This window comes from Bufo bufo, chromosome 4 (assembly GCF_905171765.1).
Source record: "Bufo bufo chromosome 4, aBufBuf1.1, whole genome shotgun sequence".
In the NCBI taxonomy this organism is placed as follows: Eukaryota; Metazoa; Chordata; class Amphibia; order Anura; family Bufonidae; genus Bufo; species Bufo bufo.
The window spans coordinates 382,410,830-382,555,008 of record NC_053392.1 but is presented as its reverse complement, the minus strand read 5'-3'; the positions used below and the strand labels follow the sequence as shown (position 1 = coordinate 382,555,008).

Sequence of the window (144,179 nt, the reverse complement as noted above, 5' to 3'; positions counted from 1 at the left end):
CTTTTGAGGCGCAAAGTGCCTTACTCTACCTCTTTATACCTCTGCTTACATATGAAGGCCTACCATGATTTTTCTGTGCAAATTCAGCAGAGAAGATCACAGCATGTTGCATCTCCTTTCAGATTAAGGAGCTATTCTTCTCTCCACTCTAGCTTTTAGGGGAGAATACGTCCCTCGCAGTATAGCATATGGTGGAGCAGAGAGTCCTATATGCCCAATGTAGGGAGCTTTATACAAAGGGTTTGAAAGCCTTGTGCTAAAAAAGATGAATTGCTAGTAGAGGAAGGTTAACTATACATACTCTGTAAAAGCTTGGTAACTGTCCCAGAGCTGACGGATATGAAAACCGTCCAGGTCAGGAAGTTCCCTTATTGCGACACAATGTCTTGCACTTCCTACACCCAGGAGGAAACGCAGCTGTATTCCATGCTTGTTGGAGAAGTTTGCAGCTGCTGTATTCTACCTTGTGTGTGTGTGTGTGTATATATAGTCTTAGGGCTCAAGCATTGCGGATCTGCAAAACACGGATACCAGCTGTGTGCATAATGCGGACAATAATAGGGCGTGTTCTATATTTTCCCATTAAAGTGAATGGGTCTGCAACTGACCCACAAAAAATGCGGGCCAAAAATACGTTCATGAGCCCATAAAAGTAAAAAAAAAAAAAAAAAATCCCTTTACATATTTCATGTTTTGTTTCATTTTTTTTGTGTGAAAAGAAGCTAAGTCTGTGTCATGGTATCCACGGTATGTGCAAAATATAACGCAAACAGTTTACACCCAAAACTTGCAAATTAGGGGACACTTCATATTTGCGCCATGATTTGTGGCTTTTCTCGCACCTTTTTAAAAATGGGGAGAAAAAGTGGGCAGGACTTGGGTAGAAGGGGCATGACCTCATGCCGCCCGAAGGCTTTACTATCTTTTATGCCAGAAACTGGGGTAAATGATGGTTCATAGTCAATTAAATGAAGTGGCTCACTGTTGTTAGCGGGTGGTACGGTGCTACAAGCTAAAAAATGAGGACACCCCGCCTCAATGTAATAGATATGGCAAAATAGTAATGGAAGCGAGCACTCACTCTGTAGCAATTACTCAGATTTAATATATTCCTTCATTAAAAATAATAATACATATTCAATATAAAATACAATTGATAAAAATACAATAGCACATAAAGCTAAATGGTCGACCATATATATGACACGGTTAGGATTGTCGCAAATAGCATTCAATGTAAACAATGGAAGAAATAGTAGCTCAGCATAAATAGTTCTCCAATGGTATCCTAAAATAAAAGGTGAAAAAAACTTAGTGATGATAAAAAAATTTTGGTGATAGAAAAAATTCTTCCTGATATCAGGATAGTGCACATACAATAATGTCCATAAGGTGTGAAGAAAGGTAAATCTAAAGGCGTGTGTCCCTAGAAGGAGTAATTAAAGGAAAGAAAGGGACACCTGTTGACCACTGAGGAAGGGATGTGGAATCATCCCGAAACGCGTCTGGTATATCGGACACTCTGCTGAAACCTCCGCTGAAAGAATCTGCATGGCCATGCTATAAAGAGAAATTATTAGGGATCGACCGATATTGATTTTTTAGGGCCGATACCGATAATTTGTGAACTTTCAGGCCGATAGCCGATAATTTATACCGATATTCTGGGAATTTTCATTTTTGAAAAAAAAAAAAATTCCTACACAAATCTGCTGAAAATTAATATGTTTATTGTTAATGTGTATTTTTTTTTTTTACTAACTTTTAGCCCCCTTAGGGACTAGAACCCTTGTCCTATTCCCCCTGATAGAGCTCTATCAGGGTGAATAGGATCTCACACTGTCCCTGCTGCTCTGTGCATAGTGCACACAGCAGCAAGGAGCTGAACATGGCAGCCAGGGCTTCAATAGCGTCCTGGCTGCCATGGTAACCGATCGGAGCCCCAGGCTTACACTGCTGGGGCTCCGATCGGAGGAGCAGGGGAGAGGGGACCCTGTGGCCACTGCCACCAATGAGTAATACTGGGGGGGGTGGGGGGGTGGGGGGGGGGGCGCACTGCGCCACCAATGTTTTTACTATTGGCCGGGATTGGGGTGGGGGGCGCACTGCGCCACTAATGATTAATACTGGGGGGCTTGGGGGGGGGCGCACTGCGCCACCAATGAAGATAAGCCTTTCATTCATTCATATACAGGAGGCGGGAGCTGGCTGCAGAATCACATAGCCGGCTCTCGACCTCTATGAGCGGTAGCTGCGATCCGCGGCACCTGAGGAGTTAACTACCGCGGATCGCAGCTATCGCTCATAGAGGTCGGGAGCCGGCTATGTGATTCTGCAGCCAGCTCCCGCCTCCTGTATATGAATGAATGAATGAAAGGCTTATCTTCATTGGTGGCGCAGCGGCCACAGCCCCTCCCCTCCTCTTGTCTTCTCTTCTGTCATTGGCAGCAGCAGCACAGGGGGAGGAGACACTGCTTCCTTCTCCCCTGTGCTGCGGAGGGAACACAGAACGCGCTGAGAGCAGCGCGTTCTGTGTTCCCAATACGTTATCGGTATATCGGCAAAATAGATGCCGATAACGTTCAAAATCCTCAATATCGGCCGATAATATCGGCCAAACCGATAATCGGTCTATCCCTAGTCGTAACCATGTACTTGTATTGACTTTCTGTACAAAGTAAATGCTATTTGCTGAAGTGACACAACCACTTTACCTTTTAACTGTGAAAAGATCTGTGGCCGATTCAGAGCTCAGACAGATTTGTGCAGATAAAGATATAATGAGGAAGGCTTCTGCCAGACAAATTCATCTGAATAAGGCTACATGCACACGACCGTGCCGTTTTTTGCGGTCCGCAAACCGCGGATCCGCAAAAAATGAAAGCTGTCCGTGTGCCTTCCGCAATTTTCGGAACGAACTGGCGGCCATTGATATAACTGCCTATTCTTGTCCGTTTTGCAGACAAGAATAGGACATATATTTTTTTTTTGCGGAACGGAGCAACGGATGCGGACAGCACACGGAGTGCTGTCCGCATCTTTTGCGGCCCCATTGAAGTGAATGGGTCCGCATCTGAGCCGCCAAAACGGCGGCTCGAATACGGACCCAAACAACGGCCGTGTGCATGAGGCCTTAGGCCTCATGCACACTACCATGCCGTTTTTTACGGTCCGCCTGTGTGCCTTCCGCAATTTGCAGAACGGAACGGGCGGCACATTGTAGAAATGCCTATTCTTGTCCGCAAAACAGATAAGAATAGGACATGCTATGTTTTTTTTTGCTGGGCAACAGATTTTTTTTATTTTTTATTAATTTCTTTTGCAAATCCATTGTAACAATGCCTAAAACAGAGAAAAAAACGAAACGGACACGGAAACAAAATACGTTCGTGTGCATAAGGCCTAAGGCTACATGCACATGAGTGTATTTTGTGTCCGTGCCGTTTTTCTTGCGGATAGGATGCAGACCCATTCATTTCAATGGGTCCGCAAAAAATGCAGACAACACACCACGTGCTGTCCGCATCAGTATGTCCGTTCCGTAGCCCCGCAAAAAAAATAAAACATGTCCTATTCTTGTCTGTTTTAGGCATTGTTACAGTGGATCCGTAAAAAAAAAACGGATGGCATACGGATGTCATCCGTTTTTGTGTGGATCCGCAATTTGCGGACCGCAAAACACATAAGTTCGTGTGCATGTAGCCTAAGAGAGCTGCCGCTAAAATGCCATTACAAAGCAGCAAACTGGTATTTTGAAGCTGCTGGTGCCTCTTGAGGCCCGCGAACCTCAAGATGTAGGATCCTCCAGAGGTTTGCAGTTCATAAACCTACTATTCAGCCACCCCCAACCAATGCTCACAAGCAGAAATGGTTGCAGTGGGCCCTCCATGAAGAATAATTATCAAAGTCTTTTTTTTACTGATGAGTGCCGTGCAACCCTGGATGGTCCAGATGGATGGAGTAGTGGATGGCCACCATGTCCTAACAAGGCTGCGACGTCAGCAAGGAGGTGGCATGTTTTTGGTCAGAATCATGGGGAGAGAGCTGCTAGACCTTTGCGTCACAATCTTCGCCAGAAATACACCTAATATAGGTGTAATTCTGTTTAATAAATGACCCCCTATAGAGTTTCTGACTGACCACTTTCTTTCATGGTACAAAAAGAAGAACCGTGCCTTCTGTAGCAAATTCATCTTCATCTATAGCAAGGCACCATCTCATGCTGCAAAGGCCTCATGCACATGACTGTTGTTCTGGTCCGCATCCGAGCCGCGTTTTTTGCGGCTCGGGTGCGGACCCATTCACTTCAATGAGGCCGCAAAAGATGCGGACAGCCCTCCGTTTTGTGGCCCCGCAAAAAAAAATATGACCTGTCCTATTCTTGTCCGTTTTGCGGACAAGAATAGGCATTTCTACAATGGGCCGCCCGTTCCGTTTCGCCCGTTCAACTGCGGATGGCTTCCGTGTTTTGCGGACTGCAAAAAATGGAACGGTCGTGTGCATGAGGTCAAAGAATACCTCTGAGTCATTGGCTGATATGTGCATAAGAGGGGAACTCATGGTGTGGCCACCATCCTCCCCTGACCTCAACCCTATTGAGAACCTTTGGAGTATCCTCAAGCAAAAGATCTATGAGGGTGGGAGGCAGTTTTTTTTTTTGTCAAGGAGAAAAGTCCTCGATTTTTACTAAAAACTGCACCAACAGTTGCAGCTTCCTGTGATGTTTCCTGTTATTGATGCGCTAAAAAAAAAATGTGTAGAGGAGACCTGAGCAGAGGTTCCCACAGACCGACAGCCGCCGTAGACACGTCTTTATTCAGTTTATTTTTGCCGTTCATTTCTAGCTTTTGTGAAACCACAATGGCTTCACTCCAAAACCCACAACAATGACTATTACCACCTATTGTTTCACTTTCCTCTATTTCACACTTCTTCAGTAACTCTGCACTGTGATGACCACAGTTAACACCTTGCTAGGAAGAGGCGTTATGGTTAGTGTGACAAAGTTCTGAGATTGTGCTTAAAGCGTAGTGGTTTACCTCAGAGCCATGGCGGCATACTAATCATGGCGCATCTTGAGGTCAATGGTAATGCAGCTTGTGATGCCTACTGAGCGCTCACTGACTTTGTATGCCACTTGTAAATGTGCTAAGTAGAGAAAACCTGTATGATCCTCATATACCCCTGGTAGCAAGATAACCTCACATGTGCTGATTTAAAGTACAGAGTACATCCAGCCAATATTCCCTGGGGCATCAGCGCTGGCGGACCGGTCACATCCTTAGTACTCCAGCAGGCTGCATGCCTTTGCAGCCACATCTTCCATGACTCTGGTTTTCTTTTTCTTGTAGCCTCTCCCATTTATCCACTATCAATGCCATTCCTTCCAGCGCCCGAAAGCCGTGGCTCTCGGACTTGCTTAGCCACGCCTAGTGGCAGGGAGATGGGAATTTTAATACAATAGTGTAAAAGAAAATAATTTTAAAAAAAACTCCAAATAAAGAAAAAAAAAACTAGTTAGGTGGGCGGTACCACTTCAGCCATTGACACTGAGTGCTCGGTACCACCCACCTGACGCTCGATGGCAGGAATTTCCTGATGCGTGTTGAGTAGTGTGTACTATTTTAGGGAATACAGTGCCCTCTACCCTGTTATTATATACAATTACATTGCATAGCAGTACACCAGTATTTGCTCTGTTAGATCCTTAATGCATCTTGTGTGACGTGGGAAGAGGTACGTGACCGCTGTGTTACACGTATGTTAGACTGAAAGCTGGCAATATTCATTGTGCTGCTTGTGACATTATGTATATCACAAAATCATTTTTTTGATCCGTCAGCAAAATTCATAAGTAATCGAGTGTCTGGCCTTCGAATTTGGAACTGGTTTGGCTGTGCAACATGGTCGTCTTCTTTTTAATAGATGTCTGATAGGTTGTTGATGTCTATTATGTACTTATACTTGTTAACATGAAACTAATTCTTTCTTTTTTTCTTTTTCTTTTTCCAGTTCAAATTCCTTTTAACTTGATGAAGAAATCATATAACTTTAATAGTACGTTATACTGGGAATACAACGTCTCTTCAGTCACCCCTTATTTTCAAGTAGAGTACAGGTATTACAAGTAAGGGATGTTTTAAAAGATGATTGTTGTTGTTTTTGTTATTATTATTATTATTATTATTATTATTATTATTATTATACATAAGAGTGAGAGGATTTGCCCAGATTTGGCTTCTTTTGGGCAAAGCATCTTGTGATGATGGACTGATCACACACAGGGCAGATGTAATATACGATAGTGCGAAGTCCTTCATAGTACGAGATGAATGCTCTCCTCCCTGACGGATGGATAACAAGATGAAAAGGTGACTCCTGTCTATTAACTCAACCTTTTCTAGAAGTCTGGGTTTCTATGTTAAGGTTTTTGAAGCCACAGCCAGGAACAGGTCATAAATAGTGTTGAGCGAACTTCTGTTTTAAGTTCTGCGTCTAAAGTTCGGCTTCCGGTTAGCGAAGAATCCCGATATGGATTCCGAATTCCGTTGGGGTCCGTGGTAGCGGAATCAATAATAGACGATTATTGATTCCGCTACCACGGACCACAACGGAATTCGGAATCCATATCGGGATTCTTCGCTAACCGGAAGCCGAACTTTAGACGCAGAACTTAAAACAGAAGTTCGCTCAACACTAGTCATAAACAAGAGACATTTTACTAAAGACTTGGGTTTCATACTCAGGTCTTAGTTAAAAGTTAGTTGGACCAAGATGCGGCTTAATGTATTCTAGCTGCACTTTGTGGGAGAACAAGGTGAGTATCATCATACAAATTAGCAATCTAGAGTCAGGGGAAGCAATATGATTCATGTAGGGCTAGGGGAGGTGACATATTCCCTTTATTATATATTATTTCTGTATAAAAGCTCTAGAATAGAAGTCTATTCACCTTTTACATTTGGTGGTTGTGCCACAAAAGCTATCCATGAGCTAACAATCACCCAGTGTATGGCAATAAAGTGTTAAATATACCATGCAGTAGTTAGAATTTTTTTTTTATAGCCGACAATATATGCCAGCTTTTACTGTGGCATACATCTGAGATATACAGTGGCGGAAATAATTATTTGACCCCTCACTGATTTTGTAAGTTTGTCCAATGACAAAGAAATGAAAAGTCTCAGAACAGTATCATTTCAATGGTAGGTTTATTGTAACAGTGGCAGATAGCACATCAAAAGGAAAATCGAAAAAATAACTTTAAATAAAAGATAGCAACTGATTTGCATTTCATTGAGTGAAATAAGTATTTGAACCCTCTAACAAAAAAAGACTTAATACTTGGTGGAAAAACCCTTGTTTGCAAGCACAGAGGTCAAACGTTTCTTGTAATTGATGACCAAGTTTGCGCACATTTTAGGAGGAATGTTGGTCCACTCCTCTTTGCAGATCATCTCTAAATCCCTAAGGTTTCGAGGCTGTCTCTGTGCAACTCTGAGCTTGAGCTCCCTCCATAGGTTTTCGATTGGATTAAGGTCCGGAGACTGACTAGGCCACTCCATGACCTTAATGTGCTTCTTCTTGAGCCACTCCTTTGTTGCCTTTGCTGTATGTTTTGGGTCATTGTCGTGCTGGAACACCCATCCACGACCCATTTTCAGTTTCCTGGCAGAGGGAAGGAGGTTGTCGCTCAGGATTTCACGATACATGGCTCCGTCCATTTTCCCGTTTATGCGAATAAGTTGTCCTGTGCCCTTAGCAGAAAAACACCCCCAAAGCAAAATGTTTCCACCCCCATGCTTGACGGTGGGGACGGTGTTTTGGGGGTCATAGGCAGCATTTTTCTTCCTCCAAACACAGCGAGTTGAGTTAATGCCAAAGAGCTCTATTTTGGTCTCATCAGACCACAGCACCTTCTCCCAGTCACTCTCTGAATCATTCAGGTGTTCATTGGCAAACTTCAGACGGGCCTGCACATGTGCCTTCCTGAGCAGGGGGACCTTGCGAGCCCTGCAGGATTTTAATCCATTGCGGTGTAATGTGTTTCCAATGGTTTTCTTGGTGACTGTGGTCCCTGCTAATTTGAGGTCATTAACTAACTCCTCCCGTGTAGTTCTAGGATGCTTTTTCACCTTTCTCAGAACCATTGACACCCCACGAGGTGAGATCTTGCGTGGAGCCCCAGAGCGAGGTCGATTGATGGTCATTTTGTGCTCCTTCCATTTTCGAACAATCGCACCAACAGTTGTCACCTTCTCTCCCAGCTTCTTGCTAATGGTTTTGTAGCCCATTCCAGCCTTGTGCAGGTCTACAATTTTGTCTCTGACATCCTTGGACAGCTCTTTGGTCTTTCCCATGTTGGAGAGTTTGGAGTCTGCTTGATTGATTCTGTGGACAGGTGTCTTTTATACAGGTGACTAGTTAAGACAGGTGTCCTTAATGAGGGTGACTAATTGAGTAGAAGTGTCTAACCACTCTGTGGGAGCCAGAACTCTTAATGGTTGGTAGGGGTTCAAATACTTATTTCACTCAATGAAATGCAAATCAGTTGCTATCTTTTATTTAAAGTTATTTTTTCGATTTTCCTTTTGATGTGCTATCTGCCACTGTTAAATAAACCTACCATTGAAATGATACTGTTCTGAGACTTTTCATTTCTTTGTCATTGGACAAACTTACAAAATCAGTGAGGGGTCAAATAATTATTTCCGCCACTGTACGTCTGGTTGACATCTACCTCCAATGTAAAAAAAAAAATAATGAAACAGAACTTAAAGGGTTGTGCAAAGTAACGTGCGACACAAGAAGAACCCATACATGAATACTCATACATACTGTGTCCATTTATCTTGCAGTCCATCTGTGTATCTCCCGTTTGAGCCTGCAACTCACTCCTTATCTTCCCTCACGTGCTGAAAAGAACCTCAATGACTAGACTACGCATGATCTGTAGCGTAAACTTCTGTGAGGTAGCCCCCTTTTTTTTTTTTTCTGTCCTCAGTGGAAAGCTGGTCCTGTTTATAGAATTAGTAACCTGGCCTGGTATGCCCTACTCCACCCTACAGTGGAGCTTTCCCTCCCTCACTGAAACTGGCGCTTCCCCTTACTTGCAGTTTCATGCAATTGCCATTTCAATAAACCTTTAGACTAGGTCTTAGTGTCCATTCACACGTCCGCAATTCTGTTCCGCATTTTGCGGAAACTGAATTGCGGACCCATTAATTTTTATGGGGCCGCACGATGTGCTGCCCAGATCCGGAAATGCGGACCCGCACCTCCGGGTCCGGATTTCTGTTGCCGAAAAAATTGCGGACAAGATTAGGCATATTCTATTTAGTGTCAGCAAAATGCGGAATGCACATTGCCGGTGTCTGTATTTTAACACACAGATGTCTAAATGGACCCTTAGGCCGACTTCCCATGAACATATGATCCACATGTGCAGGCCAATGTTCCCAGCGTGGAATCACTCCTGTGAACCAGAGCGCACAACATTATAGTACACTATCGTGCCGTGTTCTCCAGTTCACAGGAGTGAGGCTGTGTCAGGAACATTGGCCGGCACACAGGCCAGATCTCATGGGCGGCATGCACTTGTGTAAAGCCAGCATTAGAGCTAGTTTAGAAGTTTCTTGAAATGAGGATTGCCTGGAACAGCAAGTAAGGGGAAGGGCTGTTTCCACCAAGGGGGGGATGGGGGAGCGGCATGCCATGAACGCACTGAACATGGATACGAGTGCACTGAAGAACTGTTGCCCAATGTGATCAAACACAAGTGCGCTGCATAAGGCTTCACTCACACGTCCGTGGAACACGGTCCATGAGATACCGGACTGGCATCCTGCTTAGTGCAGGAGCGCACGGCGTCATTGGTTGCTATGACTCCGTGCGCTTTGTGCCATCACCGCAGTACAGCACTAAGCAGGATGCCAGTCCGGTATCTGACGGACATGTGAATGAAGCCTAATGCCTCATTCACACAGTCAGTGTTTGGTCAGTGATTTCCATCAGTGATTGTGAGCCAAAATCAGAGGCGGCCTCTAGAATATTGGTACATAAATATGAGTACTCGTCCATGTGAGCGCTGCTGTTTGTTCAGAATTAGCTTGTCACTGACTGCCACTAACTGCGTATGCTCAACCTAACAAATGCAGAGAACTATAGGTCCCAGCCATGGTAATCGTGGAGTAAATGGAATGGCTAGCAGAGGAATAAAGTTACTTTTATTACTATAGAACACAAAATCTGATAATTGCATTACATTTGTTCTTTTTTTGTTGATGTAAAAGTCTATTACATAAGTTCAACTTGTAGTAACAGGACAACCCCTTTAACACTAATAATAAAATTATATTCAATGGTTAACATGTATGCGTTGGATACTTTGATGGCTTGTCTATTCACATATCTCCTCCTTGCAAACAGGCTTGGAGGATGTATGATTACATCTTCCCTTTATGTAGAAGTTCCCATCACTCTCACAGATTGAGATTATAAAGTTTTAAAGCAGAATTAAACTTTACCTTGCTTATACCATAACGTTTGTTAGCAGAACGTCATCTCTATGGTAGAAGCACAGAGAAGCCTCCGCACCCCTCCACAGTGCTCATCTCAGACAGCGATAAAATATCCACTCCCTATTTTACAGGGTGGAACTATATAGGGATCACAGTAGACCTGGCAGGATCTATCAAAAGTCTCAAATATGGATAGCTTCAAGCTATATGGCTATTGCTTCCTATTTCAGTACCAATCAAATCTACAGATGTTTCAAGCAATTTTAAAATAACTTACAGTGCCTTGAAAAATTATTGATACCCCTTGAACTTTTCCAAAAAAATTTCACGTTGCACCCTCAAACTTAGATGTAATTTATTGCGATTTTTTTTTTTTTTTTTTTTTTTTTTTTTTGTGATAGACCAACACAAAGTAGCAAGTATGTGTGAAATGAAAAGAAAATGATACATGATTTTAAAAAATTTTTATAAATAAAAATCTGAAAAGTGTGGCGTACATTGGTATTCAGCTGCCTGTACTCTGATACCCCAAAAAAACTCCAGTGTAACCAATTGCCTTCAGAAGTAACCTAATAAGTAAATAGAGGCCATCGGTGTGTAATTTATTCTCAGTATAACTATAGCTGTTCTGTGAAGGCCTGGGAGATTTGTAAGTAAACATTAGTGATTAAACAGCATCATGAAAACCAAGGAACACACCAGACAGGTCAGGGATAAAGTTGTGGAGAAGTGTAAATCTATCCCAAGCTCTGAACATCTCACCAAGCACTGTTCAATCCATCAGCCGAAAATAGGGGGAGTATGGCACAACTCCAGGCAAGGAGAGCACTAATTAAAGAAGCAGCCAAGAGGCCCATGGTCACTGTGGAGGAGTTGCAGAGAATCTGTCCACAGGACAACTATAAGTCATGTACTCCACAAATCTGGCCTTTAGGCCTCATGCACACGACCATTGTTTTATTCCGTGTCCGTTGTTCCGTTTTTTTGTGATTTTCTGCGGACCGATTAACTTTCAATGGGTCCGTTGAAAACTCGGCTAATGCACCGTTTGTCGTCCGTGATCAGTGGTTCCAGTCCGTCAAAAAATATAACCTGTCCTATATTTTTTTTCACGGAAAACGGCTTGCGGACCCATTCAAGTCAATGGGACCGTGAAAAAACGCGGAGGCACACAAGATTGTCATCCGGTCCGTTTTTTTCCTATCATTTGCATGGCAAACTTGACTTAGACTTTTTTTTTTACTTTCCTTGATGTCTGGTGGTCCTCCAAAAATCAAGGAAGACACACGGAAACAAAAAAGAATCACTGAACAACGGAACCCCATTTTTCGGAACGGAACACAACGGTCACAACAACGGCCTTATGGATTAGTGGCAAGAAAAAAGCCATTTTTGAAAACCAGCCATAAGAAGTCCCATTTGCAGTTTTACACAAGCCATGTAGAGGACACAGAAAACATGTGAAAAAAGGTGCTCTAGTCAGATGAGACCAAAATTGAACTTTTTGGCCTAAATGCAAGGTACTACTTGGAAAATAATAGTGTACATCAGGGACAGGGAAGCTGGTCAGAGTTGATGGAAAGATGGAGTGAGATAAATACAAGGCAATCCTGGAGGAAAACCTATTAGAGGCTGCAAAAAGACTTCAGACTACGGCGAAGGTTCGTCTTCCAACAAGACAACGACCCTAAACATACAGCCAGAGCTACAATGGAATGGTTTAGATCAAAGCATATTAATGTATTAGAATGGCCCAGTCCAAGTTCTGACCTAATTCCCATTGAGAATCTGTGTCAAGACTTGGAAATTGCTGTTCACGGACAGTTCACTGACTGAGCTTGAGCTATTTTGCAAAGAAGAATGGCCAAAAATCGCAGCCTGTAGATGTGCAAAGCTGGCAGAGACATACCCCAAAAGACTTGCAGGTGTAATTGCAGCAAAAGGGGTCCTAAAAAGTATTGACTCAGGGGGGCTGAATACAAATGCATACCACACTTTCCAGATTTTCATTTATTAAAATTTTGAAAACCATGTATCTTTTTTTTCACTTCGCACATACTTGCCACTTTTTGTTGGTATATCACATAAAATCCCAATAAAGTACATTTACCGTATTTTTTGTTTTATAAGATGTACTTTTTTCTTCAAAAGTGGGGGAAAAATGTCAATGCGAATCTGCAAAAAAAAAAGTGACATTCTGAAATTTCACCTCCATTTTCCTTAAATTTTTATGGAACACCTAAAAGGTTAACTAAGTTAAACTCAACTTTCAGCTCAACTACAACCCTTATTTTTGAATAATTTGGGGGGTGTAGTTTTTAAAACGGGGTTGTTTATGGGTGGTTTCTATTATGTAAGCGCCTCAAAGTGACTTACAAAATGATGCCAACATAAAGTAGACATATGGTGAATGTTGAGTAATACCTATTTTATGAGGTGTCACTATCCATCTTAAAAGTAGAAAAATTCAAATTTCAAAAATTGCTAATTTGTCAAAATTTTCAGTAACTTTTAGATTTTTATTAGGAATAAAGGTAAAATATATTGACTCCAATTTACCACTGTCAAGAAGAACAATGTGTCACGAGAAAACCATCTCAGAATCGCTTAAGTAAAAGCATTCCAAAATTATTACCACATAAAGTGACATACACTCACCTAAAGAATTATTAGGGACACCATACTAATATGGTGTTGGACCCCCTTTTGCCTTCAGAACTGCCTAAATTCTAAGTAGCATTGATTCAACAAGGTGCTGATAGCATTCTTTAGAAATGTTGGCCCATATTGATTAGGATAGCATCTTGCAGTTGATGGAGATTTGAGGGATGCACATCCAGGGCACGAAGCTCCCGTTCCACCACATCCCAAAGATGCTCTATTGGGTTGAGATCTGGTGACTGTGGGGGCCATTTTAGTACAGTGAACTCATTGTCATGTTCAAGAAACCAATTTGAAATGATTCGAGCTTTGTGACATGGTGCATTATCCTGCTGGAAGTAGCCATCAGAGGATGGATACATGTTCTCATTCTGTTTACGCCAAATTCGGACTCTACCATTTGAATGTCTCAGCAGAAATCGAGACTCATCAGACCAGGCAACATTTTTCCAGTCTTCAACAGTCCAATTTTGGTGAGCTCGTGCAAATTGTAGCCTCTTTGTCCTATTTGTAGTGGAGATGAGTGGTACCCAGTGGGTTCTTCTGCTGTTGTAGCCCATCCGCCTCAAGGTTGTGCGTGTTGTGGCTTCACAAATGCTTTGCAGCATACCTCGATTGTAACGAGTGGTTATTTCAGTCAACGTTGCTTTTCTATCAGCTTGAATCAGTTGGCCCATTCTCCTCTGACCTCTAGCATCCACAAGGCATTTTTGCCCACAGGACTGCCGCATACTGGATGTTTTTCCCTTTTCACACCATTCTTTGTGAACCCTAGAAATGGTTGTGCGTGAAAATCCCAGTAACTGAGCAGATTGTAAAATACTCAGACCGGCCCGTCTGGCACCAACAATCATGCCACGCTCAAAATTGCTTAAATCACCTTTCTTTCCCATTCTGACATTCAGTTTGGAGTTCAGGAGATTGTCTTGACCAGGAGCACACCCCTAAATGCATTGAAGCAACTGCCATGTGATTGGTTGACTAGATAATTGCATTAATGAGAAATAGAACAGGTGTTCCTAATAATTCTTTAGGTGAGTGTATGTCAGATTTACAAAAATCCGCCTGGGCCTTAAGGTTAAAAGTATAACCGCTATTTGCTTTATATTTCAGAAACAAGAAGTGGACGGTTGTTGAGACTTGTGTGAACATTTCACGTCATTACTGTGATCTTTCCGAAAAGATTACTGATCCTTATATCCATTATGGTGTTCGAGTAAACGCTTTTGTAGGGTCTGAAGTGAGTGGATATGCAAAAGCTGAATTCTACTTGATAAATGATGGTACGTCATGTTTGTGATATGGTGAACTGGTTTATAAGGTTGGGGTAATCTGCTTTTGGACACACTAAAGCAAGCTATGTACCTGCTATATCAAATAAAATACTGTATAAGCAGCAGCCCCAGTTGAACACATGATACTAACTCTCCAGCAATTCTAGCTTAATATCATCCATATATTTCTAATCCTTCTGTTATGGGCAGACGTGGCCCAAAAAAGCATACTTCCATCCAGTTCAGCCAATTATCCTACAAAGTTGATGGAGAGGAAGACAAAATCTTGAGATAGAAGCCAATTTTCCTCATCTTTGGGGGAGGGGGGAGGTGTCAAGGCCTCAGGTAATTGAGGCATCTTGACATGGTATTATTGTGTAAAGGTATTACAACCACTGCAGATTTTGTGGCAGAATCTTCTGCAACTGATAATAAAAAATCTGCAGTCTGTGAAGGCTCTTGCCAAATTTTTTTTCTCCCAAGATGACTGAAATTGGCTTCTATCTCAAGATTATGTTTTCGATCAGCTCTGCAGGATAATTGGCTGAACTGAATGGATGAATTATTTAGCTTTTTTTTTTTTATAGTTTTTTTTTTTTTTTTTTTTGCTTAAAGTTATTATCTTAATGATCACTGTTAAATCTGTTAATGATTTAACAGTGATCATTTTTCTAAATATATTTAATTAACAAATTCCCACCCCTTAGAAGAAAATAAACCTATACTTACCTGACTGTTGTCTTCCGTCTCCCCTGGTTACGGCCACCGCTCTTCTCAGGAATCGCGGTGGCCGCGTGTGCGCAGACGACTTCTTATCGTCTGCCGGCCGGCCGCGCGCTGTACTGAACGCGCACGCCGAGACCGCGCATGCGCTATGGTGATTTCTTCCTGGCCAGTATAATATACTTGCCGGGAAGAAGTCACCAGGGCGCATGCGCGGTCTCGGCGTGCGCGTTCAGTACAGCGCGCGGCCCGGCCGGGAGAAGACATCAATCAAGATGGAGCCCGCCACCTGCTGAGTGCCGAAACGAGGAAGTGGACAGCGCGCCGGGAGCAGGTAAGTATTAAACGGCGTCATGAGAATACCCCTTTAAGAGAAAAACATGTACTTGCTGCCCCACTCAAATGACTAGAACTGATTTTCAAAATCTGCAGCATGTGCACCTTTACTTTGCTCCCGAATTTTGTGACTTTTTGTCAGATGATATCTCTTCTTAAAGGGGTTTTCCGAGATTCTTACACTGATGACCAGTCCTTTGGATAGTAGAAAATAGAAAGGTTCACAGCAGCATGTCCGGTGTGACTATTTATTGGGAACCAAGAGTGCACACACAAAGATACGACGTTTCGGCTACGCAGTAGCCTTTATCAAATACTTGATAAAGGCTACTGCGTAGCCGAAACTTCGTATCTTTTTGTGTGTGCACTCTTGGTTCCCAATAAATAGTCACACCGGACATGCTGCTGTGAACCTTTCTATTTTCTACTATTGCTTGTGGGACTGCTGGGGACCGGTGGTCCTATCGCGGCTGGTGCATTCCGGATTGGTCAGGAGGTCCATTTGTGCTGCTCTGCAACTGTCTTCTATCGCAGTCCTCTGGATAGGTCATTAATATCTGATCGTTGGGGATCGGACCCCCGGAACCCCCACCTGCCAACTGTTTGATAAGGAAGCAGCGCTTCTGTGGGGCCTTCTCTCTGCTTTTCCTAGGCGGAGTGACGATATGGCGTAGGAGCAGCTCAACCCCATTCTAATGAATGGGGCTGAGCGCAATACCAAGCACAGCCGCTATTCGATGTACAGCGCTGTGTTTGGTAAGCTGTCCAAAGGCTGCCGCACTTACAGGATAGCCGCTGCCTTCTCAAAACAGCTGATTAGTGGGGGTCCCGGGTGTCAGACCCCCACCGGTCAGATACTGATAACCTATCCTCTGCATAGGTCATCAGTTAAAAAAAAATCCTGGAAACTAAGATATATATATATTTTTTTAACCCATTTCTTGTTAAAGGGGTTTTACCATAACATGCAATGGCGGCATATCACCACAAAATGCCCCCATTTTCTGATAGGTGCGGGTCCCACCTCTGGGACCCGCACCTACAACAAGAACAAAGTGGGGAAATGGTTGGAAGGCACACTGCGCATGCGCAGCTGCCCTCCATTCATTTCAATGGGGCCGTTGAAAATAGCCGAGCGCTGGCTCGGCTATTTACGTCTGCCCCATAGAAATGAATGGGAGCAGGGGGCGTGCGTGCGCGGTACGCTCCCATTCGCTTGTATGGGAGCAGTGCTTGGTGGTGGACGGACTCCGGGAAACCCGGGGTCCTCCAGCCACAGCTCTCCCCACTCTGTTCTCCTTATAGGTGCGGGTCCCAGAGGTGGGACAAGCACCTATCAGACAATAGGGGCATATCCTAGCGATATGACCCCATTGTATGTGATGGGAATACCCCTTTAATCCGAAAACTTCTAAGTTTGCAAAAAATGTTATTAGAGAAGATAGCAAGGCTAGACACACATTTGCTAGTGATTATATGAGGATTTGAGAAAACAGCGGAAATATGAAATTCCTAAGCACTAATATCCTTTTATCCCATAGATTTTCAGTTTTCTTCACTTTTTCATATTTTTATTGTGCAGTATTTATTAGAAAGTAATAGGGTTTTTTTTTGTTTGTTTGTTTATTTAGGTATTATTGGACCTCCTACAATAAATGCATCTGAAGATGGAAAGTACATTTACATTGATGTTGACTACCCAAATGCACCACATGTTGATAAAGAAAAAAGGAATGTAGCAGACTATTTGGATGACCTTACATATGAGCTCCATTCCGGAAATGAAATAGAGGTATTTTTATTTTTTTAAATCCAGTTTGTTAAATAACATCATTTTACTAGAACTTACTTAATTGTGGATTTTAATGTGTATTTAATGCAAGTTCTTAAAGTTTAAGCACATTCCTCTACTCCTTTGTTAAAGGGAATCTGTTTCCAGTTTTATACTGCTAGGTTCTTACATCTCCAACACGTGCCAATCCCCAGTACCAATATTCATGAGCTCTTGGAAAGATAGATAAAATTAAGTTAAAGAAAGATAAGTAACGTGTCTAGCAACACACACTAAATTAATCGCACCATGTGTGCCTCTGTGTCTAAATTAATAAATCTCTCCATTGTCTCCAACAAGTGTTTATTCTAACATTTTCATTTTTAGAAATTGTATGTGATTATACTCATTGAAATATTGCCGTTTACACGCTTGCTGCTAGGAGGCCACAGTAGGATGGTACTTCCCGTTTTCTGGTGCTCATTTCTCAGCTTTGCAGTCATCAAGGTGTGAGGGAATTAATGACAGCTCTTTTGTACAGAAAGAAAGCCTGCATAAGGCAGGATAGTAATACTATACACAATCTTTATACAGCTCTCACTCTTTTGTACCTGGCGCAGGGAGACAGTCTTTTTCTGGAAACTATATAGCTGCTTGCATACTTTACAATATTAGCTGTTATTTAAAGGCTATGTGCACATTTGGTGGCATTTTTTTAAATTTATTATTGCATTGTACTCGTTTTGAGCGATAAATCATTTTTCAATTAGTCTTTATTAAAAATGATGAGCCATTTTCCCTGCACAGCTTTGAGTTTATCTACTAGCAGGATTAGTATTTTCTCTGCTCCATCATTTCCTTATATCTGACCTTATGAGCACTCATTAAAGTTCAATTCTTAGGCTACTTTCACACTAGCGTTCGGAGCGGATCCGTCTGATGTTTCATCAGACGGATCCGCTCCGATAATGCAGACGTTTGCATCCGTTCAGAACGGATCCGTCTGCATTATTACTAAGTCAGAAAGTAGCCTGAGCGGATCCGTTCAGACTTTACATTGAAAGTCAATGGGGAACGGATCCGCTTGAAGATTGAGCCATATGGTGTCATCTTCAAGCGGATCCGTCCCCATTGACTTCCATTATAAGTCTGGACGGATCCGCTCGCCTCCGCACGGCCAGGCGGACACCCGAACGCTGCAAGCAGCGTTCAGGTGTCCGCTCGCGGAGCGGAGGCTGAGCGCTGGCATGCGGATGCATTCTCAGTGGATCCGCCTCCACTGAGAATGCATTAGGGCCAGACGGATGCGTTCGGGACCGCTCGTGAGCCCCTTCAAACGGAGCTCACGAGCGGACGCCCGAACGCTCGTGTGAAAGTAGCCTTATCTTACTATAACTTGCATAAGATTGTGGCTTAAATAAGTGTTTATGACCTCTTAGTAGTTTAGAGATAAGGTTTATTAGATAACCAGCACAAAGTAAAAGTGCCATTCACACATCTAGTAAAGCAGTTAACCCTTTGTGACAGAATGGCGTAATATTTTTAATAAAGACCAATTGAAAAAAAGATTTTTAAGTAAAATGCAATCATAAAAAAAATATCCACAAAGGTGTACATAACTTTTGAGCATGCATTGGCCTAGCTATCCTTCTCGACTTCCCCATATGCATGAACACCTGGCTGATTGCTTTTTTCACTTGGCTGAGGTGCATATGTTGTTGCCGGACAACAATTTTTCTTCTGTGGTAACAAAGAACTGAGATTTTGGGACATTTGAGAATCCAACATCCTAATCTCCACTTAGAGAGAAACTGGTGACCACAATCCATTAAATGGTCAACTGATCTTGTCAGATTTCTTAGGCCTTGGCAATATGTACCTGTTTATATGCATGTAAGCTTTTTTATAAACTTTTTTCTTTTTTTTCTTGGCGTTTACTGAGTGGGTTAAATTTGATGATTTTATACTTTGCATTGTTACCAATGTGGTAATACCAATTATGTGTTTTTGTTTTTTGACATGGCATATATTTTTTAGTTCCACTAGGGGACTCCACCATGCTGTCTTCAGTTTACTCACATAATATACTGCATTACTTCTGTATTGCAATATAATATGCCTGTTAGCGTTTTTTAGGGTCAGATTTTTGCATAATGTTGAGACCTCTTGGTGGTGGTTATTATTATTATTATTATTATGTATATTTATTAATCCTGTATTTCCAACAGGACACACAAGTGTTGTTAAGCTTCATTTTTCAGGTATCTGTGTGACTTTGACAAAGGCCTAATTGTGATGCTTAGACGATGGGTCAAAGCATCAAAGTGGCATGTCTTATGGGATGTTCCCAGTATGAACTTGTTAGTACCTACCAAAAGTACTCCAAAGAAGGATAACCAGTGAATATGTAGCCGGGTCATGGGTTCCTAAAGGTAACCCTAAAGTTGAGTGAAAGCAGACAATTTCGACCAAAATCATTTATTGGTTGAAATTTAACAATGAACAATTGTTTTAGGCGTCCAATGACAGACCATTATTGTTAGGAAAGAAGTTTGCACTGTTTAATATTATATCCAATAGTCGAACAAAAGCTTTCATTCAAAAAAATATATTAAAAAATCAAAGGATGTTTTTTGCAGGACACGTTGTACTTTCTAATGGCACCATTTACGGTTGCATACAATGGAGTAGGAACCGGGAAAAAATTCCAAATGGGGTGGAATTTATAAAAAATAAAAAAAACAACACAGAATTCCGACAGTTTTAGCGGTTTTGTCAGCATGTCCTTTGCGGTAAAACTGACCTGTTACTTTCAATCTCCAGGTCCGTATGATTACAATGAAACCACATACAGTTAGGCCTCTGTCACACGAGCGTGTCCGTATAAGGTCCGGATGCGTTGCGGCAAACCCGCGCGAGTAGGTACCCAATTGCAGTCAGTTTTGACTGCGATTGCGCTCCGTTGTTCAGTTTTTATTGCGCGGATGCAATGTGTTTTGCACGTGCGTGATAAAAAACTGAATGTGGTACCCAGACCTGAACCCGGACTTCTTCACAGAAGTTCGGGTTTGGGTTAGATGCTGTGTAGAATGTATTATTTCCCCTTATAACATGGTTATAAGGGAAAATAATAGCATTCTGAATACAGACTGCATAGTACAATAGGGCTGGAGGGGTTAAAAAAATAAATAAATTTAACTCTCCTTAATCCACTTGTTCGCGCAGCCGCATCTCTTCTGTCTTCTTCTTTGAGGAATAGGACCATCACATCACTGCGCTCATCACATGGTCCATCACATGATCTTTTACCATGGTGATGGATCATGTGACGGACCATGTGATGAGCGTAGTGACGTCATCAAAGGTCCTTTTCCTCAAAGAAGAAGACAGAAGAGATGAGTTAAATTATTTTTATTTATTTTTTAACCCCTCCAGCCCTATTGTACTATGCAGTCTGTATTTAGAATGCTATTATTTTCCCTTATAACCATGTTATAAGGGAAAATAATAATGATCGAGTCTCCATCCCGATCGTCTCCTAGCAACCGTGCGTGAAAATCGCACCACATCCGCACTTGCTTGCGGATGTTTGCGATTTTCACACAGCCCCATTCACTTCTATGGGGCCTGCGTTGCGTGAAAAACGCACAAAATAGAGCTTGCTGCGATTTTCACACAACGCACAAGTGATGCGTGAAAATCACCGCTCATGTGCACAGACCCATAGAAATGAATGGGTCCGGATTCAGTGCGGGTGCAATGCGTTCACTTAACGCATTGCACTCGCGCGGAAAACTCGCCCGTGTGAAAGGGGCCTTAGGGTTGTCATGATACCAAAATGTTGATATTGCGATACTTGATACGATGCGAGAATAAAATAAAACACAAAAAGCCTGATGATTATTTAAACGTAAAACGTTTATTGAATTAAACAGAAAAACCTGCACCAGATCTCAGATTGTCAGAGATTTATATTGATTTTTACATGAAACAATTCTAATGTGGAGCCTTCACCTCATCTGCCTCACTCTAAGGCCTCATGCACACGACCGTTGTGTGCATCCGTGGCCGTTGTGCCGTTTTCCGTTTTTTTTCGCGGACCCATTGACTTTCAATGGGTCCGTGGAAAAATCGGAAAATGCACCGTTTTGAAGCCGAGACCGTGATCCGTGTATCCTGTCCGTCAAAAAAATAGGACCTGTCCTATTTTTTTGACGGATAACGGTTCACGGACCCATTCAAATCAATGGGTCCGTGAAAGAACACGGATGCCCACAAGATTGGCATCCGTGTCCGTGATCCGTGGCCGTAGGTTACTTTAATACAGACGGATCCGAAGATCCGTCTGCATAAAAGCTTTTTCAGAGCTGAGTTTTCACTTCGTGAAAACTCAGATCCGACAGTATATTCTAACACAGAGGCGTTCCCATGGTGATGGGGACGCTTCAGGTTAGAATATACTAAAAGAACTGTGTACATGACTGCCCCCTGCCCAGGGGGCAGTCATGTACACAGTTCTTTTAGTATATTCTAACCTGAAGCGTCCCCATCACCATGGGAACGCCTCTGTGTTAGAATATACTGTCGGATTTGAGTTTCACGATGTAACTCAAATCTGACGGTATATTCTAACATAGAGGCGTTCCCATGGGGATGGGGACGCTTCAAGTTAAAATATACCATCGGATTGGAGAAAACTCCGATCCTATGGTATATTAACTCCTGACTTTACATTGAAAGTCAATGGGGGACGGATCCGTTTGAAATTGCACCATATTGTGTCAACGTCAAACGGATCCGTCCCCATTGACTTGCATTGTAATTCAGGACGGATCCGTTTGGCTCCGCACGGCCAGGCGGACACCAAAACGACTTTTTTTTTCATGTCCGTGGATCCTCCAAAAATCAAGGAGGACCCACGGACGAAAAAACGGTCACGGAAAAACGGAACCCGTTTTTGCGGACTGCAAAAAAATACGGTCGTGTGCATGAGGCCTAAGTGTTGTGGTACTAAACTGGTGTACGCACGGTGACACATGATAGGGTTAATGTGAGACACTGGTCCAACCGTTCCTAGTGATGATAAAACCCTCATGTGCCTCATAATAACCTTACCAAGTAGCCATCTCCTTGCATGAGGTACATGAACAGTCACTTGCTATTAATGTTATTGGCACACAGTCTTATGAATTTTGACTTCCATCATTCCATGTGCCTCACATTAAGAGTCCATTCACATGTCCGCATTATGGGTCTGCATCCGTTCTGCAGTTTTGCGGAGCGGGTGCTGACCCATTCATTTTCAATGAGGCCACAAAAGATGCGGGGACAGCACACTGTGTGCTGTCTGCATCCGCAAAAAAATAGAACATGTCCTATTCTTGTCCGCAGCAACGACAAGAAAAGGCATTTCTATTACAGTGCGGGCCACGAAATGCGGAACGCACATGGCCGGTGCCCGTGTTTTGCGGATCTGCAATTTGCGGACCGCAAAACACTTGCTGACATGTGAATGGACCCTAATAATACGTGGCATGTATTCTTCAAGTCGCATTAACCCCACGTTGCCAATTTTTTGAGAAGGTACTTTGGGAGTCCTTTACTAATATTAATGTAAGGCACGTGGGGTCCACTCCAAAAGCATGTGCCCAGTGTGACATTAAAAATAAGTAACCCCCTTCATGTTTAAAACATGGCAATGGCAAGATTGGGATTAATAAGTCACATTAACCCCAATCTTGCTGGCTGCCTGGTACATATGTTTTTGCCTGCCTTTATTTTCAGGCAAACTAATCACTCTTGTAATGGGGCGGATACCTGCGCTGCTGCTGAGTGCGCACTGTCGGGCTGGGGCCCGGGCTGATGAGACTGAGGAGGACAGGATAGTCAGGAGGAGGGAAGGCTGCTGCTGTTCGCCACGTTCACTCACTCAGGCGGCGCAACAGAGGGGACCATCCCCAGTCCCTCCTCCTCCTTTTAATTATCTGAAAATTCATTAGTGGCAGTGGCGCGGGCAGCCTCAGAGCCCGCTGTTTTCATTTGTGGCAGTGGTGGCCATGTCCTAGGCGGGAGGGACTCCTTCTCCACTGTGCAGCTGAAGAAAATATGGTGTGCGGCACACGCCATGTTCTTCTTATCGCAATGAAGCAAATCCCAATATCGACTCAATACTGGTACAAAAGTATTGATTGAGTATAGAAATTTCGATACCTGATGCAACCCTACACCCAGTATGTAGTTTTTCTTGCATTTTAATATTGGGGAAAAAAAACAAATGTTTTCTTTGCATTGCCAAATTCTGACCCCCCCCCTATAACTTTTTCATTTTTATGTGTATGGAGCTGTATGAGGGTTTATGTTTTGCAAGGGCGATTTGTACTTTTTATTGATACAATTTTGAGGTGTGACTGTTTGATCACTTTTTATAAAAAAAATAATTGTGGGTGAATCAGCCATTTTGATTTTTTTTATCGCCATTTGCCGTATGAGATAAATATTTTTATATTTAGATAGTACAGGCGTTTTCACACACGGCGATGCCCTTTTAAAGTTTTTATTTTATTGTTCATTTGTTTTAATTTTGGGGAAAGGGGAATGATTAAAATGTTTTTTTTTCTATTTTCAAAACTTTTTTTCCCTCCTATTTTTACACTTTGTTATAGTTCCCATAGGGAACTATAACAATCAATAGATTGCTTTTCTCATAGACCCTAATGCATTAGCCACAGGCAGGCTCTCCATAGGAACTAGTGAGCGGCAGCCTCATAACCCTCAGGAGTACAGAGGCTACCACACTTACACTTACGAGACAGCTTGCTCCTGTTTTTTTACCTCCCAGATGCCGTGGTCACATTTCACCACAGCATCTGAGGGGTTAAATGTATGCGATTGCCGTTATCATCAATCGCATACATCAGTCCTGGGTACTTGCTGTTTGAAATAGCAGATACTCGGTTGCTATAGTGCCCGCTTCACTTGCGAGCAGGCACCATTTTTAAATACCCAACCTTCATCGTACATTAACGCGAGGGGGTTGAGAAGGGCTTAAAAGAGGACCTTTCATAGGTCTGAACATTGTAAGGTAACTATCTGGACATGTAGAGCGGTGCCCAGGGATCTCACTGCACTTACTATTATCCCTGGGTGCCGCTCCGTTCGCCCACTGTGGCCCCCGTTGCGGGAGAAGGCAACAGGGCCACAACGGGCGAACGGAGCGGCACCCAGGGATAATAGTAAGTGCAGTGAGATCCCTGGGCGCCGCTTTACATGTCCAGATAGTTATCTTACAATGTTCGGACCCATGAAAGGTCCTTTTTTAAAGGCTATATACACCTTTTGGCAGCATTTTTTTTTTTTTTATGATGGCATTTTTACTAAAAATCTTTTTTTTTAATTGGTCTTCATTAAAAATATTCAGCTGTCCTTCTAGCTGTGTGAATGGTACTTTAACTTTTTTGCCGGTTATCTAATAAATTTGGGGGTCATTTATCAAACTGGTGTAAATTATAACTGGCTTAGTTGTCCATAGCAACTCTGGTTGCTATGGGCAACTAAGTCAATTCTACTTTACACCAGTTTGATAAATGACCCCACCCTATCTCTAATTGACTAAGAGGTCATAAACGCTTATCTTACTGATAATAATGTGACTTAAATAAGACTTGAGCTATCATGTTTATAAAGGTCAGAGATAAGGAGCCATCAGCTGAGCTGCCTGATGGAACAGAGTCTAAACAGACTGTAGGCTACTAGACAATATAATTTTTAAAAAGACCAATTGAAAAAATTATTTTTAGCTCAAAATGACTACAGTGTAGTTATAAAAAAAAATTGTCTGCAAAGGTGTACATAGCCTTTAAGGCTCATTGATTCTCATAGGGAGTGAAGCCTGGCTGTCTAGTCTGTTCCCACAGAAGAACTGGCTGTGTTAGGCATGAGAACATAAAGTTCATAAATGTAGACTCCTGTCCACTGAAAGCACTTAGAGTGGGCACATAGTAACATAGTACATAAGGCCGAAAAAAGACATTTGTCCATCCAGTTCGGCCTGTTATCCTGCAAGTTGATCCAGAGGAAGGAAAAAAAACCCTGTGAGGTAGAAGCCAATTTTCCCCACTTTAGGGGAATAAAAAATTCCTTCCCGACTCCAATCAGGCAATCAGACCAACTCCTTGGATCAACGACCCCTCTCTAGTAGCTATAGCCTGTAATATTATTACACTCCAGAAATACATCCAGGCCCCTCTTGAATTCCTTTATTGTACTCACCATCACCACCTCCTCAGGCAGAGAGTTCCCATAGTCTCACTGCTCTTACCGTAAAGAATCCTCTTCTATGTTTGTGTACAAACCTTCTTTCCTCCAGACGCAGAGGATGTCCCCTCGTCAGTCACAGTCCTGGGGATAAATAGATGATGGGAGAGATCTCTGTACTGACCCCTGATATATTTATACATAGTTATTAGATCTCCCCTCAGTCCTCTTTTTTCTAAAGTGAATAACCCTAATGTTGATAATCTTTCAGGGTACTGTAGTTGCCCCATTCCGGTTATAACTTTAGTTGCCCTCCTCTGGACCCTCTCCAGCTCTGCTATGTCTGCCTTGTTTGCAGGAGCCCAGAACTGTACACAGTACTCCATGTGTGGTCTGACTAGCGATTTGTAAAGTGGTAGGACTATGTTCATATCACGGGAATCTATGCCCCTTCTGATGCAACCCATTATCTTATTGGCCTTGGCAGCAGCTGCCTGACACTGGTTTTTGCAGCTTAGTTTGCTGTTTATTAAAATTCCTAGATCCTTTCCCATGTCAGTGTTACCGAGTGTTTTACCATTTAGTATGTACGGGTGACTTGCATTATTCCTTCCCATGTTCATAACCTTACATTTGTCAGTGTTAAACCTCATCTGCCACTTATCTGCCCAAGCCTCCAATCTATCCAGATCCCTCTGTAGTAGTATACTGTCCTCTTCAGTGTAAATTACTTTACACAGTTTAGTGTCATCTGCGAAAATTGATACTTTACTATGCAAGCCTTTTACAAGATCATTAATAAATACATGAACATGAGAACTGGACCATGGAGCAATAGTCAGGCCTGATTCAGCTGTCCGGTGCCCGCACTTTCCAGTTTTTCACCAGAATAAAGCTGCAAATATTACTTTATAGTGAATGCCGCTAGTCATTTTTTCTTTATTCGTGGATTTGTACTTCTTCCTGGTTGTTCCACTTCTGGCTTTGCCTGAAAATCCAGCAGGTAGATCTACTTCAAAACCTTGTCCACAAACTCTGCGTGGGCATACCCTTACTGCGTACTCTTATAGTAGCATACATATGACCTTGTCAAGTGCATGAGACCATCTTTGACTACTGAACTGGAAAATTGTGTTAAAGTGACCTGTTCAGAATAAACTGGACCTTCAGGAGTTGGTATGGGAATTTATCAATGGTGCCAGTTCTATTCCCGAAGGTTAGGCTGAGAACTTTTGCAGGCAGCAGAGATGGGTTCAAACCATATAATTTTGGCTATTGTATTTTTAAGTGTTTTACTTTACACTGAGTAATGAATATTTTGTATTCTTACCCAAGGGAACAGATGAATGTGATGTTGATGGATGCAGCTTCAAAGTTTTAATTACAAACCAAACCAACTATTGTTTTCGGGTACAAGGCAGATCAGATTCTGTCCCTATGACTATTGAAAAATCAAAAGAAACCTGCGTAAATTTTACTGTACAAAATGGTAAGCAATGAATATGCAATGCTATTCTTATTACAATGTACTGTCAACAACTTGTGTCCTTCCAGATGGATAAAAAATATATGACCAGAAAAGACAATTTACTGTAGTTCTGTCGAGGGAAATTTATCAACTTATTTACGCCACTAGTCACAGACTATGATGCATGCCGTGTGTGCAATAATTTGGGACTTAGCGTAGCCCCCCAGATTTAGGCCTCATGCACACGACGGTTGTTTTTCTCGGCCTCCGTTCCGTTTTTTTTTTTTTTTCGGATAGGTTGGGGACCCATTCATTTCAATGGGTCAGCAAAAAAAATGCTCATGGTTCATGCGTTTGTGTTCCGCGTCCGTTGTCCGTGTTTCCCTTCAGCCCAAAAAATAGTGCTCTTACTGTCCTACTTTTTTCACATTTGCGGACAAGGATAGGCATTTATTACAAGGGATCTGTGGAAAAAAACGGATCCTCCAAAAAAAAAAAAAAAAACGGGTGCCGCATCCGTTTTTTTGGCCGGACGCACAATTTGCAGACGCAAAAAACAACTGTCGTGTGCATGAGGCCTTACTGTGGCTTACACCAGAAACTTTTAAAGTTTATAGCTGAATATACAGCCCCCGGCTGGTGTAGACTTCAGTTTCTGGAGCACGGACTGCTAATTTATTAAAAGACCTATTAATAAAAAGGGGTTTCTCCCTCTGGTGCATTTGGGAACACCAGTCTTGATAAATGTCCCTCAGGGTCCTTTTGTGGTGATGACGCCAGAGGAGGTTTTCAGCTCTGCAGTTATTTAGTCAGCAGAGCATTGGTGACTTGTATGCACAGTGGGGGAGATTTATCAAATCTAGTGTAAAAGAAAACTGGCCTAGTTACCCTTAGCAACCTATCCGATACATTTCATTTTTCAGAGCTCCTTTGGAAAATGAAAAGTGGAATTTGGTTGCGCCTCAGTACGATGACCCTGCTCTGCAACTTTATGTGGCCTCCCACTTCATGGCTGCGTTGGCTTCATGGCATGGTTGAATGTGGAAAATCTCAAGAAATGTCACAAACTGACTCGTTACAACAGTGGCATCATATTGCAACACCACGCTGGAATTCAGTGAGCGCTACATGACAACCCATTCTTTCACAAATATCTGTAAGACCTCTTTTACACAAGTGAGTGTCTCCCTACGGACTCGCAGCGAGGCACCTGTCCTGAACTCCCAGCATTGATGGGGTCGCATAGCTTTATATTGATTTATGGTGCTATGTAACCCTTACAGTTCTGGAATGTATTGAATAACACTGACAGCATTATGTCAGTGTTATCCAATACATTCCAGACGTCTATGGGTTACATAGCACCATAAATCAATATAATGCTATGTGACCCCGGCAGTGCTGGAAGTTCAGGCCGGGTGCCTCGCTGCGGACAGTCGCTCATCTGAAAGGGGTCTAAAGGCAGGCTGCATGGCTAGTGACTGGATTTTATACACCTGTGGCAATGGGACTGAATGTAACACCTGAATTCAGTTATTAAGTACCTTTCTTCATATAGTGTATCCGAAATTGACTGGTATTAAACTGCCTAGACTGTGTCTTATTGATTATTGAATTTTATTTTATTTCTTCTAGGGATTTCTCCAAAAAAATTATATACCATAATTGTACCCATTTCTATTGTGGTGTTTATTATACTAGTTGTAAGTTGCTTCCTCATAAAGCGGAAAATACAAGCCAAAACCATGCTCCCACTGTCATTGGTAAGTTGAATCTGTAGGGTATGACCACGCAACTCGGTTGTGAGCCATTTGGGGGCACAGCCGACTGCAGTTGAGTATCGTGCAGCTAGTTAGGCCACAGCTGCCTCTTATTTAACTAATGAAGACTGCACTGTATAGTTCATGGACAACCCCCTTAACAATGCAGGCTGGCTATACAGTGCGGTCTTCATTAGTTAACCCTTAGGATACCGTGAGCCATAACTTTTTTTATATTTCCAGTCACATAGCTGTATGAGGGCTTTTTTTTGCGGGACTGGTTGTACTTTCTAATACCACCATTAATTATGGCATAAAATGTAGTGGGAAGAGGGTGGGGGAAAAACTCAATCCCACCACCGTTTTACGGGTTTTGTTCCCACAGCGTTTTGTTTACAGCAAAACTGACCAATGCCCTTCATTCCCCGGGTCAGTTTGATTATAATACTCCATATGTATAGGTTTTTTATGTGTAAATAGTGTAAAATATAAATGTAAAATTTGAGATTATTATATATTTTTTTTACATCACCATATTCTGACCCCCATTACCTTTTTATACTTATGTCTACTGAGCTGTTTAGGGGCTCATTATTTGCGGGACAATTCATTGTTTTTATTGATACCATTTTGGAGTGTGCGTTACTTTTGGATCACATTTTATTAAATTTTTGGGCTAAGAGAAGCAATGAAAAAATGGCAAATCGGCCATTTTGATCCTTTTTTCCGTTACGCCATTCGCCGTATTGGATTTAAATTTTTTTTTAATGTTATGGGCGTTTTTGGTTGCGGTGACACCCAGGATGTTGTTATTTAGTTATTTTTATTATAAGGAAAGGGGGGTGATTTTTATATTTTTTATATATTTTTAAAGGCTCATAAATGATCTTATATATAAATGATCTTTTTGCTCATTTTCTTATGTTGGCCTGCCATCTGGTGGCCAAAATAAGAATTGCAGCATTAATGGTCTGAATTTCTTCATAGAGATTCAGAGCATTCAGTGCATGTACTGAAGTCCCGATTGGCCGCATGGGGCTTCAGTACTAAACTGGTCACGGCATCGAAAGCATTTAATTACCGCAATCGGCATTATTGCCCGTTGCGGTAATTAGCCACAGGTCTCTGCTGTTTGAAACAGCAGAAAATTGCCGGCTGCACGCCCGAGCGGGCGTCATGCTTGTACATGTACGGCGCTGGTAACGAAAGGGTTAAATGAGTCAGCTGTGGTCTAATTGCCCATGGTACTTGACCACAGCACAGCCGCACCCTGAACGGCTCACAACAGTGCTGTGTGGTTGTACCCTTAGTGTTTTTATGTATTAACAGTTTGCAAAAGACAAAGCGTAAAATCTAACGTAAAAGAAGTCTATGGAAACCACTGTAATAAATCTGAGAAAGCTTTAACCCCTACTGCTTCACTTCTTCAGCATGAGCTTTATAGTATACATGGGCACTGCGATTGCTAGAATTAAGTTACACAGTGACAGCCCATTCCTTACAAAGAACCTCAGGGCCTCCCTGTTATAATACCTAGCAAAGCTAACTGTAGGTATGCTGTATCACATCCCTGTGCATATTTTTATGCACAGGCATAATGTACTGACATAAAAAGATGCATATGAGTATAGTGATTGGAAAAAATAAAAAAATGAATACCAAGTAAATGGTAATGTGAATGCAACCCTGAAAAAAATAAAACTATGTAGAGGCAGATATTAAAAAATATTACACAGAGAAGCAAAAATTTATAAAAAATAATCTAGTCCTTAAAGGGTTTTTTCCCATGTCAGACAATAAGAGCATATTGCTAGGGTATTTCCCCATTGTCTGATAGGTGCGGGTCCCACCTCTGGGACTTGCACCTATTTCGTAAATTCATCCGGTAAAGTGAAGGAGGGCTTACCGCGCATGCACTGGCTCGGCTATTTCCGTCGGCCACATAGAAATGAATGGAAGTTGTGGCTGCGCAAGTGCAGTGCTCTCCCATTCATTTCTATGGGGATTCGACAATAGCCAAGTGTGCTGCTCGGCTGTTTTCATTGGGCCATTGGGAACTCTTGGTGGTGGCCGAACCCGGCACTGCTGGCTGCCACTTTCCCGGCTTCGTTTTTGGCTGCATTTATGAGATGGGTGCGGGTCATCCGATTTATTATAAATATTATTCAGGTTTTTATTATAAACCTCATTTTTATCTTCAAGCTGAAATGAATGAGAGGGAAATGTCGTATACTATTAACTTCTCCAGGTAGTGATGGGATACTTCCCTTTCCCAAGAGACTGATGCCTATCGATCCTTTTAAAGGGAACCTGTCATCACCTTTCTGCTGACCTCACCGAGGGCAGTATAACTTAGAGACAGAAATGCTGATGTCAGCGGTGTGTCACTCATGAGATAATAGTAAGTGGTTGCTGTGAACCAGCATCACAATCATTGCAGCCCAGGCCTTGAAAAGAGTCACGGCCACCTGAGAAGAGTCCTGGTTATTCATAATCTCCTGCTCTCCCTGTCCACCTGCTGATGACTGACAGTCTTCTACCTACCTAGTTCTAGGTCTTTCTCTCTAGGAGAGAGCTGCCCGTCATCAGCAGATGGGTGGGAGAGCAGGAGATTATGAATAACCAGGACTCTTCTCAGGTGGCCGTGACTCTTTTCTAGGCCTGGGCTGCAATGATTATGATGCTGGTTCTCAGCAACCTCTTACTTTTAGCTCATGAGTGACACACCGCTGACATCAGCATTTCTGTCATTTTTTTATCCTGCCCTCAGTACGGTCAGCATAAAGCTGATGACATGTTCCCTTTTAAGCTAGCCATACACATTGCATAAATATTGGCCGAACCTACTAATTTTAGTGATACCAGCCTACCATGTAATGCGTATGGGAGGCTCAGCATGATGAGCTACTGATAGGAGGCGCTCAGTCTTGCCTCTATAATCCACTGGATATGCAGAGGGATCCCTGGAGTGGTGTTCTAGCTGCTTCTAAGCTGCATCTTCTATTCTGCTTCTCAGATGAGATACTAGGCAAGTGACAAGAGACTGCATACGGTAACTGAACTTGCTCAGTATCTCCTCTGACAAGCAGAGAAGATGCTGCAGTTGAATCAGCATGTTGGGTATCTCTCGGTACCCGAATTATCAGCGAAAGGACTGTGCTTGTGTGCCCACCTTGGCACATTTACTGAAGTTTACTGAAAGTCTGTTCAATAGAAAGAGCAGATAGAAGTATGGGGATATGGTGTATAAGCATTTTTTTAAAAGTTTAAATACAAAAGCTGTAATTAAGGGCTGGATATTTTTTTTAGAAACAATGGGGGAGATTTAGCATTCAGTTTGTGTCAAAAAAGTGGTATTAAAAAGTCACAAACACTTTTCAGAAAGGCGGCATCTTCTGTCAGTGCAGGGATATCAAGAACAGCGCAGAAAGTGCTGGTCTTCATAAACCTTTCCCAAGATTTTTCATGGGATAACCCATTTAAAATGGAGGCCCTAGCCCTTTGTTTCAGGTTTCCAGTTACATGCAGTGTCTTTCTTCTAAACACGTTGCCATAAAACTATTAAAACTAAATCAATCTTTTTACTGCTATTCCATTTTACAGAACTCGGTCACAAAAGCCATGACGACACGAGATTATTTGCCATCTGATCGATTGACCAAGTATGATCAAGTGTCCATATCTCCAGTTGACTCTCCTGAAGAGAAGATGACTCCAGAAGAGACAAATAAGGACCTGAATATGTCCGATGATTCAGACACCAGAGAGAGTATCGACAATGGATATCACAGCTCTGTAGGAGAAACTGAGCGGAAGTCAGATGAAGACCAGAGTGGAAAAGAAGAGGCAAGCAGCAGCAAAAACTACTATCGTACTGAAAATAGTGATTCTCTCCTTGTTTGTGTGAAAGAGGAGGACGTTCCTGAGCAGGAGCCGCTCAGAGACCTAAAACCAGTAACAAACTCTTATGGATATGACAAGCCCCACTGTCCTTTGTAAACTGAGGTATAAAACATTGAGGAGGTCTCAAATCTAATAATTCCAGGAGCTAGGAATATGTAAATAAGCCTTCTAATGTAACAAAATGGCTTCCAAGCAGAAGAAAAACATTGCTTTCAAGGGTGAGCATTTTTTCCTGGTTTTGAAGCATTGTAGAATATGGTGATGATGAAGAGCGTAATTATATACTTAATGCAACATTTACGCATGCCTATGATGAGGGGGAGAAACAAACACCTGTTGGTTCAGTATCTATATACGGTTCGACCAGCAACATCTAGCATTTACATTGCGCTTTTTTCACCCACAGTACTCAGCGCAGCTTGGAATTTCCTCTTATATGTAGAGTAATGTAGCAAATGAATTAAGGCCGTCATCTAGACACTCACCCTAGCACCGACTAGAGTCACCGACAGAGGAAGCCAGTGAACCTGGAGTGTGGTAGGAAAGCTAAGTACTCAGAGGAAACCTACACAAACAAGGGGGAGAGCTTACAAACTCTATGGCAAGAATCAAACCCAGGGCCGCAGCAATGCAAGACAACAGTACTAACTACTGAGCCACTGTGGTGCTTTCCAAAGACTGTTCCGGATGATGAAGTTAGAGGGAGAGCAAATGCAGCCTTTGCTGACTCATGGGGAACAGTTAGAAATGTTCTTTGGTGCTTTTAAAGGGAACCTGTCATCAACTTTCTGCTGACCTCACTGAGGGCAGTATAACTTAGAGACAGAAATGCTGATGTCAGCGGTGTGTCACTCATGAGATAATAGTAAGTGGTTGCTGAGAACCAGCATCATAATCATTGCAGTATAGGCCTTGAAAAGAGTCAAATCTACCTGAGAAGAGTCCAGGTTATTATAATCTCCTGCTCTCTCGTCCATCTGCTGATGATTGGCAGTTCTCTCCTAGAGAGAAAGGGAGAAAACTGAAGACTGTTAGTCCTCAGCAGGTAGAGCAGGAATTCATGAATAACCATGACTCTTCTCAGGTGGCCGTGACTCTTTTCCAGGCCCAGTCTGCAATGATTGTGATGTTGGTTCTCGGCAACCACTTACCACTTATAAATGACAGACCGCTGAAATCATCTCACCCGTCTCTACTTTATTCTGCCGTTAGTATGGGCAGCATAAAGGTGATTACAGGTGCCCTTTAAGAAGCTAATGTGATTTACTTCTGGCTACTTTGTAGCTGTATTAGTTTGATCCCGTTGTTGCATTATTTTTTTATTTTTTTATTTTTTTGTACAACCTATTTATTAACTTCTAAAGTATCACTCCTGCTTTTACTACATTTGTCAGTCTTTTTTAATAGGCATGTTTTGTGAGATTTACAAAGCAAACTCTGCACCAGATTTATTCTATGGTTTAGACACCTTTTACACCTCACTAGACTGATTTGTACAGTCCCTAGTGACGGTGATGTGACTAACAGGAGTTGTAAAGTAAGCCAGCCAGAGGAGGGGTAAGGAAAACTGTTGAACGTGTCTAGCCAACTGAGCCCAAATTATCACAGTGCCACTGTAGTAGGTTTGTCAAAGCTTCTACCTGTCTCATCTAGTTTTATGCTGTGTAAATATGTCAGTATTAGTAAATCTGCTATTTTATTGATAATCTTGTTTTCCTCTCTAACTGACTTGTCATAGCCTTGTATCCTATGCTATAGAGCCCACTCAGGACACCCTGAGCTCACATAATACCAGGGACTAAGCAGCAGTGAAGACAGAGCTAAAACACATCTGTCACCATACTGGCTAGTCCATTTGTGTGTATGCAGATTAACCCTATGTCTGTAGTCACCTACACCAAGCAATGCATACTTTGAAGCGTGGAATATCTTCATGTAAGCCATATAATGCAGACATGTACTGAAATTACTCAGGATTTTCTTTGAATGAATAAAATTAATTTTTTTTCCTGTTAATATATGTAAGGAAATTGCATAATTGTAAAGAATATTTACACTGACATTTCTGCTTTTATAATTTCCGAAATATTCCCTATTTTTTAAATTTTTTTAAATGTTGGATAGTTGCAGGGCTGAACACTTTTCTGGAGGCAATAAATGGAGAAAATTTCTGCTGACTCTTATGGTTGGAATTACATATTGCCCAGATTCAAAAGAGAACAAACTGACTCCTGTAGCAGTGCATTTCCCAAAGGGTACATTTGTCCATAAATGTTAAACTGTTTCCTAATAAAATTAAAGAATCCTGTACTTTTTGTGACATCAGCACTTGATGGATCCCTTTTCTCACGTGAAAGCAGGTCCCCTACTACTAAAGAAAAAAATCACTTCCTAACAACTGGAAAGTACACTAAAAGTGGTTGGCCCACCTGGGATATGGATGGCATATTGTTAGTATATCCCATTAATGTCAGATAGCCGTGGGTCCCACCAGGGGTGCACCTAGCCTTTCTGCTGCCTGCGGCGAAAAATAATTTTCTTAACCTAACCCCCTTCCCTTCAGCCCATGGCCCTTTGGCTGCCCCTCTCTTGCCCCTACCTGTTGCTGCTTGAGGCGTCATTGGTGGAGCACCCCTGGGTCCCACCTCAAAATGGGCGTGCTCTCCATTCATCAGTATAGGAATTCCAAAAATAGCCTAGCAAGCGTGTTTAGCTATTTTCAGAAGTCCCATCGCAGTGAATGGAGAGCGCACCACACAAGTGTGACCATCTTTTTATTCATCACTGAGGGGCTGATGGAAATAACCGAGCCAGCGGTGAACAGAGGTTGTTGGCCTAATACTTGTTTGGCTAGCTGATATCTGTCTTGACCCTAACATGCATGAGAAAAAAAGGATCAGGCATATTGAAATCCAACAGCCTGATCCTTCTCTCCCCTGTCATCTTCTGGGTAGAGTTTAAACTCCATCATACACATTAATTGGTTGAATGGTTTTGCTGAAATTGGCGGGTTCAGCCTACATTAATTTTAATATGCATGACCAGCATTACACCATGCCTCAGCTAGCAGTGCTATATCACTTCTATTAATTACTTTGATTCATGTTTAACTCTTTTCTTACCACGCCACATAAATCAATGGGCTGAAGAACAGTCCCTGTGCTTCCAGACCATTAATTTAGGTAATGAGTTTGATGGCACTGCGCTCCCTTGCACACTAACAGCCTGATCCTGTACTCTGACAGAGAACTGGACAACAACACCTCCTGCATCACTGTTCTTGGGGTCCCTGAAACATACTCTGTATAACGGCCACATTTTCTGTACCGACTATAGCTTGTCTGATCCAAACGTACTGCTCCATAGTGAGCTATGATGCTGTCAGTTCCAGCCCGAATGGCAGGGGTAGACTGCCCATAGGCCATTACAGGGTGATTCCCAGTGGGTCGTTTGAGATCGCTGCACAACCTCCGGTCAGGTACATAACAGTCTGGGGCCATCAGGTGCTTATGTGTCCAGGTGGCAGCCGCTGGTGTCCTCCTGGATTGAACTGTCTCACTGTCCTCAGGATGGTGACATAGTTGAATACTGCATTGGGTAATAGGAGCCTTCCTGCCCACTGCACTATCATTGCATGCATTTTTAAGGGTGTGTATATGTGTAAGTGTGAGAAAGAGGGGTTGTCAGGGTTTTAGTTTTTTGGTTGTACAATATGCCGCAACTAGGGTGGCTACACTTTTTTCTGACTTGCTTGAAAAGGGGTTGCGGTTTATCAAAAGGGTTGAGCCCTAAGATGCACCATTTTGTACTAAAATTGCACACCAAGGGGGGCGTGGCCAACTGCCGTAATGGCTGGATGCATCTAAGAGCAGCTCCGGCTCCCACCAGCTATCCTGAGCCATCCTGACTCCTACATTTGCCGAATTGCCGAATTCCTGATCAGTCTTAAAAATGCCTGATCAGTCGAAAAAATGCATTGAAATGCCGGATCCGTCTTTCCGGTGTCATCCGGCAAAAACGGATCCGGCATTTATTTTTTCACCTTTTTTTCAGTCTGCGCATGCGCATACCGGAAGGACGGATCCGGCATTCCGGTATTCTGAATGCCGGATCCGGCACTAATACATTCCTATGGGAAAAAATGCCTGATCAGGCATTCAGGCAAGTCTTCAGTTTTTTTAGCCGGAGATAAAACCGTAGCATGCTACGGTTTTCTCTTTTGCCTGATCAGTCAAAACGACTGAACTGAAGACATCCTGATGCAAACTGAACGGATTACTCTCCATTCAGAATGCATGGGGACATACCTGATCAGTTCTTTTCCGGTATAGAGCCCCTGTGACGGAACTCTATGCCGGAAAAGAACAACGCAAGTGTGAAAGTAGCCTAACGGATGAAGAATGGAGCGAGGTCCTGGAAGCCCCAATAGCTGTATCTCCATCCCTCACTTATAGAATGATACAACTCTTTATATTGCATAGGTGTTACCTCACCCCGACTAGGCTTTTCAAAATGGGTAGGAGGCCACACACAGGATGCCACAGATGTGACTGTAGTTACATTCAATCATTCTGGAGGGAGGTAGTGGATGTCATTTCTTCCCTGATTCCAGATAATTTAGAAGTCTGCCGCAAAGTTTGCCTTCTGGGAATTATTGATGATGATTCAAGATCACGCTATACTCTTACCTTTATCAGGGAGGCCCTTTTCCTAGCTAGGAAAGCTATTGCTCTTAAAAGGATGGCGGACAGGCCCCCTACGATTAGTCAACGGAAAGTCCTTGTTAACAATATCATTCCCTTTGAGAAAATGATCTACTCCCGTAGAGGATGCCCCCAGAAATTCCAAAAGATATGGGGACCGTGGTGTGATTCTCCTCTGACTGCCACGACAGTCCATTTACACTCTATAGCCTAGTCACCCTGCTTTGTCCATCACATAGTTTCAGAAATTCAGTTTGGTGTTCACTGAAAAGATTCATAACACGATGTATAATGTTAAAATGGATGTTTATTGACATGTTGTACTATTGATATGTCTTGACTATTAACGATTTGATGAAAAAAAAATCTTTCTTTTTGTCTTTTTCCTTATGCACTGTAAATGCGTAAATCACTGTATTTATCTTTGATCTATTGTATTTCTTGCTTGTCATTTTTCAATAAAGCGAGTTTAAAAAAAAAATTGCACACCAATTATGGCGTAAACATTTTCTCTCATAGTAAGCCATCCAATAGTTGGTATAGAGTCAGACAACATTTCTACCCCTGCTCCACATTTATCATCCACTCTAAGTGTATGCCATCTATAGGATTAGTAAATCTGGTGCAGGGAAGAAGTGCCACCTGGATGTGAAGAAGACGAATCGGCTGAGGAAGTGACATTCTGGGTCATGGTATTCTTGTGAATATCACTTTGAAATGTACCACCTACTTGCAGACCAAATACTCTCTTTCTGGGTAACTATTACCTAATGGTGGCCTGCCATATTGCAAAAAATTGTTTGATAAACATAACAAAAGTTCAAGTTGTTGACTTGACCTCAAAATTGCCCTTGTAATCAGCAGCAGGTGTTTACTGTAACATACAGCAAGGATACTGCTGTAACAGCTAAGGATGGAACGCCCATCCTGGCCATTTAGCCCCTTAGATGCCAGGGTTAGCCCCACGATGAAGTCACTTGGTGGCAATAGTTTACCACGGCAGCCACAAGCCTAACATCCAGTATGTGAAATGCTACAGTATAAAACATTGCACTAATATTCAATAATGTTTTGGAATACTGGGTAAAAATAACTTTGTAACGATGGATTGTATAGGTATATCAGAAGCAGCCTTTATCAGAATTTGAGGATTCACAAAATGATGATGTGTCAACCAAAAGAGCAAAAAATTATGCAGCGAGCTGTCTATTATCAGGATGGTTTTACATGTAGGTTTTTTTTTTTGTGCCCTTTTTTTAGGCAAAAAAAAAAAATGCGACCTCCAAATGGTAACTGTTTATCTATATAGGAATGACAATATGCAGTAGCCTGACATTTCAATTTTCCATTTTTTTTTTTTTAGTTTTTCATACCCTGCCTTCCTAGAGCCATAACTTTGCTGGGCAAGTTTGACTTTCTAATAGCAACATTTTTATTGCACAGGGAAGCTGAAAAAAAATCGAAATGGGTAGACTTGGTGTTTCCTATGCAGTAAAACTCACCTGTTCACCTTTTTAGGCCAGTATGATTACAGTGATACCACATTTGTAATCCTTTTCCTTGCGTTTTAACTTTTTTTTTTTCTTTGCATTGCCATATTTTGACCCCCATAACTTTTTTTATATTTATGACGCTGTGTGGGGGAGCTCTTTTTTTTGCGGGGCGAACTGTAGTTTTCAGTGATTTGGTGTGTGTATGGATTTTTGGATAATTTTCTATTCAATTTTATTTGGGGGGAGAAGAATTGGGGAATCCACCATTTTTGATATTTTTTTTTTCCTGTTTTGGTGTTCGATGTACAGGATAAATACCGTATGTTTTATATTTTAATGTTATGGGCATTTTGGGATGCGGTGGTTCAAATGTTCTTGATTTTTATTTTTTGTTTATTTTTTATTAAGGGGAAAGTGGGGTAAAGTTCTATATATTATTTTTTTAGACTTCAAGTGTTGTTGAAAAAAGTTGCAGCGTCACCCGCAATGTCAGGTAGGCTGGTCACCATCACGGCCTCCTATTGGCTGCTCCCCCTGTCGCTGGATGTTTTGATCTGCGCGATGGGGAGATGCAGCGGCAGCCGTGCAGGGATCTAGAGGGACACGGGTGCCGGGGAGCAGGTAAATATGCTCTCTTAATAGGCCTTCTTATCTTATCCATAAATAAGTCTCTCTTTCTGATACCAGATTAACCGAGGAACCATTTCTGTAAACCCGATTACCGTAGTAGGAAACAAAGATTTGAGAGAAGCTAGATTGCGCTTCATTTCCCAAACCAAATCCAACGTTCTGATTTTACCCACATCATTACCTGCCACATGCAAAATTAATAAATGAGGGACAGGCCACAAAACAGATAATCTTTTGAACTGCAGAAACTACATTACGCCACTTCATACCTCTTGCTCCATAGAACTAGAAAGTCATTGTGATTAAAAGAAAGATTTTCAGAGAAAGTGCAGAGAGCAGCCCTCTTCTGAGCCCAGTGGATGAAAGAATGGCCCATAATCCACATGACTAACTGTGCACCTAAAGGAAAAAATTATTAATCTAATAACAACAAAGACAGGTGCACTCTGCGATCTTCCTAAGCCCTCAAACTGATGTTAAAATTGAGAGGAGGACATGTCTGAGCCTGAGCATTGCGCCAAGGTTTCTCAAGTAGCTTGGGTCCTAACACTCACCTACCTGAGCCATATGGGCAATACCAGGGGCCAGTGGGCAAATTACAGAAGCATGAGGCCGACTCACAAACAACTCACCAGTTACCTCCAGCATGTAACCATGCTAGCAATGGGTGGAGGGAGGAGTCTGCGAGTCCCACTCAAGACTGGCTGATATGGCCCAGGCCTCACAGGTGCACCTAAATGTAGCCTGTAGATGGAAAGCAGGCACATTCAAATTGGAGTTTATACACCTCCATATATAAGCAAACTAACAAGAATAGCATGGTGTTAAACAGGCAGGAAGTGCTCAAACCCATATGCAGTTATGCACATTGTGGCAATGTGAACATTGAGGTGTTGTTTCCCCAGGTTCCAGTCCGGGACTTAGGGCATGCTCATGTCCAGGGATCCTATTTAATCCTGCTAATGGATCCTGGGTGTGTCTCACTCTGGAGAGTGTGCAGACAGAGGCCTGGTGAGGCTCTGTCAGTGTGGTCTCAGCTAGGCAAGGCTGAGGGGCCACGAGGCTATGCAATAGCCTGGACTTTGGGGGACTCAGCGACACCCAGGAACAAGCATTGAAAGGTCAGAGTCAGGAGGACTGCTAGACCACAACCCCCTCCAAAGGTACTGCATTTGTTACAGCCTGAGGGCTGGTGGACTGTATGTCTGGGGTAAGCCGCACCTGGTTCCATGTGTGAACGCTATCGTATAGCCGAGTTAGGGATACGATGTTTATTATGTTTAGGTAGAGCCCAGACGGGCAGGCTTTTGTTTTATGCCATGTTGTGTATGAAGAGTGTAAAATAAATTGCACTGTTTGGACCTGAAACCCAGTGGTTATGAAGATCCTTGTGAGAATGACCCCCGAATAAGAGGCGATCCCTTACATATGGTGGAGGATGCGGGCAATAACAGCAGGTTGCTAGGGGCAACGACCTGACGGAAAAGAGCAGGTGCTGCTGAATGTTGCCAAGGAATTGCTGTGTTTCTGTGCAGTGACTTAAAGGGCCGGAAGCCTGCTTGTTCGCTGGAGCTGGAGCAGGTGCTGCTGGAAAACTGCTGGTTAATCTGGACTTTATTTTTCTGAGGTGTAAGGTGTGCAGGGATTTAAAGGGCACAGTAAAAGAAACTGACCTGTGAAAATGGCTGCCAAATGGTGGAGCGCGTGGGAAAAGTCCTGTGAGATGGTGATCGGGGGGATCCCGCTGCTGGTTGTACTAGACTCCCGCCAACAAGTGTCTCAGGTCCTGCCCGTAATTCTGGACTTTCTGGAGAGAGGGCCAGAGACAGATGTCACCGTGTCTCTGACCTTTATAACAGACTATGGCCCTGTGCAGTGGGAGCTCTTAAAATGTGAGACCCTGGAAGTGGAGTTTGTGCTTGGCAAAGACTTCCCGTTATTTTGGCAGCTGTGGAGCGGAGAAAATGCTACAAATTGTGTACCTGGAGAATCCGATGAACAGCAGATATGTGCCGTTGCCAAGGGCAACCGTCGGGAAGACAAAGAGGTGAAGTGCGGTGCGGTTCTCAGGAGTGCATATCTTCCCTGCGACTGTGTCCGGAGTCCTAGAGAGGAAGTGCGGAGGTGCAGTAAAGCTGTTGCTAGGAGCAATCACAACCTTGAGGAGTGCGCGGGAGAGAATGTCACTGCTTTACCGGAATGGTTTATTACAAAGGGTAAGACTGTTCCTGTTATTAACTATGTGGCAGACCCAATGACAGTGAGCCGGCGGCAGGGGAGACCTGCTGGTCCGGTAGGTAATAAGTCACACAGAGAAAAAACTGTGTCTGAACAGGCGGATAACCCTGCTGTGATTGCTCCCTCGCAGAAACCTGCAGGGGAGAAGGTTTCTGGGTCGCCCAAAGAGCCGGTGGTCAAAGCTAGATTTGGGGTGGTGAAAGTCAGAGATCCCATGCTAGCCCAGGTAAGAGGTAGCATGATGGCCACCCCAGAGACTGGTAGAGTGTTACATGTTCGGGACAATTATGTGAATAATACGGACTCTCAGGTGGTTCTCACTGAGAGTGAACCTGATGTTACAAATACGCTCATACATGAGGAAATGGTGGGCCGTAATTTCCCCTTATGCTTGGAGGTTTTAAGTAATGGAGACATTTCTGCAGAGAGTGACAAAACTCCTGCAGAACCTGTACCTGTCCCTTTAAATTATAATGTGAAGGAGCTGCACATTGAGAACAAGGGTGCAGATAAGGTGCAAAGTGATGGTACCATGTTTGACGAAATGCATAATGGAAATGTGATGTCATGTAAAATATGTGATAATAATGACATGCCTTTTCCTTTGCAGGCTGTGATTGGGGAAAAAGCTAACCCTGTTGGTAAACATGTGTCTGATATAAAAGTGTTGATAAATGTTGAAGAAACACCCCTAGGAGACCCCATTGTAGACAATGTGGCGGGGCTAGAGGGTGTACCACACGTACCAGAGGTGGATGTGCAGTCTCCACAGGTTTCTATGATTAATAAAATGTCCCAGGTGGGGATTGACTCATGGGTGCCCCTAGAGGTCAGGGTTAATAATGACACAAACAGTATAAGTGGCGTATGTGCCGTGACAGTTAGCAACTTTGAGAGTGAGGCTACCATGTCAAGACCCAGCAAAACTAAAGTGGTTACTAGTAGCGAGTCTAGCGACCAGATGACAGTTATATCTGACGAGACGAGAGTTCAGTCGGGTGACAGCCTAGTGTCTGAAGCTCATATCCTGACAGTTGTAGATGACCTGACAGGACAGTACAGCTACAAACTTGAAGATGTTTTCTCTCGCTCCGCACAGTCGCTAGATACACTAGAAATGGGGCTAGCGGTTCTCGCAGAGCAACTGCAGGAGTCTCCAGAGGAGTCACAGAAAGAGATGAATGAACTGAAGGAACTAGAGTCACTAATAGAAGCGGAAATTCTCCAACTTCAAGAGGAACTTGCAGCTTCTGAGCGATCAAGACTTCATGCAGAGCAGGAAAGAGATGAGCTGGCTGATGAGGTTCTAAACAGCGCCTCAGAAAAATCTGCTCTCTTGGAGGAGAAAAGTCATTTGGAAGCCAGGATGGCTCAACTTGATCAAGAGTTGCATGTTCGGATGGTAGACCTGGACCACCAGAAACAAATTGTGTCTAAATTGGAGAAGAAACATAAGATGTTGGACAAGCTCCTGGCTGAAGAGAAAACCACCTCGGCCAGATATGCCGAAGAACGTGACCAAGCGGAGACTGATGCTCGAGAGAAGGCGACCAAGGCCCTCTCCTTGGCTAGAGCCCTTGAAGAAGTGCTTGAGGAGCGAAATGAATTAGAGAGGCTGAACAAGCAACTCAGAGCAGAGATGGAAGCTCTCATGAGCTCAAAAGATGCCATCTATGAGTTGGAGAAGCCTAAGCGTGCTGCTGCACAGCAGGTGGAAGAAAATGAGAAACTGGAAGAGGAAGATCCTCTGGAAGGTGCCAAGAAGTCAGAGCCTGGTAAAAGTGGGTCTGGAGATGGTGGTGCCGGGGTGCTGGCCAAGGCAGAGAAGGTGGAAAAGGTATCGGCTGAACCAGTTGATGGGGCTGATGTGCATGCAGAGGCCAAGAGTCTCATGACAGTGTGTAACCAGGACCAGGTCGCAAAAGACGTCCCCTCTGCCTACAAGGTCTTCCAAGTAGCCAGCAGCCTGCTGGGGAAGAGATATGAGGAGATGGACGACCAGTTTGCAGATCCGGGCTATTACGATGGGCTGTCTCTCCTGACTCCTCCCCAAAAGGAGTCCAGTGTCTTGGGTGAGCCTCTGGAGAAAACACCAGAAGACAAGGAGTATGCTGAAGACCCCAGTGCCTCCAACCTTGATGCGAAAGGGAAGGAGGAATTAAGAAAGCAAGGATATGATGCCATGTCCCTGAATGGTGAGAAGGCTAATAAAGTAAAGGAGGACACCAAAGAGACCAAGGCCAAGGAAGCTAAGGCCGAGCTCTTGAAGTGGGAGAAATCCTTGGATGTTCCAGAGATCAAGGGTAAAGCCGAAGTGGGGAGAGGCAGTGAAGAGGCAGAAGACCCTGAAACTGAGGCACCATCTGAGGAAACCACTGCTGGAAAAGAAGCGAGCGGGGGCAAGCCAGCTCTGCTGACGGAGCTTCGCAAAGACAAGAAGAAAAGGCCTAAGCGTCTGCAAGAGCCAGCGAAGTCAAACAGAGAGTCTGTCGTTTGCATAAAAATATATTCTGAAGGGAGTTCCAGAAGCCGAGATCGAAATTCTAAGAGTAAAGGAAAAAGAAATGTACGATCTGCTGTTAAAATAAAGAGACAAAAAGAGGCGAGTCATAAGAAGCGTGCTCGGCTGAAGCAGCTGTGTAAGTCAAAGAGCGAGAAAGATAAAAAAATAAAAAGAGAGGGTCTGCCTGTCACATGGACATGGGAACATTGTAGACAATGTCTCTTGGGCAAGATGTCAGTGTGGGTAACAAACCAAGCACTGATGGCATGGGTCTGGCAAAATAAAGGGAAGCCTCTGACCCTGACCACATCTTCCAGGGGGAAGGTTGAGCCAGGCGATGGCAAGAAAATGCGGATGCCCTGTCACGAGCATCCAGTTGGTACATGTGTTCACCCCCACAGGTTTGAACAGAGGGGGGGGATATGTGGCAATGTGAACATTGAGGTGTTGTTTCCCCAGGTTCCAGTCCGGGACTTAGGGCATGCTCATGTCCAGGGATCCTATTTAATCCTGCTAATGGATCCTGGGTGTGTCTCACTCTGGAGAGTGTGCAGACAGAGGCCTGGTGAGGCTCTGTCAGTGTGGTCTCAGCTAGGCAAGGCTGAGGGGCCACGAGGCTATGCAATAGCCTGGACTTTGGGGGACTCAGCGACACCCAGGAACAAGCATTGAAAGGTCAGAGTCAGGAGGACTGCTAGACCACAACCCCCTCCAAAGGTACTGCATTTGTTACAGCCTGAGGGCTGGTGGACTGTATGTCTGGGGTAAGCCGCACCTGGTTCCATGTGTGAACGCTATCGTATAGCCGAGTTAGGGATACGATGTTTATTATGTTTAGGTAGAGCCCAGACGGGCAGGCTTTTGTTTTATGCCATGTTGTGTATGAAGAGTGTAAAATAAATTGCACTGTTTGGACCTGAAACCCAGTGGTTATGAAGATCCTTGTGAGAATGACCCCCGAATAAGAGGCGATCCCTTACAACATATATACAGGGGAGCAAATCCTGCACTTGTGGCCCGTTGCTAATGGCAATCCCCAGCAAAAATGCATACAATGGAGCGGACCACAATAAACATCCTACACAAGGTAGCAATTATGTAGATGTGAGAACCAATATAACAACAAAGACATGTCCACTCTGCGATCTTCCTAAGCCCTCAAACTGATGTTAAAATTGAGAGATTAGCAAACATGTCCAAAAATTATTAAATAGCAGACCATTCAGGACGAATATATAACATATAATGATCGGAAACCTACCTCCCAACAAATAATAGATTCCTCTAAACCCAATGCAGCAGCTTCAGTAGCAGCCCCACTCCGAAAAGAATAGGAAGAGAATTTCTGGCCTTCCAGACCCAAACAAGACTTTTTCAGAACCGCATTAAATTAATACGCTGTTAAAGGAGACATATCCTTTATGAATAAACAACAAACCCGCCACAACTGGACAAATTGCTAGCCACTGAGTTATATTCCTCACAGGAGAAATAACCGAATTAGGGAAAGGAATTCAAACGAATCCAAGAACCCTTACCTAACTGATCCGTCTTGGAACGCCGTAAGAAAATGTTAAGGGATGAACTTTCCAACACTACATCAGATTTCAGGAAATCACCAGACCCTTTATTAGAGGACACCACTAACGCTCCTATCCTGAATGCTGCAAAAGAACAAAGGAAGCTCTAAACAAACACAACTGAAAACTATTAGAACAAACTCTCTAAGACAACCCATAACTGACTTAGGGTACTTTCACACTCGTGTTTGGTGCAGATCCGGTCAGATAATACAACCGTCTGCATCCGTTCAGAAGGGATCCGTATGTATTATCTTTAACATAGCCAAGACGGATCCGTCTTGAACACCATTGAAAGTGAATGGAGGACGGATCCGTTTTCTATTGTGCCATATTTTGTCAGTGAAAACGGATCCGTCCCCATTGACTTACATTGTGTGTCAGAACGGCTCCATTTGGCTCAGTTTCGTCAGACGGACACCATGTTCGCCTCCAAAGCGGAATGGAGACGGAACGGAGGCAAACTGATGCATTCTGAGCGGATCAATTCCATTCAGAATGCATTAGGGCAAAACTGATCTGTTTTGGACCGCTTGTCAGATCCCTGAACGGATCTCGCAAACAGCCAAAACGCTAGTGTGAAAGTAGCCTTAATAGAAGAGGAGAAATTAGACGCCTATTATCCACACCGGAAAAAAAAAATTTGTAACCCTTCAGCATCTGCTTAATCGGGAAATAAACTAAAAATTTAGGTTTACCTGAAAGCTTAAAGAGGACCTTTCACTTGATTAAAAAATCTAAACTAAGTATACAGACATGGAGAGCGGCGCCCAGGGATCTCCCTGCACTTACTATTATCCCTGGGCGCCGCTCAGTTCTCCCGGTATAGCCTCCGGTATCTTCACATGTTAGACTCCACCCAGTGGAACCTGCCGGCGTCTCTTTCTCCCATGCTGTAGCGCTGGCCAATCGCAGCGCTCAGCTCATAGCCTGAGAGAAAAAAAAAACTCTCAGGCTATGAGCTGAGCGCTGCGATTGGCCAGCGCTACAGCCTGGGAGAAGGAGACGGCAGGTTCCACTAGGTGGAGCCTAACGTGAAGATACCGGAGGCTATACCGGGAGAACGGAGCGGCGCCCAGGGATAATAGTAAGTGCAGGGGGATCCCTGGGCGCCGCTCTACATGTCTGTATACTTAGTTTAGATTTTTTAATCTAGTGAAAGGTCCTCTTTAAAGGAAAAGGAAACACCTGCTAACATTCTATTAATAGAAGAATAAGGCTAAAGAGGACCTTTCACCTGGATATCCTTAATCTAATTATTATCCTACCTTATAGTGCGGCCCACACTGATGTCTTGGCATTTTTTATTTTTTTTCTAAAGAACCTCCTGTTCGTCCGCTGTGGTCCCCGTATCTTTTGGCGCCTTATATGCTAATGAGGCGACTCAGTTATACTTGATGTGGACTTGTATTTCTCCTGGGTGCGGTTATCGTCTCCCTGGCTGCAAGCGCATCCAATCAGAGCGCCCCGCTCTTAGCAGGGGGGAAAAGGAGCTCAAGTTCTCGCGGGAACCTACAAAGCGACAGACTTCAAGTTCCCAACAACCTCACAGCCCACCCCTTTGAATTGCGGAACCATAAAACCAGATGAAAAACCATTATACAGCAGCTGAGCCTTCATTCTGTCTGGATAAAGAGCGAGCCAGGGGAGCATTCTTTGCAGCTTCACTGGAGTCCTTACTTTTGGACAACAGGTCCTTTGAACCAAGCTGCTGTGCTCCAGACTGATTCGCTCTTTTAAAACATTTACAGATGGGATGGGTGCCTCCACAAAAGGAACACTCATGCCTGTAGTGACAGTTATTTAACCATTTACATGAACCTTCATTAAAGCAAAGCACACCCCTTTACGGAGAGACCTTTGACCAACAATATTTTGTCTGCTGAATGAAGAGCGCTGTGGCAACATGAGGTTAATCCACAAGCCTAAATGGAGCGGCCGAGCGAGCGTCCTCCTCTCAGTGCGCCTGCGCCGACTGAAGATCGGTACGGCGAAGGCGCGAGATTTAAAACGCAGACGGGGCCGGTCAGAGGACGAGCGCGTTCGCTGGCCCTGTCAATCAACATGAGGAGGGGGCGTCATTGTGAAAGGAGGATGCGGCTGCTACCAGCAAGTAGTCGCCCTACTTGCTGGTAGAGAGGTAATTTACATATTATAAAAGTCAGTTTTTAGAAGAAACTGCTGAACGAAAATGAGTAAGAGCCCTATATATTGATAAATCACAGTATAAGGAATTTAAGTAGCCAAAAAAAAAAAATGACTTTAGTGGGGTGACAGAAGCCCTTTAATCACAAAAGGCCTGAAGCCAATTAAACGACCTAGGAAGACCTATTTTCCTATCATCCTCAACCTTGTCATCTTTCTCTTTTAATAAATATTCCTTAACTGACGGCAACAATGACATCAAGTTCAGAAACTCTAAACTCCAAATGCGCTCTTTAGTCTGTGCACTTAGATGAAAACCTAAAGGGGTTAACTCACAAGGGATAGCTTCTTTAACACACATCTGTGAAACACCTAGACCCTTATCCAATAAAGGAACCTTAGACCCTTATCCAATAAAGGAACCTTAGACCCTTGTGACTTAACCCCTTTAGGCATAAACACTGAAGAGTTAACAGAAATAAATACAGGCTGCACATTGGCAGGACCACCACTAGGTGGCACCCACACATTTGCAATAGAATTAGACAGGATGAGGATGAAACTTAGACAGCCGAGAGAAAAGCTCATCAAAGAAATTAGAGGGACAAGGAAGGTTAGGGACAGATGGAGTCACATGGATGGTATCCCCACTGGGCTCTCCATCCTGAAGAGTGGCTGCAGGTACAGAACCTCACTCCTCCATCAATCTAGGCACAGAAGATTCTTGCAGCTGCTCAGAACCATGAGCCAGTTGATGGGCACCGCAATCTTCACCTGTGACTACGAGGGGGCTCCAGATTCCTTCAGAAGCGACCCATGGCTTCCGGTCTTCATCCTCCCTTCTTCTAGCCAGCTGATCTACATCCTGGGCAGCTGACCGCCGGCTTCTCCTCACACGCTTAGCAGGGACTTAAGGCAGGGCTGCTTCTCCAGTCATCAATGCCACTGCATCTTCAATCCTGGCCGCTTCAGCTGACACCGCCGCTGTAGAATAAGCCGATGATCCCGGTACAGATGCTGATGATTCCGCCGCAGACTCATCCAGAAGACAGCGCTGAAGCCACTCTACACCGCCCGCCGACTCCACTCTTCTTATCAGCTGATGTAGTAAGTCTTCCATGTTTGGGTAAGAGGTATTAAAGGCACAGTATCTTAAGTCTTCTGCGCCCCAACTGACACGAAACACCAGATAACTGGTTTTAAATAGAGGAATCCTTCCCGCCATTAGAGATGACAACAAATCACAGCTGTCAGATTTTCCCGCTTTGGTTCTGTAACGCCCCAGAGTGGCATTACCACCCTCTACGCCTCTCTACTATCTGCTAAAGTTAATATATTGTCATCATGTGTATTTATTCCAGGTTCAAAACACTGTGCATATCTTTTTCCCTGTAATGTTATGTTCAAATGTAATGTGCCTGGTTCACCAGCAGATGGCGGCAGTTATGGCAGTTTAAATTGAATGGAACCTTCTATCCATTCTAGCCCTGTCTAGAGAAGGAGGAGTTTTAGTGAGGAGCAGTCTGGAGGATCCCCTCGATAGGGTAAGAAGCAGGCTCTCATTCCTGTTGGACGGGCCCTGCCAAGGCTAGTAGAGCACCATTAGCTCTACTGGAACAAGAGAGCAAAGAGCCACACAATGCAGGAGGAAAGGTTCCCTGGATAAAGATAAAAGATACAGATCAAGATAAAGACAGGGTCAGACTACAGAAAGCTAAGTACAGCAGAAAGGAAAAGTTTCTATTTAATCCTATTAGCACAGCAGAGCTAGAAAGTGACAGATGTAGTAGAGCCGAATGTGTTTGCTTGCCAGAGTCTAACCCAAAGCCTGCTGGTGACCAAGATAAAGTTGGAAGATTGTTCCCTGATGCAAGTTTATTCAAGTAAAGCTGTTATCAACTTTAATACAAGTCTGGACTCCATTTCTTTCATCATCCCTTCATCAACTATTCATCCTATTTGCACTGCTGCGGGCGACTGCGCCTGTGTTCCACTATCACCATCTACTTAGGGGGACCCTGTCCCTCATTGCTGAAATGCAACTGGGGTCATGACAAAAAACTTTTATTTAAAGGGGACCCCATGGCAGCACCCCACCATCTTGTCCGTTGCAGTTCAAATATCCAATAAAAAACCCAAGCAACCAGGGGCAGATTAGAACAACAGGCTCATACTTCAGTACAGCTGACCTCAAGTTGACCCCATCTCCTCAGGTTCAATTACCTGCAATAAATGACTCCACATACATACAGTGAGGAACAAAAGTATTTGAACACCCTGCGATTTTGCAAGTTCTCCCACTTAGAAATCATGGAGGGGTCTGAAATTCACATTGTAGGTGCATTCCCACTCTAAGACAGAATAAAAAAAAGAATTCAGGAAATCACATTGTATGATTTTTAAAGAATTTATTTGTCTTGCACTGCTGAACATAAGTATTTGAACACAATTACAGAGGTCAAACGTTTCCTGTAGTTCTTGACCAGGTTTGCACACACTGCAACAGGGATTTTGGCCCACTCCTCCTCACAGATCTCCTCTAGATCTGTCAGGTTTCGGGGCTGTCGCTGAGAAACATGGAGTTTCAGCTCCCTTCAAAGATGTTCTATTGGATTTAGGTCTGGAGACTGGCTAGGCCACTCCAGAACCTTGATATGCTTCTTACGGAGCCACTCCTTGGTTATCCTGGCTGTGTGCTTCGGTCATTGTCATGTTGGAAGACCTAGCAACGACCCATCTTCATTGCTCTGACTGAGAGAAGGAGGTTGTTTCTCAAAATCTCACAATAAATGGCCCCATTCATCCCCTCCTTAATACAGTGCAGTCGTCCTGTCCCCTTCGCAAAAAAGCACCCCCAAAGCATGATGTTACCACCTACGCTTTACAGTAGGGATAGTGTTCTTGGGATGCAACTCATCCTTCTTTTTCCTCTAAACACGACGAGTGAAGTTTAGACCAAAAAGTTCTACTTTGGTCTCATCTGACCACATGACTTTCTCCCATGCCTCCTCTGGATCATCCAGATGGTCATTGGCAAACCTCAGACGGGCCTGGACATGTGATGACTTGAGCAGGGGAACCTTCCGTGCAATGCATGATTTGAAACCATGACGGCATAGTGTTCTACCGACAGTTACCTTTGAAACTGTGGTCCCAGCTCTCTTCATGTCATTGACCAGCTCCTCCCTTGTAGTTCTGGGCTGATTCCTCACCTTTCTTATCATCAGTGATACCCCATGAGGTGAGATCTTGCATGGAGCCCCAGTCCGAGGGAGACTGACAGCTGTCATTAGCCTCTTCCATTTTCTTACAATTGCTCCAACAGTTGATCTATTTTCACCAAGCTGCTTGGCATTTGCCTAGTAGCCCTTTCCAGACTTTCTTTCTTTAAAAATCATACAATGTGGTTTCCTGAAATTGTTTTTTATTCTGTCTCTCAGAGTGGGAATGCACCTACAATGTGAATATGTTCCTCACTGTACATGAGAATGAGGATGAGAGGGGGGCGGGGGAATAGCAAGAAACCCAAAAAATATACAACCATATACATATAATTCCGAAACCACAAAAAATAAGGATGTGTCTCCTCGAGCAAAAGCTCTGAGGGGGCCCTGATATTCACTGTCATGGAACTGCCAGAAGTAGCTGAGCACACTTGCTTGGCAGTTTTTGGGATGGCAGTGAATCGCTCAGCTATTTTTGGAACTCCCATAGCGGTGAAAGGATGGTGGTCGCACTGATCTGCTTGCTGTCCCTTCACTTGGAGATAGGAGCGGATCCCAGGGTGGAGATGGGAACAACCCTTTTTACAACTTTGACAACATTGGCCATATAGATATAGATGCAGCGCCGCTCTGATAATACCAAACAACTTTTGACACCATTTATCTCTTCTGTAGTCATGAACTGCTCTATGCTCCACTAACAACAATGTACTTGTGAGCAGCCATTCAGCACCCTAATGTAGATATCTGTTCTATAGACAAAGATTCAGGCAGGAACTATGGGGGAGATTCATATTCCTATACACCACAAAACTGGCGTAAAAATGGCACTTGCGCAAAAAATTTGGGCTAGTACCGTTTCTACACCGCCCTCGCTACTGTCTGAAAACGGGGAGAGGTGCAGGTGGGGCCATTGGTCCCGGCAAATCTATTTTCATTTACACCACTTTTCTGGCATTAATGATGACTGAAATCTATGGCAGCTACAAGCTGGCGTAGATTTAATTTTAGGAACACAGAGGACGTGTGTCACGTGCAGGAGGCCCAAGGCAGACCTCCAGGACGTCATGCAAACAGGACACAGGCAAAACAGACCAAGAACCCACAGAGAACTTTATTACAAGTGTAATAAAAGCACATGACAGTAAGCAGGTTAGGCAATAGTGGTAGCACTACCACAGAACCAAGTGCATTGGCAGACCAGAGGCAAAACCCAGATTGCGGAGAGTCAGTGAGCCCCGTTCTTCACAGAGCCCCTGGTGGTGGGGATGAACTGGGCAGAGGGCTTACTAGTCGCACCTCCAGGAAGGTTCTGGTACACTTGGCCCCTATGTGCAGAGAACCAGGCTGGTGAAACCACCAGCGGAAAGACCACAAAACTGGAACCGAAGCAAACACAGGACATGGATCAGACAAGACGAATGGGAACAAGCACAGAAGTAGATGCCTGGACCCCAAGTGGAATGGAAGCATGCCGGTCTCAGGCAGAGCTGCACACAGACTAGAGATTCTCCCTCTGGAGAACCCAGGGGCCCTCTCACGAAGGCAGGACAAACAAGATAGGAACAGAAGCAGAAAGGAATTACAGGCAGACAAGAACAGACGAGGATCAGAAGCAGTAGGCACTGCCAGGCAGGACATAAGACAGGATCAGAAGCAGTTTAGCACTGCCAGGCTATCAGACGCAGTTAGAGCACTGCTAGGCTAGACATGGGACCGACAAGGATCCAGACAGAGAACAGATACAGAAGACCAGGCAAGGCATGGACAAGGATAACATAAACATCATACATAATCACAGGACAGGCACAGAAGTACAGACAAAGCAACAACAACAGCTCATTACCAAGCAACAACACAGAAGAGCAGATGGTAAAAAAAAAAAACGGGTCAGCAACAAGGGGCTACACCCAGTAAGGCACAGGACAGATAGAACCTTCTGGGTGAGCAGCAAGGTGCTACACCCAGCAAGACATAAGATAGACTGACCCCAAGCCCCACAGCTCACAGGTAGATATAGCTGCAATAATGAGGGCACCTGATAAGCCACACCCAGGGGAAGTTAACCCCATCAGAACCAAACAGGGAGGGGAGCCTGCATGAACAGGGAAGTGAACACACAGGCTGCAGTACTAGACGTTGCTCCTGGCAACCAGCATACACGGAGTCCACCGCAGCCAGTACGCCAAAGCACAAACAACCCATGACACAACAGAAATGTATACATACTAAGGCCATGTTCACACACAAGGCCGCAGCCAGCATGCATGGGGATACCCACAGTCAGTACACAGCGCGTGCAGCCAACCTGCACGGAACCAGAGACATGAGCCAAAGAGATGCAGCCTGGGAATTCACAAACACAGGCCACAGTTCATACACTACACCGCAGCCAGCATGCAGTCCCAAGCAACCAGCATACACATGTGTCAGCCTGCAGCCAGTACTTGAGGGAGCCTGCAGCCAGCCTGCACGACAACAGTGATAAGAACTGCACAGAGAAGCAGACACGGGGAGAGCAAACATTCATAGGCAGTAGTTCCACAAAACACTGCAGCCAGCATACACAGGAGACAGCCTGCAGCCAGTATGCAAGATGGCATGCAGCCAGCCTACACGGCCAAAACTGTCACAGTGAACCGCACCGTGACAATGTTCTTAATTTATGACAAGGTGTCTCATCACAAATTGAGTGTTCCCTCTGGCAGTGCAGGGATTAGTTCGTAATAGTTTCAGGATCATATCACTGGATATATGTCATGGGATTGGGGAAGCACTGGCCTATGTGCGCTACCACGGACCCAGCCACTAAATAGGCCAGCGCTTTTTCCTATAGTGTGCAAGCATGACCACCACTGATGAACTGTAGGGTGGTCATAAACATGGAAACTAAGGCCGCTTTCACACGGGCGTTGCGGGAAAATGTGCGGGTGCGTTGCGGGAACACCCGCGATTTTTCCGCGCGAGTGCAAAACATTGTCAATCGCGCGTGTTTGGTACCCGAACTTCTTCACAGAAGTTCGGGCTTGGGATCGGTGTTCTGTAAATAGTATTATGGTTATAAGGGAAAATAATAGCATTCTGAATACAGAATGCATAGTAAAACATCGCTGGAGGGGTTAAAAAAATATAAAGAATTTTTTAACTCACCTTAGTCCACTTGTTCGCGGCCCGGCATCTCCTTCTGGCTTCATCTGATCTCTGTGCAGCAACAGGACCTGTGGTGATGTCATTCCGGTCATCACATGGTACGTCACATGATCTTTTACCATGGTAATTCACCATGGTAAAAGATCATGTGATGTACCATGTGATGACCGGAGTGACGTCATCAAAGGTCCTTGATCCTATAATTAATGCTCACCACAGGTCCTATTCAGTAAAGGAGACAGAAGGAGATGCCGACATTGCGATCAAGTGGATTAAGGTGAGTTAAATGATTTTTTTTTTTTTTTTAACCCCTCCAGCGCTGTTTTACTTTGCATTTTGTATTCAGAATGCTATTATTTTCCCTTATAACCATGTTATAAGGGAAAATAATATTGATCGGGTCTCCATCCCGATCGTCTCCTAGCAACCATGCGTAAAAATCGCACCGCATCCGCACTTGCTTGCGGATGCTTGCGATTTTCACGCAACCCCATTCATTTCTATGGGGCTTGCGTTGCGTGAAAAACGCACAAAGAGGAGCATGCTGCGATTTTCACGCAACGCACAAGTGATGCGTGAAAATCACCGCTCATGTGAACAGCCCCATAGAAATGAATGGGTCAGGATTCCGTGTGGATGCAATGCGTTCACCTCCCGCATCGCATCCGCGCGGAAAACTCGCTCGTGTGAAAGGGGCCTAAGTGTATAATATGATGGAAAAATGAGTCAAGCCAGCCAAGGAGGCAATATGGACAATCACAATATATTAGTAAGTGCCTTGTATTAACTTACTCTACATAATAAAGGCTATTTGCTGAAGTGAGACAACCCCTTTAACCACCTAACTGTCCCATCCGAGCTCTACTCGGTCTGTGGAAAAAGTACTTAAAGGCTATACGTATGTTCACCTGCACCACGTCAAATGTGGTCTATCTGATTGTATGTACCAAATGTCCAACCGAAGGTCTCTGTCGGTGAAACTGGCCAAAAACTCAGAACAAGAATGAACTCTCATCGCCACACAATAAAAGAAGAAAGGAAAGATTTGCCTCTACCTAAACACTTTTGCAGCCATGACCACATCACAGACATGAAAGTATCGATATTAAAGGGGAATTTCAAATCACAGAGGGACAGGATAATCTGGGAATACAAGTTCATGATAACCTTTGACACAATCAGATACGGAAGGAATTTGTCTCATGGATTTATGTCCCTCTACATCTCTTAACCCCTTAAGGACTTAAGACGTACCGGTACGCCCTATTTCCCGAGTCCTTAAGGACTCAGGACGTACCGCTACGTCCTAACTCTAAATCGCGATTGCGGCGGGGGTTTATCGCAACAGGATGTCCGCTGAAATCATTCAGCGGGCATCCTGTCACAACGCCGGGGGGTCCCGGGGTCTGCGGTTTTTACCTTATCCGGCGGGCGGCGGGCAGCGGGCAGCGGTGCCATCGGGTCCCCATGCAGCTGTAGGGGGGACCCGATGGCATGGAAGGCAGCGCGATGTCTAAGTAAGGCATCGCGATGCCTTCCGGTGACGAGCCTGTGAGATCCAGCCCCCTGGATCTTACAGGCCGGAAGCTGTATGAGTAATACATACAGTATTACTCATACAGACAATGCATTCCAATACAGAAGTATTGGAATGCATTGTAAAAGGGATTAGACCCTCAAAAGTTGAAGTCCCAAAGTGGGACAAAAAATAAAGTTGAAAAAATAAAGTTTCCACCACAAAAAATTCAAAGTTTCAAGTAAAAATAAACAAAAACGTCATTTAGCCCAAATTAAAAAAAAATTGGTAAAAAATAGGAAGAAAAAAAAAGTATACATATTAGGTATCGCCACGTCCGTATGGACCGGCTCTATAAACATATCACATGACCTAACCCCTCAGATGAACACCGTAAAAAAATAAAAATAAAAACTGTGCTAAATAAACCATCACAAAAAGTACAACAGCAAGCGATCAAAAAGGCGTTTGCCCACCAAAATAGTACCAATATAACCGTCACCTCATCCCGCAAAAAATTAGCCCAAAAAATAAAGACAATCGCCCAAAAAATAAAAAAACTATGGCTCAGAATATGGAGACACTAAAACATCATTTTTTTTGTTTCAAAAATGATATTATTGCGTAAAACTTACATAAATTAAAAAAAGTATACATATTAGGCATCGCCGCGTCCGTATTGACTGTCTCTATAAAAATATCACATGACCTAACCCCTCAGATGAACACCGTAAAAAATAAAAACTGTGCTAAATAAACCATTTTTTGTCACCTTACATCACAAAAAGTGTAATAGCAAGCGATCAAAAAGTCATATGCACCCCAAAATAGTGCCAATCAAACCGTCATCTCATCCCGCAAAAAATGAGACCATACCTAAGATAATCGCCCAAAAACTGAAAAAACTATGGCTCTCAGAATATGGAGACACTAAAACATGATTTTTTTTTGTTTAAAAAATTATATTATTGTGTAAAACTTACATAAATAAAAAAAAAAGTATACATATTAGGTATCGCCGCGTCCGTATAGACCGGCTCTATAAAAATATCACATGACCTAACCCCTCAGATAAACACCGTAAAAAAAAAAAAACTGTGCTAAATAAACAATTTTTTGTCACCTTACATCACAAAAAGTGTAATAGCAAGCGATCAAAAAGTCATATGCACCCCAAAATAGTGCCAATAAAACCATCATCTCATCCCACAAAAATCATACCCTACCCAAAGTAATCGCCCAAAAACTGAAAAAATTATGGCTCTCAGACTATGACTGGTACTTTCACTTTGTGCAGGTATAACCATTTCACTAAACACCGCCTCCGGACCGCCTAATGCAGGATCGCGTTCCGGAGGCGGCAGTCTCAGGCAGAGTCACGCATATACGCGTCATCTCGCGAGACGCGAGATTTCCTGTGAACGCGCGCACATAGGCGCGAGCGTTCACAGGAACTGCAGGTAAGCGAGTGGATCTACAGCCTGCCAGCGGCGATCGTTCGCTGGCAGGCTGTAGATGCGATTTTTTTAACCCCTTACAGGTATATTAGACGCTGTTTTGATAACAGCGTCTAATATACCTGCTACCTGGATCTCTGGTGGTCCCTTTTGCTTGGATCGACCACCAGAGGACACAGGCAGCTCTGTAATAAGTAGCACCAAGCACCACACTGCACTACACCCCCCCTGTCACTTATTAACCCCTTATTAACCCCTGATCACCCCATATAGACTCCCTGATCACCCCCCTGTCATTGATCACCCCCCTGTAAGGCTCCATTCAGACGTTCGTATGTGTTTTACGGATCCATGGATCGGATCCGCAAAACACATACGGACGTCTGAATGGAGCCTTACAGGGGGGTGATCACCCCATATAGACTCCCTGATCACCCCCCTGTCATTGATCACCCACTTGTAAGGCTGGCTCCATTCAGAGGTCCGTATGTGTTTTGCGGATCCACGGATCGGATCCGCAAAACACATACGGACGTCTGAATGGAGCCTTACAGGGGGGTGATCAATGACAGGGGGGTGATCACCCCATATAGACTCCCTGATCACCCCCCTGTCATTGATCACCCCCCTGTAAGGCTCTATTCAGACGTCCGTATTTGTTTTACGGATCCACGGATTCATGGATCGGACCCGCAAAACACATACGGACATCTGAATGGAGCCTTACAGGGGGGTGATCACCCCATATAGACTCCCTGATCACCCCTTGTCATTGATCACCCCCCTGTCATTGATCACCCCCTGTAGGGCTCCATTCAGACGTCCGTATGTGTTTTACGGATCCACACATGTCAAATGCAGGTCCAAATTGACAGAAGACTGGACAATACAAGTAGGGCCTTGCCACAGTATGAAACTGTATCACTGTTCTGAGGATGGTGATACAGTTGAGTTCAGGAGGGCACTTGTGGCTCTTGGCCAGGTGCATAAGTACCTGATGCTCCTAGTGTTAATTAACGCTGAGAGCATCAGATCATTATGTACCCAGCTGGCGGCCATGTGGAGGGCTCTATGATGTAGGTTCTTTGGCCAGTCTGCCCCGCTTGGGTATGTACTACAGTTATAGTCACAATGGTAAAAAGGAGAACTTTTTTTTCTAAAAAGAGGATGCCTAGGTATTTTGTGAAAAATGCAGAAGAAACTGGTCAGTGTTCTTTATACTAACCAGAATGCTTACACTAAATTCTTTGTACAAAGAGAAGGCCATGCTTTTATAAGTCATTTATTAATAGTTCCCTTGTACTTGGATAACACAATATGTTATTGTGCTGGGAGTTAATGTGAATACACTAAAAGGATCACATATACCGACGGTATTTGCATACATTACTTCTGCATAGGAAACAATGTGCTGTGTGTTTATCAGGTTAGGCAGGTGTTGATTCACTTAAAATATGTAAAATAGTAACATTTCTACATTCATTTCAGTAAAAACAGTTACTTTCTAAACATTTTTCAGATCTCATCCTGTAGCTTATTAAATGAGTTTTCTGATTTATTTTAAAAGCTCCCCAAAGCCCTAAATGTGATAAAGTGAAAAACGATTCTACTGTATAGTCAACAATCTGCTGACGTTTTCCAGTGTGCCGTCACAGTCCTCACATCTGGACTGTGTTTACAGGCTGTAGTGGGGACATTGTTGTATACGGCACATGACTGCTGCAGCCAGTCACTGGCCTCAATGATCTTGTGCTGTGCACTTCTGAGATTTAGTGCAGCAGTCAGGCGCTGTATATGGCTGCTTCACCACTTCAGCCTGTAAAAACAGACAAGAAGTGAGGATTGGATCAGCAGTGTAGGGGATTAAAGGGCTATTCCGGTAAAGTAACTTCATTTTTGGAAAAACTGCATTAAGGCTGCAAGCTGTGACCCAACCAGAACCCATACCTATACATATAACCAAAGCTTCATTTTACCTTGCAATCCATTTGTCTAGCTCCTGTGTGAACCAGCAACACAATGAGAGTATTATGGTGTCTGATCTTCCCTCACAAAACTACAATCCCCAGCTTTCCTGCTGTGAGTGTTGATCAGTGGCGTAGGGATCGCTATAGCAGCCATAGCAATGGCTATAGGGCCCTACACCACTGGGGGCCCGGGCCGCCGGCTGAGGATTAAAAAAATAAAATAATCATCTGTGGCGAGTGGGTGGTGATACAATCCCCCCCCCCCCCATCATTGGTGGCAGCGGCAGTTCTGATCGGAGTCCCAGCAGTGTAATGCTGGGGTTCTGTTCGGTTACCATGGCAGCCAGGATGCTACTGAAGTCCTGGCTGCCATGGTCAGTTAGTCAGCAGCATACTTACATGCGCTGTGGCTGCCCGGCGCTCCTTCTTCTTGTAACTCGTCACAGGTCTGTGCGGCGCATTGCTATAAGCATAAGCAATGCGCGCACAGACCTGTGAGTTACAAGAAGAAGGAGCGTCGGGCGGCCACAGCGCATGTAAGTATGCTGCTGACTAACTGATCATGGCAGTTAGGACTTCAGTAGCGTCCTGGCTGCCATGGTAACCGATCGGAGCCCCAGCATTACACTGCTGGGACTCCGATTGGAACTGCAGCTGACACCAATGTTGGGGGGGGGTTGGGGGAGGGCGCACTGCCCACCAATGATTTTAATACTGGGGGGGAGGGCTTGCACTGCCCACCAATGATTATAATACTGGTGGGGGAGCGCACTGCCCACAAATGATTTTAATACCGGGGAGGGCGCACTGCCCACCAATGATTTTAATACCGGGGAGGGCGCACTGCCCACCAATGATTTTAATACCGGGGAGGGGGGGCGCACTGCCCACCAATGACTTTAATACAGGGGAGGGGGGGAGGGCGCATTGCCCACCAATAATTTTAATACTGGGGGGGGAGGGCTTGCACTGCCCACCAATGATTATAATACAGGGGGGGGCACACTGCCCACCAATTATTTTAATACCGGGGAGGGCGCAATGCCCACCAATGATTTTAATACCAGGGAGGAGGGGGCGCACTGCCCACCAATGATTTTAATACAGGGGAGGGGGGGAAGGCGCACTGCCCACCAATGATTTTAATAACAGGGGGAAGGGGAGGGCACACTGCACCAATAATTTTAATACCGGGGAGGGGGAGTGAGCACTGCCCACTAATGATTTTAATACCGGGGAGGGCGCACTGGGGGCTGATTGAGAGGCACTGACCATGGCAGCCAAGACTTCAGTAAATATAGGAATATAAAAAAAGAGGATTAAGGTACAATTGAAGTTCTCTGGTCTTGAAGGCGGACCAGGCAATACAAAAAGAGTACCTGACGTAGAGGCTCGCAGAGGCGCCAAGGGGTGGAGGTGAAATTTCAAATAAGTAGTGTATATAAAAGTTATGCTCGTTTTCAACTATGGAATAGGGTAGGCCGCACAAGTGCTTCGGTGGGTCAAGGGTGTCCTTGCCCACTGTGGAAAGATAGAGGTGGTGTAGAAAGGAAAAAAAGAGAGAAGGAAGAACCCTTCACACCCGTTAAAAAGAAAAGGAAACACGTAATAGGCGCCAAATTCCCTCAGTCACTAGACGAGATGATACTTGGAATCTGTTGTTAGTTATATAAATAAGGTAGGTATGAATAAAAAGACCTTCACCTAGGTCTGATAAAAGAGCCAAAGATTTAAGAATATCAACACATCCATGTAATGGTGATGTTGACAGATGATAATTTGATAATTATGAAATAAGAAAAATAAAATCAAATGCACTCACTTCACGGGGGGGGGGGCAGTCACCTGGATCAATGTAGAGACCCCTGGGACTACTTTTCCCCCCAGCCAGGATCACATGCAGAAATGTAAATAATTGAACAACGCCTACACAAGTGGCTTCTGGTCAATCATTTTAATGGTACGTGGCTCAAGAGCCACGTACCATTAAAATGATTGACCAGAAGCCACTTTTGTATGTCTGAACAGACATATAGCGCAAATTCCAGTTTTTGTTTATGTTTTATGTGGCACTGAATTGTCTGTGAAATATATATATATGTATATATTATTTTTTTTTTGGGAAGGGGGGGGGGGGGGGGGGGGGTCGGGGTGGCAGTGGATCTTGGGTGAGTTCCCACACTTTTTTTTCCCAGGACTTGACCCCTGAAGTGGTCCCGCAGTCTGGGCGACAGTTCTGACTAGTCCTACTTTAATACACAGACATTTAGATTCATACATTTCCTACACTGGCACAAATGCGTTGCCAGTGACTAACTGTCTGTGCTCAGTCTTACGCGTAACCGTCGCAAGTGCATGAGGAGCTGCGGATGTGGCATGTGGGGGTGAGAGATCCGGGAGGGGGGGGGGAATTTTTTTTTGCTATGGGGCCCAGTCATTTCTTGCTGCGCCCCTAGTGTTGATGTTTAGTGATTGGCTGCCTGATATCACAGATATACTCAGTAATCAGCAGCACACTAACACTCCCCTTGTTTCACAAGACATTTAGCTAAAGGACCTAACACACTGAGCATGCTCGACCTAACAAAGGCTCAGAACTACAGGTCGATGCCATGGAAACACAGTGGGTAGCGGAGGAAGAAAACTACTTTTATAACTACTGAACGGTAAATATGTGAAATTTACATACATTATAAGGTAATTACTGATGATGAAATAGTCTAAAACATAACTTATATTTATGGTAACCCGAATCCCCCTTAAAGAGGAACAGCCTGCAGCTGTGTGAGTGCAACAGATGGCTAAGTATTAGCCCAACTAGCTTTCTTCTACATGGCAGTAGAAAGAAAGAGTTTTGTAAAAAGCCTGGAGAACCCCTTTAATGAGCTGCTGTCTACTGATGTGTGATGTAGCTGTCCAGCACTCCTGTTCAGCATTTAATGAAGTAGCAAACTGATGTGACGATCAGGAGGATCCCTGTCATACTTCAGGCTGAGGACACTACGCATCATCTCCTCTGGAGCAGTGATGTAGTGTAATTATAAGTACTAGCCTCATTCAAGTGAATTGAATAAGTGCTTGTCATTACACTCCACCGCCAAAACTTTTGAGACGACGGGCACTGTAATGAACAGAAAGCAGAATTCGCATGTAGCCCCGCCTCCTCTTCAAACAGCTGATTGGCTGGCATGGCGGGGGTTGGACCCCACCAATCTCACATTAATGATTATCCTGACGATAGCTCATCAATATATATGGCTTGCACAACCTCCTTTAACCCCAGAAGTGGCCACTTTAAAGAGGATCTTTCATAGGTCCAAAGAATATGAACTCAGTAGCAGGCTACATAGAGCGGCGCCCAGGGATCTAAGTGCACTTACTATTATTCCTGGGCGCCGCTCCGTTCTCCCGCTGTGGCCCCTGGTAATTTCTCAACATTCGGTGCAAGTAGGAGGAGACACCAGTGTCTCTCCTTCTCCCTGACAGCAGCGCTGTCCAATCACAGCGCAGAGCTCAGAGCTAGGGAGAAAAAAAAACTCCCTGGCTCTGCGCTGCGATTAGACAGTGCCGCTGTCAGGGAGAAGGAGAGACACTGGTGTCTCCTCCTACTTGCACCGAATGTTGAGAAATTACTTAGATCCCTGGGTGCCGCTCTATGTAGCCTGCTACTTAGTTAATATTCTTTGGACCCACGAAAGGTCCTCTTTAAAGCTGGTGCCCACGTGTGCAGCGGGTTTCTGCTGTTTCAAACAGCAGAGACCTGCAGCGGATGTATGCAATCAGCCCTACGGTTCATCACATACATTTAACCCCTCAGATGCCATGGACAAATGTGACCACAGCATCTGAGCAGTCCAGAAGCGGGAGCCTTGTGCTCCTGCGCCCTTAATTGCATTCTAACGCTGAGATTTTGGAACCTGTTATGGTGTATTAATAGCCGGAAGCCTCAAGCAGGCATCGGTAGCTATTACTAGAATGTACCAATACAGGCCAGCAGGTAGCAGCACTGTATTGGTATATTGTAAATGGAGTGTTCTATGATGGCTATTTAGCCATCACATGACACAACGGACAATCTAATGATTGCCAGTTATAATCAACCAAGGTGACTTTAACCACCTCAGCTCCCCTAGCTTAAACCCCCTTAAAGACCAGACCACTTTTTACAATTCTGCACTACACTACTTTCACGGTTTATTGCTCGGTCATACAACTTACCACCCAAATGAATTTTACCTCCTTTTCTTCTCACTAATAGAGCTTTCATTTGGTGGTATTTCATTACTGCTGACATTTTTACTTTTTTTGTTATTAATCGAAATTGACCGAAATTGTTGCAAAAAAATGACATTTTTCACTTTCGGTTGTAAAATTTTTCAAACAAAACTACATTTCTATATAATTTTTTCTCTAAATGTATTGTTCTACATGTCTTTGATCAAAAAAAAATGCAATAAGTGTATATTTATTGGTTTGCGCAAAATTTATAGTGTTTACAAACTATGGTACAAAAATGTGAATTTCCGCATTTTGAGGGGCATGGCGAGTTCCTAGAATATTTTGTTTTTTGGCACAAGTTAGCGGAAAATGATTATTTTTTTTATTTTTTTTTATTACAAAGTCTCATATTCCACTAACTTGTGACAAAAAATAAAATTTTACATGAACTCACCATACCCCTCTCTGACATCCTTGGACAGCTCTTTGGTCTTTCCCATGTTGGAGAGTTTGGAGTCTGCTTGATTGATTGATTCTGTGGACAGGTGTCTTTTATACAGGTGACTAGTTAAGACAGGTGTCCTTAATGAGGGTGACTAATTGAGTAGAAGTGTCTAACCACTCTGTGGGAGCCAGAACTCTTAATGGTTGGTAGGGGTTCAAATACTTATTTCACTCAATGAAATGCAAATCAGTTGCTATCTTTTATTTAAAGTTATTTTTTCGATTTTCCTTTTGATGTGCTATCTGCCACTGTTACAATAAACCTACCATTGAAATGATACTGTTCTGAGACTTTTCATTTCTTTGTCATTGGACAAACTTACAAAATCAGTGAGGGGTCAAATAATTATTTCCCCCACTGTATATATATATATATATATATATATATATTAGTGCTGACTTATTAACTGTGGCAGATGGTATTATGCTGTTCAGCTTATTTATACATACAGTATATGCACTGCAGTTGGAGATATACACTACTCATGTGTAGGGCAGTTGCTTACTGACTAGACACACCTGCCCACACTGTAAAACCACCACCTCCAAAGGCTCGTCTGGTGACAACAGTGGATGATGCATAGCACTCTCCTTGACGTCTCCAACATCTTTGGCGACCATAATTTCTGCTCAAGGTGAATCGACTTTCATCAGTGAACAGCACGGAGGCCCACTAATCCATCGTCCAGCGTAGGTGCTCCCTGGCCCATGCAAGAACATGACGCCTGTGGTCTGCTACCCTTGCAGGTCGTCTACTACGCAGACCACGCTGACGTAAATGGTTTCGAATTGTCTGACGTGACACTTGGGTGCCTCTCACCTCCCTTAAATGTGCCTGGAGTTGTGTGGCATTCAATATCTGGTTACATAGGGCACTGTTCGCAATGAAGCGGTCATCAGTGTGGGATGTGGCCAAAGGACGTCCACTTCTATGCTTTTCTATGACTCTTCCAGTCTCTCTGTATCTCTATTGCAACCTGCTAATGACACTCTGTGCCACTCTAAGCTTAGTGGCATCTGAGAACATCTTGATGGAAGCCTCGCAATGGCAAGGTACTGTTGATCAATTCTTAGGTGTCGTCTTGGCCTCATGATGTGAAAATGTGAATCAGGAAATTTTTTGGGCGATTGGATCAAACACCTGTGGTGATTTTTGTCATTAAGCTCCTTGTTAGAGAACAGCAAGTTGTGCAAAAAGTACTGAAGCATTAAACAGTTGGACAAGTGCATTCAAAAGTTTAGAGAATATCACATTAAGTTCACCTGTAAAGGTAAGAGTGTATTTTAGGTTCATCCTGAAATTTCACCCACAAACCAAATAGCCCTAACTTATTGTGAGCAGTGTATATCCTCCAAGATTATATACATTGTGTTCTAAAGATGATATGATAGAGGGATCTAGAGAAAAAGTGCCTGCCTCATAATAATTGCACTGAAAGTATTGCAATAGAATAGAAGCAGATCAAGAATTATCCACATCTTTAAAAAGGAAAATAAAAACATGGCTACTGTCATCCAAAAACAAAGCCACACCTATGTTTTGGTTTGTACCTGGTACTACAGCTCAGCTTGATTTAAGTTATTTAAATTATTTTCCTATGCTAACTGAGAGAGAAGTCAAATTGCCATGCAAAACCTCTGAGAGCAAACTTTCACTACCAGCAAAATGGTTCTGCTCCTGAAACTGTGTATGTGGAGCTGTTGGTGTAAGTATTATTTTTCTATTAATCTATTTATTGTGATTTTTTTTTACAGAAATCAAATTGTCTTTTATTCTCTGTTTCGGGTTTCTTTCTACCCACAAGTTCTCCTGCACTGTACCTGCCTGAATAATAACTGATGGGATCAGAATAATCTTTCCTAAACATCATTTTCCTCTAGAGAACAATTTCCTTTTGATAAGATTGAAACATTAGGTTTTACTAAGTCCACTGTATTTGTACATGTAAATCTGAAGAATAATTGATATGTTCTGCATTGTCTTTTACATCTGCCACTTTAATCTCGTGATTTGGGTGTGCATCTTAAGTGGCTTTGTGGCTCTGTAACAATTAGTGGGTCTGTGATCTCTATAAGGTTACATCTTATCGAATAAGGTGACATACTGTACAGTTAACCTGTAGTGCTGATTATTGCAGACTTGTAGCTAGACAAAACTGAAATAACCTGTTTAAGGGCTCTTTCACACTTGCGTTATTGTCTTCCGGCATAGAGTTCCGTCGTCGGGGCTCTATGCCGGAAGAATCCTGATCAGGATTATCCTAATGCATTCTGAATGGAGTGAAATCCGTTCAGGATGCATCAGGATGTCTTCAGTTCCGGAACGGAACGTTTGTTGGCCGGAGAAAATACCGCAGCATGCTGCGCTTTTTGCTCCGGCCAAAAATCCGGAACACTTGCCGCAAGGCCGGATCCGGAATTAATGCCCATTGGAAGGCATTGATCCGGATCCGGCCTTAAGCTAAACGTCGTTTCGGCGCATTGCCGGAGCCGACATTTAGCTTTTTCAGAGTGGTTACCATGGCTGCCGGGACGCTAAAGTCCCGACAGCCATGGTAAGTGTAGTGGGGAGCGGGGGAGCAGTGTACTTACCGTCCGTGCGGCTCCCCGGGCGCTCCAGAGTGACGTCAGGGCGCCCCAAGCGCATGGATCACGTGATTGCATGGATCACGTCATCCATGCGCATGGGGCGCTCTGACGTCATTCTGGAGCGCCCGGGGAGCCGCACGGACTGTAAGTATACCGCTCCCCCGCTCCCCGCTCCTACTATGGCAACCAGGACATTAATAGCGTCCTGGGTGCCATAGTAACACTGAACGCATTTGGAAGACGGTTCCGTCTTCAAATGCTTTCAGTACACTTGCGTTTTTCCGGATCCGGCAGGCACCTCCGGCAACGGAAGTGCATGCCGGATCCCAACAACGCAAGTGTGAAAGAGGCCTAATGCAATTACATTTTTACGTATTATTCCCATTTATAGTATAATTTATTAAGAAAATATTATTGCTGCATACATTTTTAACATTTGTACACACAAAAATACCCCCTCTTCCTTAAAGCGACCCTCTGATCAACAATAAAAGTTTCGCAATAATGCATAGTTAAAATATATTATGCCCTCCTTTTTTATTCCCAGTCTCCTCTTCATTTATATGAAATGGCCTCTAGCCTCTTAAATTACTCTCTGCGCACACTGTGTTTTCATAGTCTAAAAAACTCCCCCAAAAAATGCATGTAAAAAAAAGCCTTTAAGGATGCGTCCTATTTTAGACTTCAGGACGTTGCAGTTTTTTTTAAAAAAGGGCTCATGCTTTCTTTCCATGTCCATTCCGTTTTTTTGCGGACCGTATGCGGAACCATTCACTTCAATGGGTCTGCAAAAAAAACGGAAGTATGTCCGTATGTCCTTATTTCTGTTCCGGAAAAAAAATAGAATATGTCCTATTATTGTCTGCATTACGGACAAGGATAGTACTGTTCTATGAAGGGCCAGCTGTTCCGTTCCGCGAAATACGGAATGCACACGGACGTCATTTGTATTTTTTGCAGATCCATTATTTGCGGATCGCAAAATACATACGGTCATGTGCATGAGGCCTTATTGTCGGCATTACAGACAAGGATAGTACTGTTCTATGAAGGGTCAGCTGTTCCGTTCCACAAAATACGGAATGCACACGGATGTCATCCGTATTTTTTGCGGATCCGGTTTTGCTGACTGCTAAATACATACAGTCGTGTGCATGAGCCCTAACTGTTACTTTTTTGGGGTGTGTCTTGAAAAACAGCAATTAATTATTTTGTGGGTTTTGTTTGGATAGGTTCACTGTGTTCTATAAGTGACTTTGTTGTATGAATTAGTATGATTATGCCATATGCCATAATATTATTACACCATACATATCGTTTTTATGTTTTTATACTTTTGCACAAAAAATGACAAATTAAATAGTTTTTTTGTTGTTGCATTGAAAGTTTCATTAGCTTTTTATTTTTCCATTAACTGTGCTGTAAGATAGCTTATTCTTTGTGGGGAAAGTTGTCATTTTCATTGGTGCCATTTTGAGGTACATATGAATTTTTGATGACTTTTTATAGTTTTTTGTGAGGTTTATTTTTTATGATCTTCACTGTGTGCATAAAAAATTTGATCATATTACTGTATGGGTCATTAAAGATGTGACCGTACCAATTATGTATTTTTTAAGTATTATTTTACTTTTTTTTACTTGATTTTTCTATGTCTCACTAGGAACATGAAAGTGCAATCCTCTGATCACTCATATAATACACTGTTCTAGATTTGTCCAGAAAATAGAAAATATCAGTTTAGCAAGCATAAGAGAAGTTCTATGTGTGACTGTATAAATAGTAATAAGTGACATTGCGGCAAAAGAACAATTTCTGGAACTTTTTTTTATTTGTCTTTGTAGATGTGTCCTCTGTACACATGACATTGGGCGTTATAAAGGTGTTTTTCCGTTCTGTAAACTTCTGCACAATATTGCATTGGGAAACAACATGTGATGGCCAACTTACCTGCACATATGAGGTCAAGTACAAAGTGTAAGTATCTTATTTGCATATATTGCATTTAAGAGTATGGCATGGTTTGTATTCTTTTCAACAGTCTGCTATGATAAGATGTGATATTTCCTGCAGCTCTGTTGCTGGCAAAGTAAACCTAGACATCTGCCTCCAGCCCCATGCACTCTATAGTCTCAGGCGCTGATGGCTGCCTAAAACAGACAATTTGTGGGGTTCCAGGTGTCGGACATCCACTGATCTGATATTGATGAATATGGGCGGACTGGGAACTGAAAGCGGCACTGGAAAAAAAACTAAAAGTGGCCCTTTGTTGTAGGCGAGTCCAAATCAACAGAAGATGGGGCAACACAAGTAGGCAGGAATGAAAGAAGTACCATATTTTTCGCCCCATAAGGCTGGGTTCAGACCTGAGCGTTCTGAAAGGAGCACTCTGTATGCGCGATTGTACGGGCGTTTACAAGCGCGCATACAGAGACAAGCAAACACACATTGTCGCGCGTTCCCGAAAGTCTATGTACGGGAACGCGCGACAAACGCCCGAAAAAACGCTCATGCACTTGTTTGAGCGTCGGGCGTTTTACAGTGCGATCGTACGCGCTGTAAAACGCCCAGGTGAGAACCATTCCCATAGGGAAGCATTGGTTTCTCCTTGTTGAGCGTTTTACTGCGCGTAGGAACGCGCTGTAAAACGCTCAGGTGTGAACCCAGCCTAAAACGCACAGTGTGGCGATGTATCAGGGGGAGGGAGGAGGGGCTGGAGGCCGGCAACTGCTGGAATCGCGGTGGGGCCAGGTGCAGTCACTGTACTCTTACACTGAGCCCCGCCGCTCACAGCAGTATTCATATGTAAACTGTAATCCTTAACCTCTTATTAACTTTAGTTAAAGTAGCGCTATTCCGTGTACTACTAATTACTATCAAGCTCCCGTAGAAGGTAGAGTGGCCGGCAGCTGTAACGTCACCTCCCGCGCATGCTCCTCCCACTTTATGAATGAAGCAGACGGAGCAGGCGCGTGACGTGAGTGACGTTACGCTGCCGGCCGCTCTGCTTGCCGCTCTGCCTGCTACGGTACGGGAGCTTAATGGAAAGTAGTAATACACGGGATAGCGCTACTTTAACTAAAGTTAAGAAGAGTTTAAGGATTACAGTTTACATATGAATACTGCTGTGAGAGGAGGGTCACGGTGTATTGGGGGAAACTGTAATGGGGGGGATCTGTGGATGACACATATATAGCATAAGATGCTAAATATGTGTCATCCACAGATCCCCCCAATAACAGTGCCATCCACAGATCCCCCTCCCCATAACAGTGCCATCCACAGATCCACCTCCCCATAACAGTGCCATCCACAGATCCCCCTCCCATAACAGTGCCATCCACAGATCCCCTTTCCCATAACAGTGCCATCCACAGATCCCCCTCCCCATAACAGTGCCATCCACAGATCCCCTTTCCCATAACAGTGCCATCCACAGATCCCCCATAACAGGGCCATCCACAGATCCCCCTCCCCATAACTGTAGCATCCACAGATCCACAATAACACTGCCATCCACAGATCCCCCTCCCCATAACAGTGCCATCCAAAGATCCCCCATAACAGTATCATCCACAGATCCCCTCCATAACAGTGCGTCATCCACAGATCCCCCACAATAGTGTCATCCACCGACCACCATTAGTTCAAAACCCACCAAAAGCACACCTTTTGGTTCAAAATATTTTTTTTCTTATTTTCCCCCTCAAAAACCTAGGTGCAGGTAGGTTGGGCCTGCAATACTATAGTGCAGCACAAAATACTAATGTAATACCTTAATAGAAGCAAATGCCCCAGTGCAGCACAATATACTGCCTCAACAAAGGAAAATGCCACAGTGCAGCACAAAATACTTCCTCAACAAAGGAAATGCCACAGTGCAGCACAATATACTGCCTCAACAGAAGGAAATGCCACAGTGCAGCACAATATACTGCCTCAGCAGACAGTACAATATACTGCCTCAACCTACACAAGTGCCATAGTGCAGCACAAAATTCTGCCTCAAAAGAAGCAAATGACACAGCTCTCACCACAGTATTCAATGGTATCACAGTGTCGGACTGGGTGCCTAGGTCCAGAAAATTTAATTCTGGGGGCCAACTGTACAGCTACATGCAAATACTCCCTGCTTACACAGTGCCAGGCAGCAATAAGATGCTCAAAATAATTAATTGTAGGGATTTCTGCAACAAATTCAAGAAGGCAGATCATGGGAAAAGAAAGTACCGTCTGGCCTGCCTCTGTACCTAGAAGTCATCTTAGCCTCACAATGCGTCTATAATAATAAACTGGGTAGCTTGTTAAATAATCTACCCAGTTGTTTGTATGGGCATAGGCTAGTTGAGATGCTGTGCTGGGGGGAATTGGGGGCCAACTCTGTCAGGGGCCCACCGGGGATTCCCCTGCGGGCCAGTCCATACCTGGTCCTGAGGATGGTGATACAGTTGAGTTCAGGAAGGCACTTGCGGCTGCCTGCCAGGTACATAAGTACTTGATGCTCCTAGCATTAATTAATGCTGAAAGCATCAGATCATTATGTACCAGGTCGCCAGCCGTGAGGACGGTTCGGGCAGCCTCCTGAGCATCAGCCCAGCTGGAAATTTTCCTGTAGAGTCTATGGCCAGTCCACCCCTGTTGATGACCTGTACTGAGAATTGGTCATCATTGGTCACAAGTCCCGGTAAACCATCTTTAATCTCTTGATATTCAACTATAGGAACTCCTTTCTTATATCTCATTGCAAACTGAGAAGTTTGACAGCTTTTGATGATTTTTTTCATGAAAAATACTTTTATTATTTTATTGCTTGGTATCACAGCTCAGCCCCATTCACTTCAATGGGGCTTAGCACGATACCAAGCACAGCTGCTATACAATGTACGGTGCTGTGCTTGGCAAGCACAGAGAAGACTGCCGCGCTAACAAGAGCACCGATTCCTTCTCCAACAGCTGATCTAACGAAGCAAAGCATTCAAAGCCAAATTTGGTCCAACTTTTAGGATTCGCAATGAATTTGAATTTCCTCGTGCTTTGTGGTAACAAATAATTTTTTTCTAAAATGGCTTTTGCACATGTTACAAAGTGAGAGTAAGAAGCCTGGGAAAGCGAGATCATCCATAATGCCATGCAGCCACCCAGTCCACAGATAGCCATACCCTGTGATGTCACAGCCCTATAAAACCCTCATCACTGGCGGTTTCCGCCAATGTCCTGTATGCTGACCCTAGGAAGAGATGTGACAAGTGCTCATGTGCTAGGGACAGTGTTGCTAAAAACGATAAAAACAAGACATTTTGGAGAGGAAGAGTGCAGAGAGACATATTCTGCGTCAGTTTTATTTATTTATTCCTACATTTACGTTTTCCTACATCAGCCGTTAACTAAGATATGTAATTCAATACCAATAAGATGGAAGCCGTTATTATTCCACTGTCATCCTGCCTACCAATACCATCCTTAGAGGGGCCAGGTCTTAATGATGACTATCGTCTTCTTATGCTGGCTTTACTTCTTCCAAATCATCCTTCAAAGTCTCCATGTCCTAGAAAAGTTAGGGAGATGCAGAGAGAGGGAGAGCTGGATGCTCCTGATGACATATTCTCATTTATATTAGATGATGGGGAAAAGGAGGAAAAGCAGATGGCAGAAGAAGGGCTCCCACCTGTAGGGCAGGAGAGCGCTGGAGAAGTGGGTATGCCGGAGGTGATTAATATTCAGTGTTTACTGTCAGATAACCTGCAGGAAATTACAGGCCAGAACAGCAATAATATGGATATTGTACCCCCATCCTAACCAGCCAAACCCCCATACCAGCAACAGCCCCTGATTAAAAGTGCAGTGCGGCCATTAACAATGAAGACCAACTTTACAGTGTGGACTTCATTATTAAATGAAAGGCAGCTGCGGTCTAATTGGCCCCGTGGGTCTTCACTGCAGCATGGCTGCAACCCGCCTGCAGCACGGCCTCTCCGTGCGGCTGTACTCTAAGGCCTCATGCACACGGCCGTGTTCCACGGCCGAGAGCGGTTCGTGGTATCCCAGCCTGGCATCCTGCTGACAGCAGGAGCACACGGCATCATTGGTTGCTATGACGCCGCACGCTCCTGCTATCAGCAGGATGCCAGGCCGGGATACCACGGACAGCTCTCAGCCGTGGAACACGGCCGTGTGCATGAGGCCTAAGGCAGAGTGGCTTAGTATACCTGACTTGCAGCAATTAGTTAATAAATTAATTCGTAATGAATCAAATTTCTTGGCTAACTTCTAACTTTCTTTTCCGTCCTGCATAACGAAAACCAGACGGATCCATTATGGTTGTCCATAGATCTCTATTATGACGGATCAAAATGGAATGCCTCTAAAGGTTTCTGTTTTGAATTCCATCTTATGAATTCCATTATTTTCCGTTATAACCATGCAATAACAGAATCCATAACTCTGATGTGAACCCACCCTTCAAGGAGATGTCCAGCCATATTGTCTAATGAGCGCTTGGTAATAATCTGTTGGGTCAAGATGTTTTATATATTATTCGGCACTGGAACAGGCTGCAGCCTCTTCTGCCCGGATCCCGACCAGATGTGTGCGCTTTTTTCCTGTTCAGCTAGATTTACTCTAAGGCCTCTTTCACACTACAGTATGTCCATTTCAGTGTTTTGCGTTCCGTTTTTAACGGATCCGTGGTTCCGTTGTGTTTCCGTTTCCGTTCCGTCGTTCCGTTCCGTTTTTCCGTATGGCATATACAGTATACAGTAATTACATTGAAAAAATTGGGCTGGCCATAACATTTTCAATAGATGGTTCAGAAAAAACGGAACGGAAACGGAACGGAAACGGATGCATTTCCGTATGTGTTCCGGTTTTTTTGCGGACCCATTGACTTTAATGGAGCCATTAAACGGAACGTGATTTGCGGCCAAATATAGGACATGTTCTATCTTTCAACGGAACGGAAAAACGGAAATACGGAAACGGAATGCATACGGAACACATTCCGTTTTTTTTGCGGAACCATTGAAATGAATGGTTCCGTATACGGACCGTATACGGACCGCAAAACGAAAAAAAAACCCGGTAGTGTGAAAGAGGCCTAATGCAGCTGAACAGGAAAAAAATCGGCCACGTCTAGTTTACATTACGGATCCATTCAGTACGGTAAAAGGTTACATTTAAACAAATGTTCTTCTGGTATTTTTTAGCATAGCAGCAGGCACATTGAAAGAAATCCTGCCACTGTATTCATGTTTCACAGGAACTGAAATATCTCAACAAATGTCATATTATTTACGATTATAAGTAATGTTTCCATTATTACCGTAATTTCCAGGTATGGAGATGGGTGGCAGCAGAAAACTGATTGTGACAGAACAAAGAACTTCTGCAATATTTCTGCAGAAATGTTGATGAAAGAGAATGTAGATGAAAAGATATTTGCCAAGGTGATAGTGAGGGCAAAAAATGCTAAATCTTCGTGGAAAATAAGTAAAGAATTTAAACCCATAGAAGACAGTAAGTTGATGAGATCTTGTTATGTTTCAAGTGTGATAAGTAACACCAGTATTTCATTCAGTCTATGTTTATTAAAGGGGTCGTCTCATCTCCATAATTGGATGCCATCCTGTAGAAATACATTACATTTTCAGAAGTGCCTCGTTTTCCTGTTAGGCCTCCCCTTCCCCCTCTTTATTTACTGCTCGTTTTACTGCTCGTTTATTGCTCGTTGCGATCCAGCAGCGGTGGCAGCGCATGCGAGGTATGATCTTTTTTTTAGTCTAATGGCCGGGCGGGAGTGCGCATAAATGCGCAAGCGTTGTAGTTCCTGGTCCGGCCGCTGGAGCAGTTCTGTTCTGGAACGCACAGCAAAAGCAGCTGCTGAGCTCAGAAAAGCTATTCAACTGTAAGACATTGGGAGCACGCACATGCAGGCAAGCGGCACTATGACATCACCACAGTGCTGCTTGCCTGTCAGTCAAACAAAAGGTCCCCCCCCCCCCCCCCCCCCCCCGCACTCAGCAAACATGACGTTGAGCGATCTAGCGCTGCTGAAGAGGTAAAAGAAGGAGATGAGACAATCCCTTTAAATTGCATGTGGTGAACTACAATATGAAAATGTAGTGGGGAATATTACATAAATAATGATTTTCCATCATTATGTACCGTCATTATACGAACAACTATTAATAATATACAGAACGTATCCCACAATTATGCAGAAATAGCACTACTCATCTATTCATGCAGAAGCCATCAGTCACGGATCACTTTTGCAGATTTTGCCTTCTCCTGTGTCTCCATACCACTGACATACAGAGGTTCTTCAGCAGCTGCAGCATGTATTATACATCTTTGGGCCCAGCTGTTGTACGGCAACCTCATATAAAAGTGCCTTTATTATTTCCTCTAAACCCCTTCTTATTGTATTATTTTATTGTATTACTGTTATTTTGCTTCATTCCATCTTTTGTAACCATAACTCAAACATAACAGTCCAGGCCTAACATCGAAGAGTCCATCTTGTTTATAGAACACATACAGTTGTGTTCAAAATAATAGCAGTCAGACATCACTAACCTGATCAATCACTGTTTTTGGTCATGACATAAATGCTGCTGATTCTGTGTAATTGAATCACTTATTGAAAGGGTCATGTTCAAAATAATAGCAGTGTGGAGTTCAATTAGTGAGGTCATTCATTCTTTGAAAAACAGGTGGCAATTATTACCCTTATGTAAGGAAGGAAGGCAGCAAATGTTGTACATGCTGGTTACAGTGCATTTCTCTCTGAAATTCTGAGGAAAATGGATCGTTCCAGACATTGTTCAGAAGAACAGCGTACCTTGATTAAAAAGTTGATTGGAGAGGGGAAAACATATAAAGAAGTTCAGAAAATGAAAGGCTGCTCAGCCAAAATGTTCGCAAATGCTTTAAATTGGCAACCAAAACCTGAAAGACGTGGAAGAAAGCGAAAAACTACCATTCGAATGGATAGAAGAATAGCCAAAATGGCAAGGACTTAGCCAACAATCAGCTCCAGGAAGATCAAAGAAGGTCTAAAGTTACCTGTGAGTACTGTTACAATTAGAAGACACCTATGTGAAGCCAAGCTATCTGCAAGAAGCCCCCGCAAAGTCCCACTGTTGAAAAAAAAGACATGGGCTGAAGAGGTTACAGTTTGCCAAAGAGCACATTGACTGGCCTAAAGAGACATTTTGTGGACTGATGAAAGTAAGATTGCTCTTTTTGGGTCTAGTGACCGGAGACTGTTCGTCAGACGACCCCCAAACACTGAATTCAAGCCACAGTACACTGTGAAGACATTGAAGCATGGTGGGGCAAGCATCGTGATATGGGGATGTTTCTCATACTACGGTGTTGGGCCTATTTATCGCATACCAGGGATCATGGATCAGTTTGAATACATCAGAATACTTCAAGAGGTCATGCTGCCTTATGCTGAAGAGGAAATGGGTGTTCCAACAAGACAATGACCCCAAACACACCAGTAAACGTGCAACACCTTAGTTTCAGACCAACAAGATTGACGTTATGGAGTGGCCAGCCCAATCCCCGTATCTTAATCCAATAGAAAACTTGTGGGGTGACATAAAATATGCAGTTTCTGAGCAAAACCAAGAAATAGAGAAGAACTGTGGAATGTAGTCCAATCATCCTGGGCTGGAATACCTGTTCACATGTGTCAGAAGTTGGTTGACTCCATGCAACACAGATGTAGAGCAGTTCTCAGAAACAGTGGTTATCCAACTAAATATTAGTGAAGTGATTCAAAGGAAAGCAAAATCTTCAAACATTTTTCAATTCATATAGTGAATGTTTGAGTTTGTAAAGAAGAATACAAACACTTCTATTTTTTTGAACAGTCTAATAATCACTTTTCTTCAATTTTTTTTGTTTTGATTTGGAATCCCAATGCATTTGTGTGTATGGAAATAAGAGCTATTAGAAGGATTTTGAGCTTTATTCACTTTTTTAAACACACTGCTATTATTTTGAACACAACTGTATCTTATAAAAATGATGAGATGCATAGCTGTGGAGGGATGAACAGCTCTCGAATATTTTTCTTTATACCCCAACAGTTGCTGAGCAGACACAGGAGACTAACATTCTTAAATGGAAACCATAATTGTCATACTCACCGAGCAGAACTGGGCTACTTCTGTCCTAGAGTCCAGTGTCAACCTCATGCGGTGCCTTTATGGTGCATACGCACTTGAGTATAAGCATGACTGTAAGTGAACCTGACAAAGCCAAATCATGTGACAATACTTGGGACACAAATTCCACATTCAAACCATTTTTAATAGAAGAGGAAGTACCATAAGCTCTATGCATTCCATTCTGGTCTGTTCAGTTTTGTCCTAATTGACAATGAATGGGGACAAAACTGAAGCACTTTCCCCCGAGTTTGAGATCCTCAGTCGGAACTCAAAACCTGAAAGGAAAATGCATATGTGAAAGGAGCCTTAGATGACATGCACATGACAGTGAAAAAAAACATCCATTTAAGGCTACTTTCACACTAGCGTCGGGGCTCCGCTTATGAGTTCCGTTTAAAGGCTCTCACAAGCGGCCCCGAACGGATCCGTCCAGCCCCAATGCATTCTGAGTGGAGGTGGATCCTCTCAGAATGCCCCAGTCTGGCTCCGCTTGGCCTCCGTTCCGCTCAGCAGGCGGACACCCGAACGCAGCTTGCAGCGTTCGGGTGTCCGCCTGGCCGTGCGGAGCCAAACGGATCCGTCCAGACTTACAATGTAAGTCAATGGGGACGGATCTGTTTGAAGTTGACACAATATGGTGCAATTTTCAAACAGATCCGTCCCCCATTGACTTTCAATGCAAAGTCTGGACGGATCCGTCTGACTAACTTTCACACTTAGATTTTTTTCTGAAATATAATGCAGACGGATCCATTCTGAACGGATATCATCGTTTGCATTATAGGAGCGGATCCGTCTGTGCAGACACCAGACGGATCCGCTCCGAACGCAAGTGTGAGAGTAGCCTAAAACTGTCCATTTTTAACAGATTTTTTTTTTTACTAATGCCTTTCTTTCTTTCAGCTATTATTAGTCCTCCAGAGGTGGCTGTGACTCCTTTATCAGACACCATATTAGTACATATCAATGCCCCACTGCTGTTATATCACATCAAATATGCCGGGACAAACTATGAGAAAAAAATGACTTTTATTATTAAAGTGTCAGCTTTGTCACAGGTAAGGCCTCTCATATCACATTAAACACTTACACATTGTCAGTGCTTTCATATGTAAAATATTCATGTCTTCAACAATCAAATGGTTATTTATGTAGGTTTAACTATGTACAATCACAGAGATGATCATAGGATGTGTATTGCGAGGGAAAGGAGATGTGGTTGTGTGCAATGACACATCTGCAGAGCTCCAGTTCTGGTGTGATAGATTACCCATAAAAATGCTTATAGACATTAAATATTTTGTCAGGACCCATTGATTTAATTTAATTCCTGTCCATGTGGCTAAGGCTAGGTTCACATCTGCAGTGCATTTTCCATCTTTCTTTACTGATGTAGAAAGAGAATTTTTTTTTTGCCGGAATCTGCAACATAAGCGCCTAACGGAACTTCCATTGAAAATATTTACCTAGCCTAAAGGTTTTGACCTTGCGATGTGCCACTATGGGGGACACATCACAATGTGGGCAGTCATGAGCTACACAAGTGACCCCTGTCCACTCCAGAAGTTGAAAAGCAGTGATCGGAGCTCTGAGACATGAACCAAAGGAGCCAGGGAGGGCTGGCAGCCTTAGTCCTGGGGGGCAAATCCAGTCAAGTGGCCCATTTTAGCACCGCCCATTATTAAAAGCCCCTCCTACATATAATAGGCCACTCCCAACAAACACTGTACAGCTGACATTCTATAGTTGAGGCCTGTCTCTACACATCATACGGAGAGAGGGGGAGGTCTGTCCTGGCTGCACTGCCTGCTTCACATTATACAATAAACAGCAGGCTACAGCCAGGAAGCTCCTCCGCTCTCCTCCCTCCCCAGATCCTGCTCAAGGCCTGTGGTTCCCCCCCACCATCTGCTACCTGCCCGTGGCCTGCTGCCCCCTTTGGCCGTCCTCACCCAGCTCTGAATCCTCCTTCTGCAAATGGCAGGGGGGGGAGCCGGAGCATCTCCTCTCCTACATAGCACCACATACCTCTTACATCCAGTGATGTCACCTTTGTTGTAGACGTTCTCTTTCTTTATCTTCTCCATTCAGACCAGACCGCCATGATGATTTTTCTGCCATCTCCCGTCTCTGCAGAGATTGAGAAACAGACATTAGTTTCCCACATTTCCATCATCTTCACATCTTCTGAACACCCTTTCCTGCCACCCCCAATACTATACTGCAGAAACAGTCCCCCTGGAAATACTACTACCACACAGATAGTGCCCCCTTAAACAATTATTGGCACACAGTGCTCTAAAAAATAACTGTGCCCAATAGTATAAAGATATTGTCCCCCAAAAATAATTGTGCTAAGCTGATACTATGCCAGGGTGCCCCCAAAGTAACAGTGCTCCCCAAAATCCCACCAATAGAAATAATTCTCTGCCAGAGCACACTTAGCAGTAATAATGCCCCTATAGTGCCCTAGTAATCATGTTCCCCATAGCCCCCCAGTAGTAGTAAAGCTCCCCATAATACCCCCTAGTAGTACTAATTCTCCCTATAATATGACAGTACATGAAATACCCACGCTTAGTGCCTGCAGTTGAGCTAATGTCCCCATAATGTATGCCAGTATAAAATACCCCTATATAGTGCCCCAGTAATTGTAAATGCCCTCATAGTGCTCCTCTCCCCCTTCCCCATAGTGTCCCACATAATATGCCAGTATTCTTAGTGCCCCCAGCGCAGATACCCCTATAGTGCTCCTCTTCCCCACAATGTGCCAGTAAAAAATGCCCCTTCTTAGTGGCACCATATGCCCCAATAGTGCTCCACTCCCCCATAGTGCCCCCAAATAATGCCCCATAGTGCCGCTCTCCCCTATAGTGCCTCCCATAATGTGCCAGTAAAAAACGCCCCCTTAGTGCCACCAAATGCCATAGTGCCCCCCATAATGTGTCAATACAAAAGGCCCCTTTAGAGCCCCCTCTACCCCATAGTGCCCCCAAATAATGCCCCTATAGTAACACCAGATGCCCCATAGTACCTCTCTCCCCTCTAGTGCCCCCAATAATATGCCAATAATAAAAAAAAGCCCCTTTAGAGCCCCCAGATACCTCCATAGTGCTCCTCTCCCCCATGGTGCCCCCCCATAATGTGCCAGTAATAAATGCCCCCATAGTGCCCCCCCATAGTGCCAGCTCCCCCCATAGTGCCAACTCCTCCCATAGTGCCAGCCCCCACATAGTGCCAGCCCCCCCATAGTGCCAGCTCCCCCCATAGTGCCAGCTCCCCCCATAGTGTCAGCTCCCCCCATAGTGCCAGCTCCCCCCATAGTGCCAGCCCCCCATAGTGCCAGCCCCCCCATAGTGCCAGCCCCCCCATAGTGCCAGCTCCCCCATAGTGCCAGCTCCCCCATAGTGCCAGCCCCCTAAAATTGCCAGCCCTCCTCATAGTGCCAGCCCCCCCCCCATAGTGCCAGCCCCCCCATAGTGCCAGCCCCCCCATAGTGCCAGCCCCCCCATAGTTCCAGCTCCCCCATAGTGCCAGCCCCCCTATAGTGCCAGCTCTCCCTATAGTGCAAGCCCCCCCATAGTGCCAGCTCCCCCCCCATAGTGCCAGATCCCCCATAGTCATAGTGCCAGCTCCCTCATAGCCATAGTGCCAGCTCTCCCCCATAGTGCCAGCTCTCCCCCATAGTGCCAGCTCCCCGCCATAGTGCCAGCCCCCCCCCCATAGTGCCAGCTCCCCCATAGCCATAGTGATAGCTCCCCCCGCAAAGAAAAAAAAAAAAAACACTAATACTTACCTCCATCAGCAGCGATGCAGGCCTCTTCCAGCCTGTGTCCCTGCTGTGTACTGCAGGCTCAGGCGGCGCGATGATAATGACGTCATCTCGCTGCCTGAGTCGGCCTCTGATAGGCTGCAGGCATTAGTGCCTGCGGCCTATCAGAAGAACAGGGGGGGACACGCCTCTCCCTCCCCTGCCCCACAGCACAGCCATCTGTATTGCTGTCCTGAGGACGGCGATACAGATGAATATGGAGATGAGCGCTTCCACAATGGAAGCGCTCATCTCCTACTGCCCGCCACAATTACATCCAGGGCCGCGCCGCCTGTGGTGATCGGCGGTGCGGCCCTGAGGAATAAAAAAAATTTTTTTGTTAAAGACATAGCGGCCGTTTTTTAAGGGCGGCCTGGGGGGCAATTGCCTCCCTGCCCCCCGGCCCAGCCCGCCCCTAGCCAGAACCCAGTGGCAGGTAGATTATGTATGCTTCCCTCTGCAGGCCGGGACGATTTGCGTTCACGCGTTCGCAATCAAATGTTCGCGGCGGGCTCTATTCACTTTAATGGCAGGCGAACCTGAAAAACCTTCAGGTCATATTTTCAGTCAGCAAACACTTACTAGAAGTACACATATAGTCCCACAACAGGTACTGTGATATACCAAAGGGGAATCATTGGCAAAAATTCCCACCAAAAAATATGTATTTTAATAAGGGGACATTTTTATGCGTCTTAAAGGGAAACTCTCAAAAATGTGCCCTGCTGGAGCCTAGAAGATTTTTATTTTAGATTACGGGAGTACGGCCCCAAAAATGAGACATTCACCTGACATAAAATAACTTGTGATTCTGTGGCTGGAGGTACATTAGGTGGTCATTGGATAAAATTTTTACTGTAAATCACTGAAGTACAGGCCCCAAAAAATTGGCATTCACCGGACAGAAAAAAACTTTAGCTGATGTGGCTGAAGGCACATTAGGCGTTCACTGGATAAAAATTGCACTGTAAGCCAGTACAGACCCCAACAATTTGGCATTCACCGGACAGAAAAGAACTTTGGCTGATGTGGCTGGAGGCACATTAGGCATTCACTGGATAAAAATGTTACTCTAGGCCACTGGAGTAGAGGCCCAAAAAATTTGGCATTCACCTGACACAAAAGAACTTGTGATTCTGTGGCTGGAGGTACATTAGGCGGTCACTGGATAAAAATAGGACTGTAGGCCACTGGAGTATAGGACCCAAAAATTAGGATTCATCTGACACAAAAGAACTTGTCATTCTGTGGCTGGAGGTACATTAGGCGGTCACTGGATAAAATGTTTACTGTAGACCACTGGAGTAGAGGCCCCAAAAATTGGGATTCACCTGACACAAAAGAACTTGTGATTCTATGGCTGGATGTACATTAGGCGGTCACTGGATAAAATTTTTACTGTAGGCTACTGGAGTACAGGCCCCAAAAATTTGGCATTCACCGGTCAGAAAATAACTTTGGCTGATGTGGCTGGAGGTACATTAGGCGTTAACTGGATACAAATTTTACTGTAGGCCACTGGAGTACAGGCCCCAAAAATTTGGCATTCACCGGACAGAAAAGAACTTTGGCTGATGTGGCTGGAGGTACATTAGGCGTTCACTGGATAAAAATTTTACTCTAGGCCACTGGAGTAGAGGCCCCAAAAATTTGGCATTCACCAGACACAAAAGAACTTGTGATCCTGTGGCTGGAGGTACATTAGGCGGCCACTGGATAAAAATAGAACTGTAGGCCACTGGAGTATAGGACTCAAAAATTTGGATTCACCTGACAAAAAGAACTTGTGATTCTGTGGCTGGAGGTACATTAGGAGGTCACTGGATAAATTTTTTACTGTAGACCACTGGAGTAGAGGCCCCAAAAATTTGGCATTCACCTGACACAAAAGAACTTGTGATTCTGTGGCTGGAGGTACATTAGGCGGTCACTTGATAAAAATTGCACTGTAGGCCACTGGAGTAGAGGCCCCAAAAATTAGGCATTCACCTGACAGAAAAGGCCTTTTATGCCACTGTATATACACTGCTCAAAAAAATAAAGGGAACACAAAAATAACACATCCTAGATCTGAGTTAATTAAATATTCTTCTGAAATACTTTGTTCTTTACATAGTTGAAAGTGCTGACAACAAAATCACACAAAAATAAAAAAATGGAAATCAAATTTTTCAACCCATGGAGGTCCGGATTTGGAGTCACACTTAAAATTTAAGTGGAAAAACACACTACAGGCTGATCCAACTTTGATGTAATGTCCTTAAAACAAGTCAAAATGAGGCTCAGTAGTGTGTGTGGCCTCCACGTGCCTGTATGACCTCCCTACAACGCCTGTGCGTGCTCCTGATGAGGTGGCGGACGGTCTCCTGAGGGATCTCCTCCCAGACCTGGACTAAAGCATCTGCCAACTCCTGGACAGTCTGTGGTGCAACGTGACGTTGGTGGATAGAGCGAGACATGATGTCCCATATGTGCTCAATTGGATTCAGGTCTGGAGAAGGGGCTGGCCAGTCCATAGCATCAATGCCTTCGACTTGCAGGAACTGCTGACACACTCCAGCCACATGAGGTCTAGCATTGTCTTGCATTAGGAGGAACCCAGGGCCAACCGCACCAGCATATGGTCTCACAAGGGGTCTGAGGATCTCATCTCGGTACCTAATGGCAGTCAGGCTACCTCTGGCGATCACATGGAGGGCTGTGCGGCCCTCCAAAGAAATGCCACCCCACACCATTACTGACCCAATGCCAAACCGGTCATGCTGGAGGATGTTGCAGGCAGCAGAACGTTCTCCACGGCGTCTCCAGACTCTGTCACGTCTGTCACATGTGCTCAGTGTGAACCTGCTTTCATCTGTGAAGAGCACAGGGCGCCAGTGGCGAATTTGCCAATCTTGGTGTTCTCTGGCAAATGCCAAACGTCCTGCACGGTGTTGGGCTGTAAGCACAACCCCCACCTGTGGACGTCGGGCCCTCATATCACCCTCATAGAGTCTGTTTCTGACCGTTTGAGCTGACACATGCACATTTGTGGCCTGCTGTAGGTCATTTTGCAGGGCTCTGGCAGTGCTCCTCCTGTTCCTCCTTGCACAAAGGCGGAGGTAGCGGTCCTGCTGCTGGGTTGTTGCCCTCCTACGGCCTCCTCTACGTCTCCTGATGTACTGGCCTGTCTCCTGGTAGCGCCTCCATGCTCTGGACACTACGCTGACAGACACAGCAAACCTTCTTGCCACAGCTCGCATTGATGTGCCATCCTGGATAAGCTGCACTACCTGAGCCACTTGTGTGGGTTGTAGACTCCGTCTCATGCTACCACTAGAGTGAAAGCACCGCCAGCATTCAAAAGTGACCAAAACATCAGCCAGGAAGCATAGGAACTGAGAAGAGGTCTGTGGTCACCACCTGCAGAACCACTCCTTTATTGGGGGTGTCTTGCTAATTGCCTATAATTTCCACCTGTTGTCTATCCCATTTGCACAACAGCCTGTTAAATTGATTGTCACTCAGTGTTGCTTCCTAAGTGGACAGTTTGATTTCACAGAAGTGTGATTGACTTGGAGTTACATTGTGTTGTTTAAGTGTTCCCTTTATTTTTTTGAGCAGTGTACATAAGACAAGGACCATTCTTTGTTCTGTGTGGTGGCGGATATGTGTGGGCTGGCATAAGGAAATTCAATTACACGTGGTCGTCACAGGTGTTCAATTTCTCCAAGATCCATGCCTCATTCATTTTTTGAAATGTGAGGTAGTCCACACTGTCGTGAGCTAGGCGAGTCATGATCCCCCCTCTGCGCTGAACGTCCTTTCAGACAGGACACTTGACGAGGGGCAAGCCAAGAGTTCCATGTCAAATTGTGCCAGCTCTGGCCACAGGTCAAGCCTGCACACCCAGTAGTGCCTGCAGTAGTCCATGGGTTCCTCGCTTCTCAGAGCGTCTACATTGGCCATTAACCCGATGTAGTCGGACACCTGTCGGTCTAGGCGTTCCCTGAAGCTGGATCCGGCGGGCGGCTGTCAATGGGTTGGCTGCAAGAATGATCTCATATCCGTAGTGACCAACACATCTTCAAACCGCCCTCTTCTTGCAGGCGCGGTAGGATTGGTTCCCGCACCTGTTTCGCTGTGGGTGGAAATGCAGCATCTCGCGCAGCAAGGCCTGGAAATGCTGCATTCTGCCAGCCCTCTGTGATGCTGGTAACATGTCCACCATTTTGTGTTTGTACCGGGGTCTAAGTACGTTGCCACCCAGTACTGGTCCTTGCCCTTTATGCTTTTTATACATGGTTCCCTCTGCAGACATTGGAGCATGAAGTCCCCAATTTGCACAAAATTGGAAGTGGTGGAGTGCCCTGGCTCCTGCTTATGGCCCAGGAGAATGTCAGCCTCGCTCTCCTTCCCCCCAGCCACGGACAACACCATGGATCCCCGAAAAGTTTGAAGTCCTCCTCAAAGCCTGCTCTTCTTGCTCCTCCTCCTCCTCCCCCAGCCACCATCCTCCTCTGACTTCTCTTCAGACTCCTGCTGACTTGTCACAGATGGAGTAGCCCCCCCTGGGAATTCATTCAGCATTGCGACTTCGTCATCTTCCTGCTCCTCGATGGCTTGATCAACGACGCAATGACCACTCCAAAAAGAAGGCGTAAGGTACGATGTCACTGATGGCGCCCTGGCTGCAACTGACCAGTTTGGTGATCTCATCAAAGGGCCACAGAAGTCTGCATGCGTCGCGCATGAGCAGCCACTGGCGCAGTGAAAAGAAACCAAGCTCCCCAGAACATGTCCTGCTGCAGAGTTCGTACAGGTAGTAGTTAATGTCACATTACTGCTGGAGCAGCCTATCAAGCATATACAAGGTGGAGTTCCAGCGCTTTGGGCTGTCACAAACCAGATGTCTGACAGGCAAGTGGTGTCGCCACTGAACGTCAGCAAGGCGAGCCATGGCCGTGTAAGATCTTCTAAAATGGCCTGCCGCAAGACATCCTGGACCCCAGGGTATTTGGCAACGAATCACTGCACGACTAAGTTCAGGACGTGTGCCATGCACGGCGCGTGTGTCATCTTTCCCTGTTTCAACGAGCTCATCAGATTGGCACTGTTGTCGCACACCACTTTACCAACTGTCAAATTGAGCGGGGTTACACACTGATCGGCCTGTGACCGCAGAGCTGAAAGCAGTGCAGGACCGGTGTGGCTCTTGGCTTCCAGGCACAACATCCGCAGCACAGCATGGCAACATCTCACCTGGGACGTCGAATAGGTTCTGGGGAGCTTGGGGGGCACAACGGAAGAGGCGGTAGCAGTGGAAAAGGCGGAGTCAGCAGAGGAGGAGACGGAGAATGGAGTAGGAGGAGGAGAAGAAGAGGCAGGCCTGCATGCAATCCGTGGCGGTAACACCAAATCCACACGGGAGCCACAGGTTACATGCTTGACGGCCGTCAGAAGGTTCCCCCAGTGGGCAGTGAAAGCTATGTACCTTGCTTGCCCGTGTTTGCTAGACCACGTGTCTATGGTCAGATGTATCTTGGCATCTACACTGTGTGCCAGAAATATATTCTCTTGCCGCTGAACGTGGCCATATAGCTCTGGGATGCCCTTCTGGAAGAAATATTTCCTTCCGGGGACCTTCCATTGCGGGGTGCCAATGGCCACAAATTTTCTAAAGGTCTCCGAGTCCACCAGTTTATATGGCAGTAGTTAGTGGGTTAGCAGTTCCAACAAGCCAGCGGTCAGCCGTTGGGCAAGAGGGCTATCCGGCGTCATAATTTTTTTACGCTCAAACATTTGGCCCACGAAAGCCTGCCTTACGCCAGATGAATGCGACGATGGCACGGTGGAAGGTGAAGTGGAGGACAAATGTGAGGAGAGAGGAGAAGCAGAAGAGGCAGGATGTGGAGCGCCAGGAGTGTGGCTTTGTGGGTTCTGATGGCATTGCTCCCACTGGGCTCGGTGATGGGAGGCCAGGTGCCTTCTTAAGGCGGTCGTCCCCAGGTGAGTGTTGGGCTTACCGCAACTTATGCGTTTACAGCACATGCTGCAGATGGCAACACTATTGTCAGCAGCTGACACGTTAAAAAAGCCCACACTACGGAGCCATGTGCCAGCGTCCTGGAAGCGCCAGAAGTGACCGTGCATGGTGGATGGCTAGCTCCAGATACATTTACAGCCTGCTTTTTGCCTCCTGTGTCTTGCGAGCTGTGTCTGCTTCTCCTCCTTCTCCTCCCTCTCTGCTGCTCCATCTCTTCCTCTGAACTCCCCTCCTCTTCCTCTCTTGTGGGCACCCACGTAACGTCCATCGACACGTCATCATCCTCATCTTCACCACCACTGACATTTGAGATCTCAGAGTAGGCAGCAACAGCGGGGACCTCCCTCCTTGGGCTGATTTTGGTAATGTCGTCAGACCGCTGGGTGGCGGCCGTTGCTACCTCCTCTTCCTCATTCGATGTCAAGAATGGCTGCGCATCAGTAAGGACTGGGAATGGATGGGAAAATAATTCCTCGTGTTGAGGGACTATGGTGGTGGTAATGGATTTGGGGGTGCACACAGCTAAGAGTGAGGAGGGTGCAGATACAGAGGATGAGGAGGGTGCAGAAGCGGAAGGGTGAGTGAGCCACTCAACCAACTCTGGTGCGTCCTTTGAAGTAATCGAACGTGCCTTCTCCAACTTCCCACTTAGGCTCCGTCCTGGTGCACCTGCTTGACCCCTACCACCCCTGCGGAATGGCCTGCCTCTTCCTCTGTCTGTCATTTTCAAAAGTCCCTAGAGAAAAGCAGTATTTGTGTAAGCAGGTATATTGCAGGCCTCAATCAATATTTGGTGGATGCAGGTATATCTAACCCCTTAATCAGTCTTTTGTGGAAGCAGGTATAACGCAGCCCTTAATCAGTTTTTTTGGGGGGCAAATGGTATATCCCACCCGTTGCAATTAGTTGTTCCAATAGCGTTTGTCCCTCTATATAGCTGCGGTATCACAGCAGAACCGCACACAACTGCTGCACAGTTCAAATGCATTATATAGAAAGTATATTATAGGTATATCACTCCCCTGCCTCAATCAGTTTTTTTGGGGGGCAACTAGTATATCCCACCCATTGCAATTAGTTGTTCCAATAGCGTTTGTCCCTCTATATAGCTGCAGTATCGCAGCAGAACCACACACAACTGCTGCACAGTACAAATGCACTATAATATACTTTCTATGTTAGAAAGTATATTATAAGTATATCACACCCCTCTGTATATCACACCTATCGATAGCACACTTATACCAGTCCTTAAAAGGACTTTTGTGGCTCTATTTGCTAGCGTTTGGTCTCCCTAACAGCCTGTCCCTGCTCCACAAAGCAACCTCTCCCTACACTGACAAAATACAGAATGTAAAATGGCAGCCAGATCGGGTTCTGTTATAGGGTGGGGGTGTGTCCATGTGGTGAAATGTCTCAATTAGCTGTCCTGTCCCACCTGATGGATGTGTCATGGGTCAAAGTTTGGAGCAATGCAAAAGAATATGGAGCATGCGAACATCGCCATATGTTTGCATGTTCGACGGATCGCGAACGCTCAAAGTTTGCCCCAAATCGACCGCCGCGCGAACCGCAAGGCCTTCACTAGTGAAGTGTGTGTGTGTTTGAAGGGGGAGAAAGCCAGAAAGGCTGCCAAAGCTGGACAACCTCTTTAAAGGCTCATTTGCCACAAAATTTCATATCTACAGTCTGCTAAAGATTAGAAATCCCCCAGGACCATTTATATCTGCTACTTTTGAAAAATAGAAATGAATTGCAGATGTATGGCAACCATAAGTTAAGTGTATGGTTACCAAATCCCCAAAGATTCATTCTGTTTTGTGGGGTAAATAAAATATTAGTGATCATCTAATAAAATAATTTCACCAGTCTAATAAAGCCTGGGGTCATTCTTAGACTGGAGTTCTTTGGGCCCACCAACAGAAAATTTTCAAGGGTCTATCCTCCATCTATACTCCATCTAATTTTTCTGCTGTCATTTCACCCATAACAAATAGACGCTAGTAGAAAGTGATTAGCTCTGAATCTGGTTGTCTTCACTGGAAACTTGAGGCCTTGTTCTAGTAGGAATCTTTGGAGGGCCAGTCCAATTCTGGCTTAAATGTTAGATTTTCACATAGATTGAATTCCTTCATTCCCAACATATTTAGAAGGACTTTTTCCACAGAATTATTATTTTGCCTGTTTCATGTTGATCTTCCATTTTACTGGCATTTTGTTTCTATTGCATCACAATTATCGTTGTTTCATGCTTATTTGAAGCAACCATTACTGTGTCTCCATTTTGAGGTTTTCCCAAATTCCACTAAAACACAAATGATATAAAGACAAATAGCACAAAGAGAAGTCATTGCTTCCATCATATAAATACATAATAATATAGCATAACAGGTATATTCTGTAACTATGGATCTTGACAAACATAAGCAGTGTCTTCCCTTTGTTTTGTGTTTTCTCCAAGAAAATAAAAGTTTTATGTAAAACAAGGTCTGGAAATACACATCTGTATTCATATGCTTTGTATCTTGCCTCCAGTAGCCACGCTCCTATGTATTAGTTTGTAAGTCGTGTACCAGGGTGGGCTCCCCAGGATACAGCGAAGTCTCGAACGAGGAAAACAACTCCACCACCAGATTTTGCCAAAACAGAATTTTACTTAAACGTGGTAATGAACACAACCACAAATGCTGGGAACATACAATAAATTTACATACACCAAGCCCGAAGGCTGAGACCCTTGTACTGCACAGCGTGGCGCCCTCTGATGCAGGAGAAAAGCGTGATAATTTACCTACTGGCGGGCATGACTAAACCGCCACACCTTACATGTTATTACCCCAAAACACAACAATAACTGTATGGGTGCGAGGTGCGGGCTAGCCTGTGCTGCAGCACAACAGCTTACAAACTTACAATGCTCTACGGTATTCCCCCTCCCATAACTGGTCTTGTAGCACGTGCGAGAGTATTTTTTCTGAGCCAAACGCCAGTCTGGCTTGCGTTTGTGAAAAGTTTATCAGCTCTCCAATGTGAAAAATCACTTTAAATTGTGGAGTCCTTGCAATGAACAATAGCAACACTTGTGGCCTGACACAAACAGAGACCCTAACTAACTACAGGCCTGGTCTCAGTCTCTAGGCGTCAACACTGTGGTGAGGTACGTGCACGATCTTACCGACCCAGGTCTGCTCTGCCTCCGCTGGTGATTCAGAACTGAACAAATGCTTCTCCAACAAGCATGCAATACTGCAGTGTATGTCGCTTTGCTCCTCAGCTCTCATCAGCATTCCTGGAAGCAATCCTCGTTCGTCTGGACAGGATTAGGATCTTGGACATGATCAGCTTCACTTAGCTGCTACTCTGGTCACTGAGGTAGGCTCTCACACCTGGATGCCATCAGATCCTCAGTCTCACCTCCCTCTAAGATGGCTGCTCCCTTTCTCTTGCTCTCCAGGCTCTGTGTAACCCCACCACTCATGAATATGGACATATATGCAGTCTGTAGCTGTGTTTAGGAAACAGCTGTATCTTGTGGCCAAACAGCAGAATGTCAGTCCATATCTATTTAATTTAATCTACACAAACAGTGTTCAGACAAGGAGAGCTGTTTCCGCATCTCACAAGTTCCTCAGACACAATGGATAGATGAGCCTGTCATTATGATTATATATGTTATCAAATTTTATTTTACTCACTATGAATTATGCTTCAACTTTTTCGTTCAACATTTAAAATTAAACATTTATGGTTTGTACAGTATTATAGGCCTGTGAGTGAGCAGTACTGAATACTTTCACCACTAGAGAGAGCTCAAATCTTATATAAACTTAGCTGCAGGTTAAATGTTTGCGTTTTGTAGTTGGAACCTGTTGCTGCTTTGCTGCTTTTTTCTGACCTGATCTGAAAAAAAAAAATAGACTAAAATATATACACTCACCTAAAGAATTATTAGGAACACCATACTAATACGGTGTTGGACCCCCTTTTGCCTTCAGAACTGCCTTAATTCTACGTGGCATTGATTCCACAAGGTGCTGATAGCATTCTTTAGAAATGTTGGCCCATATTGATAGGATAGCATCTTGCAGTTGATGGAGATTTGAGGGATGCACATCCAGGGCATGAAGCTCCCGTTCCACCACATCCCAAAGATGCTCTATTGGGTTGAGATCTGGTGACTGTGGGGGCCATTTTAGTACAGTGAACTCATTGTCATGTTCAAGAAACCAATTTGAAATGATTTGAGCTCTGTGACATGGTGCATTATCCTGCTGGAAGTAGCCATCAGAGGATGGGTACATGGTGGTCATGAAGGGATGGACATGGTTAGAAACAATGCTCAGGTAGCCCGTGGCATTTAAACGATGCCCAATTGGCACTAAGGGGCCTAAAGTGTGCCCAGAAAACATCCCCCACACCATTACACCACCACCACCAGCCTGCACAGTGGTAACAAGGCATGATGGATACATGTTCTCATTCTGTTTACGCCAAATTTGGACTCTACTATTTGAATGTCTCAACAGAAATGGAGACTCATCAGACCAGGCAACATTTTTCCAGTCTTCAACAGTCCAATTTTGGTGAGCTTGTGCAAATTGTAGCCTCTTTTTCCTATTTGTAGTGGAGATGAGTGGTACCCGGTGGGGTCTTCTGCTGTTGTAGCCCATCCGCCTCAATGTTGTGCGTGTTGTGGCTTCACAAATGCTTTGCTGCATACCTCAGTTGTAACGAGTGGTTATTTCAGTCAATGTTGCTCTTCTATCAGCTTGAATCAGTCGGCCCATTCTCCTCTGACCTCTAGCATCCACAAGGCATTTTCGCCCACAGGACTGCCGCATACTGGATGTTTTTCCCTTTTCACACCATTCTTTGTAAACCCTAGAAATGGTTGTACGTGAAAATCCCAGTAACTGAGCAGATTGTGAAATACTCAGACCGGCCCGTCTGGCACCAACAACCATGCCACGCTCAAAATTGCTTAAATCACCTTTCTTTCCCATTCTGACATTCAGTTTGGAGTTCAGGAGATTGTCTTGACCAGGACCACACCCCTAGTGTATATACACTCACCTAAAGAATTATTAGGAACACCTGTTCTATTTCTCATTAATGCAATTATCTAGTCAACCAATCACATGGAAGTTGCTTCAATGCATTTAGGGGTGTGGTCCTGGTCAAGACAATCTCCTGAACTCCAAACTGAATGTCAGAATGGGAAAGAAAGGTGATTTAAGCAATTTTGAGCGTGGCATGGTTGTTGGTGCCAGACGGGCCGGTCTGAGTATTTCACAATCTACTCAGTTACTGGGATTTTCACGCACAACCATTTCTAGGGTTTACAAAGAATTGTGTGAAAAGGGAAAAACATCCAGTATGCGGCAGTCCTGTGAGCAAAAATTCCTTGTGGATGCTAGAGGTCAGAGGAGAATGGGCCGACTGATTCAAGCTGATAGAAGAGCAACGTTGACTGAAATAACCACTCGTTACAACCGAGGTATGCAGCAAAGCATTTGTGAAGCCACAACACGCACAACCTTGAGGCGGATGGGCTACAACAGCAGAAAACCCCACCGGGTACCACTCATCTCCACTACAAATAGCAAAAAGAGGCTACAATTTGCACGAGCTCACTGTAATGACCGGCGTCACGCACAGGGAGGGAAAAGGGAAAGCCCTGCCCAAGGGAGAGGGAAAGATGGTGACCCCTGACTCACCTTGCGGCTGGCACCTGACTGCCCTGACGTCCCTAGACGGGTTCCTCACCCGTGCGGCGATCATGTGCCTAAACCCTGGCTTTCCCTAGAATGAGCCCTAGATAGTGAACGGGCCGGTGGGATCGCTAGTCCGCACCACTGACACTAAGAGGGAAACACCAGGGAGAGGACAGACAATACAGACAAACACATACACCCAGGTGGGTGACCACAGCAGACCACAAAGGTCCAACAGGGATCCGGAGGGTAACGTTCCGGACCAACTACCAGAGAACGCAGCAACACAGCTCCAGAGGGTCAGTATAGAAGTCCAGGCAGGAATCTCTATATCTGGCAACCAGAGAAGTGTGGGAGGGGAATATAAGGAGGTTGGGAGTGCTGGACAAGGAACAGCTGAGGAGAAGGAGCTACGGATCCCTGAGTGAGCTAAAAAGGGTTGCAAAGCAAACCCAGAAAGCTACCATAAGGAAACAGCCCTATCTTACATAGAGCGCGCAGCCAACCGCTGTGACTTCCTGACCCCGGGTATAACGGAGTCAGGCGTGGGTCTTGACACCCTCGTGACAGTACCCCCCTCTCTACGAGGGGCCTCCGGACACTCAGGACTAGGTCTCTCAGGATGAGAGGCATGAAAAGCCCGAACTAGCCTGTCGGCGTTTACCTCAGACGCAGGAACCCACATTCTTTCCTCGGGACCGTAACCTCTCCAATGCACCAGATATTGAAGAGAGCGGCGGACCCGACGAGAATTAACAATTTTGGATATCTAAAACTCTAGATTACCATCCACAACAACAGGAGGGGGTGGCAGCGGTGACGGTTCTAGAGGAGGAACATATTTTTTGAGTAACGACTTATGAAGGACGTTATGGATTTTAAAAGTCTGAGGTAGCTCCAGGCGAAAAGCCAGGGGGTTGATGATGGCTACAATTTTGTAAGGGCCAATGAACCTAGGACCCAGTTTCCAAGAGGGAACCTTTAATTTAATATTCCTAGTAGACAACCACACATAGTCATTCACTCCTAGGTCTGGACCTGGCGACCGTCTCTTATCAGCCATGCATTTGTATTTACCTCCCATATTTTTCAAGTTAGCTTGCACCTTCTGCCATACCGATGAAAGAGATGACGAAAACCGTTCCTCCTTGGGAACCCCAGAAGACCCCCCCTCTTTGAAAGTACAGAATTGGGGATGAAAACCATATGCACCAAGAAATGGTGACTTGCCAGTGGATTCCTGAAGACGATTATTTATGGCAAACTCAGCTAACGGTAAATATGATGACCACAACTCTTGGTTTTCAGACACAAAACATCTTAGATATGTCTCCAGGTTTTGGTTGGTACGCTCAGTCTGTCCATTCGACTGAGGATGGAAAGCTGAGGAAAAGGACAAGTGTACCCCCAAACGGGAACAAAAAGCTTTCCAAAATTTAGAAATAAACTGGGTACCCCGATCCGAAACAACATCGGAAGTGACCCCATGAAGCTTCACGATTTCACTGACGAATACCTGAGCAAGAGTCTTAGCATTAGGTAGTGCGGGTAACGCAATGAAGTGTACCATTTTGCTAAACCTGTCCACTACTACCAAAATAACTGTTTTACCCGCAGACAAAGGTAAGTCAGTGATAAAATCCATTGACAGATGTGTCCATGGTCTATTGGGAATGACGAGTGGTAATAGAGACCCTGCAGGACGTGTATGTGAAACTTTTGCGCGCGCACAGGTAGAACAAGAAGACACAAAATCCAATACATCCTGACGCAACCTTGGCCACCAAAAATGACGAGACAATAGCTCCAAGGTTGCTTTACTACCCGGGTGCCCAGCAAGTGCCGAATTATGATGTTCCTTTAATAGTTCGAAACACAGGTTCAACGGTACAAACAATTTCTCTGAGGGGCAAGAGACCGGGGCGTCCCCCTGGGCCTCTAACACCTTCCCCTCCAGAGCAGAGTGTACCGCAGAAACAACCACTCCTCTTTGAAGAATGGGTACCGGATCACTCACATTACCCCCTCCAGGGAAACAGCGAGATAGTGCATCAGCCTTGGTATTCTTTGCCCCAGGACGATAGGTAATAACAAAGTTAAACCTGGCAAAAAATAGCGACCACCTAGCTTGTCTAGGGGTGAGACGCTTAGCTGATTCGAGGTACAGAAGATTTTTGTGGTCCGTAATCACAGTGACGGGGTGGACTGCCCCCTCTAAAAAGTGACGCCATTCTTCAAACGCTAGTTTAATAGCTAATAGTTCCCTATTGCCAATATCGTAGTTCTTTTCTGCTGCATAGGCTCGTCTAAGTCTGTACAGACTAACTGCTGCTTGGGAGGGGTTACCAATTGCTCCGGTTTTTTCAACCTGTCCCTAAGGCGTCTATCTATTTGGATAGAAAGGGACATAACCGCATCAAGGGAAAAGGGGGTCTCATATAATGCAAGGGCATCCTTAACCCTTTCGGATAACCCAGAGCAGAACTGACTCCTGAGAGCCGGGTCGTTCCATTGGGTATCCGTAGCCCACCTACGGAAGTCAAAGCAATACTCCTCTACCGGCCTCTCTCCTTGTAGGAGTCTCCGTAAACTTGATTCAGCCAGTGCGACTCGGTCAGGGTCGTCATATATGAGACCCAAGGCCCCGAAAAATCCACTGACCGAAGAGCCTGGGAATCAGTGGGTAAAGAGAATGCCCAGGACTGCGGGTCCCCCTGCAGCAGGGAAATAACAACCCCCACCCGCTGTTCTTCATTACCAGAGGAGTAAGGGAGCAGTTTAAAATATAATTTACAGGCCTCACAGAATGTCAAAAACTTGTCCCTTCCCCCAGAAAATCTGTCAGGGAGAGGGACCTTGGGTTCCGCAACAACCTGGTTACCAGTAGCAACCGGTTGCTGGAGGACCGACGCCTTCAATCCTGCCACCTCCAAAGACAGGCCATGAAATTGTTTGGACAGAGCAGCAATTGGATCCATACTGGATTATAAGTAGGTAAAAAAATATATATATATATTTTTTTACCTACACAAAATAAGGGCCAGATATAATGTAATGACCGGCGTCACGCACAGGGAGGGAAAAGGGAAAGCCCTGCCCAAGGGAGAGGGAAAGGTGGTGACCCCTGACTCACCTTGCGGCTGGCACCTGATTGCCCTGACGTCCCTAGACGGGTTCCACGCGACCACGTGCCTAAACCCTGGCTTTCCCTAGAATGAGCCCTAGATAGTGAACGGGCCGGTGGGATCACTAGTCCGCACCACTGCCACTAAGAGGGAAACACCAGGGAGAGGACAGACAATACAGACAAACACATACACCCAGGTGGGTGACCACAGCAGACCACAAAGGTCCAACAGGGATCCGGAGGATAACGTTCTGGACCAACTACCAGAGAACGCAGCAACACAGCTCCAGAGGGTCAGTATAGAAGTCCAGGCAGGAAGCTCTATATCTGGCAACCAGAGAAGTGTGAGAGGGGAATATAAGGAGGTTGGGAGTGCTGGACAAGGAACTGCTGAGGAGAAGGAGCTACGGATCCCTGAGTGAGCCAAAAAGAGTTGCAAAGCAAACCCAGAAAGCTACCATAAGGAAACAGCCCTATCTTACATAGTGTGACTTCCTGACCCCGGGTATAATGGAGTCAGGCGTGGGTCTTGACACCCTCGTGACACTCACCAAAATTGGACTGTTGAAGACTGGAAAAATGTTGCCTGGTCTGATGAGTCTTGATTTCTGTTGAGACATTCAAATGGTAGAGTCCGAATTTGGCGTAAACAGAATGAGAACATGTATCCATCCTCTGATGGCTACTTCCAGCAGGATAATGCACCATGTCACAAAGCTCGAATCATTTCAAATTGGTTTCTTGAACATGACAATGAGTTCACTGTACTAAAATGGCCCCCACAGTCACCAGATCTCAACCCAATAGAGCATCTTTGGGATGTGGTGGAACGGGAGCTTCGTGCCCTGGATGTGCATCCCTCAAATCTCCATCAACTACAAGATGCTATCCTATCAATATGGGCCAACATTTCTAAAGAATGCTATCAGCACCTTGTTAAATCAATGCCACGTAGAATTAAGGCAGTTCTGAAGGCAAAAGGGGGTCCAACACCGTGTTAGTATGGTGTTCCCAATAATTCTTTAGGTGAGTGTATATGTGTTTTCTAAAAAGATAGAGGAAAAAAACTGCATCCTTTTTTCCTTGTCTATTTCCTGATGGTGAAGATAGATAGATTAGATAAGATAGACTGACCATATTTTTCCCTTTATGATACGCACCTAGATTTTAGAGTTGGAAAATAAGAAAAACATATTTTAGAATTTTTGATCACACCTCAGATCAGACCCCCCTATTAGATCAGACTCTCCTATAAGATCCTCACATCAGACCCCCATATCAGATCTTCAGATCAAACCCCCATATCAGATTCTCAGATTAGACGCCCATATCAGGACATCAGATTAGAACCTCATTAGACCTCCATGTCAGACCCCTGTATCAGACCTCAGATTAAAATAAGTAAATTAATTTACCTCTCATGCTCTGCTGTTACTCTGCAGGTCCGGCATCCTCTCCTGCAGTCACGCTACCTGGTCTGGCCCGTGCTGCACTGTGACCTGGCTGCATACAGTGTCAAGTCATAGTGCATGCACTACTTCCTAGTACTGTACGCAGTCAGGACAGTGCAGCGCAGCACCAGGGAGGAAGACCAAAGAGGGGTGAGTACAGATAGCTCTCGCAGCGTCTTACTTCCCGTTCCCCGCACCTACTGCATACTAGTGAACCGCTTACTAGTATTCGCTTTATTAGGCTAGGTTCACACCTGAGCGTTTTACAGCGCATTTTACAGCGCGTTCCTACGCGCTGTAAAACGCTAAACAGGCAAAAACCAATGTTTCCCTATGGGCATGGTTCTCACCTGAGCGTTTTACAGCGCGTACAAGTGCGCTGTAAAACACCCTACGCCCCAAGAAGTACAGGAGCTTCTTTGGGGCGTATTGTCGCGCATATTATGGCAGTTTTTCATTGGATGCCTCTGTGGTTAATCACACAAACGCTCGTACTACGCTCATTTCCAAAATACAAAAACGCCCCAAAATACGCCTCAAAAACGCCCGATAAAAACGCCTATAAAAAGCACTTATCCAATACGCTCAGGTGTGAACCCAGCCTAAGACGCACTACCATTCCCCGCCCACACACACACACTTTTGGAGGGAAAAGTATGTCTTATAAAGCGAAAAAAACATGTCACGGGTAAGGAAGGAAGAGAGGAAGAGCACCCCCTAAACTGCCACCCTCAACCCTGTCCCTGCCTAATTGCACCACCCGCCCTAGGTGACGGGGCGCAACTGGGCGACGGTCCCTGACCTACGTAAGTGTAGAGCAGAGCGAACAGAGAAAGAGAGGAACAGACAGCCAAGGCAGAAGGCGGTACACAAGACTAAGGCAAACGGATAAGACAACAGTCCCAGTGATGGGAAAGGCAATGGCGGGTCAACTAGCCGAGGTCGGTCCGGGAGGTCACGACAATACAAGGGGTGAGGCAGGAGACGAAATCCGAGAACGAGTCGAGGTCAAATCCGAGAGATAGCATAGGTACCAAGGGAGTGGGCAAAGCGAGGTCAGGTAACAAACAAGGTCAATACCAGAGGTCAAGTAGGAAGCAATAATAACAGTACACACAGCCCTAAAGATGAAAATCACAGGCAACCTGTAGCAGGCCGCCTGTATTTATAGTGGGGAGTGAGGGTCATGTGACGTGGCCAGCGTCACATGACTGACAGACAGACAAGTCGAGCACCGAGTAATCAGCTCGGCGCTCAAGGCAGACCTAGGAGCAGGGAGCCTCCCAGCTAGCAAAGCCGCCCTGGGAACGAGGCCAAACACAGTTCCTCGCTCCCTAAGCTAAGCAGCAGGTCTGCAGCTGATGGGAGACCGAGTGCGCCTTCAGCGCCCCGTTACCAGACAGTATTTTTATATACATATATGAGTACTTTCAAATCAATATTTTGTGTGACCATCCTTTACATTCAAAACAGAAGCATGAATTATTTTCGGTACACTTGCACACAGTTTTTGAAGGAACTAAGAATCTCGGCAAGAAGGTTGCTCCAAACATCTTAGAGAACAAGATGTAGATGTGGATGTAGGCTTGCTCAAATCCTTCTGTCTCTTCATGTAATCCCAGACAGATCTGATGATGTTGAGATTAGTGCTCTTTGGAGGCCACGTCATCACTTCCAGGACTCCTTGTTTTTCATGCTGAAGATAGTTCTTAATGACATTCGCTGTATGTTTGGGGTTATAGTGCTGCTGCAGAATAAAGTGGGAGCCAATCAGATGTCTTCCTGATACTTGACTATGGGTAAGTATCTGCCTATATTTATCAGCATTGTGGGCACCATCAGTCCTGAACAAATCCACAACTTCCTTTGCTGAAATGTAGCCCCAAACTTGCAAGGAACCTTCATTGTGTTTCAGTGTTCCCCTTCAGACACTCATTATTGCTCTTCAGCCTTTCTACAAACAAACTACCTTGTGTTACAGACAAATATTAAAAAATTTTGACTGATGAGTTTAGAGCACCTGCTGCCCTTTTTCTGCACCCCAGAGGGATCGGCCGATTCTCTATTGTGTATTTGAATTCCCCATCTCTCCCTTGAAACTGGCCATACGTGTTCAATGAAACTGGGCGATAGACAAAAGATGTTTCTGAGAACGTTCTTTCACAGAAAGATCTTAAAGTGTTTGGCTGATCTCAGACTTTGATGGCATATCGCTATTGTGAGATAAGTCAGATAAGTGCACATCCCACCTCTGAGACACACGTGTTCAATGAAACTGGGCGATAGACAAAAGATATTTCTGAGAACGTTTTTTCACAGAAAGATCTTAAAATGTTTGGCTGATCTCAGACTTTGATTGCATATCGCTATTTTGAGATAAGTCAGATAAGTGCACATCCCACCTCTGACACACTCCTATCTCAAGAATGGGTCAATCAATGGGACCATTTTTAACGGCCGCTTAGATAGAAGTGCACTCACCTCATCTATTTGCTCGGGCGGAGGCAAGTCTGCACGTCCGGCAGGTCTTTTCCACTCAAGAGAGGAGCGGACTGCAAATAAGTGGATGAGGTAAGTATTTTTTTCCATTCTTTCTAAGACAACCTTAGCCACCATTTTAAGAAAAATTATTTGTTACCCCGAAGCGTGAGGAAATTCGGCTTTGCGGCAAATCAAATTTTTCCTAAACTTCAAAACGAATTCGGTTTTGGATGCTTCGATTCTTTGAACACTAGTGGACATGCTTGTAGAGTGCTCTCTCCTTTACTTCGGGTGGCCCATTCTAGAGATAAGTGTGGGTCACAGAGGTATGACCTGCATCTTTCTGACGTTGATGGCATATACTATCGATGTGCCATCAGTGTTTGAAGTGAGCGAAGCTCTTTAATGATTAATCAAATTTCAAACTCTGATACATTCTTTTCAGACAATGATGGTCTGTCATTAGTTGGCCAAAATGACCATTTTAGGGCGGTTTCACATCAGCGTTATGGATTCCGTTTTTGTTTTCATTATAACATGGTTATAACAGAATCAATAAGACGAAAGTGAAAATGGAAGCCTTTAAGAGGCATTCCGTTTTGATCCTTCATAATACAAGTCTATGGGCAGCAGAATGAATCCGTCCTGGTTTCCATTATGCAGGAGTCCAGTCCTGCATAACGAAAATCAGGACGGATCCGTTATGCTGCCCATAGACTTGTATTATGACAGAATGCAAAACGGAACCCTTTAAAAGGCATTCCATTTTGCTTTCCATTAGAGGTGGGACGAATCCAATTTTTTTCAAATCCGAATCCAAAAAGGTCCTCGAATCTATTGAATCTGTTGAATCTCGAATCCTACGAATCCTGTACATAAGAATTGTGTGAACGGTGTAAGAATCAAAGTGATCCAAACACTTATGGGGGGGATCTGTGGATGACACTGTTATGGGGGGGGGATCTGTGGATGGCACTGTTATGGGGGGATCTGTGGATGGCACTGTTATGGGGGGGGATCTGTGGATGGCACTGTTATGGGGGGGATCTGTGGATGGCACTGTTATGGGGGGATCTGTGGATGGCACTGTTATGGGGGGATCTGTGGATGGCACTGTTATGGGGGGATCTGTGGATGGCACTGTTATGGGGGAATCTGTGGATGGCACTGTTATGGGGGGATCTGTGGATGGCACTGTTATGGGGGATCTGTGGATGGCACTGTTATGAGGGATCTGTGGATGGCACTGTTATGGGGGGATCTGTGGATGGCACTGTTATGGGGGATCTGTGGATGGCACTATTATGGGGGAATCTGTGGATGGCACTGTTATGGGGGGATCTGTGGATGACACTGTTATGGGGGGGATCTGTGGATGGCACTGTTTTGGGGGGATCTGTGGATGGCACTATTATGGGAGGGGAATCTGTGGATGGCACTGTTATGGGGGGATCTGTGGATGGCACTGTTATGGGGGGATCTGTGGATGGCACTGTTATGGGGGGATCTGTGGATGGCACTGTTATGGGGGATCTGTGGATGGCACTGTTATGGGGGATCTGTGGATGGCACTGTTATGGGGGATCTGTGGATGGCACTGTTTTGGGGGGGATCTGTGGATGGCACTATTATGGGGGATCTGTGGATGGCACTGTTATGGGGGATCTGTGGATGGCACTGTTATGGGGGATCTGTGGATGGCACTGTTATGGGGGGATCTGGATGGCACTGTTATGGGGGATCTGTGGATAGCACTGTTATGGGGGATCTCTGGATGGCACTGTTATGGGGGATCTCTGGATGGCACTGTTATGGGGGATCTCTGGATGGCACTGTGATGGGGGGGATCTGTGGATGACACATATATAGCATCTTATGCTATGTGCCATCCATAGATCCCCCCATAACAGTGTCCCTGCAGTGTGAATGACCCCCAATACAGGTACTGGGGGCCGGCATCTGGATTAGGAATGACAGCGGTGACCGGTTCAGTCCCTTTATTCAAATGCACCGGCCCCGCTCATTGTAGTATAATCTTATGATCTAACCTGCATTGTTAAGATATAATAATCCATCTGTATTACTTACATTACAACATTAAGTTCCGTAGCAGAGAGGAGGGAGGAGGCAGGCCGGGAGGACGGGCAGGCGGCGCGCCACTCACTACGTCACGCGCCCGTGCCGCCTGCTTCATTCATAAAGTGGGCGGCAAAGGCACGTGACGTAGGCCTGCCTCCTCCCTCCTCTCTGCTACGGAACTTAATGTTGTAAGTAATACAGATGGATTATTATATCTTAACAATGCAGTTTAGATCATAAGATTATACTACAGTGAGCGGGGCCGGTGCATTAGAATACAGGGACTCCCACCGGTCCCTGCTGTCATGGATTCGTCGGATTCAAATTTAGTAAGTGAGGTCGGGATTCGAGTCCACGAATCCCTCGAATGCAACAAGATTCGAGGGATTCGTGGATTCGATGGATTCTTCGTCCCACCTCTACTTTCCGTCATAATAGAAGTCTATGGGAATCATAACAGATCCGTCTGGTTCCCATTATGCAGAACGGAAAAAAAAGTCCTGTTGACAGGACTTTGTTTTCCGTCTTGCATAATGGGAACCAAACGGATCCGTTATGATTCCCATAGACTTCTATTATGACGGATCAAAACGGAATGCCTCTTAAAGGCTTCCGTTTTGACTTCCGTCTTATGGATTCCGTTATTTTCTGTTATAACCATGTTGCTGATGTGAACCTGCCCTTAGTTGAAATAGTTTGATCAACTTTAAACTAATATGTATGGCTACCTTTGTACACAGGGGTGGATTTGGCATTTCTGGGGTCCCAAGTAAAATTATGTCTGGGGGCCCCTGTCACACTGCTAAACTGCCCTCCGTAACAACGCTAAACTCTGCTTTACAACCCTAGGCTCTTCCCACCCTCAGCTTACTGAGTTCCAACACCTTTGACCCACTAAGCTGCACTATTAGCTTAGTAGTGCAGCCTGGGCAATACTGTCTAAAGCTGGGAAGGGCCCCCTGGTCCCCTATGTAATTGAACCAGCTGCACAGGTGGTATATCTGACCCATTAGCTTGTTCCAGTAGAGGGGCTTCCTTATATTTGGGACCCAAGCATTTACTTGGTTTACATCTTTTTAAAATCAACCACTGCTATTACATGGGGCAAAACATAGAGTAAAATTAACCTGGAAGATAAACAATTAGGCATAGGTTACCATATGCTGTGGAAGGACCAATTGTTCCATGAAAGCCCCACAAGTATCACCATGCAAAAATATTCCTCCCATTGTCTGTTTAAATGGTATTAAATCAGATGCAGAGCGCAAATTGCGGCATCAGTCAGTCCTTTTGGACCATGGATGTATGGTGCAATACGGACCAAATCTTTCTTTATCATATGAATAAATTAATAATATATATATAAGGTGCAATAAAGTAATATGAAAGTACATCAGTCGCATCAATTTCCCTCCGGACTGCAATGTCTGGGAAAAGAAGGACCAAGCATGTTGAATATTCTTCATATTATGGCACATGTTGATTGTGAAATGACTGAAGTGTCCACAAGCCTGTGACATCAAAAGTGGTGGGAGCCTGATTAATGCAGTTTGCATCTCGAACACCATTGTTTTCAGCGCAGTCATACCAGAACACTTACAAAATTGTATTGATACATGTGAACGATATAGCTGGGTTGCCACTGTCAGTATTCAAACCGAAACCGCAATGCATCCATTCAATTCAGTGAGGCAGACGGATTCCAAAGAATTCATCCTTAGACTTTGTTTGACCTGCTTTCCATCTTTTTTTGCTGGGCAGTATACACTACAATAGACTATGCTCTTCTGATGGAAGCAAACAGATTGCAGAGTCCAAACTAAAACGCATTGAGAATTGAGCCTAGCTTAGAGTGACTATTCTGGTCAATTAATATTAATGTTGCTGTGCAGTCAAAATGAATGTTAACATTGTAATTGACTAATAGGTAAGCTGACATTACATGTATAGAGTCTGATCATTATATATGAATATTATATACCTATGATATTAGTACATGTGATGATGTCTCTTTTAGTGGTATTATAACACAATAATTTATGTGTTCCAGGTGATTACGACAGAATTCACAGAGAAGACTATATGGACTATGGTAGATCTGCCACCTGGGAACTATTGCATCAGTGTAAATATGAAGTACGGGGAAGTCTCAAGTAGCTCAAGTCGAAATGAGTGTGTGGTGTTAAAAGGTATGATGATGGTCACTTGGGACCTGTCCAAGCTCTGCAAAGCTCAAAGGCAGTATGGAGCCTGCTGCACATGGACTGGGTTCTTGCTACATAATACAGCTGACACCTGCTCACAATGACTGGGATCAGAGATAACACCAATCCCAGTCATTTAATCTACTCAAATGCTATGGTTAGTAGAAATTGTGGCATCTGAGGGGTTAGTCAGAGAGAGGAGGAACCCGGTGACCTCTGATCAGCACACTCACAGTGAAATCGCGGGGGACTGATTGTGCAATGGCAGCCTGGGGCCTTGTGAAGGCTCCCAAGCCTGCAATTTTAGCTACTATATAGCCCTGTCTGTGGCAGGGCTTTATAGGAGAATACCTATAGACTTTAATAGTATACTAATGCAGTCCATGGTATTAGCAATCAAACAACTGCATGTTCAAGTCCCTAAGGAGAATAAAAAATGTAAATAAAATGTTTTTAAAAATATTTACAAAAAAAAATAAAAATAAAAATATCACATTCCTTTCCCAATTTTACATATAAGAATGCAAAATAAAAAAATAGACATTTGGGAGAGACTGATCAAACTAGTGTAAAGGAAAATTGGCTTAGTTGCCCATAACAACCAATCAGATTCCCCCTTTCATTTTTTAAAGGCACTCTGAAAAATGAAAGGTGGACTCTGATTGGTTGCTGTGGGCTACTAAGGGCTCTTTCACACCTGCGTTATTGTCTTCCGGCATAGAGTTCCGTCGTCGGGGCTCTATGCCGGAAGAATCCTGATCAGGATTATCCTAATGCATTCTGAATGGAGAGTAATCCGTTCAGGATGCATCAGGATGTCTTCAGTTCCGGAACGGAACGTTTGTTGGCCGGAGAAAATACCGCAGCATGCTGTGCTTTTTGCTCCGGCCAAAAATCCGGAACACTTGCCGCAAGGCCGGATCCGGAATTAATGCCCATTGAAAGGCATTGATCCGGATCCGGCCTTAAGCTAAACGTCGTTTCGGCGCATTGCCGGAGCCGACATTTAGCTTTTTCAGAGTGGTTACCATGGCTGCCGGGACGCTAAAGTCCTGGCAGCCATGGTAAAGTGTAGTGGGGAGCGGGGAGCAGTGTACTTACCGTCCGTGCGGCTCCCCGGGCGCTCCAGAGTGACGTCAGGGCGCCCCAAGCGCATGGATCATGTGATCACATGGATCACGTCATCCATGCGCATGGGGCGCTCTGACGTCATTCTGGAGCGCCCGGGGAGCCGCACGGACTGTAAGTATACCGCTCCCCCGCTCCCCGCTCCTACTATGGCAACCAGGACTTTAATAGCGTCCTGGGTGCCATAGTAACACTGAAAGCATTTGGAAGACGGTTCCGTCTTCAAATGCTTTCAGTACACTTGCGTTTTTCCGGATCCGGCAGGCACCTCCGGCAACGGAAGTGCATGCCGGATCCCAACAACGCAAGTGTGAAAGAGGCCTAAGTCAGTTTTCCTTTACACCAGTATGATAAATATTCTCCTTGATATATAAAACAATTGGTATGGGCGCATGCGCGCGGCTTGCAGGACAGACATGTCTGTGTGAGCTCCGCACCGATCGCTGGAAATTTTCCTTCATTAGCGCCGTTCATTCGGCTCCATAAGCACTGAATGCCCATGCAGAGATCACAGAAGACTGCCCGAGGCAAAAGGGGAGCGAAAATCCCGGGAACACCGACCGCTTCACAAACAATACCGGAGATCTTCCGGAGCACAAGGAATTCCATCATGGCCGACAAAGCGGCTTCTCCAGCAAGCCCGGCCTCATCTACTGAGGGCGAACTTCATGTGGAAGCGATACCTCCACAAGCAGGTCAGGAGGAACTATATACTAACATTGCAGCCCTTTTCAAATCGGAGCTCTCACAGGCGGTCGCAGAATTCTCCCGCCAAATTAATGAGCTGGGGAGCAGAGTATCTGACCTGGAGACCAGGACAGACGAGTTAGCTGACGCCATTGGGACCGACAGGGGCGACATCGACGCGCACTCCCTTCAACTACAAGCTCTAGAGACAAAGATTGAGGACCTGGAGAACAGGTCTAGAAGAGGGAATTTGCGCATAAAGGGCTTACCTGAATCCTTCCAAGACCTCCCAGGTACAATTGGCGCGCTGTTTAGCACCTTGCTCCCACAGGCTCCATTGTCTCAACTAAAGATGGACAGAATCCACAGAGCCCTGGGGAGGCCACGCATCCCTGATACCCCTAGGGATGTAATCCTTAAGTTAAATTACCCAGAGATGAGAGACTTGATCCTCAACGCCGCACGAAATTTGAAGGCCATGCCGGACCTTCCGCCTGAGGTACACATTTATGCGGACCTGGCTCCCACGACGCTCCGGAAGCGTAGGGAGATGAAGCCGGTGACTCAGGCGCTACAGCAAGCTCAGGTACGCTACAGATGGGGATTCCCCTTCGCCCTATCGTTCCAGCTTAATTCGCGCCAGTATACGGTTCATACACCTGCTGAGGGGATTGAAAAGCTGAGGCAAGCCGGCTTAAAGGTGGACTGCTTGGAGAAATCTGTTGCGCCTCCTAGGCCTCAGCGCCCTGCCAGAGTTTGGTCCCAGGTACCAACTACCTCCAAGTCCCCAGGACACTGAAAACACAGTCCAGCTTTGCTCATCCACAGAGGGTGATATTCTGTATAGTCTTCTAAAGAGTCTCCAGGAATGTTTATTCTTGATTTCCTGACTGCAGCTTGATGTTTGGGCTGGTCTCTTGTGACTTTCGGTGAGGGTACAGTTCAGGACTCTTGCTAGGGATACAGCGAATTGGACATCATTGTTGCCCTTCATTTACGGGTTACAAACTGTGGTTTCAGGGATGATTATTGCATCCTTGATTTCCACATTAGACCCACTAATTATTGCGGGCTATGTTAGGCCCAGCCAGTTATGCTATCTAACAGTATTGTTGGATTTGTTTATATTTTTCAGTTTTATCGTATATATGGAGATCTATGTTTTTACTACTTCCTATGCCAGGCGGCCCAGACATACTGCCGTATTAAGCTTTACCCTATATTGTTGGGATAATGTGTAAGATATTGTCACATAATGTGCGTGGCCTGAACTCACCAGGCAAACGTAAAACAGCATTCACATCTTACGTTAGACATGACCCAGATGTAATATGTATTCAGGAGTCACATTTCACACCCTCCTCTCACCCCAAATATTTCCATGCCAGATATTCCAGATTCTTCTCCTCCACCTTCCGCACTAAATCCAGGGGGGTCATTACTCTTCTACCGAACTTATTCCCATATCAGATTACCGACCAAATCACTGACCAAGAGGGACGTTATGTTATATTATTAGGGGAACATAAAGGGAAGGTTTTGTGCATAGTGAACATATATGCCCCAACTGAGGACCCAATTGTGTTTTCTAATTACATATATCAGAAGCTTGAGACATTGCGATATGATGAGGTAGCTTGGGCAGGTGACTTCAATTTTGTAATGAACCCTTTGCTAGACCGTTCCTCACAGCCTAATACACCGCGTTCTGACGCCTTGGGACATCAAATTTCGAGGGTTATGAGGTCACTTTCTCTAGCTGACTCTTGGAGGGAATATAATGGTACTCAGAGGGGCTACACCTACTACTCCCCTTCTACCACATCTTGCATATTGCAGACATCAAATTGCACCTTGGTCAGACCATGACATGGTCATTGCAGATATTACTCCTACTACACCCACTAGCCGACTATTTACTTGGAGGCTTAACGAGTCATTATTGACCAGACCCATAATTCGTGACCGACTTCAGGATGAATTAAAACAATTCTTTCTGGACAACTCTGACCCAGATGTAGATCCTGTGGTAGTTTGGCTCTCTCACAAGGCCTTCATGAGAGGTCAAATTATCAAAGAGGCTTCACGTCTTAAAAAAGAGAGACATGCTGCTCTACTGGATCTGGAATCTAAACTTAGCAGATTGGTCAAAGCTCACCAGAGATCACCCTCATTATACCTCCTTAAGGAGATTAAAACTGCCAAGCTTCAAATTAACATGATTCTCTCGAATCAAACAGAAAAAGCACTGCGTTGGACTGCGTCCTATTACTATAAATATGCTAACAAACCCGATAAGATGCTAGCTCGTCAGCTTAAAGCGAAACAAAAAATTAATCAGGTGTTCCAGATTCGAACTACACTGCGTGCAGAATTATTAGGCAAATGAGTATTTTGACCACATCATCCTCTTTATGCATGTTGTCTTACTCCAAGCTGTATAGGCTCGAAAGCCTACTACCAATTAAGCATATTAGGTGATGTGCATCTCTGTAATGAGAAGGGGTGTGGTCTAATGACATCAACACCCTATATTAGGTGTGCATAATTATTAGGCAACTTCCTTTCCTTTGGCAAAATGGGTCAAAAGAAGGACTTGACAGGCTCAGAAAAGTCTAAAATAGTGAGATATCTTGCAGAGGGATGCAGCACTCTTAAAATTGCAAAGCTTCTGAAGCGTGAAAATCGAACAATCAAGCGTTTCATTCAAAATAGTCAACAGGGTCGCAAGAAGCGTGTGGAAAAACCAAGGCGCAAAATAACTGCCCATGAACTGAGAAAAGTCAAGCGTGCAGCTGCCAAGATGCCACTTGCCACCAGTTTGGCCATATTTCAGAGCTGCAACATCACTGGAGTGCCCAAAAGCACAAGGTGTGCAATACTCAGAGACATGGCCAAGGTAAGAAAGGCTGAAAGACGACCACCACTGAACAAGACACACAAGCTGAAACGTCAAGACTGGGCCAAGAAATATCTCAAGACTGATTTTTCTAAGGTTTTATGGACTGATGAAATGAGAGTGAGTCTTGATGGGCCAGATGGATGGGCCCGTGGCTGGATTGGTAAAGGGCAGAGAGCTCCAGTCCGACTCAGACGCCAGCAAGGTGGAGGTGGAGTACTGGTTTGGGCTGGTATCATCAAAGATGAGCTTGTGGGGCCTTTTCGGGTTGAGGATGGAGTCAAGCTCAACTCCCAGTCCTACTGCCAGTTTCTGGAAGACACCTTCTTCAAGCAGTGGTACAGGAAGAAGTCTGCATCCTTCAAGAAAAACATGATTTTCATGCAGGACAATGCTCCATCACACGCGTCCAAGTACTCCACAGCGTGGCTGGCAAGAAAGGGTATAAAAGAAGAAAATCTAATGACATGGCCTCCTTGTTCACCTGATCTGAACCCCATTGAGAACCTGTGGTCCATCATCAAATGTGAGATTTACAAGGAGGGAAAACAGTACACCTCTCTGAACAGTGTCTGGGAGGCTGTGGTTGCTGCTGCACGCAATGTTGATGGTGAACAGATCAAAACACTGACAGAATCCATGGATGGCAGGCTTTTGAGTGTCCTTGCAAAGAAAGGTGGCTATATTGGTCACTGATTTGTTTTTGTTTTGTTTTTGAATGTCAGAAATGTATATTTGTGAATGTTGAGATGTAATATTGGTTTCACTGGTAAAAATAAATAATTGAAATGGGTATATATTTGTTTTTTGTTAAGTTGCCTAATAATTATGCACAGTAATAGTCACCTGCACACACAGATATCCCCCTAAAATAGCTAAAACTAAAAACAAACTAAAAACTACTTCCAAAAATATTCAGCTTTGATATTAATGAGTTTTTTGGGTTCATTGAGAACATGGTTGTTGTTCAATAATAAAATGAATCCTCAAAAATACAACTTGCCTAATAATTCTGCACTACCTGTAATGCAGGCCTAGTTACCTCTAATCCTGAAACCATATACCAGACCTTCCATACGTTCTACCAAAAGCTTTATTCTAAAGTGTCAGGTAGTCAAGAACAAGTACATAACAGTTTTATGGACTCTATAAGATTGCCACAAGCCTCCCATGAAGCGGTGTGTGATCTGGGTAAAGATATCATGAGTGAAGAGGTAGAATATTCCATTAAAACATTAAAATTAGGCAAAGCCCCAGGTCCAGATGGCCTGACAGCCCTGTACTATAAAAAATGTACCCCCTTGTTAACCCCTCATATCACTAAACTTTGTAATCACATAATGCAAGGCAATACCCCCCACTCTGACTTCCTGGAGGCCAACATAACCATCATCCCCAAACCCAAAAAGGATCATTTATCCACTTCCAACTATAGACCAATCTCGCTATTGAACCTGGATACGAAAATCCTCACATCCATTCTGGCGCGTCGGCTAAACATGCTACTTCCCACCCTTATTGGTAAGGATCAAGTAGGGTTCATTCCGGGTAGGGCAGCTCCGGAAAAAATTCTGAATCTGATCCAAGTTGCAAATGCTAAGAACACACCGTTAGCTGTCCTAGCTCTCGACATAGAGAAAGCTTTTGACTCTGTCACATGGGATTATCTGCATCAGTTCCTTCAATCCATGGGTATTCAGGGTCCATTTGTGCAGGCCATCAAGGCTCTCTACTCTTCTCCTGTCGCATATCTTAAGCTCCCATCCATGAACCCTACCCCCATCCACATCCTCAGGGGTACACGTCAAGGATGTCCTCTATCTCCGGCGCTCTTTGCCCTGGCGATGGAACCTTTGGCAATTGCCATCAGAAACAACATAAATATTTCAGGAGTCAAAGTTGGTGACACTGAACATAAACTAAGCTTATTCGCAGATGACCTCCTCCTTTCACTCACTAATCCCTTAATCTCCTTACCGAACCTTCTTAAATTGCTAAAGTCTTTTTCAGAAATTTCTGGACTACATATTAACCATCAAAAATCTGAGCTCATGTTATGTAATACTCCCCCCACATTGCAGTCACTCTTAAGACAAGATTTCCAGTTTCGCCATCTGCCCAATCACATCCCATACCTGGGTACAGTAGTCCCCACACACCTTCATTTGATGTATAAGCTAAACTATGCCCCCTTATACCGGGCCATCAGGGAGGACCTTAAATCCTGGAGTTCATTACCCATATCATGGATAGGTCGGATACATGTTATTAGGATGGTAGTTTTGACCAGACTGTTATACTTATTTCGTTCAATACCACTACCAGTCCCGGGTGGGGATCTCCGCGACCTGCAGAAAGATGTATTAAAGTTTATCTGGGGCAATAAACGTGCCCGCATAGCTCGGACTACCATGTGTCGACATAAAACACAAGGGGGTCTTTCTGTTCCTGATTTCATAAAATACTATAAAGCTGCTAGATTAGCCCAGCTTTTTCTGACGCATACTAAGTCGGAGACACACCCCTTATGGGTTTCAATAGAACAGTCCCTCATCTCACCTTGGTCGTGGAGAGCCCTACTATGGACGTCACTATCTTTACCTATTAGGATACGCTCCAATTCACCATTGTCCTACCAGGCTCTATTATTGTGGAGATCTGTCAGGTTTAAGCTGGCCCTACAATCGAAAATATCTCCCCTCCTTCACCTTATAGGCAATCCTGCATTTCCCCCAGGAATTAAAACCTCCGATTTTAGCTGGTGGATTGATAACAACTATGTGACTCTACATAGATTCTTAGTCAAAGGGAAACTCATTGCCTTGAATGATTTTAAAGATAAATGTGCCCTCCCTAGGAGTGAATCATTCAGGGCTAATCAGATATTCTCATTCTTTGACTCTTTAAAGCTCAACAATGTGAATCTAGACTTCACCCCCTTTGAACGTTATGCTAATTTTTCTTTGTATAGGCGAGGTCTGTTGTCTAGACTATACGGAATGCTAGATCCCTCACCAGATGGGATTCGCCTCCCGTATATGGTGGAGTGGGAGAAGGATACACAGGTAGAATACCCTCTTTCAGATTGGTTCTTTCGTTCCCAAACTATAACTAAAAGTTCGTGGCAAACCACACTGGCAGAAACCTCTGTGAAAGTCCTTCATAGAACTTATTTAGTTCCTTATAGGTTACACCACATTTATCCAGAGGTTTCACCATTATGTTTTAGGGGATGTGCTGAGAACGGAACAGTCTATCATATCTGGTGGACGTGCCCCCATGTTCAGTTATTATGGTCTAAAGTATGTAGATTGCTTTCATCAGTTCTAGATTGTAACTATCAACCAAACCCCATTTATTGCCTCTTAGGAGATAAACCCCCTTGGTTGACATTTGCTAAGTTTAAGCTATCTCATTATATCTTAATGGCCGCCAGAATCCATATAGCATACAAGTGGAAAACTAGTTTATTAAGCTATCAAGCAGTCTTAGATAGAATTAATAGGATTCTGTTATATGAAAAGCTTTCAGCCATTCGTATGGATACTTTTGAGGCATTTGAAAAACTTTGGGAACCCTGGGTTTCATCCTCCTACTCCGCTAACATACAACAAAGCATATCATTATAATGATGACAATATTTTATAAGAATATTTTAATTATGTTGACTATATGTGTTTGTATGTCAAACGCTCTTGCACTATAAGATCTCCATTTGACGATTGATATTGTTCTTATTATTTAAAAAAATATATTTGTTATTTTTACATGTTATGTATACTTAAAATGTATATCACATTGCTATGTTAAGATGCTCATACTCAATGGTACTTTACTTTTCAATAAAGCATTTGAAACATAAAACAATTGGTATCCCCACATAGAAGAATGTTCAAATTCTTAAAATATAAAAGTATTTATCCTACACACATATTTCAGTCTGCTGTTCAACATAGCAGATCTGCTGTAATGTCCACTTTAAAATCCCAAATTTGTAGTGAATAGTTACAGTAATAGGTTGGCATGATTGTCATAAAATTCTTTAAAGGGGTATTCCTATCTCAGAAAGTGATTGCATATTGATAGGATATGTTATCACTTTATGATACAAGGGGGTATAACACGTGAGACCCCTACGATCTGAAGCATGAAGCAGTCTTTCCTTGCAAAGAGGGCCATGCCCCCTGCTGTACAGAGAAACTGCTGCACAGCTCCTTTCTAATTAATGGTGGAGGCTAAGCTCACTGCACAGCCAGGCGGCTAGAAGCCTCGCTGGCAGCAAGCAAGTAAACTTAATATATATATATATATATATATATATATATATATATATATACATACTTATATATACAGTTGTGTAAGCTCTTATTGAGCATGGCAAGTAAACAGAAATGGGTGCGACTAATGATTGTCAGTGTATGCTAAGTCAGAACAATTGCTTTGTCACTTCAGTAATACACACTTAAATGTAAAATGACCTGACAGGCATGTTTTCTGTTCGTGGCGTTTCTATCTATTTTGTTTGCTATGTATATAGAGAGCTAGTGTTACTGCCCACCATTGAAGACAATTTCATTAGGTGCAAAATTCTGCTCTGATTGACCTCTTAATACAGCCAATAGTGCCGGAACTCTGTTTCTCTGTTGCAAAGCTCAAAATCCCAGGCATAGCCAATTCTGCAACCACTAGGGGGAGTTTGCATACTGTTTATACAATTATGTGAATAATAACACAGTTTGCAGCGCCTCCTGCTGGTGGAACAATTGTATAATTTACCTCTACACTTAGGCAGAGTATTTGCATCTCTGTATTGAAAAATTGAGCTTCAGCTCCTATAAAAATGTATTACAAAAAGACTCACAGAAAAATGCATTATTACGATATTGAGGCCAATGAAAGCAGTGCTGTAGTGACAAGCTCCCTCCACTACAAGGTTGACTTCTGGCAACAGAGGTACACGCCAATAGCTGGGGTTTCGGACCCTCATCAATCAGCTAGTGATGGCCTACTGTGAGTGTAGGCCATCATTTAGTATCATTTAGCACTGTCACCAGGAAATTCACTGTTTAATTAGGCACAGTACTGACTGTAATAATACCTTTCACTTAGCAATCCATTGCTTCATTCTGGACTTTTAATCCGTCAGAGAGGTGTCACGGCCATGGATATGACCGTGACTCCTGAACCGCATGCGGTTGTCAGCGGTTTTCTTTGGTTGTCAATCACAGGTGAGGGCTGTGGTATTTGCCTCACCTGTGGTTGCCGCTGGCAACAGTGTGTATGTGGCAGCGTAGCAGGCTGAGCTGTGCCATTGCAGCTTGCTATGTTGTGCATGCGGTTTTGTGTGATGTGTGTATGTGTGCACTTGCTTTTTATGTTATTGTGTGCACGTCCCCTTTAAGTGGTGTTTTCCCTTCCCTGGTGTTGGAAGGGTTAATCTCCTTCCTAGTGTGTGTGTGCACTGGGTGTGTCCGACTGTGGGGTGTGGCTTCTTGGCCTATAAAGCCTCACTGCTTTTGCAGGCCTGCAGGTTGCTTCAGCCATGCTTAGCTGAAAGCAGCCTCCTGTCTTTACTACCTGCCAGTAAGAGCCACCCCTGTGGTCATAACCATAATGTCTCATTAAGTTTATTTCTAGTTATGTGTGATGTCCGTTTGATGTTTTACATGTGATTTTGTGCAGCTATGGATCTGGGTCCCTGTGTGGGGATGCGTTTGTGATCTGCACCCTGCTAACACAGGGATCCAGTCAGCAAGGCTGTGGCAGGTAGGTGGAACTCTTTGTTCACCTGCCATATCCAACGAGCTGTTTATGTCTCCCCTTTTCCAGCAGCTTGGCCGTTGAGACTCCTGCTCCTCCGTGTCTAGGAGGAGTGGGTTGTCTTACTCAGCTCCTAGTTTAGGGCCATCTTGAGGGCTAGCAGGGACTTCTAGGTTCCGGAGCATGAGCCCTCCTACCATCAAGGTTGGCTCATGTAGCTAGGAGTCAGGGTCAGGTTAGGGATGCCTTTAGGAGGTGACCTGCTCCCTAATCCTGTCTTCATGGCCAAGCAGCCGTAACATCACCGGGCTCCACACGACTGAGGATTTCCCCCATCCTCAGCCGTGACAGTATGACCACAATCGCTTCTTACATGGCGCTCCCTCGAAAGAGGGTAAAGCATGCACCGCTATCTACGGATGGGGTGCATGCGCGTTCTCCGGAGGGAGAGCGTTATGGGGGTTTCACCGTTTACGGCGCGGTGAGTGGCATTCCCCGCCATTCCTAGCTCACCGTTGTCCGTGTTGGTGTCCCCTTTTGATTGTCTTTCCCCTCCCCCCCTCCCATTGTTTTTTGTGCCTCACCAACCTTCCCCTTTTGTTGTTGGGAGGGGCTTTGAGGGGTGGGAGTATGCATTCCCTCGAAAGAGGGTGAAGCATGTACCGCCGTCTGCGTAAGGGGTACATGCGCGCTCTTTGGAGGGAGAGCGTTCTGGGGGTTTCGCCGCTGACGGCACGGTGTGGCTTTTCCCCGCCACTTCCTCACCGTGTTCGTTTGGCGTCCCCTGATATTTTATTACACTTGGTGTTTGTTTGGTATGTGGTATGCATACCTTCGAAAGAGGGTGCAGCATGCAGTGTCATCCCCTTGTGGCCTGCATGCGCGTTCTCCGGGGGGAGAGCGTTCCTGGGGGTTCTCCGTTAACGGCACGGTTGGTGGCTTATTCCCCGCCACCTTACCTTCCGTGTCCGTGTTGGCGATCCCTCGTCCCTCTCCATGTTCCCATCTCTGGTCGTCTGCTGGCAGCACTCCGTAAGTGGTCCGGCTGCGTGCTGGTTAGGAGTGTCTGCTGGCAGCGACTGGAGTGGGGACATGAGTGGAGAGTCCCCTCGTCCACTCTCAGTGGTTCCATTTCCGTGTCGCTGGTGCGGGCTGCAGGCCTCGTCGGACTGGCTGTGTTGTGAGCTGGGAGAGGATGCAGCTGACAGCGACTTTCTGGGAACCATGTCCTGAGAGTGGACGTTCCCTTCTCCTATCCCCTTGTGCGAGTCTCTCACCAGTTTCTTTTTTTTGGTGGGGGGGCTTTGAGGGGTGGGAGTGTCACGGCCATGGATATGACCGTGACTCCTGAACCGCATGCGGTTGTCAGCGGTTTTCTTTGGTTGTCAATCACAGGTGAGGGCTGTGGTATTTGCCTCACCTGTGGTTGCCGCTGGCAACAGTATGTATGTGGCAGTGTAGCAGTCTGAGCTGTGCCATTGCAGCTTGCTATGTTGTGCATGCGGTTTTGTGTGATGTGTGTATGTGTGCACTTGCTTTTTATGTTATTGTGTGCACGTCCCCTTTAAGTGGTGTTTTCCCTTCCCTGGTGTTGGAAGGGTTAATCTCCTTCCTAGTGTGTGTGTGCACTGGGTGTGTCCGACTGTGGGGTGTGGCTTCTTGGCCTATAAAGCCTCACTGCTTTTGCAGGTCTGCAGGTTGCCTCAGCCATGCTTAGCTGAAAGCAGCCTCCTGTCTTTACTACCTGCCAGTAAGAGCCACCCCTGTGGTCATAACCATAATGTCTCATTAAGTTTATTTCTAGTTATGTGTGATGTCCGTTTGATGTTTTACATGTGATTTTGTGCAGCTATGGATCTGGGTCCCTGTGTGGGGATGCGTTTGTGATCTGCACCCTGCTAACACAGGGATCCAGTCAGCAAGGCTGTGGCAGGTAGGTGGAACTCTTTGTTCACCTGCCATATCCAACGAGCTGTTTATGTCTCCCCTTTTCCAGCAGCTTGGCCGTTGAGACTCCTGCTCCTCCGTGTCTAGGAGGAGTGGGTTGTCTTACTCAGCTCCTAGTTTAGGGCCATCTTGAGGGCTAGCAGGGACTTCTAGGTTCCGGAGCATGAGCCCTCCTACCATCAAGGTTGGCTCATGTAGCTAGGAGTCAGGGTCAGGTTAGGGATGCCTTTAGGAGGTGACCTGCTCCCTAATCCTGTCTTCATGGCCAAGCAGCCGTAACATCACCGGGCTCCACACGACTGAGGATTTCCCCCATCCTCAGCCGTAACAAGAGGAGGGGCTGGGAGGAAGCAAGGGTGGACTGAGGACCTTGGGCCTGCCTTCAATGTACAGAACTGATCATTTGCGTATGGATTACAAGTATTTTTCCTCCAGAATGAAGCAGCAGATAGCTGAGCTACTGTAGCAATACAAGACATTGTGCCTGGTTTATCAGTGAATTTTCTCTTGACAGATTCCGTTTGAAGGGGTTGTCTGAAATTAGTAAAATTGGTGTAAAATTAAATAGGTAATAGTATTTACCCATTAAATCGCCCCCTGCTCCAGCTCTGCTGTTCCCATCCTCCCAGTCTTTGTTTAAACAGGTACAACACTGATGAGACCACTGAAGCCAATCACTGATCTCAACAGTGTGCATTTAAGGCTAGCAATTGGCTGCAGCAGTCTCGTGTTGTCAATGTGAGCAGTAACTAAACAATTAAAGTAGGTGACCTTATTAATACTTAACTTTTACTAATATTTACATTAAAATGTAGACCTTAAATATACACAATCACATATAAAAAGTGGCGCACAAAAAGTGCGTTATTACTAGTGTTGATCGAGCACCAAAGTGCTCGGGTGCTCTGGTGCTTGAGTAGAACAGTTTAGGATGCTCGGGTGCTCTACAGAGCACCAGAGCACAATGGAAGTCAATGGGAGAACCCGAGCATTAAACCAGGCACCCCCTGCTCTGAAGAGGGGAGGGTGTCTGGTTCATAGGAAAAGGTCAGAGATTGATGGAAACACCACAGAAATAGTTCGGGAACAGCATAGGGAGGCTGTCTGAATGCATCTTGGACTCCCAGGTCGTTGCTGGGAACGATGTTGTCCGACTAGTACGCCGATTTTACAGACAATAATACGCACAAAACCAAAGATAAAATCGATTTTAGAGGAAAAATTGTTAAGAAACATTCTTTCCTGTATATTTACTTGTATATAAAGTGCAAGTGCTGCCAAAAATTACAAGGAAGAGGCACTCTGATACAACCTGTATATCACATAAAGGAGGGCCTCCTACACTCATAAAGCCTATGCACTAAGTGAAAGGGCTTCCAAAAATTACAAGGAACCGGCACTCCAATACACCCTTTATTACACATAAAAGAGGATTCACACCAGAGTTGGGGAGAAGGGGCCACCTAATGTGCTTGCGCCTTACCTCTCATCTGGCTCCAGATGATCAGACACTGCACATGTGCAGTGAGTGGTAGAGAAATTTAGCAGAACAAATGGCCATCAGATCTCCCTACCCCCATACTGCGCAGGCGCTATGATCAGATGGATGTTCGGTATAAAAGATCTCCCTGTCCGCTGGTGCGCGTGGTGTTTCACGATGGGAGTAGTTAGCCACGCTTGCGCACTGGCCCGTAATTTTTTCCTACCCTCTAACCGCTGGTGAGGCTCCCGGCACATACGCAGTGTTGGCCGGTGTCGAGCTGAGAGGTAAGGCGCAAGCGCATTAGGTGGCCCCTTCTCCCCAACTCTGGTGTGAAATTTCCCTACCACGTCGTTGTGCACCTGCGCGGCGTGGCACACCTCCTTCCAAAGCTGGGAACGTCATGTACGGTGCGGCCGCGTCACAACAGGAAGTGACGAGGGTAGGGAAATTTTACGGGTAGGGAAATATCACGGAACACCGGCATTTGGCGTCCTGCGTGTGGCCGCTGCGCTTTACAAGCCGCTCTAGGCTGCTTTTTAAACCTAGCGCGGGTGGCCTGAGAATCCGCCCCTTGGGATACATGATCTGTCATATGATCCATCATTTGATCGGATCAAGTGACGTGTCTAGCACACACCTCGGAATGACTGCGCCTATATCGGGACATGCGCGTATTGTCAAACTATGTGAATGGGGCATGGGAACCAATAAAATTGGGCGGAGACATGTAGGGCTACTAAACCACACCCCTGGATTTTCCCAGCGCTACCTTAGTAATAGCACCGTATGATAGCGAATGTGCTGGACTGTAGCAAGATAACTGCAGCCAGTACAGACAGAGCTTGTATTGGTACACTCTCTAAAAGATAACTGGTAAAGTATATACAATATCTACACACTCTCTGAGGAACTATTAAGCATACAGTACAGACCAAAAGTTTGGACACACCTTCTCATTCAAAGAGTTTTCTTTATTTTCATGACTATGAAAATTGTAGATTCACACTGAAGGCATCAAAACTATGAATTAACACATGTGGAATTATATACATAACAAACAAGTGTGAAACAACTGAAAATATGTAATATTCTAGGTTCTTCAAAGTAGCCACCTTTTGCTTTGATTACTGCTTTGCACACTCTTGGCATTCTCTTGATGAGCTTCAAGAGGTAGTCCCCTGAAATGGTTTTCACTTCACAGGTGTGCCCTGTCAGGTTTAATAAGTGGGATTTCTTGCCTATAAATGGGGTTGGGATCATCAGTTGCGTTGAGGAGAAGTCAGGTGGATACACAGCTGATAGTCCTACTGAATAGACTGTTAGAATTTGTATTATGGCAAGAAAAAAGCAGCTAAGTAAAGAAAAACGAGTGGCCATCATTACTTTAAGAAATGAAGGTCAGTCAGTAAGCCGAAAAATTGGGAAAACTTTGAAAGTAAGGGCTATTTGACCATGAAGGAGAGTGATGAGGTACTGCGCCAGATGACCTGGCCTCCACAGTCACCGGACCTGAACCCAATCGAGATGGTTTGGGGTGAGCTGGACCGCAGAGTGAAGACAAAAGGGCCAACAAGTGCTAAGCATCTCTGGGAACTCCTTCAAGACTGTTGGAAGACCATTTCAGGGGACTACCTCTTGAAGCTCATCAAGAGAATGCCAAGAGTGTGCAAAGCCGTAATCAAAGCAAAAGGTGGCTACCTTGAAGAACCTAGAATATGACATATTTTCAGTTGTTTCACACTTGTTTGTTATGTATATAATTCCACATGTGTTAATTCATAGTTTTGATGCCTTCATAGTCATGAAAATAAAAAAAACTCTTTGAATGAGAAGGTGTGTCCAAACTTTTGGTCTGTACTGTATATCAAAAATGATCTTGTCACGAGAGTGTCAAGAGCCACGCCTGACTCCGTTATACCCGGGGTCAGGAAGTCGCAGCGGGTGGCTGCGCGCTCTATGTCTAATGACAGTGCTGTTTATTAATGGTAGCTTTCTGGGTTTGCCTTGCAATCCTTTTTGGCTCACTCAGGGATCCGTAGCTTCTCCTCCTCAGCTGTTTCTTGTCCAGCAATCCCAACCTCCTTATATTCCCATCTCTTACTTCTCTGGTTGCCAGATATAGAGCTTCCTGCCTGGACTTCTATACTGACCCACTGGAGCTGTGTGGCTGTGTTCCCTGGTTGTTGTTCCAGAACGTTACCCTCCGGATCCCTGTTGGGCCTTGGTGGTCTGCTGTTGTCGCCCACCTGGGATTATATGTTTGTCTGTATTGTCTGTCCTCTCCTTGGTGTTTTCCTCTTAGTGTCAGTGGTGCGGACTAGTGATCCCACCAAGGCCCCAACATAGGGCTCATCTTAGGGAAAGCCAGGGTTTAGGCACGTGATCGGCGTACGGGTGAGGAACCCGTCTAGGGACGTCAGGGCAGTCAGGTGCCAGCCGCAAGGTGAGTCAGGAGTCACCATCTTTCCCTCTCCCTTGGACAGGGCCTTCCCATTTCCCTCCCTTTGCGTGACGCCGGTCATTACAGATCTATACATTAAGGTTGCACCAGAGTATCAAGGGATACATATTGGCTCTCGGAATAATATTTACAGTAAGATTTGCATACAAGATCACGAGTCTATTACATGGGGCACTAGGAAGAAAAGCTAAATAAATGGGGGATAATAGAGGGAAAACTGGGCCCTAGGTCAGATATAACATCCAAAGAGTAATTGCTCATTCAGACCCCCAGGCTGGACCGTTTTTAACATAAAGATCCACCATGTTTCCCTCTGCAAATTTTTTTTATCCCAATTCCCTCCTCGCATAAGAAGGGGAGGTACAACTTCAATGCCCTGGAATCTCATTCTTGAGTAGTCTCCATTATGGTTGGATTCAACATGTTTTTCCAGGGGAGTATCCCTCCCATGGCGCATGGCGCCCAGATGTTCCCCAATCCTTCTCCGGAGTTCTCGGGTCGTTTTTTCCCACGTATTCTAATCCACATTCACATATAGCTTTGTAGATGAAACCTTTTGAACGGCAATTAATAAAGCTTTTTATGGAATATAGAAAAACAGGAATCTAGTTGGCACTCAATCAATCGGGCTCATGTGGATACAAACAATTTCTTAGCACAAAGATAAAATATTCCCAAAACAATAAGAATGTCTGATCTATAAGAATGTCAAAATTATGATAAAACATACAATAAAAAACTACTGTTCCATATAGTAGACATATAATCTATGATTAAAAATAATCAACTGCAAAGAAAAATAAGGGGTCAGTCAGCACATCCCAATGTGCAGGTGCACATTGCTGTGGCTGAAAACAAAAGGTAAAAAATACCATGCAACAGATCTCTGCAAACCAAATAAAGTACAAAAAAGTATTCTATGCTTATTATGTAAATTAGAGATGCTTGGCAAATATATTTTGTACAAAATAATTTGAGCCCGTCTGCCACACATCAAGGCGATCTCTGTAAGACGGGAACCTAACACTAAATTCTACCTGTTATGTGCCATGATGGCTACCATACAATTCATGGAGTGTAGGTTCCACATGCATGCTGGGCCCACCTTAATTTTTGTCATCTTTGGTGCCAAAATGGCCTCCATTAAATCCAGGGAATGCAGATACCAACATGCATGCTGAGCCCACTCCACACCTCTCCTGGTGCCAAATGGACACCAACGAATGAAATGAGAGGCCACCCTATACCTCTCCTGGTGCAAAATGGCTTCCAGTGAGTGAGGGAGAGCAGGCTAAGCTTTATACTCACACTAATTAAAGTCAGCCTATGGGGCAGACAGGTTGGTCAGGAGTGCACGAATGAAGAGTCAGCCACACCTCCGGTACAAACTGCAAAGAAAAAAAGGGGGTCAGTCAGCACATCCCAATGCGTAGGTGCATGTTGCTATGGCTGAAAACACAAAGAGAAAATTACTATGCAACAGCACTCTGCAAACCAAATAAAGTACAAAAAAATATTCTAATGCTATGCTTATTATGTAAATTAGAGATGCTTGGCAAATACATTTTGTACAAAATTATTTGGGCCCGTCTGCCACAAGTCAAGGCGATCTCTGTGAGACGGGAACCTAACACTAAATTATACCTGTTATGTGCCATGACGGTTACCATACAATTCAGGGAGTGTAGGTTCCACATGCATGCTGGACCCACCTTAATTTTTGTCATCTTTGGTGCCAAAATGGCCTCCATTAAATCCAGGGAATGCAGGTACCAACATGCATGCCAAGCCCACTCAACACCTCTCCTCGTACCAGATGGCCACCAACGAATGCAATGAGAGTCCACCCTATACCTCTCCTGGTGGTGCCAAATGGCTTCCAGTGAATGAGGGAGAGCAGGCTAAGCTTTATACTCACAGTCAGCCACACCTCTGTACAAACTGCAAAGAAAAAAAGGGGGTCAGTCAGCACATCCCAATGCGCAGGGGCACGTTGCTATGGCTGAAAACACAAAGAGAAAAATACTATGCAACAGCACTCTGCAAACTAAATAAAGTACAAAAAAGTATTTTAATGTTCATGCTATGCCTATTATGTAAATTAGAGATGCTTGGCAAATACATTTTGTACAAAATTATTTGGGCCCGTCTGCCACAAGTCAAGGCGATCTCTGTGAGACGGGAACCTAACACTAAATTCTGCCTGTTATGTGCCATGACGGCTACCATACAATTCAGGGAGTGTAGGTTCCACATGCATGCTGGACCCACCTTAATTTTTGTCATCTTTGGTGCCAAAATGGCCTCCATTTGATTAATGATCATATACAGATACAGGGGCTGATCCTAGAAAATAAAATATTAAAAATTTCCAAAAAAATCATACATGTTAATAGGATTCTATATATCATCTAAATACATTCTAAGCATATTCCTTTTCTATCTGTCAGTATTGGCAATGTATCTGAATGGTGTAAGGTTTAGAAAAAGTTTTTTATATGAAAAACAGTCCTGATATTCCACTATCAATTGGAGATGCCTATCGCAGTTTGGACACATCCCAAAAGCATTATTTAAGGAAGCAGCTAAAATGGAGGCCCATACCACTGAGGAAGGAACAGTTATGGACCTCCTAATTAGGCGATATTTATGAACATACTACAATATATTGGAAGGCTGCATATAAGCAGCGGTAATCTGCATTCAAAGCACCATGTGTTAACGTCCCTGAGACTGCCTGTGAGACAGGGTCACTAGGTGATGTATCCTGGACTTACAAATGCCGGAACGTAGGCTTGTTACCAGAGCGGCCAAATACGAGGTGGAATAGTGGAGTTAAGTTTGCATTAGTGCCGAAGACCACGTGGGACGACACGCCGAGGCACTATACTCCGCTCCTGAAACCGGGACTGCAAAACTGTTACTGCCTGCAGCGATCCAATACACAAGGAGATCTTGACTAATATTATGCGGACACCTTGTGTAGGAACCTGCAAAGAAAGAATAAGGCACACGTGATTCTGTGTGTCATCGGTGCGGTATAAAATTTTAAATACCTGCGATAAAAAAATCGAACTGCATGCTGTTTTAAAGGAAATTTAACGGGACACCATTGGAAGCACTTTCTTTACAGGGAGTGCAGAATTATTAGGCAAGTTGTATTTTTGAGGATTAATTTTATTATTGAACAACAACCATGTTCTCAATGAACCCAAAAAACTCATTAATATCAAAGCTGAATATTTTTGGAAGTAGTTTTTAGTTTGTTTTTAGTTTTAGCTATTTTAGGGGGATATCTGTGTGTGCAGGTGACTATTACTGTGCATAATTATTAGGCAACTTAACAAAAAACAAATATATACCCATTTCAATTATTTATTTTTACCAGTGAAACCAATATAACATCTCAACATTCACAAATATACATTTCTGACATTCAAAAACAAAACAAAAACAAATCAGTGACCCATATAGCCACCTTTCTTTGCAAGGACACTCAAAAGCCTGCCATCCATGGATTCTGTCAGTGTTTTGATCTGTTCACCATCAACATTGCGTGCAGCAGCAACCACAGCCTCCCAGACACTGTTCAGAGAGGTGTACTGTTTTCCCTCCTTGTAAATCTCACATTTGATGATGGACCACAGGTTCTCAATGGGGTTCAGATCAGGGGAACAAGGAGGCCATGTCATTAGATTTTCTTCTTTTATACCCTTTCTTGCCAGCCACGCTGTGGAGTACTTGGACGCGTGTGATGGAGCATTGTCCTGCATGAAAATCATGTTTTTCTTGAAGGATGCAGACTTCTTCCTGTACCACTGCTTGAAGAAGGTGTCTTCCAGAAATTGTCAGTAGGACTGGGAGTTGAGCTTGACTCCATCCTCAACCCGAAAAGGCCCCACAAGCTCATCTTTGATGATACCAGCCCAAACCAGTACTCCACCTCCACCTTGCTGGCGTCTGAGTCGGACTGGAGCTCTCTGCCCTTTACCAATCCAGCCACGGGCCCATCCATCTGGCCCATCAAGACTCACTCTCATTTCATCAGTCCATAAAACCTTAGAAAAATCAGTCTTGAGATATTTCTTGGCCCAGTCTTGACGTTTCAGCTTGTGTGTCTTGTTCAGTGGTGGTCGTCTTTCAGCCTTTCTTACCTTGGCCATGTCTCTAAGTATTGCACACCTTGTGCTTTTGGGCACTCCAGTGATGTTGCAGCTCTGAAATATGGCCAAACTGGTGGCAAGTGGCATCTTGGCAGCTGCACGCTTGACTTTTCTCAGTTCATGGGCAGTTATTTTGCGCCTTGGTTTTTCCACACGCTTCTTGCGACCCTGTTGACTATTTTGAATGAAACGCTTGATTGTTCGATGATCACGCTTCAGAAGCTTTGCAATTTTAAGAGTGCTGCATCCCTCTGCAAGATATCTCACTATTTTAGACTTTTCTGAGCCTGTCAAGTCCTTCTTTTGACCCATTTTGCCAAAGGAAAGGAAGTTGCCTAATAATTATGCACACCTGATATAGGGTGTTGATGTCATTAGACCACACCCCTTCTCATTACAGAGATGCACATCACCTAATATGCTTAATTGGTAGTAGGCTTTCGAGTCTATACAGCTTGGAGTAAGACAACATGCATAAAGAGGATGATGTGGTCAAAATACTCATTTGCCTAATAATTCTGCACGCAGTGTATAGTTAACAAGCTATTATGGACATCTAATCTTCCGTGGCAGATGAAGGCCGAACTTTAGTGATATTGTGGCTATATTTAATCTGGGATTATACTAATTATTTTTAAAGATATACAGTTGCAAGAAAAAGTATGTGAACCCTTTGGAATGATATGGATTTCTGCACAAATTGGTCATAAAATGTGATCTGATCTTCATCTAAGTCACAACAATAGACAATCACAGTCTGCTTAAACTAATAACACACAAAGAATTAAATGTTACCATGTTTTTATTGAACACACCATGTAAACATTCACAGTGCAGGTGGAAAAAGTATGTGAACCCTTAGATTTAATAACTGGTTGAACCTCCTTTGGCAGCAATAACTTCAACCAAACGCTTCCTGTAGTTGCAGATCAGACGTACACAACGGTCAGGAGTAATTCTTGACCATTCCTCTTTATAGAACTGTTTCAGTTCAGCAATATTCTTGGGATGTCTGGTGTGAATCACTTTCTTGAGGTCATGCCACAGCATCTCAATCGGGTTGAGGTCAGGACTCTGACTGGGCCACTCCCGAAGGCATATTTTCTTCTGTTTAAGCCATTCTGTTGTTGATTTACTTCTATGCTTTGGGTCGTTGTCCTGTTGCAACACCCATCTTCTGTTGAGCTTCAGCTGGTGGACAGATGGCCTTAAGTTCTCCTGCAAAATGTCTTGATAAACTAGGGAATTCACTTTTCCTTCGATGATAGCAATCCGTCCAGGCCCTGGCGCAGCAAAACAGCCCCAAACCATGATGCCCCCACCACCATACTTCACAGTTGGGATGAGGTTTTGATGTTGGTGTGCTGTGCCTCTTTTTCTCCACACATAGTGTTGTGTTTCTTCCAAACAACTCAACTATGGTTTCATCTGTCCACAGAATATTTTGCCAGTACTGCTGTGATACATCCAGGTGCTCTTGTGCAAACTGTAAACGTGCAGCAATGTTTTTTTTGGACAGCAGTGGCTTCCTCTGTGGTATCCTCCCATGAAATCCATTCTTGTTTAGTGTTTTACGTATCGTAGATTCGCTAACAGGGATGTTAGCATATGCCAGAGACTTTTGTAAGTCTTTAGCTGACACTCTAGGATTCTTCTTCACCTCATTGAGCAGTCTGCACTGTGCTCTTGCAGTCATCTTTACAGGACGGCCACTCCTAGGGAGAATAGCAGCAGTGCTGAACTTTCTCCATTTATAGAAAATTTGTCTTACCGTGGACTGATGAACAGCAAGGCTTTTGGAGATACTTTAATAACCCTTTCCAGCTTTATGCAAGTCAACAATTCTTAATCGCAGGGCTTCTGAGAGCTCTTTTGTGCTAGGCATCATTCACATCAGGCAATGCTTCTTGTGAAAAGCAAACCCAGAACTGGTGTGTATTTTTTATAGGGCAGGGCAGCTGTAACCAACACCTCCAATCTCATCTCATTGATTGGACTCCAGTTGGCTGACACCTCACTCCAATTAGCTCTTGGAGATGTCATTAGTCTAGGGGTTCACATACTTTTTCCACCTGCACTGTGAATGTTTACATGGTGTGTTCAATAAAAACATGGTAACATTTAATTCTTTGTGTGTTATTAGTTTAAGCAGACTGTGATTGTCTATTGTTGTGACTTAGATGAAGATTAGATCTCCTTTTTATGACTAATTTGTGCAGAAATCCATATCATTCCAAAGGGTTCACATTCTTTTTCTTGCAACTGTATGTACTCAGCTTGTGCGTTAAGTTTATATATATATTTACTCAGCCCCAATGATATTTGTATCCAGCCACATGTAGGTGATGTTTTCTCACTGCTGGTATTTGGTTTGATATTATTGTCAATATTTTGAGAAACAGTGAGGAAATAACAATACAGCATTGAATGGAAATATAGCCTTTATTAGTAAGTAGTTGGGAGAAAAAACAAGGGAGTGTTTCTTTGCCATTGAGTGTGAATGCATCCCTATATTCAAATAGAGAGAACCACATATTTGATGATTAAAATTCAAACCAGAAACCGGAGAGTGTAATTGGTCATAGATTGCTTGCCTATTATTCGGATCAGAGGTTGATTATTTTTAATCATAGATTATATGTCTACTATATGGAACAGTAGTTTTTTATTGTATGTTTTATCGTAATTTTGACATTCTTATAGATCAGACATTCTTATTCTTTTGGGAATATTTTATCTTTGTGCTAATAAATAGTTTGTATCCACATGAGCCCGGATGATTGAGTGCTATCCCAGCTTAAAAGTTAGTTAGTTGCAGTGGGCTTTCTAAAGGTTTTTGTGCACCACTTTTTATATGTGATTATGTATATTTAGGGTCTTTATTTTAATAGAAATTTTAGTAAAAGTTAAGTATTAATAAGGTCACCAACTTTAATTGTTTAGTTTATAATTTATTGGGTTGCCTATTTATTAAAGAGCAGTGACCATTGTTACTATGATTGAGTATATATCGATGTGAGCAGTGCAGCACTTTAAGTAAAGACCAATGTAGAGGACCCAATTGGTTTCACTGGAGCAGCAGGCTATTCAAATATTTCCTAATCTCAGACAACCCTTTTAATACCCTGTAAATAAAGCAGATATAATTGGGTATGGAAATTCTGACAAGTAGTCTTTTTTTTATGTCTGAGCCAGACACAACTGATGAAAATATGTGTACTTTGGGCACTGGACATCAACAGCAGGACAGAAAAACAATGCATGCAATTTTTTTTAATGTCCAGCTTATAAAATACTGATACCACTGCATACAAAACTGTTCCCATAGAAAAGTATGGGATCAGTTTTGTCATTTTTTACCATTAGAGCAGTCCTACCCCAAGAGGCAGCAATGGCACAATCTAATAGTAAATAATAATAGTAGTAAGTGGCATCAAAGGTTATAATTAGAGATGAGCGAAGTTTTTGAAAATTTGATCTGCTAATTTGCTGAAATTAGCCAATAAATTTGATTTATAATGAATAAATTCATCATGAATCGCTAAAAATCAGGTATACCCAGGCCACTCTGCCTTATGGTACTGCTAAACGGAGCGGCTGTGCTGCGGGCTGGTTGTGGCCATGCTGCTGTGAAGAACAGTGCAGCTAATTTGCCCACAGCTTCATGTAATAATGAAGACCGCACTGTATAGTCTTTCTTCATTGTTAATTTAAACAGGGGCTGTTGCTGGTATGGGGTTTGGCTGGTTAGGTGGGGGGACAATATGCATATTATGGCTGTTCTTGCCTTCAATAACCTGCAGGTTATTTGACAGTAAACACAGAATATTATTCAGCTCCGGCATACCCACTTCTTCAACCCCAGCTCCCTCATGCCTTTCTGCCACTTGCTTTTCCTTCTTTTCCACATCATCTAATATCGCTGAGAATATGTCATCAGGAACATCCAGCTCCTCCTCTCTCTGCATCTTGCTGACTTTTCTAGGACATGGAGACTTAAGGATAATTTGGAAGAAATAAAGCCAGCAAAAGATGAGGATGGTCATCATTAAGACCTGGCCCCCCTAAGGGGTGCAGACTGGATGGTATTGGTTGGCACAGACAGTGGAATAATAAAGACTTCCATCTTATTAGTATTGAATTAGATATCTTAGTTTACAGCTGATGTAGGAATAAGTAAATGTAGGAACAAATAAATAAAACTGACGCAGAATAAGCACTGCACTCTACCTGCACTCTCCAATATTCTTCTGTTAATAATTTTCAGCAATCAGCAACACTGTCCCTAGCACAAGAGCACTTGTCACATCCCTCCCTATGCTCCGCTCACAGGACAATGGCGGAGACTGTTTAGGATGACGGTTTTATAGGGCCGTGACAACACAGGGGATGGCTATCTGTGGATTGGCTGGCTACACAGCATTATGGGTGATCTTGCAATCCTGGGCTTGTCTCATCTACACTTAGTATTGCTTTGTAACAGGTACAGCCACTATTTTAGGAAAATCTGATTCATTACCACGAAGCCCAAGAAAAATCTGATTAGTTTCAAATCAAAGTTTTACTAAACTTCGGAGGAAATTCCGCTTTAAATGCTTCGCTTTTCTCAACCCTAGTTATAATTGATCTAACAATTAATGAAATATAATTGATCGCATAAAGTTACACTTGAAGGACCTGTGTCTTTTTTCAACCAAAGTACATGTAGCTATGTTTTTGAACTACACTGGAGGAAAGGGGCCTTTAATATCATTGGAAAACTATAATATAACAGTTTTTTTCTAAAAATCTTAAAGCTAAAATATTTTCTAATAATTTTCATACAGCAGATTAACTGTGTTTCCTTCTTTTACAGTTTAGACATTGTGTAATACTCTGTATATGTGTGTGTGTTTACACTATTACTCATTGTAACACCCTATCTTCCACAGATGTAATAGCTGAAGAAGTCAGAGTAGGATCCATCTTGGCTGTCTTTGCTTCTGTGGTAGTTGGTTCCATTCTGACAATTTACCTTATTCTGTACAGAAATGTGTTCTATCCTAAGCCACCCCTTCCTTCTAATCTGGTAAGCTAAAATGTCATGGAATGTAAATAGCATATCACTCAAATCAAAGGATTTGTCTTTTCTTGGAAACCTTTTCCCACATGTCCTACTTGAATATATGGACATCATAGAAATGGGTTCCCATTCTAAAACCCTTCTATGAGCCAGAACGAACGAGCCACTAATAAGCAGCCACTTTCATTCCGGCTGCATGTAATGCTGCATTTCTTCTGCAAACTGCAACTTCTGACATGAGCCAAGTTTGCCCGGGGTCAACAACGGCAGCTTCTATGCCAAAAAAGTATTTAAAGGAGTTTTCCAGTCACATAAAAAGTATGGCAGTTTGCTGAACCTGGTTTAAAAAAAAATAAAAGCATAAATCTATACAGTTATCCAATTACTTACTATTACACTATCTTCCAAAATAAAAATGAATACTTACTGAAAACCATATCAATAGCTCACTTTGGGAAACAGAAAAGTGCACAAAAGCAACGTGCTCTAATAAAATGTGTGATAGTCAGTATCCATGTACTACAGTGTAAATGCCATCACTGAGCATGACTTAAAAGACTACAAAATCCCGTAGAAGAACAAATCTGTACAAGTACAGTACAGTATATTAGACAAATTGTTAGTAGGATTACACATGAGTCAGACATTGATATCGCAGATGGCACCATCACCAGAGCAATCACTACAGAGTGTGGTTGAAGTTGCAAATCTACCAAAATAAACTATAATGTATGGGATGACAAAAGACAGCAATAAAGTGCAGTGTGCAAAACCATAACTATATGACTGCATAGAATAATTCATTGCATAAAAAGTAAAATGCTACAGTGCCGAATCAACTCCCACAAGACCTTAAGTCACAAAATAAAGACCAAATTCATACATACAGTGCCTTGCAAAAGTATTCATCCCCCTTGACTTTTTTCATGTTTTGTTACATTACATCGTTAAGGTCAATGTGTTGTTAATATGAATTTTATGTGATGGATCAGAACACAATAGTCTAAGTTGGTGAAGTGAAATGAGAAAAATATATAAATAAAACTGTTGTTTAGAAATAGAAAACAGAAAATTGGCATGTGCGTATCTATTCACCCCCTTTGAAAGCCCATAAAAAGCTCTGGTCCAACCAATTACCTTCAGAAGTCACTTAATCTGAAATTATGTCCACCTGTGTGCAATCTAAGTGTCACATGATCTGTCATTACATATACAGTCGTGGCCAAAAGTTTTGAGAATTAGATAAATATTGGAAATTGGAAAAGTTGCTGCTTAAGTTTTTATAATAGCAATTTGCATATACTCCAGAATGTTATGAAGAGTGATCAGATGAATTGCATAGTGCTTCTTTGCCATGAAAATTAACTTAATCCCAAAAAAAACTTTCCACTGCATTTCATTGCTGTCATTAAAGGACCTGCTGAGATCATTTCAGTAATCGTCTTGTTAACTCAGGTGAGAATGTTGACGAGCACAAGGCTCGAGATCATTATGTCAAGCTGATTGGGTTAAAATGGCAGACTTGACATGTTAAAAGGAGGGTGATGCATGAAATCATTGTTCTTCTATTGTTAACCATGGTGACCTGCAAAGAAACGCGTGCAGCCATCATTGCGTTGCATAAAAATGGCTTCGCAGGCAAGGATATTGTGGCTACTAAGATTGCACCTCAATCAACAATTTATAGGATCATCAAGAACTTCAAGGAAAGAGGTTCAATTCTTGTTAAGAAGGCTTCAGGGCGTCCAAGAAAGTCCAGCAATCATCTCCTAAAGAGGATTCAGCTGCGGGATCGGAGTGCCACCAGTTCAGAGCTTGCTCAGGAATGGCAGCAGGCAGGTGTGAGCGCATCTGCACGCACAGTTAGGCGAAGACTTTTTTGAAGATGGCCTGGTGTCAAGAAGGCCAGCAAAGAAGCCACTTCTCTCCAAAAAAAACATCAGGGACAGATTGATCTTCTGTAGAAAGTATGGTGAATGGACTGCTGAGGACTGGGGCAAAGTCATATTCTCCGATGAAGCCTCTTTCCGATTGTTTGGGGCATCTGGAAAAAGGCTTGTCCGGAGAAGAAAAGGTGAGCGCTACCATCAGTCCTGTGTCATGCCAACAGTAAAGCATCCTGAGACCATTCATGTGTGGGGTTGCTTCTCATCCAAGGGAGTGGGCTCACTCACAATTTTGCCCAAAAACACAGCCATGAATAAAGAATGGTACCAAAACACCCTCCAACAGCAACTTCTTCCAACAATCCAACAACAGTTTGGTGAAGAACAATGCATTTTCCAGCATGATGGAGCACCGTGCCATAAGGAAAAAGTGATAACTAAGTGGCTCGGGGACCAAAACGTTGACATTTTGGGTCCATGGCCTGGAAACTCCCCAGATCTTAATCCCATTGAGAACTTGTGGTCAATCCTCAAGAGGCGGGTGGACAAACAAAAACCCACTAATTCTTACAAACTCCAAGAAGTGATTATGAAAGAATGGGTTGCTATCAGTCAGGAATTGGCCCAGAAGTTGATTGAGAGCATGCCCAGTCGAATTGCAGAGGTCCTGAAAAAGAAGGGCCAACACTGCAAATACTGACTCTTTGCATAAATGTCATGTAATTGTCGATAAAAGCCTTTGAAACGTATGAAGTGCGTGTAATTATATTTCACTACATCACAGAAACAACTGAAACAAAGATCTAAAAGCAGTTTAGCAGCAAACTTTGTGAAAACGATTTGTGTCATTCTCAAAACTTTTGGCCACGACTGTACACACCTTTTTTGAAAGGCCCCAGAGGTTGCAACACCTAAGCAAGAGGCATCACTAACCAAACGCTGCCATGAAGACTAAGGAACTCTCTAAACAAGTAAGGGACAATGTTGTTGAGAAGTACAAGTCAGAGTTAGGTTATAAAAAAATATCAAAATCTTTGATAATCCCCAGGAGCACCATCAAATGCATCATAATCAAATGGAAAGAATATGGCACAACAGCAACCCTGCCAAGAGACGGCCCCCACAAAAACTCACGGACCGGGCAAGGTGGGCATTAATCAGAGAGGCAGCACAGAGACCTAAGGTAACTCTGGAGGAGCTGCAGAGTTCCACAGCAGAGACTGGAGTATCTGTACATACGACAATAATGTTGAACAGAGTCAGTGACTAACAATATAGACCCCAGGAATAAAACAAGGGAAAAGGAAAACGAGCACCAATCCCCGTTAGGACACAAAGTCGTGGAGAAAAGGAAAGACAGGGGTGGGAAATAAGACGTAGGACTGGATGACTCTATCACATGATTTACGGATAGTTTATGGTACTATAAGTGAACACAGCTATATATCCGTATATAGCTGTGTTCACTTATAGTACCACGAACTATCCGTAAATCATGTGATAGAGCCATCCAGTCCTACATCTTATTTCCCACCCCTGTCTTTCCTTTTCTCCACGACTTTGTGTTCTAACGGGGATTGGCGCTCGTTTTCCTTTTCCCTTGTTTTATTCCTGAGGTCTATATTGTTAGTGACTGACTCTGTTCAACACTATAGATATATCACCCTACATATGTATTCACAAATTTGTGAGGTGTTTGTAGTCACAAACACTTTGTTTGAGCTGCCTCCCCCTTTCTTTCTCTTCCTCTCTCTTTTACACGACTTGAACCACCCCTGTCGGTGCCCAGATTTTTTCATTCCTTTGGGATACGGTGTGATCCCCAAGTGTCTGGATTAACTTCCTCTTTTCTCTGCTCTATTTTCCATACGACAATAAGCCGTACGCTCCAGAGTTTGGCTTTATGGCAGAGTGGCCAGAAGAAAGCCATTACTTTCAGCAAAAAACAAAAAGGCACGTTGTGCGTTTGCAGAAAGGCATGTGGGAGACTCCCAAAATGTATGGAGGAAGGTGCTCTGGTCGGATGAGACTAAAATTTAACGAAAACGCTATGTCTGGCGCAAACCCAACACATCACATCACCCAAAGAACACCATCCCCACAGTAAAACATGGTGGTGGCAGCATCATGCTGTGGGGATGGGTTTGGGAAACTGGTCAGAGTTGAGGGAAAGATGGATGGTGCTAAATACAGGGATATTCTTCAGCAAAACCTAACCAAACACTGTGCGTGATTTGAGGCAAGGACGGAGGTTCACCTTCCTACAGGACAATGACCCCAAACACACTGCTAAAGCAACAATTGAGGGGATTAAGGGGAAACATGTAAATGTGTTGGACTGGCCTAGTCAAAGCCCAGATCTCAATCCAATAGAAAATCTGTGCTCAGACTTAAAGATTGCTGTTCACAAGCGCAAACCATCCAACTTGAACGAGCTGGAGCAGTTTTGCAAGGAGAAATGGGCAAAAATCCCAGTGGTAAGATGTGGCAAGCTAATAGAGACTTATCGAAAGCGAATTGGAGCTGTGATTGCAGCAAAAGTTGGCTCTACAAAGTATTGACTATTTTGTTCTATTTGTTGTTTGCTTCACAATAAAAAAAAAATAAAAGAACATCTTCAAAGTTGTGGGCATGTTCTGTAAATTAAATGATGCAGATCCTCAAACAATCCATGTTAATTCCAGGTTGTGAGGCACCAAAATAAGAAAAAAGTCAAGGGTGAATACTTTTGCAAGGCACTGTATGCTCTGTGTACACCAACTGGGAAGTCAACAGTTTTGTTGCATTGATTCATTCTTCTATAGGAGCTTTACTAAAAACGAATTTTCCTAAAGCAAAAGATAAAGTATATAAAGTATGTGAGCCTGTAATAAACTGGAACATAAGGCCTTTAAAAAATATATATAATGTGACTGTATAGCAAAAACTATGGAGATTATAAACCACTAAATAGACATACATAATGTCCTCTGAAGATTTATAGAGAAAATAATCCAAAATCAAAATACAATAAAATGAATAAAATAATTTACCGAATCACAGGTCAGCTCTAAACCGCTAAATAAGTAGGTGAACTGTCACAAAAATAAAAATAAATAAAGATAGGAAGGTAAAACGTCAAGCAGAAAAAATAGGAAAATAAAAAGGGGGAGATGATATATAGGATATTTGTGACATTCTATTGAAGTTGAATATGATAAGTTGCTCCAGTTAGATATGGGAGTCAATATCAGTAATTACTATCATGGTGATGGTATGAAAAAATTATTTATTGACACCCAAAAGAATAATGACCTTATGATTTGACTACCTCCATGGTATTGACCTTCCATAATGTACATAGGGGATAATTTATAAAAACTGACACAGCCTGTGGACATGTTGACCTTAAATTTCATTCTCCCCCTTTTCGCACCTCCTCTCTTCGGCCAACAGCTTTCTGTTTGTGAAAGGTTTACCAGAGTGTCAAGGTGCTACATGTCAGTAATTATGAATGAAATAAGCATATAAGTTATATTTACTATGGGATGTATGTGTGATAAGTATTTACTTCATAACTTGGTAAGTTTCTATTGCAATGCTCTGTGATAAAAATTTATGATTTATGGTAGATCGTACTTGAAATTCTTGCACATGTCCTATAAAATAGGACCCATTATTACTGGAAGTCTGGAACCTTGTGCTCTCCAGGTGATCTCTCCTGAATGTAAAGAATAAATACATATGGGTTAAACCTATAGTAATACTATAATATATATTTTTCTTTCAAAATGTCTGCTTCAGTAATGTTTAGAAATAAATGAGTGGTGGGTGCTCATAGAGGACAAAAGTCAGTAATGTGACTTGAAGCTACTAGGTTCTAATGTCAAATCTGTAACAGGGCCCCACCTATCATGTTCCATTTATACTATTACTTCCATATTTGCTTGGGTAGGCCTAGGGGCCTTCTCAGACACAAGGGCTTGGGCAGTTACGTAACTAGAAATGACTGGGCCCCACAGCCACAGTAACTGAGACATCCTCCCATGAAATTCTTCACAACCTCTCTCCTCTCATGCAACCCCACTCCTGTTGCTAGTCAAAATTGCTTTCTCAGACTTGGGCCAACAGCTGCTGTCTGTCCGTTTTCTACAGTGTCTCTGTTTATGATGTCATTACAACAATACTGCTGAGGGGGCCCTTACAATAAAATCTTTAGTCTTTCTCCTAGGTGGGCCCCATCTCAGTTCAGGCCCCAAAGAAGCCGCTTCCCCTCCTTCCCCTATAGCTGCGCCCCTGGGCCTGGGTGCAACTACTACCTTTGCATCACCTCTAGGCACGTCCCCGCTTTTATTGTTTTATCCCATTTAACTTTGTCTTTTTGCTTCTTCAAAACAGATTTTACATAATAAGAAATCAAAACCAAGTGACTACAAAGCTGATGGTACATTTATGGCCCCCTCAATATTTGAAGGAATGGAGTTCTCTAAATATATTCTTGCATCTGATGAAAAAGAACAGTCACAAAACAAGCGCTATGTATCTACTGAAATTAGGAGAAAAGACTATGCCAACTGTAGAAAGAAAGACTTTGATCAGAATGTTCTCCTAGACAAAACAGTGGAACTAAGAAACTCAACTTATGGAACAAAACCCTTTCCAGTAGAACATCCAAATGTTTGGCTCAAATCTCAAGCAAGATACACAGAGGTAGAAAGGTCTCCACATAATTTACCCTTTTCTAAAGATAAAGGCTATAATAATGAGTTGATTGCAATTGTTGAAATTTACCAAAATCCAAGAAAGACATACACAAATCAGGATGACAATTTAAGTCACGTATACAAAAATGATCCACAACTCTTGTATAGCAAAACTTCTGGCACAGATGTTTAAGCACTTTCCAGTTACAAATAAGATGTGTTCTTACATATCAAATTGTTCCATTTGTCACAAAGACCTAGTAAAGATGTTACTTCATACATAAAGCTGGCATTACACATTAGATTAAAGTCAGCTGAACTTGCCGATTTTGACAGGACCAGCCGTACATCTAATGTGTATGGTGGCCTCCTGACTTTTGCCTTTGGGGAAGAGAAGGACCAAGCAGTTGGATTTCAACATGCTTGATTCCTTTGTTCTCAGGGGAGATAAGCCACTGCTTGAGATGTCTGACAGTGGCCTATTCCTCTCTCCTTATTGAGAATACAATAAACAATATGATGCATGGCACTCAAGGTGAAGGCATTGGTGCTGTAAGTTAGGGTTCCCAGCCCAACTCACTAACATTCAGGATGCTGTTGAAGGTGATTTATTTATTATTTTGTTTACTCTTCTGTTGATCATTCTGTCCATTGGTAGTTTTGCACAGTTTTTGAATTTTACACAGAATGTTACTCCTTTACTGCTCAAAGCAACCTCCACCCTCTCCCTCAAATACCATTTCATCCGGTATTATACTACCCTCTTTAGTTGCAAATGGAAAATCTGTACCCCTTTGTTATCCTCTAGAAACACAGTCTCAATAATTATTTTCGTTTGATGTAATCATATCTATACTATTTTCATTTGATCTAATCATGTCTATGCTATAAGTTTAGATATATTTCCTGGTACGATTTTACCCCTATATCTTTTGACATCTTATAACATAGATAAAGTAGTTGTCTAAAATGAATTTCTGTATAGAATATCTATTCTATTGTAGTGTATAAAAAAGGTCATAATGCACCGAAACGTCACACAACACGTACTGATTGTCTGAAAATAAAACAAAAATAAAAAAAGACACACTGTTTTCACCTGAATCTAAGGAGTGCTGAAGTTTCTTTTTTTTATTGAGAATGCACTGACATTTGGCCGAGCATAGATGTATATGTATAATGTATATAGCCCATATTAGGGGTTTTCAATCAGTGACGAGTGGCAGGGGCAATATTCGAATTTGCAATATTTCGCAAATATTCATTATATATTCGCGAATTCAAGAATTCGCGATCTCCAGTCATTATTTTCTTGATTGCGAAAATCGGCAATTGGAAAATTTGCGATAAAAATCCACTATACGAAAATTTGCGATCAACGCTACTCCTAAAGTTAAAAATATTGCAGCCTTCTCATTGGCCCACAAGCAAGAAGCAGTGAGGGATCATGGGTACTGATCAAAAAAAATCTAGAATATTCGCGATTATGAAGAATTAGCACTATATTCTAGATATTCTCGAATTCTCGAAGTGCCAATATTCGCGATTAGAATATTTGCGATCGACACTATTTAACAGCACATAATGTAGAATTTTCTACTTATATGTAATGACCGGCGTCACGCAAAGGGAGGGAAATGGGAAGGCCCTGTCCAAGGGAGAGGGAAAGATGGTGACCCCTGACTCACCTTGCGGCTGGCACCTGACTGCCCTGACGTCCCTAGACGGGTTCCTCACCCGTACGCCGATCACGTGCCTAAACCCTGGCTTTCCCTAAGATGAGCCCTATGTAGTGAACGGGGCGGTGGGATCACTAGTCCGCACCACTGACACTAAGAGGAAAACACCAAGGAGAGGACAGACAATACAGACAAACATATAATCCCAGGTGGGCGACAACAGCAGACCACCAAGGCCCAACAGGGATCCGGAGGGTAACGTTCTGCAACAACAACCAGGGAACACAGCCACACAGCTCCAGTGGGTCAGTATAGAAGTCCAGGCAGGAAGCTCTATATCTGGCAACCAGAGAAGTGAGAGATGGGAATATAAGGAGGTTGGGATTGCTGGACAAGAAACAGCTGAGGAGGAGAAGCTACGGATCCCTGAGTGAGCCTAAAAGGATTGCAAGGCAAACCCAGAAAGCTACCATTAATAAACAGCACTGTCTTTAGACATAGAGCGCGCAGCCACCCGCTGCGACTTTCTGACCCCGGGTATAACGGAGTCAGGCGTGGCTCTTGACACCCTCGTGACAGTATCTACGAGGGGCCTCCGGACACTCAGGACTAGGTCTCTCAGGATGAGAGGCATGAAAAGCCCGAACTAACCTGTCGGCGTTTACCTCAGACGCTGGAACCCACATTCTTTCCTCGGGACCGTAACCCCTCCAATGCACCAGATATTGAAGAGAGCGGCGGACCCGACGAGAATCAACAATTTTGGATATTTGAAACTCTAGATTACCATCCACAACAACAGGAGGAGGTGGCAGCGGTGACAGTTCTAGAGGTGGAACATACTTCTTGAGTAACGACTTATGGAAGACGTTATGGATTTTAAAAGTCTGAGGTAGCTCCAGGCGAAAAGCCACGGGGTTAATGATGGCTACTATTTTGTAAGGGCCAATGAACCTAGGACCCAGTTTCCAAGAGGGAACCTTTAATTTAATTTTCCTAGTAGACAACCACACATAGTCATTCACTCCTAGGTCCGGACCTGGCGACCGTCTCTTATCAGCCATGCATTTATATTTACCTCCCATATTTTTCAAATTAGCTTGCACTTTCTGCCATACAGAAGAAAGAGATGACGAAAACCGTTCTTCTTCGGGAACCCCAGAAGACCCCCCTCTTTGAAAGTACAGAATTGGGGATGAAAACCATATGCACCAAGAAATGGTGACTTGCCAGTAGACTCCTAAAGGGCGATTATTTATGGCAAACTCGGCTAACGGTAAATATGATGACCACACCTCTTGGTTTTCAGACACAAAACATCTTAGATATGTCTCAAGGAAAAGGACAAGTGTACCCCCAAACGGGAACAAAAAGCTTTCCAAAATTTAGAAATAAACTGGGTTCCCCGATCCGAAACAACATCGGAAGGGACCCCATGAAGCTTCACGATTTCACTGATGAATACCTGAGCAAAAGTCTTAGCATTAGGTAGTGAGGGTAACGCAATGAAGTGTACCATTTTGCTAAACCTGTCCACTACTACCAAGATAACTGTTTTACCCGCAGACAAAGGTAAGTCAGTGATAAAATCCATTGACAGATGTGTCCATGGCCTATTGGGAATGACAAGTGGCAATAAAGACCCTGCAGGACGTGTATGAGAGACTTTTGCGCGTGCACAAGTAGACACAAAATCCATTACATCCTGACGCAACCTTGGCCACCAAAAACGACGAGACAATAGCTCCAAGGTTGCTTTACTACATGGGTGCCCAGCAAGTGCCGAATTATGATGTTCCTTTAATAATTTGCGACACAGGTTTAACGGTACAAACAATTTCTCTGAGGGGCAAGAGACCGGGGCGTCCCCCTGGGCCTCTAACACCTTCCCCTCCAGAACAGAGTGTACCGCAGAGACAACCACTCCTCTTTGTAGAATGGGTACCGGATCACTCACATTACCCCCTCCAGGGAAACAACGAGATAGTGCATCTGCCTTGGTATTTTTTGCCCCAGGACGATAGGTAATAACAAAGTTAAACCTGGTAAAAAATAGCGACCACCTAGCTTGTCTAGGGGTGAGACGTTTAGCTGATTTGAGGTACAGAAGGTTTTTGTGGTCCGTAATCACAGTGACGGGGTGGATTGCCCCCTCTAAAAAGTGACGCCATTCTTCAAACGCTAGTTTAATAGCTAATAGTTCCCTATTGCCAATATCATAGTTCTTCTCTGCTGCAGATAGTTTTTTAGAAAAGAACGCACAAGGACACCATTTGCCAGGAGACGGACCCTGAGACAGCACAGTCCCCACTCCCACCTCTGACGCATCAACTTCAACAATAAAAGGCTGGGAGACATCAGGTTGGATTAGTACAGGTGCCGAGGTAAACCTCTCTTTTAGAGAGGAAAAAGCAATTTTAGCGGCGTCAGACCATTTAGAAAAATCAGTCCCCTTCTTAGTCATGTCAGTAAGGGGTTTTACAATCACCAAATAATTTTTAATGAACTTTCTATAGAAATTTGCGAAGCCCAAGAACCGTTGCAGTGCTTTGAGGTTCTCAGGAAGATCCCAATCTAAAATTGCCTGGACCTTCCTAGGATCCATACGGAAACCTGAAGCAGATAATAAATAACCTAGGAACTGTATTTCCTGAACGGCGAAGACACACTTTTCAATTTTCGCATATAATTTATTCGTCCGTAGGACCTGCAGTAACTGTCTGACATGCACCTCATGTGTTTTCAGATCAGACGAATAAATTAAAATATCATCTAGGTATATCACCACAAACCTGCCAATAAGATGACTAAAAATGTCATTAACGAAATGTTGGAAGACAGCAGGAGCATTGGTCAGACCGAAAGGCATGACTAGATTTTCATAATGCCCCTCAGGGGTGTTAAAAGCTGTCTTCCACTCATCCCCTTCCTTGATACAAATCAGATTGTAGGCCCCCCTAAGATCAAGTTTGGAGAACCACCTAGCACCCGCAATCTGATTAAACAGGTCAGGAATGAGAGGAAGAGGGTATGGGTCTCGGATGGTTATCCGGTTTAATTCGCGAAAATCTAGGCAAGGACGCAGGCCCCCATCTTTCTTTTTAACGAAGAAAAACCCTGCAGCCACGGGTGAAGAAGAGGGTCTGATGTGTCCCTTAGCCAAGCTCTCGCAGATATAATCTTTCATGGCTTGTCTCTCCGGACCCGAAAGATTATATAACCTGGTCTTGGGTAATTTTGCACCGGGAATCAGGTTAACCGGGCAATCATAAGGATGGTGAGGTGGTAACTTCTGGCAACCCTTTTCAGAAAAAGCGTCCTCAAAGTCCGAAACAAATGTAGGTAGGGTAGCTATGGAGGCGACTAAGCAATTGCTATTTAAGCAATTTTCTCTGCAATGCTCACTCCACTCCAATATCTCCCTGGCCTGCCAATCCACCACTGGTTTGTGCGCTACCAACCAGGGAAGACCCAACACCACAGGAGTGGGAAGCCCCTCCAGAACATAACCTGAAAGCCACTCGTTATGGTGGTCCCCTACCCGAAGGTGTAAGTTATGGACAATGTGAGTGAGGTTTCTCTGAGACAGAGGAGCAGAATCAATAGCGAATATGGGAATAGGTCTCTGTAGCGTACAGAGAGACAAACCCATAGTGTGGGCAAAATGGGCATCTATCAAATTTACTCCTGCTCCACTGTCTAGAAAAAAAGAAATAGTCTCCGTCTTAACACCAAAAACAACAACCGCTGGCAACACAAATTGCGATGTTCGTATGGAGGAAACGTATACCCCCCGGCTGACATCCTCCACACAGCCTGGGGTTAGTAGTTTTCCGACGGTCTTTTGTTTTTAAGAAAGGAAGGACAGACATTAATAAAATGACCCCTCTCCCCACAGAAAACACAAACCCCACGCCTACGGCGAGCCTCAGGAGGACGGACCTGACGAGTAGTTCCTCCTAGCTGCATAGGCTCGTCTAAGTCCGTACAGACTAACTGCTGCTTGGGAGGGGTTACCAGTTGCTCCGGATTTTTCAATCTGTCCCTAAGACGTCTATCTATCCTGATAGAAAGGGACATAACCGCATGAAGGGAAAAGGGGGTCTCATACAGCGCAAGCGCATCCTTAATCCTTTCAGATAACCCAGAGCAGAACTGACTCCTGAGAGCCGGGTCGTTCCACTGGGTATCCGTAGCCCACCTACGGAACTCTGAGCAATACTCCTCTACTGGCCGCTCTCCCTGTAGGAGTCTCCGTAACTTTGATTCAGCCAGTGCGATTCGATCAGGGTCATCATATATGAGACCCAAGGCCCCAAAAAATTCATCCACTGACCGGAGAGCCTGGGAATCAGTGGGTAAAGAGAACGCCCAGGATTGCGGGTCCCCCTGAAGCAGGGAAATAACAACCCCCACCCGCTGTTCTTCATTACCAGAGGAGTAAGGGCGCAGTTTAAAATATAATTTACAGGCCTCACGGAACGTCACAAATTTGTCCCTTCCCCCGAAAATCTGTCAGGAAGAGCAATCTTGGGTTCCGCAACAACCTGGTTACCTGTAGCAACCGCTGGGCTTGCGGTCTGTTGCAATTGCTGCTGTTGCTGGAGGACCGACGCCTTCAATCCTGCCACCTCCAAAGACAGGCCTTGAAGTTGCTTTGACAAAGCAGCAATTGGATCCATACTGGATTCTAAGTAGGTAGAAAGAAATTTTATTTTTATTTTTTACCTACACAAAATAAGGGCCAGATATAATGTATTGACCGGCGTCACGCAAAGGGAGGGAAATGGGAAGGCCCTGTCCAAGGGAGAGGGAAAGATGGTGACCCCTGACTCACCTTGCGGCTGGCACCTGACTGCCCTGGCGTCCCTAGACGGGTTCCTCACCCGTACGCCGATCACGTGCCTAAACCCTGGCTTTCCCTAAGATGAGCCCTATGTAGTGAACGGGGCGGTGGGATCACTAGTCCGCACCACTGACACTAAGAGGAAAACACCAAGGAGAGGACAGACAATACAGACAAACATATAATCCCAGGTGGGCGACAACAGCAGACCACCAAGGCCCAACAGGGATCCGGAGGGTAACGTTCTGGAACAACAACCAGGGAACACAGCTACACATCTCCAGTGGGTCAGTATAGAAGTCCAGGCAGGAAGCTCTATATCTGGAAACCAGAGAAGTGAGAGATGGGAATATAAGGAGGTTGGGATTGCTGGACAAGAAACAGCTGAGGAGGAGAAGCTACGGATCCCTGAGTGAGCCAAAAAGGATTGCAAGGCAAACCCAGAAAGCTACCATTAATAAACAGCACTGTCTTTAGACATAGAGCACGCAGCCACCCGCTGCGACTTCCTGACCCCGGGTATAACGGAGTCAGGCGTGGCTCTTGACACCCTCGTGACATTATAACAGCCAAATCTGTATTTCTATGGTTATACTGCTGCCATATTTTCAACCCTGCCATTATTAGAAGATTCTTATCTCATTATTTAGGCAATACATTTTCTTAAACTTCAGAGGTAGACCATGAGTACACGAGGATCGTGCATTACTAATTTATCTGACTACTAACAGAATTCTATAACAATATGTATGGTATTTTTTTAGGTATAGAACGGACTTAATATGATTAGGCAGTAACCTCATACAGAATACCGAAACACCCACACACTGTAGTTCGATAATATTAGTACAACACAGTTTAAAGACCATAAGATGTTTATCCACACTTATATATGCAAAGAATTGAATGTAAATCTACTGTATTGGAAAAAATACATCCTATTGCCATTATTGGAATGTTATACTTTTATTTTATGCATGAACATTACGCCCACTTTCATTCATGGTCTATGCACAGTAGATTCCTATTCTGTTTTAGTATGTTGTGTGTTTTGTCTTTTTTACAGATCTTTTTGACATTGTGTATTTGCCTTGTTTTTTTATTATATGTGGACTTGTAAAGTCTTAATACAAATGCAGGAGATATGTCAATCATTTTGATTTTTTTTTAATGAAAATTCAGAAATGTTTGCAGGCATAAACTTTGTAGTTCTAACAGTGCATAAGTTTTTTTTACTTCATTTAAAGAGGACCTTTCATCGGTCTTGGCATTATACTATCTATGTGCTGCTCCGTTAGCCTGCTGTCCCCATTCCCCCCGTATTGGTTTATGTACTGTAAATTCATACCATCGGTACAGGGAGGAGGAGGTGGCCATGTTTCTCAATGGGCGTCCCCTTCTCCTTGGCTGTGAGCTGCCCGATCGCAGCGGTGAGCGTCACAGCCAGGGAGAATAAAAAATTAAACCTTCTCCCTGGCTGTGACGCTCTCCACTGCGATTGGACAGCTCACATCCAGGGAGAAGGAGACGCCCACTGAGAAACAGGGCAGTCTCCTCCTCCCTGTACCGATGGTATGAATTTACATACCAGACATGAAAACCAATACGGGGGGCACAGTGAGAGAACGGAGCAGCGCATAGAAAACATAGTAAGCGCTGTAACATGCCATCAGTATGCCCTACACAGCTAGCTAGTTATATGATAATGTCCAGGCCGGGCCTCTTTAAAGAGGCCCTTTCATGTTTTTTTTTATTCTAGATAAATACCTTTACTTGCGGGGTACCCCCCGGTGATGCTGCCACTCTGCCTGTTTTTGTTAAATATCGCTCCTTCGCC

General features: G+C 44.1%; 2 protein-coding genes across 4 annotated transcripts in view; both read left to right on the top strand.

Annotated features, from left to right (window-relative positions):
* The window catches only part of IFNGR1 (interferon gamma receptor 1), a 37,801-nt gene extending 4,334 nt beyond the window's left edge, over positions 1–33,467 (top strand). Inside the window, exons 2-8 of one of the 3 annotated variants that reach the window (XR_005778422.1) lie at positions 6,013–6,127; positions 14,295–14,464; positions 17,146–17,306; positions 26,874–27,027; positions 28,642–28,769; positions 32,370–32,887; positions 33,076–33,467. Coding sequence is in view for 2 of the 3 variants with exons in the window: in XM_040429204.1 (XP_040285138.1) it covers positions 6,013–6,127; positions 14,295–14,464; positions 17,146–17,306; positions 26,874–27,027; positions 28,642–28,769; positions 32,370–32,765 (1,124 nt within the window). In the remaining variant the exon portion in view is untranslated. Of the gene's footprint in view, positions 1–6,012; positions 6,128–14,294; positions 14,465–17,145; positions 17,307–26,873; positions 27,028–28,641; positions 28,770–32,369 lie in introns of all 3 variants that reach the window. The other 2 variants (XM_040429205.1, XM_040429204.1) reach the window with 2 other exon arrangements.
* Positions 33,468–65,608: 32,141 nt separating this feature from the next.
* On the top strand, positions 65,609–136,718 carry LOC120997125. Its single transcript, XM_040427076.1, has 7 exons — positions 65,609–65,703; positions 68,431–68,563; positions 73,917–74,098; positions 77,671–77,825; positions 103,506–103,644; positions 129,119–129,255; positions 135,513–136,718. Exons 1-7 carry the CDS (start codon positions 65,664–65,666, stop codon positions 136,008–136,010), a joined length of 1,284 nt encoding a protein of 427 aa, XP_040283010.1. The 5' UTR covers positions 65,609–65,663; the 3' UTR covers positions 136,011–136,718.
* Positions 136,719–144,179: the final 7,461 nt, after the last annotated feature.

Coding starts and splice junctions, on each gene's coding strand:
- LOC120997125 (XM_040427076.1), top strand. CDS start 65,664: ATGGTTCTGCTCCTGAAACTGTGTATGTGGAGCTGTTGGT. Junction 77,826..103,505: donor AAGTGTCAGCTTTGTCACAG/GTAAGGCCTCTC, acceptor TATGTGTTCCAG/GTGATTACGACAGAATTCAC. Junction 103,645..129,118: donor TGAGTGTGTGGTGTTAAAAG/GTATGATGATGG, acceptor TATCTTCCACAG/ATGTAATAGCTGAAGAAGTC.